The 144179-nt window shown below is 41.2% G+C and overlaps 2 protein-coding genes across 5 annotated transcripts; one reads left to right on the forward strand and one right to left on the reverse strand.

Annotated features, from left to right (window-relative positions):
* Positions 1–20358: 20358 nt before the first annotated feature.
* On the reverse strand, positions 20359–117353 carry ergic1 (endoplasmic reticulum-golgi intermediate compartment 1). Of its 4 annotated transcripts, XM_041193580.1 has the most exons (11): positions 117213–117330; positions 98314–98493; positions 78944–79005; positions 58506–58578; positions 56309–56403; positions 51824–51948; positions 47426–47530; positions 44479–44539; positions 41164–41264; positions 40308–40430; positions 20359–24812 (listed from the first exon to the last, which is right to left on the reverse strand). In XM_041193580.1, exons 4-11 carry the CDS (start codon positions 58553–58555, stop codon positions 24705–24707), a joined length of 768 nt encoding a protein of 255 aa, XP_041049514.1. In that variant the 5' UTR covers positions 58556–58578; positions 78944–79005; positions 98314–98493; positions 117213–117330; the 3' UTR covers positions 20359–24704. The 4 variants fall into 4 exon arrangements, with proteins under 4 accessions (XP_041049514.1, XP_041049513.1, XP_041049512.1 ...); XM_041193579.1 differs by lacking the exon at positions 98314–98493 and having other exon boundaries at positions 117213–117353; XM_041193578.1 differs by lacking the exons at positions 98314–98493; positions 117213–117330 and adding an exon at positions 116862–117078.
* A 14173-nt stretch (positions 117354–131526) lies between these two features.
* Positions 131527–134079, forward strand: dusp1 (dual specificity phosphatase 1). Its single transcript, XM_041194518.1, has 4 exons — positions 131527–132035; positions 132362–132510; positions 132752–132971; positions 133345–134079. The coding sequence occupies exons 1-4, from the start codon at positions 131666–131668 to the stop codon at positions 133707–133709; spliced, it is 1104 nt and encodes a 367-aa protein (XP_041050452.1). The 5' UTR covers positions 131527–131665; the 3' UTR covers positions 133710–134079.
* Positions 134080–144179: the final 10100 nt, after the last annotated feature.

Genomic DNA, 144179 nt, shown 5'->3' on the forward strand with positions numbered 1-144179 from the left:
GGAATTGGATTGAGTTTGAACTCATTTCAACGTGGATGTTTACAGTAAATATAGGTCTTGCATCCCATCAATTTGAGGTGGATTTTAATCCAGGACTCAAATTTGAAAGGCAAGTGTCTCCCTCACTTCTGCCTATTCTTCATAATTTACATGTTTCCCACCCTGAGAGTTTTCCAAGTTTCTAGGCCAATATTTATCCCCTAATCAACATAATTAAAAACATTACCTGGGTGTTACTCCATGCAGATTGACGGCAGCATTTTTGTGCACTTTTGTTCCATTGTGAGAATTATCTTTTAGTAGTACAGCTGTAACATTGGCACTATTACTACGTATTCAAGCAAAAAATAGCTGTTGCATCACATATGAGAACATCAACTTCTCTAATCTATTCATTTAGAAACACTGACCTCAGGGTACAGCACATACAACAGCTTCAGAACAATTCTCAATGATTGGCCAATAACTAAGACAAGATTTTATTCGCTTAAAGATTATAAAAACTGTTGCTAATCCTCAATGACTGTCAACGAACTATGGTGCTATAATATCACTTTATTCTCCTGCAATGAAGAATATTTTAAAAGCACAGATTTCAGATACAATTCAGTTCCCACTGGACTTCTAAAGGATGGTTTACAAATGGAACACTCCCAGTCAATTCACTCCATTCTCATGACCTGTGCTTATTTCCAGAACATTTCAAGAAGGGTTTTTCCAAATGGTCTTTCCATTCATACAGAATTTTCTTTTTTACCAAGTGCAGTGCTGATGCAACAATAAAAATATTTTATTATTGATGTAGGATACACGAGTATCTCAATTTCTCCAGATAGCAAATAGCTTCAGACAGTGGCAACAAATCAGTTAATATGCAGGTGCTTGCGACACTCAAAAATTGCCATAATCGTGTAATCGTGGGCATAAATTGCATATTCATGTACAAAGTAACCAACCTCAAAGGTTTGGAAAGAATATGCAGCATTTATATACATGGTATCCAAAGCTAAACATAAGAGGGTCTTGGGCACAAATTCAGTAGAAAAATTCTGAAAAGATTAGAGTTGGATTAGGGAGGCAACTATAGATCTAATCTTCTTTGGGAGTGTTGAGAATATACTCGCTGTAAGATACCTCATAAATAATTGTGAAAAGAAATGGATTGCTGTGTTGATTTATTTTAAAACCTTTATTCCTTCTAAGGATTTTTCTTTAAACCCCTACTTTGGAAAAAAAATGGTTGCGTATCTTCTCGATCCTTTATTTCCATACCAACCACAATGATTTGTGTAGCCAATGATTCTGCCAGGGAAATCATCAAATTGAAGGCAGGTAGGAGCAAACAATGACTTCTTTCTCCCACCCACAATGAAAGAAAAATCAGCTTTGTTAGGGTATAAGGAGTAGTACACTGCATTAAGCATTCTTAAAAAGGCAGGTTGTTCGCAGCTGAATGTAAATGTGAATGTAAGAATCACAATAACCAAGTTAAACCATGCAGTTTTTTTAAAATGAGGAAATCTCTCTACATTTTTCAAGCTGAATGGTATTTTGTAAAATGAGGTATTTCATCAAGGTTGTAATGAAATTCCACATCATCTAAGCCATGGAGTCAATTGGTTGTTTAATATGCAAATCATCATATATTTAAAACCAAAGGGGCCAATTTCAAGGTAACTGGTTTTATTAATGATCACTTCTCAGCTTCTCTCACAATTATTGCAACTAATGAATACTATCAGCCATGACAGTGATGATTTTTGGGGTGGTGGAGGTAGTGGAGGGGGTGGAGGTGGTGCAAGGGAGGATCCAGACGCTCCAGGTGCATTCATAGCATTTAATGCAATGGATAGTCAATAAAACAATGACAGCTTAAATTTATATAGCACCTTTAACATAGGAAAATGTCCACAATGCTTCACAGAAGCATAGTCTAGCAAAAACTGATACCTAACAAAAGAAAGCCATGTTAGGAAGGATGACTAAAGCTATTCAAAGAAGGTTTGAAGGAGGGTCTTAAAGGATCAAAGAGGGGTAGAGAGGTTTTGGGAGAGAATTTGGAATAGCCAAGTGAATTTTAACATTTCCAGCTAAAGTGCACAAAACGTTAAAATCTCAACAGCCTGGAGGCAAATTCTATACTAAATTAAATACTCTAGGGCTTTCTTGCAAGGAACCAAGTGCAGAAAAATATTTCAATGTTGGGTCTGTAACAGAAAGGGCTCAGGCATAATGTGTTAATGAGCATTTTGCATTTATGTAATATATATATTATTTGAGACGCCTTGGGGGTTTATGCTATTTACTGTTAATAGTAAAATTGTAAATACAAGGATAAAGAACAAAGCCCAGATGTTGCTCAGAATATCACACGGCAGGCATTTTCCTCAATAATTATCAGTGGCTCTGCTGAGAGATGGAAATTGATGTCTGCTTCTTACTCTACTGAGGACTACAGTATTTTTTTTTTAATCCCTTCCAGCCTTTTTTCCCCTTACTGCCCTGACGGAGATTATTATTGGACTAGCTCAAGCAACTATCCAGTATTCCAACCAAGTGACTGCTCTTTGTGTGAGCCTAAGCATTGATTTAACCATGTGGGACATCAGTTAAATCAGATACTTTTCACTAACATGCCTTCCGTTTGACATCAAGAATGGAAACGTTTGTGGGTAGAATTCCTCAATCATGATGTCACAAAGCTTGGAATTTCATGGTGCCACATAATGAGAATATTCCATACAAAATGTCTGCTTCTATACAACAGCTCTGAAGTATTAAAAACGAAAGAATCTTTCATTTATGTAACACCGTTCACAACTTTAGGATGCCTCAAAGCGTTTTACAGCTAGCAAAGTACTTAAGAAGCGTCATTACTCTTGTAATGTAGGGAAATGCTGCCATCAATCTGCATGGAGTAACACCCAGGTAATCTGTTTTTAATTATGTTGATTGGGGGATAAATGTTAGCCTAGAAACTTGGAAAACTCTCCTGCTCTTCTTTGAATAGTCTCATCGGAACTTTAGCAACCACCTGTGGTGGCAAACAGGGTCTTGGTTTAACATTTCCTCTGAAATACGCCACTTCTGTGCTGACCTGCCAGGCTTGATTAAATTTTAAAGTCTCTGGAGTGAGACTTGAATCTATGACCCTCTGACTCAGAGGCGAATGTACCTTCCCCAAGCCATGGCTATGAGGTTATGAGGTAACTCAAGAAACACAGGCAGCCAGACATTTCCCATTATGGCATTCAAAATCCTGGAGCAATTCAGCACAATATGTTTCCTGTTAGTAGTACTTTCTTGGCAAACATACTTCAAAAAATGTTGCTTATGAAAATCATGTGATGTAATCAATTGGGAATGGATATCTTTACTCAGTTTCCCATTCCTACTTCACAAGACATTAGAGTATGTGTGAGGGTAGAAGTGGGGGATGTGTTGCAAGAGAAAGAGGACAAAGGACAAAAATCAGTGACTCTGGAAAAAGGACTTTTGAAGTGTTATGCTGATTATACAAACAGTAGCAATGCAGAATTCCTGAGTGAAGTAAAGGGAAAAAAATGTATTAGGCTTTACAAACATGATTCAAGGTGGCCCCGGTATTAATTTGAAAGCAGTTTCCAAGCTAGGGCAAAGAGGATGGTGAGACTGTAGGCAGAATCGCCTGCTCCCCTTTACCTTGCAAAGTAAGGCCCGACCAGAATCGTCTCCCCGCGCCCGATTTACCATTACGCCGGCAGAAAGACATGCCAGCTTGGAACAAACCTGGACAATCGTCAGGACTTTTAGGGCCTTGATCAGTTCATGGACATCTGAGGTGATGATGCTGGAGGCCTACAGCTACTGCACCCTGGAGAAACATGCTCATTGCATGCTGGGTAGATCCTCATGCACATGGCTCTGCCGTGGTGCAGCTCTCAGAAGGTGGGAGGTCTCTATACAGCAGCTCCAACTTCACTGAGGCTTCTGAACTTTGCCAGGACTGATACAGATGATTGGGGGACTGGGTGGGGTTGTGGTTGGAATGCGGGGGAGGGTGAAGGTTTTAGGGAGAGGGTGAGCTTTGTGCTGGGGGGTGGGGGGGTGGTGGTGGAGTTGAGGTTGGAAGGGGATCCAGGGAATGGAGGGAGTACAGAGGAGGGGGATACCTTAGGTGTTGGGAAGGTGGAATGTCCAGGTGCACATTCAAGGGAGGGGTCTGTGGAGTCAATGGCTGCCTCCTGGGGATCAAACCCAAAGTGGGCATGGTAGGAGGGAATGGTTACAGTAAAAGGGGGCAGGGGGAGCTGGTGGGGTGGGAAGATGAGGGTGCGACGGTATCAGTAGAAGGGGTTGTTTGGTGGGGACACAGAGGTAAACATGGACACAAGGGTGGGAAGGAGGTCAGGGAGGTCAATGTAGATGGAGACGGCATTCTTAGGAAGGTAAGGAACTTGCATGTTCACCTGAACATCCTGGATTACAGGGGTTCAGGCTGGAAGGTTACAATGGGGAGGTCAAAGGTTATGCCGGGGGATCTATGGTTATGGAGGAAGGACATGGATGACTAGAGGAGGGGAAATGATGGGGGAGCTTTTGAGGAATTTGACCACTACCAACTTTTCGAAATCAAAAGTGAGTGGAGCCTTGTGTTGGGCGGGCACAGGTGCTGCATTGGAGTGTGATCAGTGTGTGGCTGGAGATGCAGGTCAGCTCAGATGGACAAATGAAAGCGAACCCCAGCAGACAGCAATGAAAATGCTCAGGACATTGAGATTAGTGTGATGAATGAAAGCTCTGCGTTCGTGGGGCAGTGTTTGTACAAGACTGCAAAAGGCCCTGCCACAGGCACTTCCCCCCCTCTGGAATCACTCATGGTCTGGTTGCACACAACTGAACTGCTAGCGCAGGAAGATGTAGGGGGAGGACTTGCAAAGCCTGTAAATGAAGCTGAAAGACGTTATTCAGTGAAAATGAATATATTTTCAGATTATAAAGTGACAAAATGTATTCACCCGTGCAACCACTTGTGATCAGAATTTCTTTTCTAGGCCAACCACTTCTAGGTTCTGCACTGACATCCACAGCAGAGGTGGAGACTGCTGTGCAATGATTGGCCCTGTTGCCTGTGTTGACTTTGGCATGCGTCCTATGGACAGCCGAGGCCATGAGGGTCCCAGCTTGCTTTGGCTGTGGGCCAGATGCTCTCTCTGTAATGACAGAGGACGAGATTGAGGGGGTCACAGGCAAAGGGGGCTCAGAGGGAGTGGACAACCTCTGAGATTCCCGAGTGTATGATCCAGGCGTGTCCAGTTGCCACTCTTCCTCCCTTCAGGTGCCTGAGGGCCCCAGCCTGAATCCTTGAGGGGAAGGAGCACCTGGAGGGACTTTGAGGTTCCCTGTTTCCGTCTCACTGCAGGAACTCACCCCTGGCTACTGTGATGGAGTGCAGGTCTGTGCACATTCTGCAGTCCGCCATCCTTCCCAAGGAGACCTCCATACGTGCATATGTGGGCACCAATTCATCCAGAGCAAATCAAATCAGAGGCTCGGTATCTGATTCGGCCTGACAGATGCCTCTTTCCCTGCAGTCCTCCAAGTGTCAGGGAACTTGGCTGAAACTGCCTCTTCCTGCTGCAGACAGGTGTCCATGCGGTGACCACTGGATTGTGAACCCAAGCCTGCTCTAGATTTAGGTCCCACCAAGATGCGTGTCACTGCGCTGGTGCAGGGTGCGGGTAAGTGCTGTGATGGGTCTTCCAGGCTATTCCTCAATGGCGGAGGTGTCCTCTTGGATGGAAGTGAGAACCTGGATGGAGCTGAGGAACTGGCTGGCTGAGGGTATTGGTCGCTTGGCAGAGCTCCCTGTGAACCAAATTAGAGGTGATTAGTGCATGGCAGCAAAGTCAAAAGCAGGAGAGAGAGCAGTCACAGTTGCATTGAGAGGGATGATGTGGTGCAGGATCCTCAAGTGGATGTTCAGCGCCGACCTCTGTGGTGCCACAGGCAAACCCCATGTCCTCACCAGTCAGTGCGATGGCACTCCTCAAAGTGAGTGAAGGGCCTAATGTCATCGTCCCCCACCCACCCCACCCTGTGTGTACAAGATGAGAAGTAAACATAGAAACATATAAACTAGGAGCAAAAGCAGGCCATTTGGCCCTTCAAGCCTGCTCCACCATTCAATATGATCATGGCTAATCCTCTATCTCAACCCCATATTCCCGCTTTCTCTCCATACCTCTTGATGCCCTTAATATCCAAAAAATTATCAATTTATTTCATGAATATACTCAGTGACCCAGCCTCCGCAGTCTTCTGTGTTAGAGAATTCCACAGGTTGATCACCTCATTGAAGAAATTTTTCCTCATTTCAGTCCTAAATGGCCTGCCCCATATCCTGAGACTGTGGCCCCTGGTTCTAGACTCAGGGGAAACGTCCCCCCTGCATCCAGTCTGCCTAGCCCTCTTAGAATTTCATCTGTTTCAATCAGATCCCCCTCGTTTATTGGGTTTGGAATTTCTGATTTCAAATGAATTTAATCATTTTCTGCCTCCAGGTCTTATGTTCCTGAGCTGTGTAATGAGTGTGATGCATACCCACATGACATGGTCCCACATCAACATATAAAGGACCAGTACAAAAATGTAGCTTGGAGGACCCAGGATATATTTAGGAGCAAGTGCAGCATCAAGATTTAACAACACGTAATTAATGCTGGGTGTAGCCAAAAGCAGGAGGGACATGTTTTCTTGGTAACAGCAACAGGTTTCTGTGTGACGGGGAAAAGTATTGTTGAATGTAGCTAAGGGGATGAGCATCAGGGGCATCAGGCCTAGGGTGCAGTGCAGGACCTGGTTCAGTGACCATATGAAGTCAGGAAAATCAGTAAAATTTGCTGATTCTCCTACGTCTTGTGGTATAATCCCAATCCCCTTTCATTCAGTCAAGCGCAATCCATCACATCATTCCTCACACCCACTTAAGTTTTAGCACCAGTATCCTTCACTTCCTATGCACTTCCTCACCTCTCGTGTCCATCCAACACTGCCACTCACCCCATTCTTTTGCAATGACACAACGTCTGATCGTTACCTGCAATGAATATACTGCATCCATTAGGTGAATATGTAGAAACATAGAAACCAGGAGCAGGAGTAGGCCATTCGGCCCTTTGAGCCTGCTCTGCCATTCATTATGATCATGGCTGGTCATCCAACTCAATAGCCTGCTCCCGCTTTCTCCCCATGTCCTTTGATCCCTTTCACCCCAAGAGCTATATCTAACTCCTTGAAAACATACAATGTTTTGGCCTCAACTACTTTCTTTGGTAGCGAATTCCACAGGTTCACCACTCTCTGGGTGAAGGAATTTCTCCTCAACTCAGTCCTAAATGGTCTACCCCATATCCTCAGACTGTGACCCCTGGTTCTGGACTCCCCTACCATCGGGAACATCCTTCCTGCATCTACCCTGTATAATCCTGTTAGAATTTTATAGGTTTCGATGAGATCCCTTTTCATTCTTCTGAACTCCAGTGAATTTAATCCTAACTGACTCAATCTCTCCTCATATGTCATCCCAGGAATCAGTCTGGTAAACCTTCATTGCACTCCCTCTATAGCAAAAATATCCTTCCTCAGATAAGGAGGCCAAAACTGCACACAATATTCCAAGTGTGGTCTCACCAAGGCCCTGTATAATTGCTGTAAGACACACCTGCTCCTGTATTCGAATCTTCTTGCTATGAAGGCCAATATATTATTTGCCTTCTTTACCACCTGCTGCACTGCATGCTTACCTTCAGCGACTGGTGTATGAGGACATCCAGGTCTCGTTGCACATTCTCCTCTCTCAATTTATAACCATTCGGATAATAATCTGCCTTCCTGTTTTTGCTACCAAAGTGGATAACCTTACATTTATCCACGTTATACTGCATCTGCCATGCATTTGCCCACTCACTCAGCTTGTCCAAATCACACTGAAGCATCTCTGCAACCTCCTCACAGCTCACCCTCCCACCCAGCTTTGTATCATTTACAAATTTTGAGATATTATATTTAGTTCCCTCATCTAAATCATTAATATATATTGTGAATAGCTGGGGTCCCAGCATCAATCCCTGTGTTACCCCACTAGTCAATGCCTGCCATTCGGAAAAAGACTCATTTATTCCTACTCTTTGTTTTCTGTCTGCCAGTTTTCTATCCATCTCAATACACTACCCCCAATCCCATGCTTTAATTTTACATGCTAATCTCTTATGTAGGACTTTGTTGAAAGCCTTCTGAAAGTCCAACTAAACCACATCCTCATCAACTCTACTAGTTACATTCTCGAAAAATTCCAGTAGATTTGTCAAGCATGATTTCCCTTTTGTAAATCCATGCTGACTCTGTCCAATTCTGCCACTGTTTTCCAAGTGATCAGCTATTAAATCTTTTATAATGGACTGTAGAATTTTCCCCACTACCAACGTTAGGCTGATTGGTTTATAATTCCCTGCTTTCTCTCTACCTCCCTTTTTAAATAGTGGGGTTATATTAGCTATGTTCAGCACGATTCATGACTCCTCAGATACTGAAATAGTCCAAGTCCAAATGCAGCAAGACCTGGACAATATCCAGGCTTGGGCTGACAAGTGGCAAGTAACATTTGCGCCACACAAGTGTCAGGCAATAACCATCTCCAACAAGAGAGAATCCAAATTTGCCCCTTGATGTTCAATGGCATTACCATCACTAAATCCCCCACTATCAACATCCTGGGGGTTACCATTGACCAGGAGCTGAACTGGACTAGCCACATAAATATTGTGGCTGCAAGAGCAGATCAGAGGCTAGGAATCCTGTGACAAGTAACTCAACTCCTGACTTCCCAAAGCCAGTCCACCATCTACAAGGCAAAAGTCAGGAGTGTGATAGAATACTCCCCACTTGCCTGGATGAGTGCAGCTTCAACAACACTCAAGAAGCTTGATACCATCCAGGACAAAGCAGCCTGCTTGATTGGCACCCCATCCCCAAACATTCATTCCCTCCCCACTGCCGCACAGTAGCAGCAGTGTGTACCATCTATAAGATGCACTGCAGGAATTCACCAAGGCTCCTTAGACAACACCTTCAAACCCATGACCATTACCATCTAGAAAGACAAGGGCAGCAGATAGATGGGAACAGCACCACCTGGAAGTTCCCCTCCAAGTCATTCACATTCCTAACTTGGAAATATATTTCCATTCCTTTACTGTCTCTGGGTCAAAATCCTGGAACTCCCTCCCTAACTGCACTGTGGGTGTATCTAAACCACATGGACTGAAGTAGTTCAAGAAGGCAGCTCACCACCACTTTCTCAAGGGCAATTAGGGATGGGCAATAAATGCTGGCCCAGCCAGCGAAGTCCACATCAATCCAATGAATGAATTTTAAAAAAGGTACACTGTTAAATTTTGCCAGAGGGAAATAGAAAATCTGTTGAAAAACTGAACATTTATTGAGATCAGCCAACCTGAACGAGCCTCATGAAGTGCACCTCAATCCTGCCTCTTTTGCACTGGCAAATTTCCCAAGCTGGAAGCCATCTTGGAGGTTTCAATTCAAGAGGATGTTTAATTCAATTAGAAATCCAATCATTACCACACACTTATGATGTTAAATGTTGTGCTGATTGGTAATTCCCATGAGCAGGCTACTCTCACTGAGCCAAAGATGCCTCCCCTGCCATTGGGAAATGAACAAGTTGGACTGGATTGTGATCACATTCTAATTTTCTTCTCTTTTTACTGTTCACCTAAGCCCAACCCAGTCACTCTTGGATGTTCAAATTTGCCCCCCGTGCAGGATTGATGTGGCCCCCAAGCCAAGATGGCAGCTCACATCATTGACATAGAAGCTTAGATGGCAGCTACCTTGGCTTGGGTGCCACTGCTTATAGGTCTCTCCAGTGTCATTTCCTCCTACGCTCGTTTTCAAACACAGTTATCGGAATGGTAACACACCACCCCAGAAGGGTAGTTTTTGCTCCATGGAAGAGACATCTGCCAGGCACCCTTGATAGTGCTACATACCCAGCTGGCCCTGCCACACTGCATGCCAAGATGGTGCAGTGCTCAGCCGAGTCCAGTAGGCCCGAGGCTATCTGAAGTATCCTCAATGAAAGCTCAGCAATCTTTCACCACCCAAGCTGTAACCACAGGGGAAACAGCTCATGGGAGCTTAAGGCTAGAAACATGAGCACAAAAAATAGGCACCAAGGACTACAGGAGAAATTTTCCATTCTGGAGACTAAGTGCACTGGCGGGCGGGATTAGTGGTGAATTTCCCACTGTTAGGCGGGTTGGGAAATCATGCCTGATCTTATGCTTGGAAGATCTTGCATTTGAAGTGTGTATTGGCAAGTTGCTCTCCGAATAACATGGCAGGGCGGCCAATGATTCATCCACCCCACCGCAACCTAATTGTGTCGAAGGTCCTGGCACCATTTATAAACACCAGCTGTACACACACATTGGTTGCTACAGCCCAGCTGTGTGGACAACCAAGGCTGAAGTGGTTCTAAGGAAAATAAGGCAGCGCCAAGGTTCAGCAATAACCCTCTTGGGGCTCTTAATCATGGAGTATGCCAGCACCGGGATGTCCCCTACCAAGGGATGGTTCCAGGAGGTCCACCAACCCCCAGATTGGGAGGCGGTTGCGAGAGAGATCAGCTTTGTGGGCACCCAGCCAAGGAATGCCATCCAGTGCAGGAAGAGGATGAATGGTCTCATCCACACTGCCAGGGTAAGTCACCCTTCAGCTCATTCCACTTGCACACTCTCATAATGGCACTATGCACTCAGGACATCACTCAGCTCAAGGATCTCACAAAATATTCACGGGGGAGATATCAGCATTGAAAGCCTATTCACCAGCATCTCATCTATCATCTTGCACAAGTATTATCCTCAGCCTTTACTGGGGAGGGCTCAGCACACACATCAGATATGTATGCTTCCCAACCTCTCCTCCATCTCTTCTCAGCACCTTCCATCCCGTTGTCTTCATGCAGGCCAAGCTTGCCCACAAGAGGGAGAGATTCCAGACTGGCGGGGGGTGGGGGGGGGGGGGGGGTGGTGGTGGTTGGCAGACATCCAGGATCTCTCCACGTTTGAGGAGGATGCCATCAAGTTGTCAGGCAAGGACAGAGATCAATCCAGTGGGGAAAGTGAGATCAGCCTCTCTAAGCAACCCAGTATGGATGAACCCTTGCATTCTGACATTCACAGTGAATAGCATGCAATATTGTATTCAGCCTGTTCATGAACTAAATCTTCTCTCTTTTACAGGAAGCAGCAGGCACAGACAAACCTGCACAGGCAACATAAGCCCCAGCTCCCAGGCCACAGAGGAAGATGCTAAGGATCCAGTTGAAGACAACCCGTCACAGCGTTTACCTGCACCCTCCACCAGTGCAAAGACACACACCCTGGTTGGTCATAGTTTTGGATTAGGCCTGGAGGACACTTCACTGACACATCTCCGCAGTAGTCGAAAGCAGTGAAAGTCCATGTTCCTGGCATTGGGAGGCCTGCTGAAGAACAGCCAACCACTGAGTCCGAGTCAGGTGATGAGCCTCTGGAAAAGGCCACTGCAAACATGCTGGAGATGCAATGACAGGCAGTGTAAATCAGGTAGAGTTGCAAGAGGCAGTCAACAGACTACAGTGAAGGATGGAGGAGTCCATCCTCGGTCTCTCTGATGTTAGGGCTCTGACATGTGAGTGCCTTGAGGTCTCAATGGGAAGAGTCTTGGAGACCTTGGCCCAGCAAGTTTTGCCAGATTTGTGCTTGGACCTTCACTCTATGGCTGTAGACATTGGTGGGATCCATCATTGGCTAGGCGAGAGGTGGGGGGGGGTGGGGGGGGAAGGCAACTTGACCTCCCCACAGGTAACCCCTTCTCCTCATGGGATCACTCACGGGGAGGAGGACAGCAGTTGGACACCCCAGGGCCATCCATTCAAGTGACTCTGCAGGCGTTCAGCTGATCCCAATTCCCTCTGTCTGTGATCCTATTCCCTCCAGCTGCACAGGCCAAGGAGGGTGCACCTGCCTCACAAAAGGAAACCCGAACCAGGCCAGAGCCTTCCAGGCCTTGAGGCTCCAGAAGGCACCCACCAAAATCATCAAATACAACCCGGCAGAGCAGTGAGCGGGTACCTCCACCTCTGCTGAAGATGCCAGGGATGCACGAAGATGCAGCAGTAGAGCTAGAACAATTAAAAAACCTAGATATCACTTTTGGGTCACTGGTGTTCACTCACTGTATATATCATGCACCTTTGTAAATACATTTGCTGTTCATGACAATGGTCGGCATTTGAATGCATCGTGCATATGAATCCATGTGGCCTATTGTTGTGACCCAAGCTGTGATTGCCACCCTTTGTAAGCCTCACATTCATGTGATGTCTGGCTGACTCATGTTAGTTACTTGCCTCTTGTCTAATGTCAGGCAGATGTCAACCTCTTTATTGAAAGTGACTGCAAATTGCCTTAGGAAGTGATATTCATTAAAAGACACCATGGAGATCTGTGTGCCCAATTGCATTGCAGGGTTACAACTCATGTTGTCTCATCATTAAATAGCTGTCTTCATTATTAGTGGCAAAGCACAAGACCTGCAGCCATGATGGTCTCTCCAGCCATGTGCACATCTCTGTGGCAGTAAGAAGTGTCTCATTCAAGAGACTGCGACTGCATCAAGTCTGCTTGAGGCAGGCTTTGCACTGACGTGCTACCTTTCACTTCCCAGAGCGGCTACATACAACTTTGCTGCTGACCTTTCCAAAGGTTAGAGCCCAGTGAAACATGAGCATCGGAGGTCCAAGGTCCAATGCTGACCTTCCTCTTGATGTAAGTGGTTGTAAAGGCCTTTCAGATCGCTGGCATTTCACTAAGGACAGGAGAAATGCACTTACCTTGCCTGCACTTTACTCCCCCTGGAACCTTGCGGCTAATATTGTGTGTCACGGGCACGCCTTCTGGCTTTTGCGGCTTTGATCGCATCAAGGATGGTCCCTTCAGGTTCCTGCCCTTCCAGGTCTTCATCATCCAAGGAGTTCTTAGCCTCCTTCATGTCTCCCTCTGGCAAGTGATCCCCCTTTTGAAGCGCCAGGTTGTGCAGGATGCAACAGATCAGTGATGCAGGACACCCTCTGTGGAGAGTACTGCAGAGCCCCACCTGAGCAGTCCAACATCTGAGGCGCATCTTCAGGGTGGCAATGGTCTACTCCATGATGGGTCTTATGCGCCGCATTGCCTCTCTCCTCCAAGGCACTTTGAGGGCGGCACACAGGTATCATGGGTCACCATATCAGTGGGTGCTCCTTATCACCAAGCAGCCAGCCCTGTGTGCGCTGCTGCCCTTCGAATATCTGAGGCACATGGAAGTGCCTCAGGATGTATGAGTCATGAAAACTCCCAGGGTACCTGACACAAATATGCATGATGTGCTTCTGGTGCTCACACACCAGTTGAACATTCAGGGAGTGGAACCCTTTCCTGTTTATGAACACCAGGGGCTGCTGCCATGGAGCTCTCAAAGCCACATGTGCACAATCGATCACACCCTGTATCCTAGGGAAACCAGAGATTGCAGCGAAACCCAGGAATCTAGGAGCCTGGCTCGATTCATCAAGTGTGCACTTCACACAATGATGAGCCTTACTGTAAGGGTCATCTGTCACCTTCTTGATACATTAATATGTCAAGGATTGAGAGATGCCACATAGATCCCATGCAGATCCTTGGAGCAAATCACTGGCAAAAAAAATGGAGTGCGGCGACAACCTTCAGGGGCACTGGCAGGGGACGCCCTCCCAGTCCATGCAGCACTAGCTCTTCCTGCAAAAAATGGCAGAAATGAGCCACCACATTTCTTGACAAGCGTAGACGTGCTGAGCCTTGTTTCTCACATCTCCAGATAGGAACGGCATCTCAGTAGACTCTTGGTCATGCGAGTTGCCTCCATGGGATGGATCTGACTTCTTCATCTTCCAAGTCTTGCTGGGGCTCCCCTGGACCATGGTCCTCAGGCTGGGCCTCTTTTTAAAGCTGTGTTAGGCAGCGACAGGCCCTCTCTTCCTCAAGCAGATCACTGCCATCAAGAAGGCAGCATTGAGCACAGGCTCCATTATTCAATCCTCCTGCTCCCTGTGAACTGGTAGATCCAAAAGATTAAAGAGTAATGGGTAATTATAATAGATCTTCCAATCACTACCAGAAAGCCCTAAAGCTGCATCTACGCTACTCGTCTTTCCCTGATGCAGTATTCCAGCTGAGGTGCTACCTCACAGATCTCAGTGACCAAGATGCCACCCCAGTTACTTGACATCTTAATCCCAGAGAGGTTGGACGAGGCTCAAGCACATCCAGGATATGTTCAACCTTACCAAAGGCACGCCCTACGATGTCTGGCCTGGTATATTGATTATGCCTAACCTGCACTTTTGGAATGACTGGATGCCCTTTGGCCTGTTAGCCATGCCAATTGTAGAAAGTACCTTAAAGGCCTTCATTGATCATCTTAGATATCCAGCAGCTGTTCTCCCTTCATGGTTACCTGTATCTTCCATTCTCACATCCTCTCGGTTAATGCTCAAATCAATCAACTTCATTTTGAACCCAATAACTCCTATAGTTTCACGTTAAAACTCCAAATGTGAGTGGCTCCCATTGCACCTTCTCAGAACTCAGGAATTCCTGAGTTTATAATCAGCTCAGGCTCCATTTCCATGTTGTTACTCTAAGCACTGTAAGGGTGCCCCCTGTTAGGGCAGCTGAGTTCAGCCATGGACTCCTCCCACACTCTCTCAACCACCAACCTCGCAGGTTCTTTTCCAGTTTTGATTTTAAACTGTGTCATTACTTCAGCGTCTCAAGATAGTGCTGCTGTATTTCTACTTCAAGACCAGCTTCAACCCTCCACCTGCCACAGTTTGGGTCCCCCCAATCTTCCTGGAGCCTCACGATGTGCAGGTAGAGCTCCCTCCGGTGATTCTCCAGCTTCCCCCAGTAACCCCGTGGATCCCATTGTCATTGTGATGGACATTCCATCACTGTTGGTGTCCCCATGCCCCATCTGGACCTCACCCATCCACATTTGGGGCTGTGTGCATGGTGACATAGAGTCGACCCCCACCTGGAGAGCTTTGAGTAACCCTCCCCCCTCCGTATTATGTGTTCCTAATCTACAGGCTGCAGATGCCTCCCCTGCAGCCCAGTACGAAGCCATCACGACCAAGTGAGAGATTATGTCTATGCCCTGCACACCAAGCTGTACCTGATCCCCAATGAGCACACAGGCCTTCCCATTAGCTGGAGTGGGAATACAACATATTTGTCATGTTTAGCTCTGTAATATGGCCCTCAGGGCCCCATGACTGCCTTTAATCTCTCATCCTGACTACAAGACTCACATAGCCTCAGAACAGCCTTTAATCTCTCACCCCAACCTCTTGGCCCAGTCCAGAGACTATGACTGCCTTTCATTCAGCTCTCAATGAATTACCACAAGACTATTTCCCTCCCCCCGCCATGTGTCTCTGTGCAATCTGTCCCTCCTATGCAAGCCTTCCCTTCATGCCATACCACACATGAATCTCTCTACAATGCTTCCCTCTTCTGTCACACTAACCCCGCCCCCATCTCTCATACTCCAGAGTCTGCATGCATCCCCTCCGATTCATGCAAATCGAATCCCATCCACCCCCTTCTGTCTGCATTCTACTGTTCCATGTCAGGCTCCAGCTTCCTCACCCCAAATCATTCCTCTGCCTGCCATTATTCCACCACCCCACCACCCCCCTTCCACCCATCCAACCCGACCCAATATCCCTCACCTAATTTCTTTGGCATCTCCCCCCACAATCCTACCAAACACCCCTTCACCTCCCCAATTCTATCAAACCCTTTCACCCTTATGTCTCCACCATTTTCCCTTAACCCTCACCCCCACCCATCCCTGCCACCCTGCTAGTACCGGTTTTAGAGTGCAGCCTTGCCAGAAACTCGCAGGACACAATACTGCCCTGCCAGAGTAGCGTGGCAGTCACCGTGAGCAGCCCAATCATACACCCCACCAGTGTGGGCCAACACTGGCATTGCTGAGGAACCGGAGCAGCACTGTTACAGGTAGGCTTTGAATGTCGCACTCACCCCAAAGTCACAAGTCAAGTGAGAGCAGACATTGCTTATATCTGCGCGTGATTTAGACTGGTCTAATTTCCTGCTGGCACGGCATGTAATTGGGAGGGGGAAGCATGATTCCAGTGCGTTGCGTTTTTATTGAGTATTCATAACATACTAACGCATTCAAATTGTGTTCCCAACATGGATTAGCAGGAAAGCCGACCCGCAAGCATCCCATCATGAAAGTGGCAAGGTAAAAATTCCTACTCGTTTTCCTGCCAGCAGGAATCTGACTTCTGGCCTCTCTCCGAATTTCCAACTCCCACCCACAACGAAACCTGCCAGTGGCAGGATTGGAACATTCCGCCCTGTTTTTGTTAATATTGATACGCTGCAAGAATAATTGTCCAATAAATTTGTTCTTTTTTCCTGCATTTAGTTCACCTGTTTATATTTGTAGTGAAGTGAGAGCAAGCCCCCTAAAGCTGGCGTGAAAGAAGGCAATCGGCTGAAGATTGCAAGGACAATTATAAGGATTGTAACATTATTGACGAATGAAAGGGCTGATTTAGGTGAACTCTCCAAGATGAACTTTCAGAGCTTTGGCAGGCATGGGATTCCAGAACTTTCCCAATGACAGATGTTTGGATAAACAGATGTTGCCCACTTTCTGACTTCCTCGTTTCTTGAATAGTGATGTTATATTTGCATTTTCCCTATCTCCTGGGACCTTACCAGATTACAACTGATGCATCCACTATCTCTGTAACCACATCTTTTAAGACTCTAGGATGCAGGTCATCAGGTCTAGGAAGCTTGTCAGCCTTTAGTCCCTTTAGTTTTCCTAGTACTTTTTCTCTAGTGATTGTGATTGTTTTAAGTTCCTCCTTCCCTTTTGCCCCCTGCTTTTCAACTATTCTTAGGATGCTTTTTGTGTCTTCTACTCTGAAGACAAAGTACAAAATACTTGTTCAAAGTCTCTGCCATTTCCTTGTTTCCCATTAAGTCTATGAGCTCCTTACACTTGTTAGAGTGCAACAGTGCAAGACCAAACTATTTTTTTCTGTACACAATGTGATTTTTCTAAAGTGACAAAACACAGCAATAACACCCAAAAAAAGTTAACTAGCAGCCTGAATTAAGAAACCAACAAGTAACCTGTAACTAACAGTGATCCCTTTAAACAGCAGTGGTGAAGGGGCCTTTCTGCCCATTCACACCATTGTGGGGTGCAAGTTCAGCATATGAACAAGTGAAGCACCAGGGGATACAAAACTGGAGAATGGGTCCCCCAAGACATGCAGAACCCTAGTTTGGATACGTTATTCTGGATTTTAATGTAACCAACATGCACTCCTGCTGCTAGCCTTTAACAATAGGATAGGCAGTACACTGCTGGCTGCAAATGTGCATATGCTTCCTATCTGCCATATTGGGAACTTAATAAATGCTTGACCAAATGTCTAGACCCAGGTGCCTTAAGCAAAGCTTCATAGTAACTTTACCTGGATGGATTGAATAAGGTTTCTCTTTCACATGATGTGAGCAAGCCAGATCACAGGCATCGCTTGTGAGACTTTGTGTGGGTCAGGTATTCTGTAATGTAGTGTACATCAGATATTGAGACATTGTGTACATAAGATATTCTGTGACATAGTATACATCAGATATTGCTTGACGTGGTATACATCAAATATTGTGCGACGTGGTATAGATCAGATATTGTGTGACGTGGTATAGATCAGATATTGTGTGACGTCGTGTACATAAGATAGTGTGACGTTGTGTACATAAGAAAGTGTGTGCATAAGATGTTGTGGCATTGTGTACATAAATGAATCTACAAACATAATTTTGCATTCATACACCTTGAGTCAATTAAAACGGATTTGGCAGTTGTGTACATTTCTTCACACAATTATTTATATCCCAACTGTGCCCACAACAAAATATGGTCACTAAAGGGATGTGCCGCAGTTATATTAACCCTTCATATTTTAAGATAACTTTTGGATAGGTTAAATTAATTATATGTATCTTTGAATTTTTCAGTTGCTATAAGTACCTTAAGACATGTAAAAAGTAAAGCATATATATTTTTTAAATGACCACTCAGTCACCAGGACAAGAAGCTGCTCAAACTGAGTCACTGCACACTGGACAGGCACATGTAATGACATGAAATGAGAACAACATTGTACTGTGTTCACATCAGAAGGATTCAAATTAGTCTTCCTGTATGTGAACTGTGCCTTACTGTCACCAAGAAGACTCCCTTTCCACTACCGGTATTTACTCTGGAAATCAAATTGACAAAACTGAGAGTTAGAATAAATCTGGGACTATTCTATTCCTCTATCAAATCAGTCTGTGTTTGCAGAGGTTGGAGGCACATAGTTCAGATCATTTACTTTAAAATTAATGCTTTGACAAATCACATATTATCAATGCATTCTTCTCACTATATTTAAATAAATATAGTTATAATTATAGTTAAATATATTTAATAGCAGGCTAAAATGTTTAAATGTCCAAAGAACACAGATGCTGTCATTTTACTTGGATGCAAAGTGGCTTCACCTAGCAAATCACATGGAAATATTTCCTAGCATTTCAGCCAAAAATGATAATAGGACATAACTGTCTGCCAAAAGGTCTGACCCTTGGTGATTGAGATTGGAGGCAGAACACTTTGGTTTAGGCAGTAAAATAATTTTCCTCCTTGTGATTATATAGCACACTTGTTAACTTAAGTATACTTCAGCACAGTAATCGGAAGAATACAGCTGAGCAGCAGCCATGATGAACCAGCCTCTCAATGGGACAGACTGGGAGGTCACAAATGATTTGGCAGCTCAGATGAATTACAAGTTTAATTGCATTTGTACTACTCACTGGTTTCCCCAATCATTTTTTTTTTTGTTAACAAGAACCGAACCTCTATATTTAATGCATAGCTAATTGTTGTAATGTTGCAACAATTATCCAAATTAAACGTTTCGCCACTAATGTGGTCTATAGTTACAAACATACAGATCCAAATGTACAAAACTCTACATAGTTCAATCTCAGCGAGGACAAGATGACGATGCAGAATATCAAAACCAAGGGATGAAGGAGAGAGAAGAGAGAGAGTGCGAGAGGGAGAAAAAGAGACATCCATATCCAAGGTTGTTCAGTATCAGTTATTTCCCAGGGCAACCCAAGAAATCCATTATTACTCATAAAGGCTACACCATGCGGTTCGAGATGAGGTAAGTGTTCATAATAAATTGCCAAAATCTCCATCATACCTCATTTCTCAGAACAGATCCTGGTGGATTAAAAATATTTACTGAACTGGAACAATTGTTTACATGACATTGCAAATGCATTTGAAACATGCACTGAGATCAAATAAAGGCACAGGCTTTAATTCTGAGTTCATCAAATGGAAATAACATTATTTTCTACTAAATTATTGTTCCTAACCAGCTTCTTTATAAACCAAATGAATTGCTCACCAAAGGTGAATTCAGGATGAAGCAGGCTCTTTCCCTCAATGAATGAAGGGAGTTTCATTAAAAAGGATCCCAGAAATTCTAGCATTGCATTATAATTGTATTTGTATAAGGAAATGGGATTTAAAAACTTCTTTTATAAGAAAAAAAAATTACGAGAGTGGGAAGTATTTTGTATCTTTGACACTGAAGAAGTTTTTTGTATATACTCTTCCATCAAAAAAAAAATACAGTACTAATTAAATGAAGTCTATTCACTACATAAAAAATCTCCAGTAAGATTTGGCATAGTGGCTTCCAGAAATCCATGGCTGGTTTGTCAGATCTACCTGTCCTTCAAGGATTTCACTGAAATGCTATCTAATGTGGTTGTGAGGCACCACTAAGGCTCAATAAGTCTCTCTGGAACGCTTTACTGCTAATTTAATGATCTTAGCTTTGTTTTGGGCATTGGTGGAAATCACTAAGCAAAGTCTAGTCCAGGCCTTCCCCACCTCACCCAAGGGTGCAGAGAGTGTCAAATGGACCAAGTTCCCACTGGTGCTTCATGTTGTGAGCGATTGCTGTTAGCAAAGAACTTGGAGCCAGAAATAATGCATAATACAGGGAGACTCACAAAAATGGAAGGCAGAGAAAGACTTTAAAACACTTCTTGGCTGAAAAGGATTACGGTAACCAAGCAATATGAAAGACTTCCAACATAGTTAAATTGTTCAAGTTTTATTTACCGCATTTCATTTACATTCTGAATTACTTATACATTTATAAAATTGAATTGTGCAGCTATTAGGTATGATGTTCCTCATTCTTACCATAGGCAAGTCAGACAATCACATAGGAACAGCACAGGAGAGAGCTAAATCCTTGAAAAAGGACTTGCCCTTGTAACACACAAGCTCCCCACATGGAAGTGGCTTATCTTTCATTTTATTTCACTGCATTCAGGGAAATCACAAATGGAAGTTCAAAGATGCATCTTAACCAGAAGGATAAAATCTCTGATAAAGGCAATTAATCAGGAAGGAGAAATTCATAGCAATCCTTTCTTAGTTGATATAAAAAGATTGGAATTACAGAAAGCCTGACTTCCTGGTCTTTTGGAGGGTCATCTGCATCAGAGAAAAAAGCAGGAAATGACCAAAAATAATTCAAGTTCAAAGGCCAAAGAAGGTGCAGTACTATTCACAAAGAAAAACACCTCTCATTTTAGAAATCAAAAAATATGAAAAAAAAATGTAAATGAAAATAAAGGATATACTACATAATGGGAACAAAAATCGTGTGGTGCAAAGGCAAATGTCTTTTAAAAAGAACAGTTCTCCCTCAGTTCCTTCTCAGAGATTATTGGGCAGATCAACGGTATATAAAGGGCTACAAAAATATTAGCATTATGTTTGGCACTTATTGTTAAATTATTATGCTGAGTATCATCCTCCAAATAATCCAACTAAACTCTAAAATACTAAAGAAAATGAATCATGCACAAGACAAATCATTCCCTCAGGTTGGATATAATGCTAAGAAAGTTTCCCTAATCTCTAGTGTACTGCAGAAAGAGATAATCTGAAACAGATCCTAGATAGGTATTGTGGCTTTGGTAAAATAGCTTTCGTCACTTGAATTCAGTTGTACACAAGGAGGACCAGTTTTAGTTCTACTTGTGTACATTTTTATTAACACAATAATTTTTGCTCAGTGGAGGCAAAAATAAAAGCGACCAGCCATACCTAGACATACCTTAATATACTCCTGACCGACAAAGCCTTTAACTTGATGCCTAAACTAACATCTGCACTAATTTCTGAATAACTTACTACATTTCTAAACCCACAAAAGGTTTGCAGGGTACTTCACCTTATGTAAATGATCAATAAACTACATTGCAAATATTTAGCAGAATCAAAAATAATAAACTAATTAAAAATAGTTGGCCTTTTATGTGTCCCCCAAGTTCCAAAAAAAAAATGAATTGTTTCAAAGTTGCATCTTTGTTGATCAGTGGTTGTTAATTTTGTCGAATTAACAGTTTTGATTGTCAATACTATAAATTTGTGCCAGTACACACCTTGCAGAGAATATCTATTCACTGCTTATTAGAAAGTAAACCACAATTTCCCCTTTTTTAATGAACTAAATATATTCACATTTAGTTGACAATTTACTCATGAGTCAAAAAGTACAGCTGGTTCCACACAACTTATTGGAATCATGTACAATAAAGATGTAGGCAGAATCGACTGCCAATATTTGCATAAGAACTTCAATGTCAATGTCCAAGGTTACCACAGCAATTGAGTCAGAGATTTAAACACTGATTTTTTTTTTTTGCTCTTTGACATTTTAAACAGCAAACAAAAGATTTGGCCCTGGACTCAGGCAACTAATATCTCAACTTCACTTCAGAGTGTAAAGACTTACAAACCACGATATATTTCCATGTGGTAAAAAAACTTGGAGCGTCAATATACAAAGATTTTTTTTTGTTTCCATGGCAACGCTTCAGCCAATCAGATTTGATTACCAACTATTCAGCACCCTTTTCCCCTGTACTATAAATTGTTGTGTGGTTTGAAATTTGGCATTCTGGCACTTACGCTGAGTGAACAAGGAAAAGTCTCTCTTTTCAGAAATACGCAAAATCTTTTTTTTAAAAAAACAGCACATCATCTTCCAAACAGTTTGTATACTAATTTGCATAAACAGTGTTCAAACACTGTAGGACTTGAACAAATGAACTTTCATGATGTAAAAAATGCCTGGATACATTTGGGAAGATTGTGAAGTTCCCTAATATTTGTCTTACTTTATTTGCATTGCTCCCCCTCCAACTGAAAGGCAAAATGCCATAGTTAAAACATTTTTTAAGCTTAAAAATAGGATTATATACAGTTTTGCAGCATCATCATTTCAAACAGGGATTTCTGTGGAATTCAGACATCATTAGGGTGGTGCAGTTTTTTTTATTTTCAGTCTCCTTCTATATGTCTCTATATGTCAACTGAAAAGAAAACAAATATGCATCCATCGCCGTTAAGAACAATGACATTTTTCAATCCAAATGGATGGAAATTGATGGATGATTTTATAGCAATGTTACCGTCACATTTTTTTAAAAAGGACACTTTGTAACTGGTACCATATATGTTTTAAGTGTATTCACTATTAAAATATTTGGCAAGGTTTCTCCTGCAGTCCATGGTTTTTAGTAAAGCTACCAGATGGTATAGTTCCTGCTGCATGCAGAACTGATATGAGCTGTGCCAATGGACATGACTGCAGCAAAGTAAAAGTGGAACTACATAAACTTCCAAAATGTAGCCAGACTGTCCTGCACTAACTTTCATAAACTGCATATTATTGTACAACCTAACCAAATTAATCTTCCTGATGTAAGGAACAATGTGGAACATATTGGAAAGTAAAGTAGTTTCCTTAGCTTTGTGAACAACGTCAGTTTTATTGGGAGAGAGCAAATTTCAGATTTTTTTTGATAGGCCTGATTTGGCCAACAAAAAAGATTGCTGTCCTTTTTTGAAAAGGACTACAAGTCGTACAGCTTAAAAAAATGGAATAAAACAATATTACACCTACTCTGTAGGGATTGCAGCAGACAAACTGAAGCCTGTAAAAGACTGAACAATATTTTTTTTCTACCAACCTACTTTAAATTTTCAACTAACAAGATTTATTAAATCATATTGGCTTCTTTATAATTCTGGAGGACTAAATACTTTTTTAAAAAATGACTTCATTATATACTTTAAAGATATATTTAGGGAGATGAACCATACCTTTATTCAAGGTATATGGCATGTGTGTACTGAGGAAAAACATTTAAATATGACTAATCATTCATTTTCACTACAGTATACAATTTCTAAAATATCTCTGTCTATTGTTTTCAGTTTTATCGCACCTTAACTGGTTATCTATAATCTAAGCATCTATCAAATTGACAGCAACTGAAATAGAATTCTTACACATCATAATCATCTTTAGCTGTACCCTAGAATTTTGAGTGCTACTACATTTTTACCACTCATAGATGGAGAACAGTTTTATTCCTGTTTAATGATTCACTTCAGATAACTATAGCCAGAAGCAATAAGGCAACCGTTTTCTTTTCTCACTTCAATTAATTGGTTAGTTTTACCTAAAATTCCAGCATGGAGATTGTTTGCATCCAAGGAGTTTCAAATGCATTGAGGAACTGATAAGTAACTATGGACAAAATGGTATACTAATATAAATATAGATAATCATTTTCAACTTTGAGCATGATTATAGCCCTCAAAAGCAGTCACATAATTTATGTGCCACAGTGTTTTTTAAAAAGTGTATCAATATGCAATATAATATATGCACATGTTTGTTATATATGCACAGTGCAAGACACAACAATGCAAATTAAACTTCGGTTCCTTAACTTCAGACTTTTACATTATACAAATGTTCTTTGCACACCCTACTTGAATTATATTTTATGACAGACAAAATTACTTATTCCTGAACCATTGGCTGCAAGAGTGGGATTAAGCAATTATTTTAGCGTTTTATTACTTTCTGTTTGCTTGGGAAAAAAATCAGAAAGCTCAAGACACAGACAACTGATGCTATTTTTGAATAACATGACACATTGATTTGGATACCCATTTTTAAAGAAACTTCCAAACACACCCAACATAATTAAAGTAGCATAATAAGGTAAAAAATAAGGTGTTTCTTCATTTTCCAGTGTTTCTATTTGATTTATAAGACCAGAAAAGGCAAATGTTCCCAATTTGTGCCAGAATATAATGTAATGCTAGAAAAGACAGAAGTGCAGATGTTATTTTTGTCATTCAAAAATATTCACAATTTAAATATTCAAACCTCCTACACAACAAATTTCACTTCATAATGACCACAGCATGAAAACAGGACTGCCCAAAATCTAGCTGTAACTTTGAATGACGTTGGCTGGTAATCTGGCATAAATAAAAATAATCTCAATTCATTTTAAGCCAGTTACTTGTAAACTGGACTGGCTCAGTAATTGCATACATTACTGCTAGTGCATTTTGCCCAGCTGAATCTTCTTCCAGGCTTCAGACGCTGTAAAAATGCAAGAATCTATGATCCCAGCAACTGTAAATGTTCCTCCAATGATTGCACAGATCTGGGGGGGTTAAAAATTATATGAATCAATTTCCGATACCAAAATTTCTGTGCACAACTTTCACAGACGTGATGTAAAAAAATACCTGAAGCATTTATTCCCAGACAAGACTCATAAAATAACATTTCCCACCCAAATCAAAACTAGGTTTCTTGAGAGTAAATTTCTACATTTATAATCAAACATAATTTTGCAAAATCATTCAAATGCCCTAATTCAAAACTGTCACATGCATTAATCTAAACAGGTAAATGTACTTTCTGCAAACTTAGTCATTAACACCAGACCAAAATCTTCATGCCAATTTTGATCTCATCGGTTATCATGGAACAATAAATCTGGGTTTTGACAATCCTTACAAAAAATGAAAGCAAGTAAGTAACATACATAAAAGCTTCTGTTACAATATAAACTGAGCAGCAGTTATTCTCTAGGGTTCAGCATCATCAGTCTCTTACGTTAGTCAATTCCACATCGTTCGTCATCAGGGATTATTACCCAATACAGTTATCTTATCTTACAATATCAGGACTTGGGGTCGCAACAATGAAACTCCTCCCCATTATGGCAACTATAATCTCAGATGTGCCACTGTGTGCGCTTTACCTCTCTTCTAAAAGCTAGACTGTTAAACCACCACAGAGACATAAAAACAATTATGAGCAAAGGCTGATTTCATTTTGAAAGAATACATGAAACAAGAGATAATGAATGGAATGTTTCAGATGGTGGGGTTTCCCACCCCGACACCTGAAGATCCAACAATCATGGCAGTCCCCACCCCTGCGCAAGACATTTAACAATCGGAGGAGAGTTAATGGGCTGAAGGGGGGCCTTCTGCCTCTCACTCGGGGGGAGTCCTGCCTCAGAGAGCTGCCAGCCAGTCTGATTGGGGGGGGGGGGTTTGGTGGTGGTGGTGAGAGACCTATGGGGTGGTGGGGAGAGGTGTCGGGTGGGAATGGGTGTCATAATAGCAAGGCCAGGTGGAAAGGGAGCACTTGAGGGAGGGGAGGGCAGAAAGGGCAGACCTTGGGGGTGGGTGATGGTTCAACATCCAGTGTGAAAAAGGGGACCAGTGAGAGGGGTATCCTCCCCCTTTCCCACCTGCAGGATCTGCTTCACCACCCAGCTGCCTACCCCCTTCTCCCTGAACTCCTCCTGCTTGCTGAACATAGCTGTAGAGCAGGAAAAGGCCTCAATTACGGTGAGGGCAGGCGAGCTGTCCTAGGCCTCACCCATGCCCAATAAAATTGCAAACAGGTTGGGAGCAGGTGGGAATGCAGCAGGAAGGTCACTGGCAAATTTTACCAGCAAGTGCACCTGTAAACCTGCTGCCAGAGGCCCGTAAAATTCTGCCCAACGTTTAGTGAATTGTAACCTTTTTTTTTAAAAAACATTCCTTCAAACATGGAAAGTAACAAAAAATGCCACTTAATCCCCATTGATGGGCCAAATACTCATCTGACCTGTAATTTTCCGAAGCTGGAATGCACTAGGAGTGAAGCCTCACTTCACCTTTCTGACTTCCTCTCCAGGTCCAATCAGTCTGTCTACAAATTGTGTGGACAGCAAAGCCCAGGCTTGAACTCCAAGAGCTCTTTGCACATGACTGACCACGTGAACGATCAAACTGGTTCTTGCCTTCCCAAAAAAGTGCCAAGCAATGACCATCTCCAACAATAGAGAATCTAACACTCCCCTTGACATTCAACGGCATCGCTGAGTCCCCATTATCAATATCCTGGACGTTACCTTTGAGCAGAAACTGAACTGGACCAACTATATAAATACTATGGCTGCAAGAATATGGCTAGGAATTCTTAACTCACCCCGACTCCGCAAAGCCTGTCCACCATTTACATGGCACAAATCAGGAGTGTGATGGAATACTCCCCACTTGCCTGGATGAGTTCAGCTCCAGCACTCAAGAAGCTTGACACCATCCAGGACAAAGCAGCCCGCATGATCTGCAGCTCACCTTGAACATTTACTCCCTCCAACACTGACACACAGTGGCAGCAGTATATATACCATCTACAAGATGCACTGCAAGGCTCCTTCAACAGCAGTTTCCAAACCCAAAATCCATACCACCTAGAAGAACAAGGGCAGCAGATGACCATGGGAACACCATCTGCAAGTTCTCCACCAAGCCACACGCCACCCTGACTTGGAACTATATCGCCATTCCTTCACAGTTGATTGATCAAAAGCCTTGATGTCTTATCCTATTAGCACTGTGGGTGTACTTGCACTGTTCAGACTGCCGTTGTTCTAGAAGGTTTCTCATCACCACCTTCTCAGTGACAATTAGGAATGTTGGCCTTTCCAGTGATGCACACATCCCATGAAAGAATAGAAAAAAAATGAACATTCTTGGCCCACACGAATGAAGGTGTTCTAACATTACACGTCAAACTAGCACAAAGCAGTGTTGAAAAGTGTAAGCAGCAACCCCGTTATCTCAAACCGATATAGATAATAATTTTGATGGCTGTTACAATAGCTTTTCAGAGGACTCATAAAATAACTACTTCCCCGTTTGTCCCATTGACTTCAGCTTTGTTTCTTGATCAAGCCAAAAAAGGATGCTGGATACTTGGAAATTAAGCCTTAGAATCCAAGTCTGACTTTGCATCGAGAATGAAATCATGTCTTAACTTGCAGCAAATCCCACTCCCTTATTAACCCTGTGCTTGTTGACCTACGTTGTCTCCCAATGAAGCAATGTCTTGATTTTAAAATTCGCATCCTCGTTTTCAAATCCCTCCATGGCCTCACGCCCTATGTCCGTAATCTCCTCCAGCCCACTGAACCTTCCGAGATCTCTGCATTCACCAAATTCTGGCCTCTTCTGCATTCCTGATTTTAAGTGCTCCACCACTGGTGACCATACATTCCGTTACGTGGGCCCCAAGCTTTTAAATTCCCTCTCTACACCTCTCTACCTCACTTTCTTCCTGTAAGGCACTCCTTAAAAACTACCTCTTTTAATCTAATATCTCTTTACGTGGCTCAGGGTCATACTTTGTTTTATAATACTCCTGTGAAGTGCTTTGAGGCATTTCATTACGTTATAAGCACTTTATAAATTTAAGCTGTTGTTGCAACCAACAATTTCTTCTAGACCAGTTGCAAGACAGCTACTGACATCCTAAAAACATCACTTCAGTTTCTTTAGATGTCGAAGGTGAAATCGAAAGAGTCTGAGAAGTGAATTGAAAAAAGAAAAAAAAACTGGAGAAAGGGAGAGAGAGCAAGCAAAAGTTTTTAACCTGTCCTTTAGTAAAATTGATTTTTAGTAGTACCTATATATGGTAACTATTTCAATAATAAAGTTAGACAATACTGGGATAGTTTTGGCATTGTAAAATTAGGGCTGGTTTCAATAGTGCACCAACTGAGGATTAAGTACAAACAAATCAACCTTCACTTCACCAGCGATTGCACATATCCTGGGATGGTCCAACTGTTTGCTATCTTACTTGGAAGGGAAATAAAATCTCAGGCAGTTTTTTTTAATGATTATGCAAAGTCTGGCTGCAGAATAGACTGTAATTTGTGTTAAAAAAACAATACTCTTCAATCACCAAATATTGATCCAATTCTCTCTTAGATTTGTTCACATTAGCTGCCAAACCTGGACCCTATTCCATATATTCCCCATTTAGGGGATAAAAGTGAAGTTTACAGAAAAACAATGTAGTATCAGAATGTTAGAATAGATCCTAACATGAATCTGCAGGGCAGCTTTTCGTACCCAAGTGGGGAACGCTGAGCTCATTCGAAATTTTTAATCATGCAGAGTATGTGAGGGCAATTTTCACATTCAGTGTGAGTGGAAACCATGTGTCAGTAGAAAACATGCAGTTGTGAATTGAGCATCCGTTATACACTCCACTCGAGTCGCTTATTCACTGAAGTCAATACAGGATGTGTAACCAACACTGACCCCATATTGCCAGTTTTCAACACCTTCTGAAAATGAAAGGCAGGATTTTTGATTTGGGATCGGAACCTTAATGTGGATCAAATGCAGGACCCGACCCCACACAACATGTTGGAAATAGTCACCTGACAGGGTATCCCAGGATTGGTCAGTTAGTAGCCAGAGGGCATGCTCACTGTACAATTAAGGATAGGGGGAGGTTCCTGTAGAGGGTCCTCCAGCACCGAGACAGTGACAGCCTGCCTTCCCTTCCTGCCAATGGAAGGAAGGGAAAGAGAGAGAGAGAGAGAGAGAATCTCAAGACGGAGGTGCGCCCTCTGCACTTTTAAAAGTTTTGAAAATAAAAATGGCCACAGCGGCTGGCAGACCACCATTGTGAAGGGGGAAGCCCTCCACAGGGCAGAAGAGCAGACTGTGGCAGCAGCTGCAGCCATCTTCCTGCACTGGTGACATGGATTTTGGGTGTGGGGGGGGCGGGGGGAGCAAGAGCTTTAAACTATTCGGGATCACTGCTTCCCTGGTCTGCCACTGGGAGGCAGCTCCTTTCATTGGCCACATTTCAGTCACTGATGTGTGTGTGTGTGTGTGTGTGTGTGTGTGTGTGTGTGTGTGTGTGTGTGTGTGTGTGTGTGTGTGTGTGTGGGGGGGGGGGGGGGGGGGGGGGGGGGTCCACCTGCCGACTGATAAATTCCAATCAGCACAGGAATAGGGTCTTAAAATTGTTTCAATTGGCTACTGTCCTTTGACTAGGTCTCCTTGAAAATGGCGGGGTGGAGAAGATGCCAGGCATCCAGTATGCCATTTTCCCACTGTGATGATTCTGCTGGCACCTCTGCAACCACAAAATCCAGCCCAAAAAGTAACTATGGCTCTTAAGTTATTACATTCATTCTCCTGGAAGCTACTGGATTTGGCCTTAATTTTTTCATACTTATGTATTAAATTAGGACACAGTTCTAAGCCTCCTAAGGCCAACACTAAACAAAGTGGATAGACTGTAATTATATAGCACAATATAAATCTAATAAATATAACACTATCAGAGCAGATCTGGCAGCTTTTTACACCACTATTAATCTTTATTGCATTTTTAACAGAAGTTAGGATAGGTAAGGTTACAAGGTTCAGACTAATGTGCTTTGTTTTTCCAAAATCACAAATATATGGACACTTGCAAGTTCATATTTGATAAATTCTGAAATTAAAATTGTTACCTACACTAGTTGATGAATATGTATTTGCTGCGTAGGTGCGAAAGCTGCTGCTTCATCCCAAATGCTTGCTTCATAAACAATACACCATCTGCCATCCAGCAGATAATCTCCCTAGAAACAGCCCTGGGTAGCTTTCAGTGCACTGTGATGATTCACATACTACCATAGCAACAATGATGTAAATCCTCACGATTAACACTATTAGTCTCTATATTTGGCCTATAAGAACGATATCCTTCGAGTACAGTCTCAGAATCAGAAGTACAATACTTTAAAGGAGTATTAATCTTCAATCCATGTAGTCATCGTATTCCATTTCTCCATTCTTAAATTTCGACTGAGAGCTGGATTAAATTCAGAATTATATATTTCCTAAAGCTTTGCAAGATATATCAGAGATTCTGGTCACTCCCTTGCATAAATAATTCTTACTAAGGATTCTGAATCTGAGATTGTGGAACCTCTTCTAACCCCTAATTACAGGGGTCAGTTTCACTATATGTCAACACTCATCTCTGTCCCTTTTCTTAAAGTTCCAGCTTGGTAATTGGCAGGAACCCTGAGTGGAGAATTGAAGTGAACAGCTCAAGTGCATGATCCATACATTCTTGAAATTGGCCAGCTGAAAGAACTTGAATGCCCACGAGGGAAGCAAGAGACATTATGTAGATTTTGTCTGAAGTTGCTTTGTTAAGCACTTACTTTAAAAGGATCCGTAGGTTGACAATAGACTCGTACAAAAATAACAGAGAGAGCTGGTTAAAATGTAGTTTCTTAAACAGCACTCAAGCTCCAAATGCTGCAGTGCTACAGCTCCACTGAACAGCTGTTACTTAAAACGTGGGTGAGATATGCAGACAGCAACTCCAAGCTTCTAAGCATCTGCAGTATGATGCTGCCCTGCTCCACCTTAACCCTTCTCTGCAATACTAGTAATTCTGCCTTGTTTCTCAGAGAGCACAACAGTACAGTAATGCAATAATGTGTCGATTTCCCCTCTCAACTAAATGCAACCAAAAACACAGGATAAAGGGAGCTACAAGTGATAGGACGCGCAATTTCTAAAAAAATAAATAATTTAAATGTTTTATAAATAATAGCTTCACAGGAATTAAGATGCATAAACTTTGAATTAAACACACCACTCTTTCTTACGTCAGGCTTCTTTTGAAGTACTTTCTATTCCTCCAGAGTCTGCTTAAGTGTACATTACATAAGTAATAAGCAGACAGTATTCATGTAGAAATTTTAGAAGTACAGAAAGGGTAGCTATGAGCGTTTGACATTGAGTGACCCAATCTAATGTTCTGGAATTGTACAATTGCATCACAAATGGAAGAAAGCTTAATAACTGTATGAAACACAGGCAAGTTACAGAATCACTGAAGTTTTTTTGATCAAAGAAATATTTCCTCATCTCAGTCTTAAATGGCCTGCCCCGTATCCTGAGACTGTGGCCCCTGGTTCTCTACTCCCCAACCAGGGGAAACATCCTCCCTGCATCTGGTCTGTCTAGCCATGTTAGAATTTCATATGTTTCAATTAGATCCCCTCTCAGTCTTCTAAACGCTAATGAATACAGGCGCAATCGAACCAATCTCTCCTCATACGACAGCCCTGCCATCCCCGGTATCAGCCTAGTGAACCTTCGCTGCACTCCCTCTACGCCAAGTATATCCTTTCTTAGGTAAGGAGACCAAAACTGCACGTAATACTTCAGGTGTGGTCTCCTCTTACAATGAAAGCCAAAGTGCTATTTGCCTTCCTAATTGGTTGCTGCACCTGCCTGTTTACTTTTATTGACTGGTGTACAAGGACACCCAGATCTCTTTGTACATCCACATTTCCCAATCTATCATTTAAATAATACTCTGCCTTTCTGTTTTTCACACCGAAGCATATAACTTCATACTTTTCCATGTTATACTGCATCTGCCATGTGTTTGCCTCATACACACACAACTTGTCTAAATTGCCCTGAAGCCTCCTTGCATCCTCCTCTCAACCCTGCCCAGTTTTGTGTCATCAGCAAACTTGGAAATATTGCATTTGGTTTCCTCATCCAAGTCATTTATATATATCATGAATAGCTGGAGTCCAAGCACTGATCCCTGCGGTACACCACTAGTCTCCGCATGCCATGTGGAAAAAGACCCATTTATTCCCACTCTCTGTTTCCAGTCTGTCAACCAATTCTCAATCCATGCCTGTATATTACCCCCAATCCCATGTGCTTTAATTTTTCCCACCAGCCTCTGATGTGGGATCTTGTCAAAAGCCTTCTTGAAATCCAAATACATCACATCCACTGGTTCTCCCTTATCTATTCTACTAGTTATATCCTCAAAAAACTCCAGTAGATTAGTTAAGCATGATTTCCCTTTCATAAACCCATACTGACTTTGTCTAATCCTGTTAATGCTTTCCAAGTGTTCTGTTACCAGGTCTTTTATAATACATTCTAGCATTTCCCCACTATTGATATTAGGCTAACTGGTCTGTTTTTTCTCTCCCTCCTTTTTTAAATAGTGGGGTTACATTTGCCAAGCTCCAATCTGTAGGAACTGCTCCAGAGTCTATAGAACTTTGGAAGATGACCACCAATGCATCCAATATTTCCAGGGCCACATCCTTGAGTACTCTGGGATGTAGATCATCAGGCCCTGGGGATTTTTCAGCCTTTAACCTCATTAATTTCTCTAGCACCATTTTTTTTTTTTTACTAATACCGATTTTCTTCAATTCCTCCCTCTCACTAGACTTGGTTCCCTAACGTTTCTAGGAAATTACTTGTATCCTCTTTTATGATGGCATAATCAAAATATGTGTTCAATTCTTCCGCTATTTCTTTGTTCCCTATTATAATTTCCCCTGTTTCTGACTGTAAAGGCCCTACATTTGTCTTTGCTAATCTTTTTCTCTTCACATATTTATAGAAGCTTTTACAGTCAGTTTTTATGTTGCCTGCAAGTTTACACTCATACTCCATTTTCCCCTTCTTGAAAAATCTTTTTGTCCACTTTTGCTGAATTCTAAACTGCTCCCAATCCTCAGGCTTGCTGCTTTTTCTGCCTATTTTATATGTCTCCTCTTTGGGTCTAATACTATCCCTAATTTTATTTGTAATCCATGGTTGAGCCACCTTTCCTCTTTTATTTTTGCACCAGACAGGGATCAATAATTGTTGTAATTCATGCATACATTCCTTAACTATTAGCCATCGTCTATCCACCGTCAACCCAATTAGCAGTGTATTTGGAATTGAAGTTTTCTAAATAGACTGTTACAATATTCCATTTAAAATCTTCTATTGGCCCAGATGTTGCAGTAATAATGATGGAAAATCTGTCACAATTCACTATCATTACACCTCTGTAACTGATAGCAGCTTAGTGTCATAGTGTCATTACAGTGCAGAAAGGGGCCATTCAGCCCACTGAGACCATACCAGCTCTCCGTGCAGCAATCCAGCCTGTCCCATTCCCCAGCTCCATCCCCATAATCTTGCAAGTTTGTTCTCCTCAAGTGCCTACCCAATTTCCTTCTGATATCAATGATCGTCTCCACTTTCATCACATGAGTGAGTTCCAGGTCATTACCACTCACTGAGTAAAAAAAGTTGTTCCTCACATCCCCCCTGTACCTCTTGCTGAAAACTTTAAATCTGTGGCCCTTAGTCCTTGTACCATCAGCTAATGGGGACAGTTTTGTCTAACTTACCTAAACATGTCATAAACTTGTGCACCTCTAATAGATCTCCCCTCAATCTTCTTTATGAACATAGGCACATACATATAAGCATACGAATTAGGAAGCGTAGGCCCCCCTAGCCTGCTCCGCCATTCAATAAGATTATGGCTGATATGATTGCAACCTCAACTCCACATTCCCACCTACCCCCGATAACTTTTCACCCCCTCGCTTATCAAGAATCTATCTACTTCTGCTCTAAAAATTTTCAAAGACTCTGCTTCCACTCCCTTTTGAGGAAGAGAGTTCCAAAGACTCACAACCCTCAGGAGAAAAAAATTTCTCCTCATCTTGGATCTAAATGGGTGACCCCTTATTTTTAGACAGTGGCCTTTAGTACTAAATTCTCCCACAAGAAGAAACATCCTTTTCACATGGACCCTCAGGATCTTATATGTTTCAATCAAGTTGCCTCATACTCTTCTAAGCTCCAGTGGATACAAGCTTAGCCTGTCCAACCTCTCCTCATAAGACAACTCGTTCAATCCAGGTATTAGTTTAGTAAACCTTCTCTGAACTGCTTCCAACACATTTACATTCTTCCTTAAGTAAGGCAACCAATACTGTACACAGTACTCTAGATGTGGTCTCATCAATGACTATATAACTGAAGCATTACTTCCCTAGTTTGGTATTCAATCCCCCTTGAAATAAATTATAACATTCTATTAGTTTTCCTGATTACTTGGTGCAGCTATTTACTAGCCTTTTGCCATCATTCACTAGAACACCCGGATCCCTCTGCAGAGCTCTGAAATCTCTCACCATTTAGATAATATGCTTCATTTTTATTTTTCCAAAATGGACAATTTCACATTTTCCCACATTATAATCCATTTGCCAGGTCTTTGTCCACTCACTTAACCTATCCATATCCCTTTGTAGCCTCCTTGTGTCCTCTTCACATCTTACTACCCTAACTTTCTCTGTGTCATCAGCAAATTTAGCAACCGTGCCTCCGGTCCCTTTGTCCAAGTCATTTGTATAAATTGTAAAAAGTTGAGTCCCCAGCACTGATCCCTGTGGCGCTCCACTTGTCACAGCCCACCAACCAGAACAAAAACCCATTTATACCAACCCTCTGTTTCCTTTTAGCTAGCCAATCTTCTATTTATGCCAATATGTTACCCCCTACACCATGAGCTTCTATTTTTCGCAACAACCTTTAATGTAGCACCTTATCAAATGCCATATGGAAATCTAAATACAGCACATCCACTGGTTCTCCTTTATCCACAGCACATGGTACTTCTTCAAAGAACTCCAATAAATTGGTTAAACATAATTTCCCTTGCAGAAAATCATGTTGACTCTGCCTGATTACCCTGATTTTTCCCACTACAATGTCCTTAATAATAGCTTCTAACATTTTCCCTATGACAGATGTTAAGCTAACTGGCCTATAGTTTCCTGCTTTGTCTCCCTCCCTTTTTGAGTAAAAGGAGTTACATTTGCTATTTTCCAAAAATCCCTAGGTTCGGGGAATGTTCCATTAGATTGGAAAATAGCAACAACCCCAGCTTCTCCAACCTAACCTTGCAGCTAAAATTTCCCATCCCTGGAACCATTCTAGTAAATATCTTCTGCATTGCCTCAAGGGCCTTCACATCCTTCCTAAAGTGTGGTGATCAGGTCTGGAATGGAATACTCCGGTTGTAGCCTACCCAGGACTTTATAAAGGTTCAGCATAACTTCTTTGCTTTAGTACTCAATACCTCAAACCATGAAGCCCAAGATCCCATATATTTTGTTAACTACTCTCTCAAAATGTCCTGCCACCTTTGAAGATTTATGCACATGAGCTCCCTGATCCCTCTCTCCCTGCACATTCTTTAGGGCTGTGCCAGTAATTATATATTGCCTCTCACTACCCCTTCTGCCCAAATAAATCACCTCACACTTTTTTATATTAAATTCTATCTGCCACAACCATTCTGCTGGTCTATCTATATCCTGTTGTATTTGAATGGTACCATCCTCACTGTTCACATTTCCAAGTTTCGTATCATCAGCTAATTTTGAAATTTTACTCTGTATTCTAAAATCCAAGTCATACAGCCTCTGCGCATTTCCTTCAATGTTCTCATTACTTTATCAAAAAAATTCAATAAGATTCATCAAACATGATCTGTCTCTTACAAATCCATGTTGCCCTCCCTCATTAACTCAAACCTTTCCAAGTGCCTGTTGACTTTTTCCCTGTTTATTGTTTCTAAAACTTTACTCACCACTAATGATTAATTAACTGTCCTGTAGTTACTAGGGATGCCCTTGCACCATTTCCTGAACAACGGTGTCATATTTTCCACTCTCCAATCTTCTGGCATCTCCCCTCTATCTAGGGAAGATTGAAAGATTATGGCAAGCCTTTCCGCTTTCTCCATGCCCCATTTCACTTAGTAACCATCCGGACCAGGTGACTTATCCACTCTAAACATAGCCAGTTTTTCCAGTACCTCCTGCATATCAAGTTTCACTCCATCCATTACCTCTGTCATATCTACTTCTACCAATATATTGTCAGCATCCTCTTCTTTAGTAAAGATGGATACAGTGTACTCTTAAGTATTCTAGCTTTGCCCTGTGCCTCTAGAATATTGCATCTTCTTTGTACTTAAAAGGGCCCTCCCCTCCTCTTACAACCCACTTACTATTTACATGCCGGTAGATGATGTTTGGGGTTCCCTTTTAATGTTAACTGCCATTCTATTCTTTGTTTGCTAGTCTTATTTTCCTTTTCATTTCCCCGCTCAACTTATTGTATTTGGCCTGGTTCTCCCCTGAAGAATTCACCTGCCTTGCAATATACACCCTCTTTTTGTTTCATCATATTCCCCATCTCCCTCATCATCCAACAAGCCCTAGATTTGGTTCCCCTGCCTTTCCCTCTTAATGAAATGTACTTCACCCGTACCTGAAATCTCTCTTCCTTAAAGGTCACCCATTGTTTTGTTAGATTTTCCTGTCGAACTTTGGTTCTATTTTACCCTGGATAGATCTCCTTGCACCTCATTAAGGTTAGCCCACTTCCAATTTAGTAGTTCTACTTTAGATTCTTCCTTGCTCCCTCTCTAGCACTAACCACTCTTATGCAAATGTTCTTCTTCGGGGCTGGGACCCTGGCTTTGGGGTTAAATGGGGGCCACAAACAGTGTTCCCTCTAAGCTGCGTGCCTGCGTAGCCACTCAACAGCCCACAAGAGCCAGACTGCTCAATTATTACAGCCATACACATCCTGATGAATAAATGAGGTTTACTGCCACCCTAGTGCAACAACAAAGAATTGATAGACTCCTCAAGACAAGAAATTAACAGATGAAAGCCAAGCCCGACAGGATTAATCAGGTGAAATTAAAAACCGGAATTCAGTTCCTGGAGCCTGAAGCTACGTCAGCATTTGACTTTCCTGCAGCCCGCTTGCCGACTCTCCCACTCGCTACTTCCCTCCCTGACCTTACTGTTCGCCACTTCCCATCCACTCGCCATCTCTCCCTCTCCCCTCTCCCCCACTCACCACTTCCCTCCATGACCCTCCCACTTGCTGCTTCTCTCCTGCTTAGCACTGCCCTCCTCAGTCCTTCCACTTGCAGCTTCTCTTGCTCCGGCACTCACTTCCACCTGTTCTCATTATGCATGCTTGGCTGAGAGCCCAGACCAATAAAAGCTCAAAACAGAATCTTTTATGATAAGTGAAGTGAGTTTTTGGCTTTGCTTGGTTGACATCTTTAAGTGGTTATAATAAGCTATTCTTTCTGTGCTCACTTTAGTCTCAATGTTTATTTGGACAGGAGTAAAACGTGTGACTTGCTTGAAGCCTGTCATTGATACTTTAATGGTCAGTCTGACTATCAATTTTATAGAGTTGTACAAACAGTGGTTCCTTTTTCAAAGAACATTTCTGAATGGGAGTTTTTATTTCTCAGCAGTTCCACACATACCATTGATATTACATGGCTTATTGGTTATGTACAGAGTGCATACTGGGTGAATGAGCATGGAAGGGGCATGAGTTGGCACTGAGCTGGCAAGGAGAGTACAAGGGGCAATGAGGAGTGGCTGGGAGGGCATGAGTTGGGATGTACGGTAAGAGGGGCTGTAGGAAGTGGGTGAAGGGGTGAGGGTTGGAGGGCCTAACAGCTTTTATTACAAATGGAATTAAGTCCCAGCAAACCATGGCGGACCTTCTAACACCCCCACTTCGGCACTCACCCGCCCCCGTGGCTGTCTAGGGTCTATTTCTGGGTCAACAATCATCATGCATCCACCTCCCTGGAGCAAAAATGGTGTGTGACCGGGTGCTTTAAACTGAAGTAGATCTTCTGAGTGGGGTAACTTCCTGATGCAAGCTACCCGCTTCAGTAGCCAGAACCTGGCCTCAGGTATCAGCATTAAGCGCTGCAAGGTCAGCATTTGCTTAGTTAGATGATAAGTAAGACTTCCCCTACACTTGGTCTCAACGAATACACTGCAGGGGCCCTCCTGCTATATAAGCATGATGTGCTTCAATTTTCCACGCTAGGCACCCTGTAGTCTCTGGGCCAATATACTGCCAAACTAGGGGAAAAATCTGTTATAGTTCTACACTCAATAACATTGGTGTTGCCTATATAAAATCCTTTTGGCCAACAGCTAAAGGGTGGAATCATCCCAGATTTGCACCAGGTGCAGGCGTTGGTGGGAATTAGAAGTTTTACCCATCAGCTGCAATGGCAGCTTTTCACGCCATATTGTCCCAATCCCACCTCATTAATCATGCATTTCCGGGAAACATGCCATTTTGATGGCGGGTGGGGTCTCATTTGCCCACCACAGTATCACCTCACCGCTCCTTCAAACCAAGCGGCAAATTTAAAGTGCAGCTGTGCACATACCTCTCAGTGCTTCCAGCCCAGGACTGCTGAAAAGTAGACATGGCCCCGAAAGGCAAGAAGGCTGCAGCCCCCCAATTCAGTGATGCGTCTCTGGAATGCCTTTTGGATGCCGTGGAGGTCTGCAGTAATGTCCTTCACCCCCAGTCTGGCCGCGAGATGCCCAGCATTCTCACCACTCCGGCTTGGTTGGCAACGGCAGTGGTAATCAGGGCCAATGCTGCACAGAAGAGGTTGGCCGTTCAATGCAGATAGGGGATGAATGATGTCATCCATGCCACCAGGGTAAGGCAACCATCTCATCACTCTAAACTCACACACCTAAGCCCATCACACATTCACTAGCATTTCACTCACCTCCAGCTCAAGGGACATCACCACTCACTCTCTCACACATCCTCATATCTCAATCTGGCCTCATCTCCTCTAGAGGCTGCCTCCTCAGCCCTCACCATCTTGAGGCTGTTTGCACAGATCAACTTGTGCCCTCACACACACCCTGGGATACCCCCCCTTCCCCAGTACAGTCCTCACCCTGCAGCCTCTTCCCTTGCCAGAAGCCACTTCTCCTTCTTCCCCAAACAAGTCCTACCCCTTTAGCCATTGAAAAGCCATCCACGCCTTACAGCTGGCCTGGTAGGTAGAGACCTGCCCGTGAGCCCCCCCAAAAGCAATGTGGTGCTGTCTGCAAAGCCTAGCGCTGATGACCACAAGTTATCAAAGCAAGTTAAGCAAGTTAATAAACCTCAAACTCCTGAGCGAAGTGCAGCTCGCCAGGTGCACATTGCTTATGTACAGTTGTGAAACATGTGGCAATGCTCAGATGATACAGCGTGGGAGGGGAGGGGGGGGGGGGTGATGATTCCAGCAAGCTGAGCTTATAATGATATGCAGATGTTTTACAATGAAGTTCCCAATGTCTGACAGCGGGAAATGCGGCCTGCCATTGATGGGCAGAACTGATGATCGCAAACTGGTTTCACGACGTTGTGAAACCGATCTTTGGCCTTCTTGCCATATTGTCTGCTTACGCTGCCAAACATGCCCAATGCCAATGGGCGTGGAAAATTCCACCTTAAGACTTCTCTTTCATTATTCCAGGCAGGATTTAAATTCAAGGTTCGGTTATGAAAGACGAATGTGGGATGCACTACACCAAGATTTTAAATTTTTTTAAAAATCGAGACATTAGTATTATTGCTTCTATTGTCCTAACCTGACACTATCATGCCCAATTCACTCTATTCAATGAGAAATCTCAAAAATTACAATGGGTTTATACACACAGTTTTAAAAATAAAATATGCTACAGTGGTAAAGCAATCCCTAAAGCAATCCAACTTACGTCAGGAGAAGAACCCATATCAAGAACCTTTGAGTCATAGGAAATACCCATCTTAAAGTCCCTAAATGTTGCACTGGAAAACCACAAGGTTATTAAAAACTAACCCACAGAATAAACATTAGCACACTAATTATTTGAACTGATATTTCAAAGTTTTGTTCATTAAGTGAAAGTGTAATTAATATGGTTTTCCCAATCAAGATCGAATTACACCAAGGTCACTGAAAAAACAGAACACCATCAGAATGTTGGCTTTTAAGTCAGCCACCTAATTGCTATTATATTTGTATTATGTTACATGGTATGATCTATACAGCATGATGTACTATTAAGTATTCACATCAAGTTGATAATCAAGTGTCCACTCACTGTTGTAATAAACCTGTATAATGGTTGTTGCCGTTCAACATATTTTACAGTGATTGGGCTGAGGTCATACCGGAACCAGATGGCAGGTATAATGCGGCCTGTGTGGCTGTATGCCACATATTCCTGAAATGTGCAAAAACAAAGCATTAATCAAATTTTGACAAAGGTTGTTTAAATTCAGTTTAATACTGTTTTCACGTTATTTATTTATTTATTCCACTCATTGATGTACAGAAGAGGGCAAGGGCTAACTTGAATTCATATAGCAGATTATCACTTCTTGCAAAGATCTCAAAGGTGCATCACATACAATAAGTTAGTTTGACAGTTAAATTGATAGTTTGCAGGCAAATGTAGCAGCCATCTTCTGCACAGCAAAATCCTATAAACAACAAGGAGCTGAATAGGCAAGGACTCTGGTTTTGAGGGTGGAACACTGGCTGAGAGAATTCTCTGAGAGTGCCACGGCTAAGAGAATTCTCTGATAGTGCCATGAAACCTTTAATGTCAAGCTGAACCTTTAAGACAGGAAGATGGAGCCCAGGCATAATATCATGGTCAAAGGATGGCCAATGCATCATTCCCTCAGTTCGATTATACTGGATGCAAGCCTAGTTAACTACCTCCAAGCCCTAGAATGTGTAAATAACCACATTCAAAACAGACTGATTATGTGGAATGCAAATTTTAATGAGAAAATAATATAGAATATGGGGGGATAGAACAATATATGGAGGAAGTTGTTTTGACTGCCCTCTTATGAGCAGTGTTTATTCTACATCAATTTTAATTAAAGTTGTATGGGAGCACAATCGCCCATTCTTAAAGTCACTTAATAAAAACTCAGTCACCTTACCTTTTGTGCTACTGTGTACTGATAGGAAAAGCGTTGTTTTGCCTTTAAATCTTCATACACTGTGGGGACTATCTTCAGTACATAGTCATGTGATGCAAGAGCTGTGCGAGAGCAAAGAGAGTCAAATGGTTACATCGAAATATATAGTGAAGACTTTTCAACTGAATTTTAAGTGTTAGAGTATATTATTTATATGTAACAATTTTATCATGTTATGCATGGTACAAAAATAATCACTAACAACTACCTACAACTCGATTTGATTCTAGACATGAAGCAACATGTGACCCTTACTTTGGGTTTTACAATTTATGATTTAAAAAGCTAATTAAGAGTTTCAGTTTTTGTTTGTCCAAAAGACAAGGACTAGCAATCTCCAAGTAAATTACCATCATCACCACATTGACAGCTCCAACAAAGACCTGAGCACTGTGAAAAGGGTTACAAATAATATTTTGTCTAAGTGCATAGCCGTAGGCACAGGTAGCAGTATATTTTCTTAGTTTACCTGCCTGCGGCCGCCACACCTATAGAGTCAGCAGCATTTCATCTAAATGGTTATGAGTAACCCCCTGATCATCAGCCGTGTCATGATTAGTGTAACCAATCAGTGAACTTCATCTTCACCTTTTTAAAATAAAAATGTGAGGAAGACTGAATCACCACTAATGCAATTAGGTCACAGTTCAAACAGGTAATTTAGTGAAAATATTATTTTAAGCATCAGTATCTAGCAGTTAGGTGGCACAGTGCTATTCAACAGCTGTACAAGCACTATTCCAATAACTGCAGACAATGTATACCCTGCCAGCCACAAATGGTGGGTTTCGATCTTCTCAAACCGACCATATACTCTGCAACATGTTAACCAGGCAGTGGGAACCGTTACTATGGATCTGGACTATCTACGCAGATGGCTCCACTTCCAGTCCTATTTGGCTAGAATGCTTGAAAATGAACTAGAAGATCAGATAACTTGATTTACACAAACCTACTGCCAGGTTAAATTGGTGCAGGGCATTGGTGGGAGGTGCTACTTTCAGGAAGCTGAACAGCCCATACCAAGGGGGAGAAAACCTGGCATTCTGTTTCTTCCTATGAAAGGCATCCCTTCTGTCAGCTTAGATTTCTTTTGCTGTCACAGAGAAGTCTGTGGTTTGTGCATAAATCTTCCATGGAAAAGGAAGAGAAGGAAAGATTCAGGCCATGGAGTCATCACACCTCGAGGATCTTAGCCCCACCTTTCTTCCTTCCTGCCTGGTCTCCAAAACTCACACCCCCCACCCCCACTTGCCCCACTCCCTACGTTGCCAATTCCTTCCTGCCCTTAAAGGCCCAAGATTTATCTCACTCCAGACACCATTGCTTTTCCTTGTGGGGCTGCTTGCAGTCCCAGCAGCACGCACTGAATTCTGGCACTGCTGGGACTGCTAGAGCTGCCGGTTAAGCAACCAACAGTTCTCAAGGGCACGACCTCCTCCCACTGAGAGGCGGAAGTCTGATTCTCATCTGCTTGATGCCGCCAGCAGCGTGTTATTGCTTGCTGAGCATCGGTCAGTACAACACCGATTTTCCTTGCAGGGGCAAGCAATATGCACCCCTCCCCTCCTTCCCCCAACCCGCCTGACCCCGTCAACTCATCGCCATGTCCCAGCATTCGTGCAGGCCTCTGGATTACTAGTCCAGTTATATTATCACGATGTTACCATCCTCCATCATATTAAGATAAATGCTCATTTAACCGTTGTGCTCACAAAATTCAAGTTTGCATTCAGATAACGTTTACACAGAATGAGAGAGAAATAAATTTTCCCCCATTTTCAAAATATTGGAATATTGGCGTATCCTTCAAGTCTTTTTCTAAGTTTAACCAATCAGCCCCTCCTAATTCTTACCGAGCTAACTAAAATATTAGTTATAACCCTCATCCTACGCTAGGATATTTGCAATGAAGGTACCAGAACTGTTCTGAGGAACATGTTGGTGAGATTTAAAGTAAGTTTGCTCAAACCTAGCCTCAGAAACTATTTTACTTCTTATTAAAGACTGAATCCATAACTATTTTAAATACAAATTACAAAACATCTAGCCAGGCAATTGAAAATATTGCACATTGTGCTATCACTGGTTTGTTTTTAATGACTTGATTTTATATTTGATGGAATGAAAACCTTCCAGTACCTGCGGAGTTTGCTATGACATTCTGTCCTCCTCTAGGCAGTTGGACACCTTCAGATACCTTTCCAGAATAAAACTAGGTACTTTACAGAAACGGCAAGTCCATTTTTCAGGCATGCACAAGTTGACCCAAGATTAAATAATAGTTGGTCGGATATTTTGAAACCTGATTTGCAGCCATCTTGAATGAATTACAGAAAAGCTCCACTAACTACAGCAGCAAGGAACTGCAACTGAATTTTTTGCACGATTCACTAATGATGAACAGAATCTTGTTGAGGTGTCGGGGGTCTCGTCTCCCAGCTGGAGAGCCAGTGGCAGACCAGCACTGCCTCTTTTCAGAAAGGCCCACCAAACAAGACCCGGGGGGCGGAAGTCTCACCTACTGCTCAGAGGCTGGCTGCTCTTCTGCTCAGCAGAGCCATAGGGAGCCAGTGGCTGCTGCAGGAAATAGGCCTACCAGAGTTCCAGGATCGTGGAGTAACCCAGGCCATAGATAAGCAATTTGGGGGTGGGGATGGGGTTCGTGGGGTAGGAGTTGCGGGGGGGGAGGAGTGTGGCAGCAAGGGTAGGGGAGTGGCTGTAAATGCCACCACCCCCCTCGCCCCTCCCGATGTCGAGTCCCTCAATCAGGCACAAAGTGCCTTTGATCGAAGGGCCACCAGCACATCCCCACTGCTGCCAGTGACAACAAGCTAGCTGCATACTGCTATGCAGACTGCATGGCGATAGGCCCACTCGCAGCTGGGTTAATACCAGCAACGGCAGGATGAGGCACTTAAGTGGTCATTAATTGGCCAATTAGGGGTCTCAATAGGCTGTGGGGCGGGAAGGTCAACTGTGAGCCTTCCTAACCAGAACTGAATTCTGGCTGAGACAGGGTTCAAGTATGCCACCATCCTGCCTAATAATATACCCCTTCCATCTCCAAGCTGGCCACAAGGGAAAGCAGAAGATTCTAACCGATGTTATTAGGTGTTCCAAATTACTTTGTAACAATTCGTAGATCACAACCTAATAATTTCCTCTAAATGTAATTTTCCTGTCACACTTTTTATGCAATAATATGAGTAAAGTAAAAGTAATAGTCAAGCATCTAAACTGAACCTGGAAAAATTAATTCATGTAAGTACTTACGATTTGAACTAAGTTTATCTGCTCTGGCTAGGGCATTAAAAGCACCTTGAACATTTTTAACCTAAAGAAATAAAACAAGAGAAATAAAACAAGAGTGACTTTTGTACCAAAACATATTGGCTTTAGAAGTAATTTCCACATGTTTAATGTAACTACATTTTCCTTGAATCAAGTGCTCAGGATTATTTTCTCATCTGCAATGAGACCAGAGTGAGGTCACAAACCACAATGTGATGCGAGCGCAGGGAAAGCAGCTGATTGGTGAATATTTCTAGTCTTTAAAGTAAAAGTAGGGTCTTCAGTTTGTGTTTAGGTCTCTAGTCTTTTTTTTCTCTTTTTCTTAAAAATAGCTTAAGATCTATACTGGTGTAAAAGCAATTAATTACAATAAAGTGTAAAGATCAGGGATACTAGAGTAATTAATTAATTAAATACAATAGTGATGGCAGGATGGGTGGTGTGTTGCTGCTGCAGCATGTGAGTGCTGCTGGAGACCAAGGTGATCCAGAGCGAATGCATTTGCAGTAAGTGTTTGCAGCTCGAAGAACTTTAGATCGGAGTTGAGGAGCTACATCAGGGAGGGGGAAAGTTACCTGGACATTTTGCTCCAAGAGGCGGTCACACCCCTCAGATTAGGTAATTCAAGTTTGCTCTGTGATCAGAGACAGGAGGGTGTGACTGCAGGTGAAGCAAGTATGGGGACCCAGGGGTAGCATTCGAGGAGCCTCGGCCCCTGCAATTGTCCAACAGTTATGAGGTCCTTGCAAGCAAGGGTGAGAGCAGGGACTACAGGGAGGATGAGTGAACTGACTGCAGCAGCATGATACAGGGAGCCATTCAAGTGGGGGGAGGGAATAGGAACATAGTAGTGGTAGGGGACAGTGTAATTAGGGGGATAAGCGTTCTCTGCAGCCGGGATCATGAGTCCCGAAGGCTGTATTGCCTGCCTCGTGCCAGGGTTAAGGACATCTCCTCAGAGCTGGAGAGGAACTTGGAGTGGGAGGGGAGGGATACTGTTGTCATCGTCCACCTTGGTACCAACAACATTGATAGGACTAGAAAGGAGGTTCTGCTGAAAGAATTTGAACAGTTAGGAGCTAAATTAGGAGGTTCTGCACCTCCAAGGTAATAACCTTGGGATTACTACCTGAGTCACAGGCAAACTGGCATAGGGTAAATAAGGTTAATGAGCTAAATACGTGCTCAAAGATTGGTGTGGGAGGAATGGGTTTCAGTTCATGGGGCACTGGCACCAGTATTGGGGTAGAAGGGAGCTGTTCCGGTGGGATGGGCTTCAACTGAATCATGCTAGGACCACTACCCTGGTGAAAAGTGCTGTAGAGAGTGCTTTAAACTAAATAGGAGGGGGGGTTCCGGAGAGGGGATATGTAAGCTTACAAAGCAAAAGGATATGGCACCATTTCAGGGCAGCTATTTAGGTAATGATACCCAGAGTGTGACAGGAAGAGACAGAGCATACAAACAAAAAAAGCAGCAGCAAATAGGATCAAAGAGGGAAAAAAATGGTAAAAATGCAAAATTAAACGGCTCTTCACTTAAAGGCACGTATAATTCATATAACAAATAATGCACTTATAACAAAATAAATGAATTAACAGCACAAACAGAGGTTAGTAGGTATGATCTTATAGGCATTACGTAGACATGGTTGCAAGGAAATCAAAGCTGGGAACTAAATATTCAGGGGTATGTGACTTTTCAAAAGGACAGGCAGGAAGGAAAGGGGGTTGGGGTAGCCTTGATAGTACAAGATGGAAGAAGTACAATAGCAAGAAATGATCTTAGATCAGAAGATGCAGAATCCATATGGGTGGAGGTAGGAAATAACAAGGGGAAGACGACGCTGGTGGGAGTAGTCTATAGGACCCCTAACAATAGCTAGACTACAGGACAGAGAATAAATCAGGAGATAATGAGGGCATGTAAAAAGGCAGTACATTAATCATGGGTGTCTCTTCATGTAGATTGGGAAAATCACATTGGTAGAGAACTACCTGCCCTTTCTCAAATAATACAGTCCAGCTTAGTCATCTGAATGCCTCAATTCCACAACTCATTCTAAGAGCTCTACCTCTTGAGTGGCAAGTGAGTGTTACTCTTTCATCATATTTAATTGGCAGTATGAATGAGGCCCCTCAGATACTGCACTGAAGTGTTTGTCAAGTTTGCCAGTTTTAAACAGAAAAGTTTTGGATGAAGCATTGCTTTGACCGGGTTATCAACCAGGATAGGTTTGTGTATAAGGAAAATATAGTGTGCAAGGTGATGAGTAATTATAATAATGAGCTAGCATTAATACTGTTTCCTCAACAGACTATAAATTATAAGCAATTTGTTAGCTTGGCTGAATAATCTATTAACACACCATGCACACCGTTTTGTAAGCCTTGGATCCATTTTTTTGGCTGTGAACAGTGAGATCTCCAAGATAGAGACAGAGATACCAGGAGGAATGTTTTCAAGTCAGGATGCTGCTCAGGCAGTATAGTTTTCTTATTAAAAAAAACTAAAGGCTGTGAAGCAAGGAACCCTAAATAAATGTCAAAAGGAGGACATACCATAAGGAGTTAGTAAATAGTTTTAAGCCAATGATGCAGAGAAGTCTAGCATGTCCAATTTTGCAAATTATGCAAAAGCAAGTTGTATATCTTGAACTAAGTGGCTCTGACCATAACTGCCGTGAGAAAAAAAACACATTAATGATTCAAATTCCTCATTCATCGAAGTGTGAGCAGAAAACTTAGGAAACAAGTCTACCCAATATAATGAGTTTCAGAATTTAAAAAACAGAAAACCAAGGACTTCAAGACCTCATTCATACTGGCAATTAAATATGATGAAAGGGTAACACTCACTTGCCACTTTGGGCAGGGCTTTAATTGGCCTTGAGAACTGCATTGATTTTAAAGGAGAAGAATACACTTACCTCTATTATTTCACCAAATGTCAGTTTGTTAATTACATGAGTCATGTCTGGATTATCTGGCTGTGCAGTGGCACTGTGTGTGGATACATGGAAATTACCTGGAACCTAACAAAAACACATTTATTTGCTTACAATAATACAAATTAATCCCAGAATTCCACCTGATATACAAATACAAAATAAACAATTGAAAAGAAATACAAAATGCTTAACATAGGGATTGGGATAAAGGGGAGAAAATGTTATATTTAAATCCAATTAACGTTTTTGGCCCAGATTTTGCTGTTAGTGCCAAAGAAATGCTGCTTGTTGTTAACACTCTGACAGCTGCCCACAAAGTTTTCTTGGGCTTTAGAGAAGAGGCCTGCTGCAATCAAGTGTCTGATCCAGCACAGCGTCCTCCACATGGCATCTGTGAGTAGGGCAAAAAACAGCGAAGCTCTTCAATCAGATTGAAGAATCCCAACTATGACAAGCAAATTACTGAACCAGTACAAATTAGAGACAGAGAGAGACAGAGAGAGAAAAAGCAAAGAGAGGTCATTTTTATTTTATATTTTAAAATCTCCAACAGTAATTAATTTTTGAAGGGATGAGACTCAAAATGAAAATTAAACTTTCAGGAGCAGGCAGGTTGTTTGGCATTAGTTATCAACTACCAGGTTTTAAAAATTGACTTACTCCTGAATGCACCAGTCCTAACTTTTTAATGGTGTCTTTCTAGCAGGAAAGTAGCCAAAGTTTAGGTCACTGTATATCTTTCAATGTTGAGTCCATCAACGAGGACTCTGACAGTGCACCCTCTGGAAGAGCAGGTATCCCCAACGGCAACTTCCAAATTTCAATGTTTAAATGCACATGTGCGGATGTCAGATGTTGGTGTCTCATTTACTCTTTAATATCGGTGAGTGCTGTTAGCCTCATCGTTATTACCAATGCAGAATCTAGACTATTATACTTCATACAGCTTTTAATCAAATCATTTTAACTAATAGACTACAAAGAGTATGATTCAATTTTCATTGATTTTTTCATTTTTTGTTTTATTTTAAATCTCAATATATTAAAGAAAGCACAAATCAGAAGTAAATGCTGTCAAAAACAGCACAATTTGTACTACATTCATTTTTATAGCTTTCAAGTGCTCAGTGAGGGTAGAAATTGCACTTGCCTGACATTTGGGTACTGATTCTATACAGACTGGTTGTAAGCAAGTGATATACAGAAGTCAATAACCAAAGTCATTCCAAATTGAGGAACGAATCATATGGACTCATCAGGACATCTATACAGTGAGACATCAAGATGCTGCTTTCTGTTTCAGCATACTGACAGAATTATCAGTCTGATTCATTTGTGCCAGCTTTTGCAAACGGGTCCAGGTTTTATTCTTTCCTTTCAACTCCTGAAGGTACTGACTTGATACTGCTCATTGGCATCAGCTGACATCTGGTGAAATAACAATTATTTAGACTATAGCAAGATATTTCTCATTGACGTTTGGGTAAGCATTAGTAGACATCAGTGAACACTCCTCACGTTTCAATTTCAGATCTGCATTTACTGGCTAATATTACATATATGGACCCGGCATTAAAAAAAAAATCAGTGATTAGTCAAAAGTTGCCACTCCCAAACAGCAAGTAATTTTAGAATCACTTAAAGTTATCTGAAGATTAAATAGCCTTTACCTTACACTTAACTGGCTTGATCAACACTTAACTGGCTTGATCAAGACAAAGAAAGGGATTCCTACCATATGACTCAATATTCTTTACATAAGCAATGCAAGTCACAAGGGCAGTTACAAAAAATAAATACACTCTGTGGCGGACCAGTAGCTGGAATAGCATTTGAAAGGGAGGTATGATAATACAAAGGAATCTTGATTCACAGGATTATTGATGAGTCAAGATTTGTAAGCATATCGAGTAAAACCTCTTTACCTCACCTTAATAACACATTCAACAAATCATTCTGCTGAACTAAGTAGTCCAGCTGGTACAGATCCTTTACAGCAGTGTAAAATCTTGTCCTGCTCGAGCTATGAAACTATTACTTTTTGTCCCTTAAGTAAACAAAAGTAGATGTACACATTTCCAAACCAAACATTCCAATAAACTAAAGGGATGGATGAACCACATAAGGAAGCTATTCAATTCAACATGATTTTATGCGCAGATAACTTTTTAATGTTTGGTAGCCCTTCACTAGCTTTTATTTTTTTTCCCTAACTACAGAATCTAGTTTCTTTTTCCAGCAATTCCAAATCAATTCGATTATTTTCTACAAACTCAGTAAAATGAACAAATCCGATCACTTTCAATGGCATCCATGGCTTGTTTTGGTTTTCATAACTGACATTTTGATTCAGAAGTAATTCGTAGTCAGACATTAAATGAAACAAATCTCCTGTGATTATGCAGTTTGGTTCCTCCCTTAACGTCTACAATTCAAAAAACAATTTGAAACATCCATGCAACTTATGTCTGGGGCATGCTTTGTAGGCTTTTTTTTTTAAAAAGCTGTGATTGGTTACAAACTCTTTGAGGTAGAGTTCCCACTTGGTGAGCAATCATGAAATTGGATCCAAAATGCATTTGGTTAAGTTTCCGCTAAAACTAATTTGCATAATCACAAACTAAAATCTGTGACCCAAAGCAATAGAGTGTAACCACTTTTTCCTTTCCACGAAAAGAACTTCTTGATGTACTCAGGAGTGGTAACCTGGTGCAGTTTTATCTGTGTAGCTGAAAATGGGGTTTATCACCAAAAATAAGCATTTATGTGTCCAGTCTTCCGCTTATGAGTAACCAGGTTTAAAATCAATGAAAATTACATTAAAAAACTGAACCAGTTAATAGTTTAAAGGCAAAAAACTGAGGATGCTGGAAATCCAAAACAAAAATAAAGATACCCGGAAAAACTCAGCAGGTCTGACAGCATCTGCGGAGAGGAACACAGTTAACGTTTCGAGTCCGTACGACTCTTCAACAGAACTAAGGAAAAATAGAAAAGAGGTGAAATATAAGCTGGTTTAGGGGGGTTGGGACAGGTAGAGCTGGATAGCCAAAAGATGTCAGACAAAAGGACAAAGAGGTGTTGACGGTGTATCTAAGGAATGTGATAATGGGTGACATTAAGGGTAGAAAGCAGGACGAGCAAGGTACAGATAGCCCTAGTGGGAGTGGGGTGGAAGGAAGGGATCGAAATAGGCTATAAGGTAGAGCTAAAACAATGGATGGAAATACATTTAAAAATAATGGAAATAGGTGGGAAAAGAAAAACCTATATAAATTATTGGAAAAAGGGGGGGATCGAAAAGGGGGTGGGGGGCGGGGGGGGGGGGGGGTGGGGGGGGAGAGATGGAGGAGACAGTTCATGATCTAAAATTTTTGAAATCAATATTCAGTCCGGAAGGCTGTAAAGTGCCTAATTGGAAGATGAGGTGCTGTTCCTCCAGTTTGCATTGAGCTTCACGGGAACAATGCAGCAAGCCAAGAACAGACATGTGGGCAAGAGAGCAGGGTGGAGTGTTGAAATGGCAAGCGACAGGGAGGTCTGGGTCATGCTTGCAGACAGACCAAAGGTGTTCTGCAAAGCGGTCATCCAGACTGCGTTTGGTCTCTCCAATGTAGCGGAGACCGCATTGGGAGCAGCGAATGCAGTAGACTAAATTGAGCAAAGTGCAAGTGAAGTGCTGCTTTACTTGAAAGCAGTGTTGGGCCCTTGGACGGTGAGGAGAGGGGAAGTGTAGGGGCAGGTTTTGCAGCTTCTGCGTTTACATGGGAAGGTGCCGTGGGAGGGGGTTGAGGTGTAGGGGTGATGGAGGAGTGGACCAGGGTGTCCCGGAGGGAACGCTCCCTAGTTGTACACTAGCCAGTTTCTTTGTAAATTAAGTATTTGGAAAACCTTTTTAAAAAAACACGACTATGAGCCTAAAAGAGATTTCCCTACCAGTGCAATCAGGGGAATCTCGCAATGTCAGTCTGGGGACATGGCCAGTTATGTGTGCGGAACCTGATCCAGACAAAATGAATCTTGAACCAGCACAAAAGATCATGAGAAACACAAACATAAATGGTTTTGATGCAAGCCAATTATGCTTCAAATTCCTCAATCTTTTCTGCTGGTTTACCAGTGCTTTGGAGTTTGGATGCAAATTAGTGGGAACAAGACAGGATCCTATCCCCCCAACACCAGGGAAGTGACCATATTTAAATACAAAACCCAGATACAGAAAAACATGTGACAAACATTGTATTTATCTTCTTTTATCTTTGTTGTAGCATTTAAGCAGGTGTTTGGACATAATCGTTAAATTTTTGAGCACGTACGAAGGTTTTTCAGACTTCAATTTTCGTGAAACATCCTGAAGTCTGTTTCTTTCAAACTTACCTTATTAATGTTGAACTGTCCCTCAAACCTGCAGCCTTGACCATTATTTAGAGGAAGTTTCATAGAGTTATCAATATGGCCAACTTCATGTCGTCCCATTTCATCTTGAATGTCTAGTCCAACAACTGAAAAAAAGATTTTAAAATAAACAAACTGCTACAAACTGTTCAAACATGAAACAGAAGTCCTCAAAACTTTCAAAATAACTTTAACTATACTGTCTACTTAAAATTCTGAAGTTAGTTTTTGATGGACTAAAATAACTATTCAATTAGTCCTAAAATAACCAGGAGCTAATTATTAATGCTCTACCTCTCGTTGTACAAAGTAGTAAGTAAGAGTTCTAGCTGTGCATTATTGACACAATAAAACATTGGCAAGAATACACATGGGCCAGAATTTTATGTCCTGCAGGCAGGCACGTGCCTGACCTGAATGGGGGTGAAATTGCATGAGATGACGTTGGGCGAGGGTCCCGACGTCATCACGCACCTGCACAATATTTTGCTTGGTGGGCACATGCAAAAGTCAAAAGAGCACCCGCCGACAATTAAGAGGGTAATTAAGCCCATTAACAGCCCAACTGTAACGATTTTTCATGGCCCATCCAACTTTATGGTTGGCAGACGGGCCAATCAGCCTGGTGGCCTTTACATTTTTGATGAAACCTCATCCAAGGGCAGGATGAAATCTACATTAGGATTTAAAATAAAAACAGTCCCCAGGTATTTAATGAGATCTGCTTTCAAGTGCTTGATCGTGCTGCATGGACATTTTCTGCGACATTTTTGGGCTCTCTTATTATTTAGAGGCTTTCAGCTCCCTGAGGCATCTGTCTGCCTTCAAGGAGTTCATTGGAAGCGCTCACCAGAACCCGCAGAGACATCGGTGTCCACCCCCAACAGCAGTGCTGAGCCTTTCTCCAGCGCGTTTCACGCTGGCTAGCCATTAATTGGCCAGCCAGCGTAAGATAGCGGCTAGGGGCCAATCACAGGTGGAAGTGCATTTCACGTCCGCTTCTGGGTGCGCCGATCGCCCACGCCCAGTGAGTGCAAAAATTCAGGCTATGGAAGATTGCATTTACCTCTTGTAAAATTAACTATATTTGGCCTAAAATAAATAGCTTAGGAATAACCATAATTATTATCAGACTCCAAAGCACAAACGTCTCAAAAACAACAGAGTATAGGCCAGTGAAGGGGGGGACTGGATAACTTAATTGCTTTGGGGGCCAAATATTACAATTTGGTTTATTTTTCTGTGTAAACCTAAACCCAAAGATCTTGGCAATAATGTACAAAAGTAATTAGTTAGATTGAATGTGAGGTACTGCATAAACTATGACAACTTAAAATGTTGGCAATAACTAATTCTTCCCTCAACGTAGTCACATCAGTGTCCAAAAGGGCAATTTTCTAACAGCAGGTTTAAAAATTTCTTAAGAGAACATGAGCACTGAAGTGAGAATTATTTCTTAAGGTAGTCTTAGAAGCATGTAACCCCAACCCCCTCCCCAATTTTGAATCAATCATTTTTTTGGTAAGTTTCCAGTATTTTGAAGGCTACTACAATTCTATCTTGTAAGCCAAAAATAATTGTATCATGCAAAGATGACACATACCTTAAGCATTAAATGTTGCTGCAATTGACTTGATTTTTATGCCAAGAGTTGATAGAACAGTAGTCAAACTAACAATGATCGTCAAGCACGTGCCATTGCTGTTTACATCACTTTTTCCAGTATATTTTACATTGATTTTGAAGATATATTGTGCACCAACTAGTCTCCCTACTAAAATTTACATAAGCGGTCTCCATAGCATATCACCGTTCCCCCCCACCCCCACCCCCACCTTGAAGGTGCAAACACTACTAAGAACAATGTCATTACAACCCAGCAAGAAACCACACGACTGCACATACACACAAGTTCCTCTGTGCACACATGCAAATTAGGAGGAATTCTCAGGCAATTTTGGAAGATGAGCCAGGCAGTGCAGGACCCACAAGATTGCACATGCTTACAAGCTTTGATGCTTACATGCATAGAAGGGGATTTTGGGTCATTCTGCGACAACATCAAATGACTCCAGCTAGTAAATGCTGATACAACTCTGCAAAGGTTGACCATCAGTACAAACACAGATCAGCTTTCTTTGAGTAATAATGTGGAATAAGGTGTTTTTTAATGAGGGGTTATAACAGCTCGATGTGCAGGAATATTAATTTGCTTATGCCTCATTTAATTAGGGACCTTTTGATGAAATACCATCAAGAATAACTGTTTACACACTTGTAACATACTAACCATTTACCATAAAATATTAGAAAAGAATAGCTGAATCCATTTTGATCAGAGAATCCTTTCATTCTGCGACTGGCTCCTGGTTTTGCTCCACCCAATAATTTATCCTGCAAGATCATGTCTGGCACACATGATCAATGCTCTTCTTATCTACCCTAACCTGAGACAGGTGGTCTTTTAGCACAGTGCATAGTGTCCCTGCCTCTGAGCCACAAGCTCTTGTAGGAGTTTAGTGTAGTTATAATACAGAATCAAAATATCTAAATGTAATTTTTGTATTAGGTTTAACTTCTATTAGTGGGTGATTAGTTTTGGAAATATACAATCTCTTTTGACTTTTATCACTCGTAACTTTATCAGCTGAATGTACAAGAATATTCTACCTAGCCCACCTTGTAAATACTGATGATTTCTATCCATTATGTTACACACACTTGATTTTTAAATATTGTCCACTGTGTAATTCTCTGTATTAGTTTGATATTGCTTTGTTTAAAAGTTATAAATAACTTTACAATTTGTTTTCAAAAGTATTATAGCCATTCCAAACACAACAACCACAGTAAAACATATCACCCAACAGGAGGCCTCCAGAAAGCAGACATTTAAAAGCGACTGATCTAATCAACAACACACACTGACGCAATAAGATAAGTGCAAAAAACTGCGGATGCTGGAAATCCAAAACAAAAATAAAAATACCTGGAAAAACTCAGTTTTCCAGGTAGTTTTATTTTTGCAGTAAGTGTCTGATTTAACTAGGAATTTACACTAAGTAACTAAAATCTGAGACAATGAGCTAATCTTGATTCCTATCATGGAAGAATGGACATCAGGAGGTGACCATGCACTGTACATGCTTCACCTAACCAATTGGAATCTAATCATGCACTGCCTGAACCAGCGTTCAGGGTTGCCATTGGTCAGCCTGTGGTTGTGATTTGGAAATGGTTAATAAGGCCTGTTTCAGTGGTACAGTGTGCAGAAAGCAGAAAGAAGACAGAAGAAGAATTCTGGAAAAGACAGTACCCCAGCCAACCGAGGACAGTATTCCATGATGAATCGGCTGAGACCACTGAGTGTCCCTTCTGTTGTACTTGTTTTGATAACTTAATAAATTTGTAAACCTTGTCTAAACATACTCATATCCAGAGTGGCTTCATTTTTGGTAAGACCCAGGGTCTTACAATTAATGTTAAATTGGATTTCAGAATCCTATACTCTGGCTTCAAGTCACACATCAGGACACAATGGTCATGGAAGGTACATTCATTATGCGGCCAAACAGACTAATTATCAACCTGAAAATCCTTCCAATACACCCATGGCAGGCGATAAGAGCGGGAGAGTCCTCTGGTCAGCCATGCTTGATGTGGAGTGGTGCCCCTCAAGCTATAGCCTCTGGCGACAGGCTGGCGACCTGTTCCAGGAAAAAGTCGTCATGGAAACGGACAAAAGCACATGCATCTTCTGCCCCACATGCCACTAGGCATGGGAGAGAATGAAGGAAGGAAGGAATTCTGAGCACAATATTGCACTTGCACACAGGTTCTGTGCAGTTCAAAAATGCCCAAAAGAGGGCAGGGCATTTCTGGGTTGACCTCAGGAGGTTAAGCTCGGCAATGCCGGAAATCCTGATTTCTTTCGCAACAAACATTAACGACTCTGCAAATGGTAACAGCATAGAACATGTATGAAGAGTACAAAGATGTATTTAACTGATTCTCACTGTAAAGAGGGCAATGGGGACAGGGCAGCAAGGAACCGATGAGAAGAGGGTAAACTCATGATCTGAGTTTTCTTCTTGAAGTATGAAATGGAATGAGACAGATTTGAAAATGTTCTTCCTTCCTAACCAAGAAACCGAGAAGTGGAATTATCAGTTATGGAAACTAAACCAAACACAACTTAAAAAATGAGTAATTGCTTCACGTTTAGAGTAGTTTACAAGGAGAATAGAATGCATTCTATAGTAATGGCAGATTCGGCTAAAATGCTCAAGAAAATACAAAGGCCAGAATGGTGACCTAACAAGTAGCAGTGATGCAGACTTGAAATCAACTCTGATGTACAGATGAAGTTTAGCCCCAGAGGCTTTGCATATTCAGACATAAAAGAAAGGGTAAACTGACCTTATCATTCCTTCCTGTTTTTGTTCATTCATGGTTACTTATACTCACCATCACATGAAAGGTTAGGTAAACTGATATTTAGATTTACTTCAATTTTTCCTCCACTGTCCTTGTCAGGGTCATCCACGTACAATTCATTCACTCTGAAATAAAATGGCAACCGTTCATTCCAAGAACATTTGGCAATAAGAAAATATGATTTAAATGTTCTAGTAGGCAACACCAAAGATAGAAAGAAATGTAGCATTTTCCCAACTAATGTTATATAATGTAGTGGAGCCAATATTTACTCAGTCTTACATTTATTTACAGTGAAACTTACAGGCATATACCTCCTAACTCAGCCACACACAGTTTCAATAACTTTTTTGTTACTGAACAATTAAACTGAACTAACAAAATCAATGTCTCTATATGTGCTCAAGCAAAATCCCAAAAAATCCTCCATATAATTAGACACAATTGATATACAATTAACAAACAATTCTAGTGCAATGCAGACAAGTGTACTCATCTGGGCGACATCTCTCTGGTGTAGCAATTAATATAATTAATTTACAGCTCCACACCTTCAATTTGGCTACACAAAATTCCATAACTGTTTGAGCTGGTTTCTTGGCATGACCAAGTCAAACTACAATTCAAATTATTTTCTGATGACTCTGCATTGTTCCCAGTAACAATGAAGCATACGTGGGATGTACATAAAATGATAAAGGAGCTACTGAGGCTCGGGATTAAAATTTGAAATTATAGCACAGCAGTGCCCTGGAATCCAATTATGAGAAGCCAAAAAATAAAACGAAGACAACATTTCAAATAAAGGGAAAAAAGTGTCATCAGAAAGCAAATAGATATCTTTATTCAAGGTATTGTGTGTAATGTGTGGTGCATAAGATGTCTGACTTCAGGGCAAGTCATATTCTCATCAGCAAAAGCGATCTAAACATTTCAAAACAAGTAATATGCAAAACTTTAATTGAAAGTTACAGGAACAAAGCTTGATTTTTAAAGAGCTTTCTTTTTCCTTAAAAGTATTTGCATCACTGAGCACGTTTCTATTAACCTTTGCTCGACACTTTGACATTTAAATGGAAACTGTCACTATTTCAGTCAAAACTTGGTGATGACTTTTTAATCTCCTCTCTGTCTTTCAACGCTGGTAGCAGGTCTTTGATTTTTAAATCGACACAGAGTCAAAACTGAAATCTTGGGTCAGGAGGAAAAGCTGTCACTGAAATACTATAGGAACCTGCTCCACTCCTCCAGCTCTATCAGCTATTACTCTGCTCTAATTCTGTTTATACTAAGTGAATTAGCAGTATCAAGGATAAAGAGTATGGAAAAATTATACTAAACTAAACTTTGTGGTATGTGTGTGGGGGGCTGGGGAGATGGGGGGAGGATGAGAGATTGCTAGAATCGCTGCCGCATTAGTGTCCCCAAGATGTTAAGTGTCACAGTAAACACAACATTTACCCACTTATTATGATGCTTAGAGAGATGATCCCAGCTGCTAAACTTGACTACAGATCTGGTGCTACACCAACAGAACTAAAATTATAACTAATGTACGGGAAGGGTGCATTTTGTTTTTTTTTAAAATGGAATGTTATGTAAAGGATTGTAAAAAATTTGCAGTCTTTCTTTTTTGCACATCAGGGATCGGACTAGCGCAAAGGGGAAAATCTTAAAATTAGAGCTAAGCACTTCTGCACAAAGTACACAAAGATGAGTGGAATTCCATCATCCATCGCAATCCAGCCCCACCCCCAAAAAAAAATTCTGTTGAGGTTAGATTAATTGAAAATTTAAAAACTGAGATTGATGGAGTTTTGTAATATAAAGGGATCAAGGGCTACAGAATGAAGGCAGGTAAATGGAGTTAAGATACAGATCAACCATGATTCAATTAAATGGCGGAGCAAGTTCAAGAGACTGAATGGCCTTCTCTTGTTCTTAAGCGTATCTATCCTCTATAAAAACACACCTGATGTAGAGATTTTTTCTAAGACCTTTGCAATAAACGAACAGAAAGAAGGAGGGAGAGTAAGTTTTATTTATTAGCGATAAACAACCCAGGGAGGATGAAAAGCCATTGAACTCCTAGCAACCCAAGAGTCAACAGTAATGAGCAATGGTAAATTTAATTGAGCCCTATGCATTAAGCTTTCTCCTGCAAATGAAGGGTTTTAATCAATACTGCAGCAACTGTAATAGTTTACGGACAGACTGTCATACTTACATTTCAGTCGCAATGAAGCCAGTCAGTTCTGACAAGAAAAGGAACAACATGAACACGCAACAACAGATGGAAACTGTAAAACAAATGAATGCATTTAAAAACAAACTCCAGTGTTATTTTGTTCAAAATGCAGAATATATAGTCATTGTACAGAGTGAGATATTCTACAAACCATAATTTTATGACCCCCATCATTTATAAATGGTAGTAAAGACTCACAGTGCTTTGCTGTATCAATAAAGGCTGACTAACTGGTCACTTGGTTGAAAGTAAGGGTCAGGTGAATAAACAAGTAAAACATTAAAACATTATCAGTATATTGACCTGCATTAAAACTCTGTAAAGACTAAAAACAAATTGTTTGTAAAAGTTTTATGATCCTGGATCCTGGGTCCATTATGTGCTGCAAATGTCTCATTTTCATGTTACTCTGAAGACGGGAGAATTAAACAAGCCCATAAACAAGTGGCAGTATCAGTTTGATTTGGAGAAGCAATGTTTCATGTGATTCTACTTTTCTGATGTTAATTCAATTATTCATTAGTGTAGTGAACCATCATATAAAATTAATGCAGTGGAATGTGCCACAGCATACTGTAGTTGAGCTGCTAAAGCTCAGACAATAGCAAAAACACAGCTAACCAATAAAATCTTGGAAATGTAGGATCAAACAAACAGATGTCACTTGGCACATGGAGGACTGCTTGCTTTTCAGGCTGTCAGAGCTGGTGAGTAACTCTCCTTTCATCCCCTACCCTATACAACAACAATAACTACACTACTTCATTGGTTACAGAGCACTTTGAGGGTTCCGAAGTTGTGAAAATTGCTATGTAAATGCAAGGTTTGTTTCTTTCTCTTAATCAACTATACCAATGTTTGATAAGATTCAGCAAAACCAAAATATCTCCCAAATCCAATTTCCCCACAAGATAAAAATCCATTGGCTTGTCTGGACAAACCAAAATTTTATTCATTTTCAAACAACTACGTAAAATAAATACATGGTGCATCAGTCAGTTTTGACTAGACCATTGGGCACTTGGGCAAACATTCAGGGACAGCTGGCCCAAAGATTTTCTTCATATGAACTTATCCACAATCCTCTAGCTGCTTGCCTTGTATGTCAAGTGCCCAAAAATAAGCAAGGTTGGTCAAAACTGTGGTTAAATGTTAAGAAGCAATCCTTTCAAATAGTGGAATGGGGCCAACACCCTTGGTACTGTAAAAGTGTAAGGTAAATGATTTGCAAATTCTAGCAGCAAAATGGATAGACAATGGTAACGTCTATGAAGAAGCACAAGTACTCAAGTCTTCGCATGCAATATGTAAGGCTCGCCACCCAAGGTTCCCATGGTGCCAAAAAGAATCCTCAAATATAGAAACTTCACACACAATGGACTGTACTGGTGTCAAGGTTTGAATTTCAACCATTTCCCTCACATCATTAACTCATATTACACAAGATTATCAATGTTATTTTGGCATTAAAGAATAATTAATTCATATCTTCACACTCTTCCCATGGAGAACAGTGTGAAGCAATGGAATGAGTTTCAGACCAATTAACAGTTTAACGAACTCCTTCCATGGATGTAACCATCTTTGTACAAGCCAATAAGGTGGTTAACTCTATAACAGCAGAGGTTTTTAATGGGCTCCCATGAAATGAACAAAGGGACGGATCAAGAATCCTGGGTGTCAAGCCAAAATTCAGAGCTGGGACTGCAGTCTCTACTTGCCAGGGATGCCTGGAGCAAAACTCAAACTCTGCACCTTCTGGTTCTGAAGCAGGAATGCTACCACAAAGCCAAAAGCTCACTGCAATAATTAGGGTTTAGATTTAGGTGTCTGACACAGGGTGAAAACAATATTTGTGATAAAGTAACTACTATGGCAGTACCATACAATTTAATATTACCTAAACAATGGTTCCAATAGAAGTAAATATCATGGTTACAGAGATGTTCCACAGGCTAAGGTATAATGACACTCTTCATCACTACCATTTTGTGCAAATCACTGAAGCCAGATCCAACTACTATTTAGATATCCTTAGCAACAAAATAACACTAAAAAAAATCATTTTGGCCATGGACAGCAAGACCAGCATCACAGAATGATGAAATGGTACAGCACAGGAGGCGGCTATTCGATCCAGCATGTCTGTGTCAACTCTTGAATGAGCTGACTAATTAACCCCTCATCCCTGCCCTTTTCCCCTAGCCTACAAATTTTTCCTTTTCAACCATCCAATTCCCTTTGGAAAGTCATCACTGAATCTGCTTCCACCACTCCTTCATCTCTGGTTCTTTTGACAATTATTTCAAATCTACTAACACTTTTTCCACAGGAAAATAGTTTACTCTGATTTACTCTATCAAAACCCTTCATGATTTTAAAAAACTGCTACTAACTGTCCCCTTAACCTTCTCCGCTGTAAGAAACCAACATTCCCCCCACCCCCAGCTTCTCTAGTCTCTCTGCATAACAGTATGTGCAACTGTTCGGAAATCAGTTAGACATATTGCTGGCTGAAAGTCCCAAAGAATTTTGTAAAAACCTAAGCAATGTGTTAGGTATATGTGGATGGGTTTAAAGGAAATCTTCAGAACTCATGACACAACTTAATAAATTGTCTTGAAGGAAACTGTATTTCTCTCGATTGTCAAGTAAATCCCAAGTGATATTGAAGGAAAATCTGGCTACTTGGTAGAATCTCTGCCAGCCCCTTTGTTACTATGCTTAGTTCATATGTTGTAGTTGCTGCTGGTTTGACACAGCCTGGGAATTAATGCTTACTGTGGAACTCCCCCTGGTGTGGCTTCCTGAAATTCCCCTTCAGTGACATGAACTAAAACGGTGAGCAGTGGGCAGCACTCACTCATGAGATCATTGGAGTGGAATGTCAGAGCACAACAGGAAGAATGGTCTGGACAGAAAATGTCAGTGCCCACTCTTGCTTTAAACCTCAGCTTTTAGAAGGGTAAAAAAAGTCGATAAATTGTATGTCTCCTTGGTGTAAGTTTAAGTGTGTACCCGTGTTTCATCATCTGATGAGAAGATCAAATATAAGGGCTGGAATTTTCCAGCCCTTCACATCAGCAGGACCGGAAGATCCCACCAGCACAAACGGAGATTTCAATGGCTAGCTGGCCCTGCCGCAGGGAAACCTGCCGCGTGGAGTTGGGGTGGGGTGGGGGCTGGAAAATTCCAGCCAAGCTCAATTAAGTACACAATAAAAGACACCACACTAATTACAAGCGTCTAAAATATGTAAATAGATTTATGACACAGAAACAAGTCACTCAGCCTACTCACGCCATATTGGTGTTTATCCTCATGAGGAGCAGTCCCAATTCTACATGCCCTCCCTGTTCCATATTTTCTTACTCCCCTTCCCTTCAAGCACCTAATCTAACATATTCTTAAATGTTGGCATGGCCTCTACTTCAATAACTAATTCCAAAGCCTCACAACTCTTTGTAAAAGTCATGTGTAAATGACAGCCTGTTTGCTATCCTTAATCTTAAATTTGTATCTATGTCTTCTCATTCAACTACTGGAAACAGTGCCTTTCTGGCCATTTTGCCCATCCCTTTCTAATTTTAAACATCTCCATCAAATCACCTTATGAACTCCTTTGTTGTAATGAAAATGACCCAACTTCTCCAAAGCCCCCTTCAAAATTATTTTGATGCATAATTATATCATCACAGGGATAAAAAATGTCAGAATGAAAATTTAAAAAATTATAAATCATTAACATACCAAACCTTAAGGAAATGGAGAAACATATGGTCAAGAAATGATAATCTTGAAGAACAAGAAAAATATTGCAAAGAAACCTGTTATACATTTATTGCATGTTTGTAAGAAAATATTAAACAAAATACAAAAATACTGAATCAAAGTAAGTTTTATTTTAAAATTTATAGCATTATAGAATTTAATTAACATATCACACTACTTGTACCATCACAATGCAGTCTCAGATTATAACGATTTAGGAGGCTTCGTTGTGCAAAACAATTCTCAGATTGCAGGCACCATTAACAAAATAAGCATTTATTGCCCACCCATGGTTGCCTTCTTGAATCTCTGCAGTCCACACGGTGAAGGCATTCCCTCAATGCTGTTAGGTAGGCAGTTTCACCCAACAACAATGACAGAACAGTGATATATGTGGAAGTCAGAATGTTGTGCAACCTGGAGAGGAATTTTGATCTTTAGACCAGATTTATTTATTCATTAAAACTGAATTCAATTTCTCAAACTGCCACAGTGGGATTTGAACTCATTCCCCGGATTATTAATCCAGTGACATACTATCCTCTTTTGCATAGTGGTAGTGCCAAAAGACATGACGGAGAGCACCAATGTGAAACTAGGTCTTGGCCAGCACACCAACTATATAGAGTTAGTCCGATCAATGCTGCCCCAGACAGATGCATCTACAATAGACAGATTGGTGAAGACAAGCTCAAGTCAGTTATACTGTTGCGTTGACTCTTACACCAAATGCAGCAAACCCAGCCCCACTTGAAGACTCAACCAGCTGGATTAATTGCAATATCACCAAACTACTCAAATCACCACCAAGTGCACATTCTGTGCCCTCCTCCCTTCAGTGCCTCCAAGTGGTGTTTAACATGGAGGAGTAGCGATGCATCAGCTAAGGAAAGATGGTAAGCAGTAAACAGCAGGAGAATTTCTTTCCCACATCTGATCCGAGGTTCTGAGATTTCATGGAGCCTGGAGACAATTTTGAAGACTTGCTCCCACCTGACTGTATAACGCAGTGCCTGCAGTTGGGATAGAACATACTCAGGGCTGCTGTAGGAAGACTGTGGCTGGGACTTTGGCTGAAAGGTAAAATTCTGACTATGATTAGGTCAGGCGGTAGCTTGACTAGTCTGTGGGGAAGCTCTCCCAATTTTGGCACCAGTCCCCAGCTGTTAGTGAGGAGGGCTTTGCAGGTTTGATTGGGCTGGATGCGCCTTTGTTACATCCTAATTCTATGCGTAGATCATAGCCCAGTGCTCCATTCAGTTTTTATTCTTATTCGTTGTAGCAGCTTCACACAAGTGAATGATTTCTGAAGCCACATTAGAGGGCAGTTTAAAAATGAGTCAACCACTTAGATGTGGGCTAGAATTACGTACAGGCCCAATGGGCTAAGCACAGTAGATTTCATTTCTTAAAGGAAAGAGGTGAAACAGTGAACAATGTAATCTCTTAAAAGTGCCATGGTAGGATTTACACTCACTTTCTTCGAATTATAAATCCAGGCTTCTAGATTACTAGTCCAATAACATGACCAGAACTACTGTGAACTCTGTTTCAATTATGAAGCTATATCTGCCTTATTTTTCTTCACATGTACCTTCAACTTAAAGATTTTAGATTACTGTTATTTCTCACGTTCAAAAGTAAAGAACAGTATACAATTGACTGTAGCTTTTAATTTTTTTGAGCAACCATCTAGAGGACAGGGATAAAAGAATTCGCACATTGAACTTTATTACTCCACCATTAAGAGCTGTTTTCTAAAGTTGAACAATTAAATAAAGATAGAGAGTCTCTTTGACACTTGCTCTCTACAAACCAGAGGCTATAACTGAGTTTTTCCAGGTATTTTTGTTTTTGTTTCAGATTTCCAGCATCCCCAGTATTTTGCTTTTGTCTTGGCTATAGTATATCATTGATTCACAGTGAACTATACCGTTTACACTTCCTCTTAGTTGAGAAATTCCTGAGTGTGTGACTCTTCTCAGAATACTGTTGGTTTGTCAACACATCAATATTGTAGCAACAAATAGTTCATGCAGGTCTCTTAAAAAACCAGAAGTTCCTAAATGTCATCATTTCATCATCAGAACCACTCTCTTACAGCAGCTAAACGATTAATTTTATTTCACAAAATTAATGTTTTATGGAACCATATTGTCCAATTGTATCCATTTGAGAAAAATGCAGATCAGGTGCCCTTTTAATCATTACTCTTGCAACTCTAACCTCTTCAACCATGTGTTTTCTTATGAAAGTCTCAGGTCTGTGAAGGATTTTCGGTTCTCTACCTTATATTTACGAAAGTCTTATTTGTGTATTTTGGAAACAACATGAAAATTTGTTTTCTACATTTTAATCTCAGGATTAGTTTGGTCTCAATTTTCAAAAAAATATACAAACTTTTCTAGCAATACTGGTGTTAATTAGAATTTTGCTCTTATACAGGTAATATTCAATTTACATTCTTGTTTTGGATTGTAAATCTACTTAATTTTCCTTATTAACTATAATTTTCATTTCAGAACAGTGTACTTCACACTGCATAAATGATTTAAGGATACCATTTATTTTGTCCTTGAAGGTAGTCACTGCATTGCAAGAAAGATGTGGGTTATGACGTGCGTCAGAACGGAGGAAATGTCTTACAATATTAAGAGATGTGTAGTTTACAGTCATTAACCAGTCACTACAAGCCAACTATTCTGACTCATGATACCAAACTGTCAAAAATGAGTAATCCTAATGCATCACCACCATCCAGTTATAGATCATGTGATTTTTCTGAAATAAAGATCAGGAAAGCTTGGTTACGCCATCCAACTGCGATAACTAAACACTATTTATGTAACCGCACTGTGAGTAGACAGAAGCACAAACATTTAAGGCAAACAATACAGCATGTTTTTACTTCAAAATTAATCACAAAAAATTGATAGTATCATACAGGAAACATTATCTGGGTTTTTATAAATGAAGGCATAAAGGTAAAGACTCAACATTAAAATTGTACAGGGCAATGATTAGGATACTGTGTGAAAATTTCAGGCATCTCATTACAGGAAGGACATGAAAGCTATAGATAGTGCATACTATGTAAATCCCAACAGCATGAAGTCAAGGATGGGAAGCTATAGTTTCAGGAGAGGCTTGAAAGGCTGTGCCTATTTCCACAGGGGGTAAGATGGCTATCAGAAGATTTAAACGCAGTGTTTTTTTTAAATGGTGAATGATTTTGCCAAAGAAGATTTCCTCTGGTTACTCAGTGACCAGGGCACATCAATTTACTATGGTCACACCACATGAAATTTTGTTTTCTATGATTTATCTCAGGATTACTTTTTGTCTCAATTTTCAAAAAGACATTTTTTATAACGGTATTGGGACTATTTACAATTGTCAAACGGTCAGGAGAAATGTCTTTATTCAGAGAGTTGTTGAACCATGGAACTGTCACATGGAGTGCTGAGGTAGTGATATTCCTATCTTTTACAGCAAACAGGAATAAACATGTGACGCAGAGGAAAATACTGAGCTTAATGAGAATAGTTTAGATACAAGTCTACAACTGGGGTAGCCCAGTCACAGGAACTAGTTAACTGGGAATAATTAGTTTTAACAAAAAGCTGGCACGAGCCTAATGGACTGAGTGGACTCCTCTCCCATTCCGTAAAATTCTACAGTTCCAATCAAATATAACAAAGTCAATTGTCTCATCACTAGGTCACTCTATATGAACTTGACTCATGACTGTAGCTGCACTGGATTTAGATTTAGCATTTGGTCAGAAACATGAGAAGAGATGTAGGAATAACAACAACTTGCATTTATGCAAGTGCCTTTAACATTGCAAAACATCCTAGGGCACCAAGGTACATCAGAAAACTTATTTTTTTCAAGACTGATGGACCAACATGATTAAGAGATAAAAACAAAAAAACTGCGAATGCTGGAAACCCAAAACAAAAACAGAATTACCTGGAAAAACTCAGCAGGTCTGGCAGCATCGGCGGAGAAGAAAAGAGTTGACGTTTCGAGTCCTCATGACCCTTCGACAGAACATGATTAAGAGATTTCTTTTAACTTTGTGAGGGGGGAAAAAATATGCAGCACTTTGTAAAAAGATAATCAATTTTTTCATATGGGTTATTTGACTTAGTACCACCACTCTTGGTAATCAACTGTCTTTATTCCTAAATTAACTGCACCAGAAATGAGCTCATGCCCTTTAAAATGTTAATACTAGTGAACTTGCAGACCTTCACAATGATTTCTCTTTTGACCAACTACCACAGCAAATGCTAACCAAGAGATTGGTCACGCCAAATCTATCTGCATGATGGAAATAAAAATAGTGTTCTGATTACCTCGCTATTGATAAAAACTTCGCTGATCTTCAGAGAGATTCTGCTCTTTGGATGCCCAGAAAAATTGCACAAGAGGTATGGAATTTTCCTTAAAACTCTGTTTTCCTGCTCCATCCAGGGCACTTTGAAGGTCGTGCTTCACCAGGGGCTCAGTTAAAATATTAAAGTATCGTGTCTCGCCAAGAATTATACTCTTAGTTATCTGCTTTGTGCATTCTGCTTCTGGAACAATCATATTAAGTTAATCAAGAAGCAATATTTTTGAAGCAAAGTCACTGCTTTGTATGAAAGCAATCAGTGAAGTTTAACACAGTGCGGCCCCAAAAACATCAATGAGATAATCAATTAAATGGATTTTGACGAAGGCTCAGATTTTTTTTTCCTGTATTGGGTGCCTGACATAAATGGAAACTCAGTGTTTAGGAGTCTCCAAACTGAGCTACCCTTCCCTGAGGATTGCATCTTGATGTGCTGGGAAGATTACATTCTCCCATGACCCAGGTAGCTATGCCCGCAGGAGTATAACTCCTGACAGGGGGAAAGGCAAGAGCCAGACTAAAGGCAGTCTACTCACACTCATGGTCAGGGGCTGTGAATCAGTCTTTAGAATCTGTCCATGTAAACTAAATTCAATCAATAAGCAAACAACCCAGAGAAAAGCCAAGACCGTTACTGACGTGAAAAGATAAACATCACCTACGGAAGCCATGATATGTAGGAAGTAAGGCAAGATGACACTGCCTTGAAAGCAAATGTCCTGCTTTGAACAGACAGCAGTAGAAGAAGTGGGTTGCTTAATGTGCCACAAGACATGCGAGACTCTAACAAACTAACTATCTCAAACATGATCTGAATCAGAAACATAAAATGCTGATAAACAATCTGTGGAGGGAGAAACAGTCAATTGTTTTAGGTCAATGATCTTTCATCAGAACTGGAAGGTGTTAGAAATTAGCAGCGTTCAAGCAAGTACAGAGTCAGTGAAAAGTTGGCTGGGGCAGTGAGTGGGGAACCAGCAGGCGGGAAAACAAGGAGTAGACATGTCTCTTTAAAAAAATTTGTTCATGGGATGACAGTGTCACTGACATGGTCATCATTTATTGCCAAACCCTAATTGCCCTCGGGAAGGTGGTGATGAGCTGCCATCTTGAAGCACTGCAATCCATGTGGCATAGGTATGTCCACAGTGCTGTTAGGAAGAGAGTTCCAGGATTTTGACCGAGGAAGGAACTGTGACATAGTTCCAAGTTAAGATGGTGTGTGGCTTGGAGAGGAACCTGCAGATAGTGGTTCTCATACGTCTGTTACCCTTGTCCTTCTAGGTAATAGAGGTCCTGGGTTTGGAAGGAGCTGCTGAAAATGCCTTGTCAAGTTGCTACAGTGCATCTTGTATATGGTTCTCATTGCTGCCACTGTGCACTGGTACTGGAGGCTGCCAATCAAAAGGGCCACGTTGTCCTGGATTTTGCTGAGCTTCTGGAGTGTGGTTGGAGCTGTACTTATCAAAACAAACGGACAGTATCCAATCACACTCTTAACTTATGTCTTGTATATGGTGGACAGATACTGGGGAGCCAGGAAGTGAGTTACTCACCATAGAATTCCCAACCTTTGACCTTCTCTTGTAGCCACAGTATTTATATGGCTGGTCTCGTGAAGTTTCTGGTCAATGTAACACTCAGGATGTTCATGGTTGGGGATTCAGTGATGGTAATACCATTTAACATCAAGGGGAGATGGTTAGACTTCTCTTGTTGGAGATGGTCATTGTCTGGCATTTGCATGGCATGACATGAATGTTACTCTCCACTTAGCCCAAGCCTGAATGTTGTCCAGGTCTTCAGTGTTTGAGGGATCAAGAATGGGACCAACCACAGTGCAATCAACAGCTTCAAAAGCTTCCTTTGTGCTGGACATGACTCCAACCAGTGGAGAGTTTCCCCCCAACCCAATTCCCAGGCTTCAGTTTTGCTGCCTTAATATCAAGGACATCACTCTCATAGCTCTGGAATTCAACTCTTCTCTACATGTTTGTACCAAGACTGCAACAAGGTCTAGAACTGAGTGCCCTTGGAGGAACCGAAGCTGAGCACTGGTGAGCAGGTTATTGTTGAGCAAGTTTCACATGATAGCCTGCCAACAATACTTCCCATCAACAAAAACAGAAAATGCTGGAAAAACTCAGCAGGTCTGACAGCATCTGTGGAGAGAAAAAAAATCAGAGTTAACGTTTTGCGTCCTTATGACTCTTCTACAGAACTCTGTAGAAGAGTCATAAGGACTCGAAACGTTAACTCTGTTTCTCTCTCCACAGATGCTGTCAGGCCTGCTGAGTTTTTCCAGCATTTTCTGTTTTTGTTTCAGATTTCCAGCATCCACAGTACTTTGCTTTTATCTTAATACTTTCCATCACTTTGCTGATGATCAAGAGTAGGCTGACTAGACAGTAATTGGACAGATTGGATTTGCCCGTTTTGTGGACAGTACATACTCGGGCAATTTTCCATTGGCAGGTAGATACCAGTGTTTTAACTGTAGTGGAACAGTTTGGCTGAATAAGTTGAATAAGCAGAAAACCAGACCACCCAGAATTAACCTAGGCACCAGAAGCAGCAAAGGAACACCATGCCAAGTCCTCCTCACTTATTTCTGGGGACTTATGCCAAAATTGGCAGAGCTGCCCCACAGACTAGTTAAGCTACAACCATACTGACTGAGTAATACTGCACAGCCAGTGTCCCAGGCCCCTCTATCACCATCCCTAAATATGTTCTGTACCACCAGCATGATAGACCTATCAAGAGCTGGTGGTACAGTGGTATACAGCCAGGAGGGAGTTGCCATAGGAGTCCTCAACAATGAATCTGGACCCCAAAGTCTGATAGTATCATGTGAAACATGGGCAAGGAAATCACTTGCTGATTACCATCTATCACCCTCCCTCAGCTGGTGAGTCAGTACTCCTCCATGTTGAACACCACTTGGAAGGTGCACTGAGGGTCACAAGGGCACAGCATTTGCTCTGGGTGGGGGACTTCAATGCCTATTACAGAGCTGGCTCAGTAGCAACAATACTGACCAAACCCTGAAGAACTTACCTGCGACAGGTGGTGAGAGAATTAACAAATGGGAAAAACCTACTTGACCTCACACTTGCCAATCAACCCATTCCAAGATACATCTGTCCATGACAGTATTGGCCAGAAGTGACCACCACACAGTCCTTGTGGGGATAAAGTCCCGTGTTCACACTGAGGACATTATGTGTGTGGCGCTACCACCATGCTAAATGGGATAAGATTCAGAACAGATCTAACAACTCAAAACTGTGCATCTATGAGGCACAGTTAGCCATCAGTAGCAGCAGAAAGGCGTTCCATCACAACCTTAAACCTCACAGCCTGGCATATCCCTCACTCTAGCATTATCATCAAGATAGGTAATTATGCTGTTTCAATGAGGAGTGTAGAGCAGCAAACCTAAAAATCAACCCAGGACTTACACATGATAAACAATAGAAACAGCATGCAACAGACAGAGCTAAGCAATTCCACAAAACAGATCAGATCCAAAGGTCTGCCACATCTAGTCATGAATTAACTGGAGGTGAGGTCAAGAAACATCCTCATCCTTAATAATGGCAGAACCCAACATGAGAGGGCAAAAGGCAAGGCTAAAATGTTTCCAACCATCTTCAGCCAGAAATGATAAGTGGATGATCCATCTCAGCTTCCTCCCAAAGTCCCCTGCATCACAGATGCCAGTCTTTAGCCAATTCAATTCACTCCATGTGATAGCAAGAATTGGCAGAATCAAGCCTAGCCTGTCCAATCTTTCCTCATAAGACAACACACCCAATCCAGACAGTAGTTTAGTAAACCTTCTCTGAACTGCTTCCAACACATTTATATCCTTCCTTAAATAAGGAGACCAATATTGTACACAGTACTCCAGGTGTGGTCTCACCAATGCCCGATAAAGCTGAAGCATAACCTCCTCACTTTTGTATTCAATTCCCCTCACAATAAATGATAACATTCTATTGGCTTTCCGGATTACTTGCTGCACCTATATACGAGCCTTTTGCGATTCATGTACTAGGATACCCAGATCCCTCTGCATCTCAGAGCTCTATAATCTCTCACCATTTAGAAAATATGCTCCTTTTTTATTTTTCCTGCCAAAATGGACAATTTCACCTTTTCCCACAGATATTTGCCCATTCGCTTACTTTATTCCTCTGTTGCCTCCTGGGGTCCTCTTCACATCTTACTATCCTATCTTTGTGTCATAAGCAAATTTAGTAACCATATCTTCGGTCCCTTCATCGAAGTCACTTATATAAATTGTAAAAAGTTGAGGCTCCAGCACTGATTTGCATGACACACTACTCATTACATCTTGCCAGCCAGAAAAAGACCCATTTATACCTACCCTCTGTTTCCTGTTAGCTGGCCAATCTTCTTTTCATGTTATACCCTGCACCATGAGCTTTTATTTTTTCACAATAACCTTTGATGTGGCACCTCGTCAAATGCATTCTGGTAATCTAAATACAGTACATCTTCCAGTTCCCCTTTATCCACAGCACATGTTGTTATTCACAATAAGAGGTTGTGGTGGAAGAATTAATCCAAAATTATAAAACTAAAAACAATTTTTTTCATTGCATCATTATAAGGCGCCCCTCTTCCAACACATTTAATAATTTTTTAGAACAGGCACTTCTTTTTGTAAAACAGTCTGAAAGTTGGTGACTTGTGTCAACCCATTTTATCTTAGAGATCTCTTTTCCTTCTAACATCTCCTTTACGTTGGTTAGGTCTATTCGTCGTCTTTTTTCCGTGGCACTTTTCATGGATTGAACATTGTCCCAAAGAGACCGGAGACCGGTTATCAACATAACATTCTATGGGCAAACTTTTCCCACATAGCCCCTTGTCCAATATATTGACAAGAATATTATACAAGTCAACCTTTTATCTAATGCCTCTACTAAGGCTAACGTTTCAGCAGCTAAGGTGCTTTTCACTATCCTTTTCATTTTCTTAGCCTCCCAAGCCAGTGGGCAACATTTATCGTTCTTTCCCACCAAGAATATGATAAACCCTGCGGTGCTAGAGTTCCTATCTGGAAGATTGGCATGTGAAACATCACTAAAAATGACCAACCTCATATCTTCTGGGTCACCCAATGCTGGAAACTTGAACACACATCTCTCAGAATTTATTTTTGTTTTAAAGTGTTTTATTTGCCCTCAGAACTTGCTCAACTGTCGCATGCTTCATCATGGTACTCAGCTCCAATATATCATAACTAGCGTCAGGCCTAGTCTGAGTGCACAACCAGTTCAACTGCCCAGTCAAACTTCTCAACTGTTCCATTTCTTCCTTGGTAGCAGGATCCTCTTGTGAGGATCTACCACGAGTTATTGGGATATATTTAACATTTTCTAGATAAGATTGTTGATTCAATGTCACTCCTGACTTGCTCTGCTTAATGTCTAAACCTATGTATTTAAAGGCCCTAGAGGCCTGACTTCCGACCTGGAATCCCTTCTTTATCTTCTCAATTACCCATAGTTTAAATTCTACAGATCCTCCACACAGGAAATCATCAATATGCATGATAGAGATCCCAGCTAGTTTCTCCTTATGGTACCAGTAGAACATCACGGGATCTGCCTTTAACTGAATGCAACCTATTTCCAACAAGACAGACCTAAGGGAAAAATACCATACTCTTGATGCATCATTCAACCCATAAACACACTTATTCAATTTCCACAGCTTTCCTTCTACATCCCCGGCTTCTTTGGGTGGTTTCAAAAAACTTCCCGTTGAAACTTCTCCCCCTGTAAAAACGCAGCCTTTATATCAATCGAATTGCACTCCCAGGAATAGGATGCCAAAATAGCTAAAAAAATCTTCAAACTCACTTTCCCCACAGTAGGCAAATCTAGTCTGACATCCTGATCTCCTAATCTCTCTTCAAAGCCTCGGGCTACTAATCTCACCTTCGCCTTATATGTGCCGTCTGGGAGTACCTTTTCTGTACAGATCCATCTGAGAGATACAGCTGGCTGTCCTCTGTCAAGTATTCCAGAATATACCCAAATTCCTTCCAACTTTCTAACTCTTTCTGTTTCCCTTCCTTTATCAGCTTACTTTCCAATTTATTAGAAGCTACTAGAATCCCTCTCTGTCATAAGGACTTCTACTTCTATTGAGATTGCCGGCTCACTCTCTAGTCTTCCCTGTTAAGCTACGGCCTCTACTCACTTTCCTATTCCTTTCTGGGCTGCTACTATATGATCGTCCTCCCACGTGAACAGAACTCTGTTCGCAGGTCCATGATCTTTTTCTAGGGCTACGACCACTTTCTGGTCCACTGTCAGAACTCATACTGCACTTTCTGGTTTTCCACGTCTTTACCTCAGTTTGCCAATCGATAGGTCTTGTCCTTCATCCTGCACATTTAACCAATGTTTGTATTTACCAGTGGCCTTTCCTGCTCTCCCTATGATGGTGGCGTCCCTCCACACACTGGTCCCTTCTGGCATGTATGTTATTTTTGTTCCTACTTTGGGTAATTGCCCTTTTGGGTGAATAGTGTTGTCCTGTACCTCAGTATGACTTTGTTCACTATCAGTCAACCCTGTATCTGCTGTCATCTGCTCCTCATAACTACCCACCAAATGTGTATGTGAAGGGCATGGTGCCTCCTCACTTTCTATGTCCTGTTCAGAACCTGTAAAGGTATAGTCAGTATCAATTAACTGTGAAGAATGTATCCTAACAGTTTGATTACCGTGTTGCACAATTACCACTTTCCCCATTACTCCCTATAACCTTGCCAGGTCCTTTCCACTCTTTCTGGCCTTCCCTTTCATAATATACCATGTTTCCTTGTCTAAACTATATTCCTGATGATTTTATGCAGTGCCGTAGGGCCCGCTGAATTTTCTCCGAAACCTCAGCTTTAAATTAAGGCTTTTCTGCCCGCATGCAAAGTGCTCAGATGAACAGAAAAGGTGGAGCTAATGCTAGTCCTTTTTAGAGCAGGGGGAGCATCTGACAACACTGAAGGTAACTTCGGATTTCTTCTGAACATCAACTGATACGGACTATACCCCCCAACCATCTGCAGAGAGTTCTTTGCATGCATCGCCCATGCTAGCACCGTTTGCAGTTTACAACCTGGTTGATCAGCCAATATTTTATGTAACACGTCATCTATTACAGCATGGTTTCTTTCACAAAGACCATTACTAAACAGGCTCTCAGCTGCAGTGTGCATAACTACGATTTTTAAATTTTCGCACATACATCAAAATTCCTCATTGACGAATTCCCCACCATTATCTGTGACGAACTTCATTGGTGTTTCTAATCCTGTTCCTATCCATTTCTCCATGGCCTTATTGACAATGGTCCTTTTGTCTTTACCATGTATCACAATGGATAGACGAAATCTGGTTGCCATATCAAAGGAGTGTAGTAAAAAATACCCCTATCCTTATCCCAAACTTTCAAGTCCATTGCCACTGCATGGTTAAACTCCCTGGCTAGTGGCAAGCTCACAACAGGTCGCAGTGGTGTCTTGCAATATTTAAGGCAAATTTCACACTGAGCAGTGATTTGTTCAATAAGATCATGATATCCTTTATCGACCACTCTCACATCTCGAAGCAAAGTCTTCAGTTTCTGTGGTGCTGGATGTGCAAACTGTCTATGTAATTTCCAAATGATCACCTTTTTGTCCACCAAATTCTCATTCTCAGCAGTTAACAAAACTTCATGAACTTTTTGATGAGAAATCTCTGGCTTCCTTAGTGGCAAGCAGTAATGGCCTGGCCTAGTAAAATGGAAATCCACATTTTTTCCAAACACAACTGCTCCTTCATTCTTCGTATCTAGTGTCATCTGAGCCTTCTTCATCGTAAATCGACTCAACAATAGCAGTATCTTGCTAGAAACCACATCAGTACAAATTCATCCCTGCTATCTTACAAGGGAGGACCACCTGTTTGGAGGATGTTAGTGTATTGTCATCTCCGAACCTGAAACAGGTAGAGCTTTCATACTCGTTGACCTTCTGCCAGTCTGCCTCATCAAGAGACTCCAAATAGCAGTCAAGCCAGTCCATGTCATACTTTGTAGAAGTGCAACCACTGCCCAGAACTGCACAGTTGAAGGAATCTATCATCAAGATACTCATTACCAGATTCAAACTCTCAGTGGTCAATACAATTCCATCATGGCAGTCACCATCATCATTTTCAGTTTCAGATGAAACCGTCTCATGGGTCACTTCAAAAACACGATTCCTTCGCTGTGGGCAGTTCACTGCGTAATGGAAATGGGAATCACACCAAAAACACTGATTAACCATTCCCCGTGCATTTTTTGGGTTTAAATGTCTACGGTCACCATCCCAGACATGCTTTTTGGCCCGACTCTCAAACTGACTATGATTACAGCCATTTTCAGGCCTCTTGTCATTAACCCCATCTTTGTATTGGAATCTTCGTCTAATATTTGGTCGACTGCAAAATTCAGTCACCATCGAATCCTCTATCCTTTGTTTTACAGCATAGTTGTTCGCGTTTGCTAAAAAAGTGGCAGGGAATGACTGTTTCCCCAGAAATTTTTTTAGGATAGCAGCCATTTGATCTAAGAGAGGTTCTTTCCCCCGGAACTGAACTCCTATTAGTACTAAAAGACCATCAACATGGGAAATGTGAGCACAGTCCAATAATTTAAGTGCCAATACCGATTCTGGAGTTTTGAGGTCAAATCGCTGTAGTCTCCTATACCATTAATCAAAATCCATGATATATTCTTTCATGGGCTGATCATCTGATTTCCTAAACGTCTAAGCTTCATACGCTTCCAATAGCTCATCATTTTTGTAGAACTTATCCAAAAATTGTATCAGATGGTTTAATCCCTCTTCATGATCCAAATCATCTACTTTCCACTCTGAAAATACTTTACTTCTTATCTTACTTTTGGCTGGCAATTATAATGCCAAAGCCATACCTTGCTTCTTCCAGGGTATAGCAGTAACCCGGGTCCACATTTCAGCTTCAGCCTTCCATTGCTGATAAGGTTCAGAGTCAGAAAAATTTGGTGGATAGTCAAAGCTTGCGATTTTGCACCATCCTTCTATAACTTAAATTGTTAGCAACAGTACACTTCTTTTCCCTCAGATGACTGAGACAGAAAGCTTCAGGTACAGCAATCAATCAGCAAAGCTCAAAGTTCATCCTCTGCTATCATGTTATTCACAATAAGAGGTTGTGGTGGAAGAATTAATCCAGGCAGGTCTCTTGGTTAAAGCTGGTTTATTTCCAAGACAACTCCTCAGAGCTACTAATTTCCTAGTAGCTCCCACCCAAAGTGTTCCAGTTTTACCTTTTTATTCTTTTCAGTTGGGATAATTAATGCCCCATCACCTGTTTAACTACCAATTAGTTTTAACAAGATGATTACCATATTAACTCATGTTACTTCTTCAAAGAGCTCCAATAAATTGGTCAACATGATCTCCCATTCACAAAACCACGTTGACTCTGTCTGATTACCCTGAATTTTTCCAAGTGCCCTGCTATAATATCTTTAATAATAGCTTCCAACATTTTTCCTATGACTGACATTAGGCTAAATGGCCTGTAGTTTCCTGCTTTGTCTCCATCCCTTAGTGAATGTAACTCCTTTGGTCAAAATTTTCCAATATAATGGAACCTTCCCCAAATCGAGGGAATTTTGGAAAATTAAAATCAAAGCAACAACTACCTCGCTAGCCACTTCTTTTAAGAACCGAGGATGGAGTCCATCAGGACCCAGGGATTTGTACGACCACAGCTCTCACAATTTTCTCAGCACCACTTCCCTGGTGAATGTAATTCCATAACCCCCACCCGCCAAGAGTTCTTCCATTTTCTGATTTCCAGCTATTTCTGAGATGTTACTTGTATCCTCTATAGTGCAGACCGATGCAAAATACCAGTTCAATTCATCTGCCATTTCCTTATTTTCCATTACTAATTCCCCAGACTCACTTTCTTTAGGACCAACATTGACTTTGTTAATTCTTCTTTTTTAAATATCAATAGAAACTCTTACTATCTGTCTTTATATTTCTAGCTAGCTTTCTCTCCTACTCTAATTTTTCCTTCTTTATCAATCTTTTGGTCTTTCTTTGCTGTTTTTAATATCCCCTATCCAATCTTCTGACCTGCCACCCATCTTTAAGCAATTATATGCTTTTTCTTTAAGTTTGATATTATCCTTAATTTTTTTTTAAGTTAACCACAGATGGTGGGTCCTCCCCTTGGAATTTTTCTTCCTAGTTGGAATGTATCTATTCTGTGTATTCTGACATATTTGCTTCAATGTCCGTCACTGCAACTCTATTGGCCTATCCCTTAACCTAATTTGCCAGCTCATTTTAGCTAGCTGTGCTTTCATGCCCTCATAATTGCCCTTATTCAAGTTTAAAATACTAATCTTCGACCCACTTTTCACCCTCAAACTGACTGTAGAATTCAATCATATTATGGTTGCTGCTACCTATGAGTGGCATCACCATGAGATCATTAATTAATCCTATTTCAATGCACAGTACAAGATTTAGTATATCTGGTTGGCGCCACAACGTGCTGTTCTAAAAAACTATCCCAAAAACATTCTATGAATTCCTCAGCTAGGCTACCTTTGCCGTTCTGGTTTCCCCAGTCTATATTTAGATTAAAATTACCCATGATTATCGCCGTACCTTTCTGACAAGCTCCCATTATTTCTTCCTTTATGCCCTGTCCTACCGTGTGGTTACTGTTAGGGGGCCTGTACACCACTCCCACAAGTGACTTCTTGCCTCTATCATTTCTCATCTCAACCCAAATAGTTTCTACATCCTGGTTTCCTGAGCTTAGGCCATCCCTCTCCAATGTGTTAATACCATCATTAATTAACAGAGCCACCTCTCCAACTTCTCCAAGCTTCCTGTCCTTCCTAAATGTCATGTACCCTTCAATACTTAGGTCCCAATCTGGCAATGTATAGCCATGTTTCTGTAACGGCTATCAGATTGTACTTAGTTATTTCTATTTGTGGTATCAATGCATCTGGTTTGTTTCAAATGCTATATGCACAGAGCCTTTAGTTTTGTCCTTTTATTATTTTTGTAACCTATAGCCTTATTTGCTGATTTACTCTTAGATTTATACTTCCTGTACTCTCTTTACCTTCCTGACACGGTCTATTTATCATTTCCCACATTAATACCTTTCTCTCTTGCCTTTTGTCTACTCTTTGATTTACCACATCTTCCCAAATTTGATACCTTGCCCCCACTATTTAGTTTAAAACCCTCTCTACTTCCCTAGTTATGTGACTCGCTAAACACTGGTCCCAGGACGAGTTAGGGATAGACCACCCCAAAGGTACTCACTTTCCCCAATACCAGTGCCAGTGCCCCACAAACCGGAACATTTCTCCCACACCAGTTTTTGAGCTATGTCTTCATCTCTCTAATTTTATGTACCCTATGCCAATTTGCTCAGATAATAACCAAAAATTATTACCTATGAAGTTTTGCTTTTTAATGTAGTGCCTAGCTCCTCATATTGAATATGCAGAACCTCTTTCCTAGTTTTACCTACGTCATTGGTGCCTACAGGGACCACGAGAACTGGATCCTTCCCCCTCCCCCTGCTAGTTCCTCTCCAGCTCTGAACAAATGGCCCAAACCCTGGCACTGGGCAAGTGACATGGCCGTATGGACTCTCACTCTTCACTGCCAACACCAGTGTCAATCCCCCCTCAGTGTACTGTTCCCTCCTATCACTACATTCCTTTTTGCACCCCCACTTGAATGGCTTCCTGCAGTGCCATGGTCAGTTTGCTCATCCATCCTGTGGCTCCCACTCTCATCCAAACAAGTTGAACCTCAAATTTGTTGGACAATTGCAAAGGCTGAGGCTCCTGCACTCCTGTCCTCTGGGTCCCCTACCTGCATCAGTTGCAGTCACAGCCTCCTGTCCCTGACCATCTAATAGACCAAATATCCCAATTGTTTCATTATTGGAGTCAGATAGGAATGGGAGATTTTTTGCAAAAGTAGAGTAGCAATCATAATTTCACAAAGACCCATTCCATTCATGAAGGGACTCTCTTTTGAACTGCTGTTATTACATGAATAATTAGGAACACATTTGTAAAAGTGGCATGAGACCAAGTTGTAGAAGCAAGCAGGATGTTATAGCACAATACTTACTAAAAGCTCCCGTGTATGTGGGCTGTGTAAGGTCTCTTGGTACTTTCCTGTAGATATCAAGTCTAGGGAAAAATATGAAAATATTTTAAATTAAAATTTAACACCCCAAATACCTGGCAACATTTTCATCAACTTATTTCAATTTCCTAGCACTATTTGCTTCAATTGCTTAGTGAGCTCTTCTAGAAAAAAATTGAAATTGCTCTCATTTAGCTGTTTTTAAACATGTTACTTAATATAAAATAGCAGTGCTTACCACCTTCAAAGCTAAACAGGCAAGCTGCATTTACATAGCACCTTTATTATAGGAAATGGCATGTGGCATTTTATGAAGGTATCGAAATAATTCAAATAAAAGGAACAAAAGCTGAGATTGAAGACAGCCAGAGCTTAATCAAACAAATAGGTCTTGAGATTTTTCAAAAAGAGTTTTGAGCTCTAGAGAGTGCGGCTGAATTGCCTGGAAGTTCTGTCTGTCACTAATGGTGGGGTGGATGGGCATATCCACTGAGCATCAAAGTTCTAACAGTGAAGAGCGCAGGAGAAGACTGAAGAGGCAGTGTCAGTGTGCGGGTGGGGGGGAATGCTATGGAGGGATTTTATTTTGAGAGGGAAGATTTTGAACTTGACGCAAGGACAGAAGTAATAAGAACAGGGGTGATGTGTGAGCAGGACTTGGTGTGGCTTAAAGATTTGGGTTAAATCAAAATTCACAGAAGAAGGTGGTAAGAGAATGGCAAGTGTGGCTTTGGAGAAATCCATCTGTAGGTAACAAACGCACAAATCAAGCTCTCAGCAACAGTCAGTGCCAGGGAGAAAAAGATACAGCCACTGGTACGCTGCCAAGCAGTTTTGGTGGTGAGTAGAATGTGACTTTTGAAATTCAGCACCAAGGTGAAGAAAATTCAATGGGTTTGCACAGCTTGAGGATGGAATCAACAAGGAAGTTAAGTTGATAATGAGGGCCAAAAATGATGGCTTTGCTCTGCTAGATACTCAGTTGTTGAAAATTTTTCCTCACCCACAACTTAATATTTGAATGGCATTACATAGATAGGTTTCAGGCAGCGATGATTAGCTCTGTGCTTTTTGCACGTGTTTTTGGAGGCAAAGATATAGAGGGCAGGGGAAGAAAGCTTTGAGCAGGCAATTCATAAGAGAAAAGAAATCTTGAACTATCCTTATCCTCTACGACAGAGTGAGACAGGATCAGCTGTGGGCAAGGGCAGACTTCTGCTTAATGTGATCAAGTCAGATCTCCTGAAGAATGATCAAATCAATCGTACACCACTTAAGCATGAGTTTGCAGCCCTAATACATAAGGGAGCAAAATTGGAGGGCTAAACCAGAAGGAATAGTAAGGCTGAGAGAGCCTTAGTGATTTGGTACAGCAAGGATGTCAAATTAAAATAACTTAGTAGGTACAATGAAACATCTGACAACATTGAGCTGGGAAGGAAAAAAGACATCCTGCACTGTACTCATTAAAGCCAACAATCAACATTCCAGTGGTACAGAGTATCACACATCACGGAAATGTGATGCAAATAATTGCAGGCAATCAAAGCCCTTTCAGTTGCTCTGTGTCCAGAAACAAAATGTTGATACTGTAGCATGCTCAGGGGACATTCTCAGGAAGCAGCAAGCTGATTACAGTTTAGAAACACAAATCTATTACCAAAGAAGGAAATAAGATTCCTTCATTTCAGCAGTATTAACACAATAAATAAAGACATTCTAAAATATTATATAGCAGAAACCCAGAAGCAAGATGGCAGGGAACCAATTGAACTTCACTACTATAATCTAAGCTAGATTTCTACAACATTGGGAGCAAACGTACAGGCTTATCTGAACCCAAAACATATATAAATACATATTATATAGATTCTATAATATTCTATATTATATATAAAATAAGATATACATATACACACACACACACATATATATATTATATATATAAAAAATATAAAAAGAGAGAGAAAGAAAGAGAGGGGGAGGCAGTATTATTCCTCTCTATATTCTTTTTTTAAATTCTTTTTACCAGCAGCAAATCACCATCAAAAGGATTTCTTGTGTTCTACCATAAACACTAGCTGGTTATTTTCTGACAACATTCAATTTAGACAAGTCATTTTCTTTATTCTCCCTTATGCAACACTCAGCCCTCCTCTATCAGATTAACCCCTCCCATACAGACAACTGTTTCTTAGTTGTCTTGTTATATCACACAAATGGAGTCACTTCCTGGATAACATTCCTACATATATTTCCTACCTATATAAGTATGTTTAAATTTCAACAATATTACAAATGCTGCAGCCACAATCAAAAACAGCAATCATAAATTGAGTGGTGGGCGTTTGAAGTGGCTGTCGGTACAGTTGATTTATTTCTGTTTTTAAAGAACCTACACTTGCCTCACAAGGGAGTTTTCTGGCAGGATATGTTCCTAAAACACAGTCAGCATCAAAAACTGGACGGTTGAGACATGCTGGCAACTGCATCATTGCCATTCCACAATGAACATTATGTCTGTTCCAGTGTGAAATATTTTCAATCCATTCTTCTAGTTTTCATTAAGGAGGAATAAAAATAGAAGCATTGTGAACAAGGTAACATGCTTCCAACCTACTTAAAGCCCAGCCACACGTCGTTTAACATGGTGTCATTTTCCAAGAATTGTTACATCAGACCATATTCCAATTCTTTACACACTTAAGGGGATAAATTAAACCAGCATGTATTTTTTTTTTGGTTAGGTAGCGGGGAGGTGACAAACACTGGCCAATAAATATAAAACCATTTGAGGTTTGGGTTAATACTGCACTGTAGCTGAGTTGGTATCATTGCTTGTAGGCAGAAGGAAAGCAACACACATACTCAACGTATGAATGGAACTGCCCCAAATGTTGTGGCAGTAATTATGGCAAAACTGTCAGCGTTCACCATCATTACTCCTACTCTGCAATCAATTGGAAATCATTGAACTGATGAAAACTTGCCAGTTTATGCTATTATTAGTCTGATGTAACATCTCTTGGGTAACATGTAACTGGGCTTTTGATGACTTGTTAATTTCATAATTACTGCTGAATAGGCTCACTGGCCCTTAAAAACTAATTTGATATTTGTGGAATATCAAATTCCTTCATTGTGATAAAAAAATTCCACTTACAATTTTTTTTTAGATTTAGTTATATTTAGCTTCTATCTTAATCTCATATGGAAGTCCCATTCATTTATTTCAATCTCTGTAAAATTTAATTAAATGTTAAGGGTAATCAATGCATTTTAATTCTTGGTTTGCGGCGTGTGAGAATAGTCCAATGTGACTGGCTACTTAGCCTGATTAATGCAAATATTGTTGCTAGATGCCTGGTGATTTCCTTGACTGGACAGCAGGCTCAAACTAAGGTCAGGGAAGGGGAAAGCTACACCACAGAAATCACTACATTTTTGTGGGCAGTTATCTTTGATGTCAGCGGCAAGTGCTGTTACTTCACCACTGACTACAAAATCCAGGCCATTACTTTCTTAACTACACATTAGTAAATACCAGAAAATGAAGTGACCTTGTGCAACTAACTTAAAAATTCCATAAATAGAAATGAGTTACATTACCAATGATAGTTTATTTTCTGAACTGGTCCTAATCAGCATGTAACACTAACTGAATCAAAATAGAATTTCATGGTTAGTATAAACCAACAGGCTGGTATTAATAAAGTAAATTATTTTCTGTATATGTGTATAATTAGTTTGAAACATAAGCATATTGATGAAAATCTAACAAAATGCAAATTATTGAAGGAAAGGAACCATTTACAATAATTTCTAAAAAGAGAATATGCATTTATATCAGACTTCATTGCATCTGCCAAACCATTTTATAATCATTGCATTTCAGAGTGTTGTTTATGTACGAGGACAACAGCTATTTTATAAACAGCATGATTTCAGAAGTAGCAGTGAATGCATTGAACAATGAATTCATTGCCCTTGCTATTAGTAGAGAGAAACATTAGCCAGGTTCCTTGTTATTCCTCAAATAATGTGATAGAAATCCACCTAAGTTCTATAAATGGCAAACAGAAACTTGCATTTTTCTCCAGTGTTGTGTATTGCACTGAAAAAAGATTGACATGTGGACTCACAGCAGACAGCCATCATTGAATTAACTTTATTTACACCTCCCCAACAGACAGGACAACATTGAGCATAATATAACAAAATGCTCAGATCTTGTAATATACCATACTCCCTCCCCACTTATAATTACTCAATATTAAGATATAAAATAGTAAATGTGTATAGGTTCCCATAACACAATTTGACTAAACCAACATCAACAATATCTGAAGCGTTAACAGGTTGGTTTGCATACTTGTTTTTACTGTAATCACAACCAAAACACATACTGTAGATCGTGGTGAATAAGTCAATACACCTATATGGTGTATAGGACAACCCCATTTTTCCAGCCCCAAAAATCATGTTTTTGTAAAGACTCAGCATTTAACTCAATCTGCCTTTTCAGCCATGGCATGCGATACTTGCATTAGCAGTCAGCCTCAAATTTCATCCCACAAATGCAGCTTTTACTTACCTTATAAATGGGCATAAGGAATCAAGTAGGTGATACAGGCTGTGTTGCAAAGATGTGTAAGAGTTTAAGACATGCCCACATATAGCAGACCCCATGTGGCAAACAACAAAAATAAATGGAGTCTTCCACAAAATGAAATGAATTATGAAGTTGGTTTCACACAAAGTCTAACATTTGCTGACTTGTCAAATAACTGCTGCAGCGAGGGAATTCAGTGTTAGCGAAAAACCAGTGCGAGAACAGGGAGGAGGAGTAATCCAGCCTGAAGATGATGCCAAAGTCCAAATGCGCCATGAGAACAGGGGCCAACCAATGGCCTTACCTTGTGAAACAGTTATTGGAATGGGTCCTCAAAAATCATCTGAATGGTTACATCGTCACCAGAAATGCTATGATTCTACACAAACTTAAATGGGCCAGATCAAACCGAGTCCAGCAAAGATTTCAGAGCAACAGCTAGTTGGTGTATCCGTTTTATGGAGCGAAAATATCCAGTGCTGCATAGAAGGCCAAGATCTCTCAGAGACTATCAAAAGGCCTTGATGCCAATATTACCAGTTCCCATGCATTCATCATCAGACAGCAGCAAAAACGCAAGTACCCATTATGCTACATTGTTTCATCCACGTTGCCAGTCACGAATTTCGATGTGCCCAGCAACCAAACTGTGGAGTGGAAAGGTCTGAAACAGTTCTAGTAAAATCCAGATGGCATAAGACGACAACGTCCATGGCGGACACTAGCCTGCATGGCCGATGGAACAAAATTAAAGCCTATGGTCCTTTTTAAAAGAAATCCCAAGCCAAAAATCAAGTTCCCTGCAGGAGTTTTTGTGCAGGTTCATGACAATGGTTGGCTGGATGAGGATGGAGTGAAGTTATGGATTAATAGTGTGTGGAATAGGCATCCAGTGGCCTACATAAAAATGTAGGAATTGGTGGTACATGTTACCTCCCATAAAACCTGAGATCAATAGGCAACTGCAAAGAAACACCCACATTGCAGTTATACCAAGGGTTCTGATGTCCATTTTTCAACCTTTGAATTTGTGCCTCAACGAACCATTCAAGGATCATGTTCACACCGAATGGGATGCTTGACAGAGAAAAAACCCTCACAAAGAAATGAAATATGCACGCGACCTGCTTGATGTTTTGTGTGATTTAATCATCAAATCATGGGATGTTATTAGGGCACAATCTGTCCTCGGATTGTTCAAAATATGTAGAATATCCAATTCAATGGATGGAGAGGAAGATAATTTATTGTAGGTAGGTGATTCTGAAACCAAAAGCACCAGATCTGATCTAGAGTGGGATTCTTACGGTTATACTTTAAGAGAATGAACAAGATTAACTCTCTGCATCAGATGATGGTGACAATGAATTTGACATTTAAAAACACTTTCAATGTGGTTAAAAGTTTCTTTATACAATTAATTTACTCAATATGAATTACCGGTGTTTTTTTTCACATTTCGAGATGGTGACCATGCAAGCCAGCTATTTACATTTTATACTCGCGTACAAGTCGATTCCCGTTTTTGGAGGCATTAAATGTCAACTTACATGTTGACAACTGCAGTATGACCAATAATTCCAGAGTAATTTACATGCAAAAATTTTTTCAACAGCAGTATGCTTTTAACAAAAATATAATTTGACAAGAAGTAATGAAATAAACAACTTATTTCTTCTTCCTTCCACGTACTTTCAATTAACCTTTCTGGCTTCTTTCTTTTTTTGTCTGGCTACCTCCTTCCATTTCCAATACCTTTACTGTGCACGCTCAACATCTCTGTATCAAACCTGAGCTTTGATTTTAACTAGCAATTCCACTTAATAGTTGGGACTAGACATTGATTTGTCTTAAAAACCCTGACTCACTGCTCTACCAGTGGGTTCTGTAATACCAGCAAACCTTCAGTTTCTTTGTGACTTTCACTTTGTGCTATAGGAGGAATTTGGATTATAGGGGATTTCTCCTGCTCTCCTTTTGTCAGGTTTCCTCTTTCAAGCACATGATCCACATGACACTGACAGAGTCTCTCTTCAATCTTCACTCGATACGTGAATGCACCTACTCTCTTTACAACAACCCCAAATACATACTTCTCCTATCACCTCAATGGTTTTTCACCATGATCTTCTAAGCAGCACTGTGCTCTCTAAATTTCATGCCTTGGATATCATGACTCATCTTCACTTTGTCTTGCTTTGCTCTTACTTTGCTATTGACGACAGGTTTAAGCTAACTAAATCTTATCCCAGACAGGTGTTTAAACACTAATTCATAAAGTGAGTAACTTGTTGTAGACTGTGGCGTTATTCCGTAAGAGAACAAAAAATTGTCTAGTCTTTATCAAAGCACAGAAATTACTGCCTGGCTTCTTACCGAGCAAACATTTCTGCAAAGGCCTCTTCACAATCTGTCCACTTACTTTTGCAGCACCATGCGATGCTGGGTGAAATGGTGATAGTCGAGTGTGTTTGACTCCATTCTTACTCAGAAATTTTTCAAACTCTTTTGATTTAAACTGTGAAGCATTATCTGACACTAACACCTCTGATAACCCATAAATTGCAAATTACCTTCTTCAAACCTCAATAGTTTTGGCATTTGTGATATTGGGTATAGACTCAACATTTATCTGCTTGCTACAGCTATTAAACAAAAACAAAGTACTCTTCTCTTCCATTTCAAAAAAATGGAAATACTCGTTTCCACAGTTTCCGTGTGTTTGACCATGGAATGAAAGGAACCTTGGGTGGACTGTTTCTCATTCTGGGACACATTTCACAACTTTCCACCAACTCTTCAATATCTCTATCTACCTTGGATACCAAAAATAGCTTCTTGCTACTGCTTTCAACAGAACTATTCCTGTGTGATGCATCTTCTCTAACAATCTGTTTCTAAGCCTTGGTGGAATAATGGACCCTTAAACACCACTGAAGGCAGCCTTGATCTGCACTCTGTTGATTTTCTGTTGAAATAGTCCTGCAATTTCTCAACACACTCTTGAATGGCATAATTGAGCACTTTAATTTGCATCACACCCTTCTGAATTTCTTCATTAATTCCTCTAGCAGATACCGGCATGTCATTTGTGCAGCTAAAGTAATTCACAGGTAATTCAGTGACAAAAATGACTCAGTCTTCATGGGAAATCTCTAAAGAACACCCGCATTTGCATGACTTATAATATTTAATATTGTACTGATGACTAATTTTATCATTTGGTCCTCCTTACTCAAAGATCACTATGTACTCTTTTAGCACTTTCTCAATGACAGATGTACTCTTTCTGATCCCTACTATAAATAACTCGGCTCAGTTTAACCACACTTTCTTAAGCCAAATTCTTCCCATCAGGGAGACTTTGTTCCCTCCTGCTACTATCAATGGAAGGTAAATATTCCATCCTAACGCTACCTTGGCCTAACACTGAAATGCTGTTAGTGGGATAACGAGTCAGAATCACACAGGCTTTCATAAGGGAGGGTGACTTAGGGACTTCTTGTACTCTCCTTCTGAGATAACAGACACGACTGCAGCCGTATCAACAAAGAAAATAAGTTGTGAATCTCCAATAATCACTTTTATTGTGGGTGCTAAAATTGCATCTTCAGGACTTTTACTCTCGTTTTCCACGTGCTGTTTTTCTTACTCTGGGGGCACAGTTCTTGATCTTCCTGCTTGATAGTATCAACTTCTGTTTCCATATCTATCAAATGCTTATTTGAGAATTTCCAGACTCCTGAACTAATTTTAGTTTTACCGTAATCTCAACCTAGTGTATGGCTGTGACCTGGAGCTTTACCATGACCTGGGGCATTACTGTTTTCTCCACTCCTGCAAGCCATCTGGGTATGACTAGCTTTCCAACAGGCATAGCACTTTGGACTGGAAATGGGGGAATTTAAATGGTTGGTGGGTGCCATGGCAGCAGTAGGATCTAAATTTCTGATGCTGAGACTACAAATTTGGCTGCCGTGGCCTGGATTTCTCTGAAATCTGTGGACTTACCCTACCAGCTCAGGAAAACAACTCCTAAGCAATCTGAATCTCTGTCTCTTTCTGTCATTTCCATGCCTGTGGCCTCACTGCAGGCCCTGCTTCCATGTCAGCTTAATGCCTTTGCTAAAAAGCTTGGCCTGGACTGTATTGTTCTTTAGGCCTCCTGCGAAAGTGACTCCAAGGTTGATTTCTAAGCTTGCGCCATACCCACAGTGGCAAGAGAGTTTCTTTAATTCAAGGATGTAATCTTAACAGTCTCACTTGGTAACTGCTTCCTTTCACAGAATGCAACTCTCAGTGCAATCTCATTCTTAGTCGTACCATAATATGAATCCAACATTTCATTACTTTCAGCACATTCTATCAATTTGGGGTCTCTCAGACAATATTGGTCAAAAACCATACCAAACACATCTGACCCCATCATGCTGAGGCAAACAGTTACTTTATTCTCATGTGTTTCAAAAAAAAGTTTCAAAAAGTGTTGCACAATGTTCTCTAGTCCTTAACTTTTCAAATGAAATGAACAGAAAATTCCATCTCAGCCGCTTTGTCATCTTGTGTATTGCAGGAAGCCATTACTGAACTAACTTTATTTACACCTCCCCATCAGAGGGGGCAGAAAAGAGGACAATATAATAAAACGCTCAGATCTTGTAATGTACTACACCCAGGACCTATGACATAATAGCATTCTCCCCTGTACCAGCCTAGATTACCGGCATAAGTCCTGAAATGGTGATTAAACCTCTGACTCAGGCAATAAACCAAGCAAGGTGACAAGAGCAAGCAAGTAATGTTTTCCTTACCTCCCTTTTCCAAAGAACAGTGGAAAAATTGCATAATGGATTAAGGTCATTTCTTCTCAAAGTGTGCTTATAAAAAAAATCATAACAGTTTGCAGCATTAACATAGATTTGAGAGCTACAAGTTCTAGTGCCATTTTCAAAAGCAGCAAAAGAAATAAAATGATGGCCTTTGCTTGATATACAGTGCAAAATGATCTGATCAGGGTAGCCTTAATCCCACAGGATGCCTTTGATGCGCCCTATTTCAGCATCAAGCTCGGTGAGCAAATGGAATGCCAATGCATATGATTGACCAGTGAAGCTGGGTTGTGGTAGACCGTGGTACAGAATCCCCTAGTAGATTTCTCAACATAGGTGAATTTGAGTGCAGGATACCGCCCATTTAGTCATGTAAGGAATTTATTACATACAGCTGCAGATTTAAATATAGCAAACATATCATCCACATATCAGAAATATGCGGGGGGTAGAAGGTTAGGAGGTATAACTCGCAAACTCACGAATGGGCCCAAGGCTATCACTTTCAGCTCTGAAAAGTGCCCAGTCTACTTCCAGATTACCCTGGAAGGGCAAGATATCTCAAAAAATTTGATCAATAGGTGAAACTAGCTGTTTCACGCTGCTGCTATGCAATAGCAACATGAGTGGTATTAGCCACTAATAGCGTGCTGCTAAGACTAAAAAGGCATTCTGCCTATCACACAAATGAGTATGTAGTATATGAATTTCAGTGCCAGTGTGATGCTAGTATGTGGGCCATACATTCCAAAGGCTGGCAGATCACATCAAACATCATATCCCAGTTGCCGTTTGCAACAGGCAAGGTACAGACCGTACCCAACTAACCGGCGCTTGCAAAACTCAAAACACAATGTTCAACATTAGGTGTGATTCCACGATTGAGGATTATTTAGCAAATGTTGTCTAATGTGCTAAGAATTACACGGACAACTAATTTAAGATTATCAGTTGGATTCGCAGTGCGGCGCATTTGCGTATACTGGAAGCTACATATATTAATACACAGGGCCGTGCTCTTTGCAGACAGAAAGATCATGTACACACATTGTGCCTGTTTTAGCTAAACAAAATAAAAGTGACAGCCATTCATTGACTCATTCCTCAGGTAATGCATTGACCAATCAGGGTCAAGCTATCTGGTTTAAATTTCAAACAATGCTTAGCAGTTACCTGCCAGTAGCCATCACTGGTGCATTCTCCATGGCAATGCCTCTACCAATCAGACTGCACTTGCCAACCAATCAGCACTTTCTTCTCATACAGTATAGACTCTTGATTAACAAGGTGGGGGGGGGGTGAAAGTTTATTGGGGGTAGTGACAAATTTGGGGTTGAGGTTACATTCAGATCAGCCACAATCTTATTGAATGGCAAAGCAGGTTCGGAAGGTCCAAGTGGCCTACTCCTGCTCCTAATTCATATGTTCATACAAATTGTTGTTTTCTCCTTTATTTGGTATTCTTGCAAAATGTTCTGATGAGAAAGAATATTGAGGCAACAGAGGGAACAGTACAAATTCACTCAAATGCTGCCTAGTATGAGGAAATACTTACAAAGAAAGACTAGAAAAATTGGGGCAATTTACATTAGATGAGGAGTGATTGTTGGTGATTGGACAGAGGGGTACAAAATTTGGAAGGGATGGCACAAAGTAGACAGAAGCAGGCAGTATTCATTGTTTGATGGGTCTGGGTTAAGGGAACATAGAAATAAATGCAAGAAATTTAGCAAGAAGGATTTTTTTTTTAAAAAGTGCACACAGATTGTGGAATATACTACTGGAGTTAGAGATTGATGATGAGGCCATGTCAACATTTAAGAATCAGTTAGATAGGCGATTGAAGTTCAAGAGGATAAAAGGGATGTGAGAACACACTGGGCCTTTGGATTTCAAACTATTGCTTGCGTGGAGAACAAATACCAACAGCAGACTAGTTGAGCCGAATGGCCTATTTACATTATATCAAGTTCTCCTTTGTTTGACAGCTTTTTCTATTTCCACTTTACCTTTATTACTTGCCACCATCTTACAAGAGAGCATTTACATGTTCTTAATGTCTCTTAAAAGCCTTTAATTTCTCATTATGATTCATATTGCCTCTAATATTTCTTCATTTATGGTGATGAGGAGCTGAATATATTTTATCTCATACACTTAATTTGTAGGTACTCATCTGCACCTACCCTGCCTGTACAATAAACAGGATCTGTGTGTTAGCTCAAAATTAAAGCAAAAATGCTGAATATGAAATTTGACTAAAGTGGATTAATGCATTCATTAAAACAGCAACAAAGCATTCATATGCTAACATTGAGAACCATTTCATTCTAGTTTGTTTTAAGAAATAAACTTGTAGGAAACAGAATTATCAAGCAATAGTCACTTGGTAATACAGAAATCGAATATTGCTGAAAAGAGAGACATGTTGCCAAAGCTTTTCATCTTGCACTCATCAGGACAAATGCAAGAATTCCAAATTTCAAATGATCACAATAATTTATACTACAGGATAAAAGGGTGCTGATTAGTTGTCAAGTCAACTCTGATTAGCCGAGGCATTGCCACAGAAAAAGCACTGGGGAATTACAGGCTCCTCAAGGTCCTGGGTAATTCAAAAAAGGTGCAAAGCTTGAACATATTCCTTTTGTTTGCATAGGATATGTCTCCCTATATGAATGCAAGCTGCTTCTAGCGAGTCTAAATGAGCCACATTACAAGCTCAACTGATTACCTTACATTAATTGTTAGTGTACCTATTAGCGCACTCAGAATTGTTCAAGAAGTGCTGCCAAATTGCAACGTCACATCTAACAGCAGGTGTTTTGTTTTGGCTTCTGCAAGCACAGGCTGGTTGAGTATCATCTGTACTTTGCTTATTACAAACAACTGAAGGGACATATTGTTTGATTTGATCAGCCAATTGTTGGGACACATGGCTGACGTTCCTGTCATTACACCGGCACTGAAATTCATATACAATTGTTTGTCTTTTTGGGCTGGCGGCAGCATCAAGTTAATGTAAAATACCATTCGCATAGCCAATGCATTGTAGCAATGTGAAATGGCTTACTTAACCTGTTGTTCAACTTCAGAATACAGACAGTACTCAACCACCATGCTCGCAAAACTCAAAACAAAACATCAAATGTTAGGTGTGATTCAACAATTTTTTATTATTTGTTCATGGGATGTGGGCATCGCTGGCTCGGCCAGCATTTATTGCCCATCCCAAATGCTTTCTGAACAGGGCAATTAAAGAGTCAACCACAATGCTGTGGGTCTCGAGTCACATGTAGGACAGACTAGATAAGGGGAGCAGATCTCTTTTCCAGGAGGACATTAGTGAAGCAGATGGGTTTTTACAGCAATCGGCAATGGTTTCCTGGCCATCATCAGACGTTTAATTCCAGATTTTTATTGAATTCAAATTTCACCAACTGCCGTAGTAGAATTCGAACCCGGGACCCAGAGAATTACCCTGGGTCTTCTGGGATACTAGTCCAGTGACAATACCACTATGCCACCGCCTCCCTCCCATGATTGGGCAGCACTTGCTGAACCCATTCCCTGCAAACAAAAGGAATATCTTCAAGCCTTGCACCTTTTTGGAATTAGCCGGGAACTTGGTGAGCCTATAGTTCTTACTTGTTTTATCCAAGGCAATGCCTAGACCAACAGAGTCTACTTTCCAACCAATCAGCATCCCTTTTCTCCTGTAGCACAAATTGTGATCCTTTGAAAGTTGGCATTCTTGAGTTTGTTCTGATGACTGCAAGACGAAAAGCTTTAGCAATGTCTCTCTTTTCAGCAATTTCAATCAATACCAAGTGCCAGTCTCTCGATATATAATTCCTGAAGCATAACCAGTAAATTACCACATATTTAGCAAAGTATATGTGTTAGCTGCCAGAAAGGACTAAGCAACACATTGAACAAAGAGTTAAAGAGATAACTTATTGTCTGTTTGAATGCATTATATTTTGTGTCACATTTCCAGTAACGTAAGCAAGTGCTCTTGTAGGTTAGCAACACAGGTTTAAGTGCTCTGCGAATATTATAGCATTGCGTTTCCCCAATATCTTTGTGTTGTGAGGCAAGGGGTGGAATCATCCCATATTTGCACTAAGTGCGATAGCATGCATGAGAAAAGTCATTTTAACCGCCGCCCGCTATGGCAGATTTTCGCACCGTATCATCCCATTCCTGACACATCCCCCCTCATTAACACTGCATTCACGGGAAACACGATGGATTGTTCGCGGGGCGGCCTCTGATTCTCCCACCCCACGTAACCTCAGGCATTCAATAATCTCGGCGCCACACTTAAAGGTTACTCCTGCACTGAGCTAGCTCTCTAAGGGATCAAAAGCTGCTGGAAAGTCATGGCTGCCAAAAGGGAGGAAATATGCTACCCCTAAATTTAGCGATGCCTCCCTTGGGCACCTATTGGACGCAGTAGAACCCCATCATGAAGCCATCTAAACCCGCTCTGGGCAAGGCCAGCAAGCAAGGTCACCAATCCAGCATGGGAGGCAGTGGCAGTGGTGGTCAGAGCCAACGCCCTGCAAAAGAGGACAGCACCCAGTGCAAAAAGAGGATGAATAATCTCCTCCATTCCACCAGGGTAAGTCACTCTTCTCATCACACTTAACTCTCATACTCATAAACCTATCACACATCCACAAGGATCTCAGCCAGTTCAAGGGACATCACCATCTACTCTCTCTCACACACCTTCATCTGCCCTGGGGATCATGTCCTCATCCATCCATGGCACCACTCACCATCCACACATGCCACGTATCCTTCTCATCTGGCCTGGCAGGCATCCTGCTTACATTCTCTCATTTGTATTCACGCAGGGCAAGCTGGCACACAACAAAAGGGAGGGGTCACAGATTGGTGGAAAAATGGCCGACATCAAGGTCACACAGACTTTGAAAATAGAGTCCTTCAGCTGGCCAGTAACTACCTGGACCATTCCTGTGCCCCGATGAGGTGGGCAGTGCCCAGCCAAGTGAGGATCCAACAGTGCAACATCCATCAGACAACCATGCAGTGAGTTCCTCTGTTCTGCAGTCCCCTGCCGTGCTTATCTCTCCTTGCTTTCGCAGGCACATCTGGGGTGCAGCCACGGAAATACACAAGTCAGGCCCTCGATTCAAGCCCTGAAGACACCTTGGAAGAAGAATCTGATGATACCCTAATTGAAGTCCCATCTCAGCGCTCACCCACACCCTCCACCAGCGCAGAGACACACACAGCAGGTGGTAGCAGGGACTTTCCAGGTCTCCAGCACTCGGAGGACTACTGCGGCCAGAAATCTGCTGTGTCCAAGTCAGGTGAGCAACCTCTGGACTCAGTTATACCTCAGTTGCTGGAGCTGCAAAGGCAAGCTCAGGAACATCAGGAAGGGATGTCCGCTGCACTCCTCAGACTGCAAGGCACGATGGAGGAGTCCGTCCGCCTTCAGGCTGAGGTGATAGCGCCGGCATTGCAACACGCCAAGGTCAACACTGGTAGGATGGAGACTGCCAAGGAGACCTTGGTCCAGGACATCGGTCCTGCACTGCTGCGTGGGCTGAACTCCTTCACTCTGCCATAGATGGCCTTCAAGAGTGTCAACGCAAGAGGGGCACGGGACAGCTCAATCTCACTCCAGCTTCCCCTTCTCCTCAAGGAGTCAGCCAGGGGCCATCGGGCACCAAAAGGGAGGACCACTAGCAGCTCGACACCCCAGGGCTATCTACTCAGGTGACTCCGGTAATGTCTGACCAATCCAAACCCCCTCTTCCCGTGGCCCCAGCAGCTCAAGCTCAACAGGCTGGGGAGGGTGCAGCTGGCCCACAGCAGGACACCCTAAGCAGGCCAGCACCCTCCAGGTTTCAGCCCACCCAAGGACTCCCACCAACATCATCAGTCAGCAGGCTCCTTCCACTTCCACTGTGGTTATCGGGGGAGCACCAAGTTGTAGAGGCAGGGTTATGAAGGTTAAGGAGATGTAACACTTTCAGATCACAACCAACTAAACTAAATTAACAAATCAGGGACAAAGTAAAAGGCAGCCCCTTAAAGGGCAACTGCAAAAACAAAAGACAAAATGCAAAAGAAAGTTAAGAAGGTACAGCCTGGCCACGGGTGTTAACCACTTGTACATAATGTTCACTATTGTCTATAAACTCCTTAGAATGTCACCTTATCCACGTATGGCTCCTTGCTATGATAAGCAGTGTTCATGTTACTCAGATGTGAAACCTTGGTTCCTGCACAAGCTAAAGGCAGGTGTCTCATTCCAGGGCTTCTTCCTTGTGCAGAGTGCAACCTTCAGAGCAAAGCGATGGTCTGGTTTCACACTCTCTGGATACATTAGTGATGCCTGCACCTCGACAGTACTTGTCATTGCTGCTAGAACGTTGTGGGCAGGTGTCACAGAGTTCCATCATTCTCTCTGTGTGCTCTCTGTACTGTTAAGATGGGGCTGGACGCCCATCTCTTCTGATCTGTGTCTGGTGACATTGTGCTCCTGAAGGGGTCAGGTGCTGAAGGTTGACAAAGCATCAGGTGCTTTTAAAAGTTTCACAGCTGCATCTCCATGGTATGATCCTGATCACAGAGCGCAAGCGAGCTGCCCTCAGCCAGACAGAAGTCAAACATTCATAGAGGCAGTGTGAAGATCTATGGAGTGTCATCATCCTCTTGGAGTCTAGTGATTACTAGGGCCTCCGCTGCCTCTCCATAACATGAGCCTGAGCACTGAGGGCATGCACATTATCAGCCACATAGGAATCAAATGTTCACAGATGTAAGGTGAGGATGTCAGGACTGTCTTCACTGCACCTCGTCATCGTCCTCTCACGGAAGATGTCTAACCACGCTCGCCTGCCTCGTCTGGCCAGTGCAATGGCCTCATCACCGGCATCCTTGCCTTCGAGCACTTCATCACTGTCAGCCCCTTCAACGTCCTCCTCATTGAAGGAGACGTACAGCTCTTCCATCTCCCCCTCAGGTCCTCCCCCAATTGCAGCGCCAGGTTGTGTAGCGCGCAGCAGGCAACAATGAAGCACGACACCCTCTGGGGACTGTATTGCATTGCTCCACCAGACCTGTCGAGGCACCGGAATTTCATTTTCAAAATGCCTATCGTTTGCTCCACAAAGGTCTGAGAGCAGCATGAGCCTCGTCATACTGTCACTCTGCTGCAGTCCAAAGCCGCCACATGGGTTTCATCAGCCACAACCTCGGTGGGTAAGCCTTGACATCTTTCAGGGTCCAGAGAGGCTGCAGGGTTGACTCCTGGAAGACAAGGATCTGAGACCAGCTAAGGATCTACATGTCGTGGACGCTCCCTGGGAATCATGTGTTTGTGGTGGTCACACACCCGCTGAACATTCAGCGGGTGAAAGCCCTTGTGGTTGACGTAATTGATTTCTTGTTGCTATGGGGATCTAAGTGCCACACGAGTCTAGCCAATGACACCCTGCACCTGTGCAAAACCTGAGATCTGCGCAAATCCCAACACTCTTGCTTCCTGGTTTTCCTGATCCCAGTCAAAATGCACAACGTTCTGTGCCTTCATGGAGATGGTGTCTGTGACCTCCTGGATACACTTGTGCGTGGAGGCTTGCGAGTTCCCATACAGGTCACCTGTGGAGCCCTGGTAGGAGCCGACGTAAAAATTGATCGCCATGGTCATTTTCACAGCCACTGGATGTCCTCCATTTCCCCATGGTGCCAAATGCTGCAGCTGGTGGCATATATGACTAACCAGTTCCTCAGACATGCACAATCTTTGGCGACATTGGTTCTCAGTCATCTGCAGGAATGACAAGCGCCGTCTATAGACCCTGGGTCTAGCGAAGCATCTACAAGTGACAACTCTCTATGGATCTTCAGCTGCAGACTGCACAGCAGGCCCTGCCACACCACCAATTTGAGGGAGCTGCTCCTCTCTTTGCCGAGTCCACTGCTCTCTTCTTCTTCTCTGCTCCCTGTAAGCTGTGAGGCATACTGCTAAATCACCAGGCTCATAATCCTGATGTTATCCTGCTGCAGAATCAAAGAGAAAGACGCGTGGGTTAGCACATGTGTCCTAAGAACCCCTTTTGGTTAAGTGTGAAGACCCCTTCATGCATGCAGGAGTGCTGGCCACCACTTGCATGGCCAATCTATAGTGCACTCATTGGCTGTCTGAAACCCCATCCACCTCCAAGGTTCTCCACTTGAGCGATTGATGGCAGCTTCGGCCACTGGACTGCATGCTGTGCTCTCAGCTCAGGCATTCTCCTAACCCATACTGTAAGGCTGTGCTGTTAGCTTGAACCATGAGGGATACTGGTCTAAACCTTAATAAAAACATTGCAAGGGGCTGTGAGCACCTCCCCCAGTGACTGTGCCATGACCACCTTTTGCAAGGGGATTCTACTACTTGCCCACTCGGCCAATTGCTCTTCTGCCCCCTAAAACACACATTAATTTGCAGTCTGCACCCAAGGGGTGAAAAGTTCTGGAGCATTTGGTGGCTCTTTCATGTTTTTGCATTGCTTGAGTTGGCAGAAAAGCTTCAGGGGTCTGACTCCAACCATGTCAATGGAGCTGCTGAACAGTCTCAGCTGCGGAGGAATGTTTACTTTTGACAAGTCACGAAGCTGTTCTGAAGTCACGCTGACGTGGTCGTTAAATTTGACATGGGTGGGATGATTCCAGTGAGCAAGGCTTATAATGAGATGCTAAAGTATTGAAATTAGGTTCCCAACGTGCAGCAGCGGGAAACGCAACCCCCATTGACGGGTGGAGCAGACGATTGCAAACTGGTTTCACAATGGCATCAAACCAATTTTTGACCTTCTCGCCATATTGTTCTCCCACCTGCCATGAATGCCCAACAGCAACAGGCCGGATGACTCCACCCAATGTCTTGACTCAGCTGCAGGCTATTATCAGTCATTTCCTCACTGCACTCCTTGCCCCTCCCTCCCCCAAATGTCTGCCAATTTATGTCAACCAAAAGATTTTCTGTAATCCATAGTATTTTGAAACTGAGCATTTCTTCCTTCTTGTAACAGACATGCAACAAAAAGGCTTCCTGGCAAAAATGGTGGCTGTGGGAGGTGACTAAGGTCTATATCATAGAAAAACCAAAGTCATGTTCAAGAGCAAAGCCTGGTACTCAGATACACTTCTCCAGTAACCGCACCTTAATGTGCACCAAACTGTTCATTTAAACACATTGTACAAAAGAATTAAAAGAAAGAACTTATTGTCTGTTTGAATGCATTATAATTTGTGGCACATTTCCAGTATTGTAAGTGCCGTTGTAAGTTAACAATACCAGTTAATATAATGTATACCTCTAACAGGTGATTTGAGCTTAGATTTTAAAGCTCAGAAGGAACAATGTAGTAACTTTGTAATATGGTTAAGACATGCATTCCATCAAGTGCAGCGGAGTTTCTGAGTATCCCCATCAGATATGAAGCCTGATCAGACCTCAGTCACAATGCATACAGTACAGCACAGCATAGTTAACAATTGAGCAATAACTGGCACTGTAACAAGTGGAAAATAAGTCAGTAATTACATCAATGAACTTATTTTGTGAAGGGTATATGGAAAAGTAAAAACCTTGAGAGAAATAACAAAAAATTGCACTGTGAATGTTATACCACTGAGGTTCCCAAATACTTTTGTGATCTGCTGCAGGTTGTATTCCTCACTGCACTCCATGCTCACCCCACCCCCCCACCTACTCCCCTCCCTATGGAACTACCCACAGAACAGAGGAAAGTTGCAATACATCTGTAAAAAGTTTTAATTTTAAAACATCATCTGTAAGCATGGGGCTGGGTGGTGTCATGTATCAGAGTGCAATTACGTGATTTGAATATCAGACTACTGCAACAGTAGTTTACCTTTAATTTTAAAAACTGGTGCTTGTTTCACTTGTAGCATTTTTTTAATTCCGTGTCAATGCAGCCTTTCCCAGAAGCGTTTGCATCAAGTCAATTTGACAAGGTAGTTGAATTAATTTACATTCATCATTTACAAGATCAATAAATTGAAAATCTTCAATGTTGGCTTAGCATTAGAACCTAAAAGACAATTGGGGGGAAAAAATCAGTTACCAGAGAGATATTGGTTAAGTTTCAACATCCATTAGCTGTAATAATTAGAGGCAATGGAAATTCACTAGCATGAACTGTTGGTTCTGCTACTTTACAAGGATTGCATAGAGCTTTTTGATCCACAAAGGGTCATCTGCAATTGTACTCTTGCTCGAGTGACAGATTCAAGTGGATGCCAATGACCAGTTACTGATTATCATTCGGTTGCAATGCAATTATGACTTTCCACTATATTGAAAAAAAAGTCAAGATTTATTTAGGAAACGCTGCTATTAATTTAAACATTGCTCCACAACTGAGGAAAAAGCATAACTTGCCGACTTTTAGATTTCTTTTAATGTCATGATGGACATCTGCCCAGGGAACCAACTATAGTCTGCTCTGGTATGTGGCCAGCTGCTGAACGTTTCAGCTGTTGTGTGGAAACTAAGTATTACATGAAAAATGCAGCCCAAATGACTACAGTGGCTTTGATGATGATGAAGCTGTAGTGACTTCTAGCTGCACAAAAAAATGCACCTGAATTGCACTTCAGAACCAAGAAGAAACCTTCCAATTCCACTCCCCTTGCTGTTCAGTTTATCTTTTTATCACTCCAGGGATCATACAACAGCAAATGTAAAAAATGTATTAAAATTGACAGATGAACTAATTAGAAATACTTGCAATAAAGCAGCACTAGGATCACAAAAATAAATTTAACACTTGCCATCATTGAGCACTGCAAGTACAAACATACATCTCCAAATTCATTACTTTCTCCACCTTAGTTTTAATAATCCATTAACTAACAGGAAGAGTACAGAGAGGAAAAGACCAGCACAATGTTCAGCTTATCATATTTTAAATGCTCTTGATATGTTTAAAAACAGTAGAAATGAACAAAGCTATAACCTTGGACTTTGGCAGCTTAGTTATTTTTCTTAGTGAAACTTTCTATTCTTATTCTGCGTTTTGGGGGCATTTCCCTTCCTGCTATTATTCTAATTTTAACCTTTAACTTTCTTTTATTTCTTCTTTCAGCCTAATTTAATGTATTCTCACTTGCCATAGCTGTTTCAATTTTTCTTCCTTGTACTCTGGTCGATTTATCTGTTTCTCCTTTTCTACTGTTTCAATATGCACTCTATTGTGAGCCAATATACATTTTACATTTTTGCTTCTTTCACTGTCCCTCCCGCCACAGATATTTTAAATCTGCATAACATGCACATTATAAACTTGATAGTTTACACATTTTAAAATTAATTTATTCTGCAAACGGAGGATATGTAGTACAATCAAACCGAAAGCATGCTGCTTCCAATGGGGCTTAAAAATAGTTCAAGGATTGAACTCGACGAGAATATTAGCATCAGCTTGCAAATGATTTAGAAAGCAACAGTTGAAAACTATGATAATGAATCATTTTGCTTCAGAGACCTTGCCCATTGCTCGGCACTTCCTTCTTTGCTGCTTAAGTGTCTCGGAATGTTTTATTACATTAAAAAGGTGCTATCTAAATGCAAGCTGTTGTTGCTTAAACTATGTTTTTAAGTGAGCAAAAGCATGCATGCACAAAATGACATAGCGTGATAGACTTTGAAGGTTTCTCAAATGTATAATCTCAGGTCATTCTAAAACAACAGGGAACAATTTAACGGGTGCACTCATTATCCAAAATGTAATCCCAATAGAAGTTTTTTTCTGAATTGTCTGATGCTCCAAGGATTCTACTGACACTTGTTTTAAATCATTCTCGCAACTGCCTTGCCAACATTTACAATCTTAGGCTGGGGGTTGGAGAAAGGATGGAAGACAAGCTGAAAACAAACTGGGTCAAGATGAGAATGGTTTTAAAATTCGCTAAAAGCAAGATTTGCCACATACTTTTAGATTTGCAATTTTCTTTCACCTCCTCACCACCCACACCGAGCCCAAAGCCAATCGCAAGGGATTTATTCTAACTATATAGGGGGAGGCAATGGCGTAGTGGCATTGTCGCTGGGCTAGTAATCCAGAGACCCTGGGGACCCAGGTTTGAATCCCGCCATGGCAGATGGAATTTGAATCAATAAAAATATGGAATTAAAAGTCTAATGATGACCTTTAGGGAAGGAAATCTGCCATCCTTATCTGGTCTGGCCTACATGTGACTCCAGCCTCCAGATCTTAAATGCCTTCTGAACTAGGGATGGGTATGCTGACATCCCAGGAATGAAAAAGAAAATTACCAATCTTCCCTGGGTGTGAAGTAGATAGAGTTATAACAGCAAAGGAGTCCACAGAGTCAAAGCCAGTCCTCTGTAGAGCAATCCAGTTAGCCCCCATTCCCTGCTCTATCTCTGTAGTCCTGCAAGTTGATTTTAGTTCAGTTGTAGGATGGGGCACTGCTCATCTTGTAGATCTGTTGGCGTGGTGAAACCAGTGGCTCCGATCTCCCATTTGACTTGCACCGGCATAAGGTGGGGTCGGGGTGAGGGAGTCTTCTGTTTACTTCATGTGTAACCCCAGCTTATTTTCCAAGGTCAACTAATTTCAATAATGGTGGACAGATTACCATTAGAGTGCTGCCTGAGATTATCCTTTTGCATATTGGGTGGTAGGCAGCAGGAACTCGTACTGCCATGGAGTTCAGTATTTCAACAGCTCAAAAGGTGCAATCAAAGGAAAAGGAGGCAGAACTACACGGCGGCCAGTTTTACAGACAGTAGATGGAGGTGCTTTCGAAAATAAGGCAGGAAAGGCTCAGCCTGTTTGGCATCCAGGTCAGAGGACCCCAAAGACCAATGGCTACAGTTCAGTAGAGGGAGGTTGCACTGGATATTAGTGCCAGCTCCCGATTCCTTGCAGTTCAGTGATGTCATCAGGATATTCCAAGGTAAAATAACAAACCCACATTTCCTCACAGGTGGCCAAAATACAATGTCCAATATGTCAGCCCTTTGCATATATTCATGACTTGAAGAGCACAAGACTGTGAGCTTGTCAGCAAAGCTTTTTCCATCCAACCTGCCAGCAGCAAATCAACCTCCCTCCATTTTGTTAGCCTCATGCTCCCTTTCCATGACACATTTGGGATTTTTCAATTTGTTTCTATTATCTGTCATCATTCATTCATGCACCTCTGCCCCCACACTTTCATTTTTTTTAAATTTGTTCATGGGATTTGCACATAGCTGACAAAGTCAGCATTTATTGCCCATCCCTAATTGCCCTTAAGAAGGTGGTGGTGAGTCATCTTCTTTAAATGCTGTGGTCTATGTGGTGTAAATACACCCACAGTGCTGTTTGGTAGGGAGTTCCAGGATTTTGATCCAGGGCGATGAAAAGACCAACACCGGCTTTTCAAACTGTCAACAGAATTGAGAAGAGTAGGAGACAAGAAGTTAGAAGACAGCTGTAGCTTTACCATTAAAGGAGTCTGTCCCTTGCTTTTTACAGGAACACACCTAACTTTAATGCTTTCTATGCAAATCAGTATGAAATGCCATTTCTGCCTCATCCGTTCAAATCACTGACTCTTGCCAGGGATGTTATGGTATTTGCAAAGATGAAAGGCACCCAACCTAAATGGGGTGTGTAGTGCCTGGTGACTTTGAACTTCCTGGTAAGGCAAAACTTGAGCCTTGGCTTCGTGTTCCTTTTTGCCTGAACTTTTGAAGCGCCTTGGGACATTTTTTCTACCTTTAAATTCACTATGTAAACGGAAGCTAATCTTGTTAAGATATGTCTTCCAGCAAGTTTTCATTTACTTCTTCAGTTTGAGGCTCATGAATTCTGTGTAGCTTCCCAGGAAGATGCAGGGCTGGATTTCATGGGGGCAGGCAGACTGCTTTTTAAACACGTTTAAAAAATGGCTGACCCACACCAAAGGTGGGCAATCCGAGTCAATTGGCTCATTAACAAGCTCAATTGGTCATTAATTATTGAAAAATGGCAAGTGGGCTGCCGATTTCGGCACCCACCCACCTACCGTAGTATGGGGACAGTTCAGAGGTGGGCAGGAAAGTGATGGGTTTGCCACCCATCATATTCTATGCACCCACCCCCCTCACCAAAAGCACGCCTGCCAGGGGGCTGTAAAAGCCAGTCCATAATTAGGTCCATTCTGCCACCAAAATGATATTAAAGACTGCGATTGGGATGATCGCCATGTCTCAGATGTCTGGATAGATCATTTCACATCATTTCAGAAGGCAGCTCACCACCTTCTCAAGGGCAACTAAGGGTGGGCAATAAATGCTGGCCCAGCCAGCGAAACCCACATCCCATAAATGAATTTTTTAAAAAAGTACACTCCACAATTTTGCCATTTAAAATATCCTCTTGCAGGAGCAAGGGGAAGAAGGAATCATGAGGCAATAACGTGAAGAAAAGATCTCTGCGCAAGGTAGACTGATTGGTGTTGTATTCTCATCTGGAAAAACCATGATCATGTGGCTGTCGATCTCTCTCTCTCTAATTTCTAGTTTGTTACTGGTCGCGTATTTATCTAGTACAAAGCAAGATAATGGGGATGCTGGAAATCTGAAGTAAAAACGTAAAAATACTGAAAATAATCAGGCAGCATTTGTGAAGAATTAAGCGGAAACATTAACTCTGTTTCTCCCTCCATAGAACTGGTCTGACCTGAGAATTTCCAGCATTGGAGAGCTGCCAGAAATATATAGTCAGTGTCAGCTCCAGTATTTTTGTCTAAAAGTGTATGTATTTTGAGCACCTGGGAACCTGAAGACATCACTTTTTTTCTTTTTCTGCTATTAAAAAGTGTTCTTTATAGTAAAGATGAAGAATGGCCACCTGGTGCAGTTTTATTCGTATGGCTGGAAATGGATTTTTCACCAAAAATAAGCATTTTTAAGTAAAGTGGCCAGTTCTCCACCAAACAGTAACCAATTTAAAAATCATTGAAAATGTCTTAAAAAATATACTGAGCCATTTAATAGTGTAGTTTGTGTACACAAGTTAGTTTCTTACTAATTATTTTGTTATAAAGAAAACTTCTAAAATTTTCCTACTAGTGCCTGTACACCTAAGAAAAAAATGGTGCAATTTGAAGAGTCCTCCTGAAGCAGCACAATTGGCAAATCTTGCAATGTCATCCTGGAGGTGCAACCAGTTTTATGAGTGGTGCCTGATCCATAAAATTGAATTATTAAACAATGTAAAAGATTGTGGAAAATAAAAAGACAAGGGGCATTGGCTGTAACGCAGAGGTTTAAAATTTATCAATCTTTTGCACTGGTATGTCACATTTCTCCCAGATTGTGCTGCTATTACTAACATACACAAGCTGAAAGTCGACACTGCCATTTCTATGGAAACAGTAGGTAGTGATACTTTCTTATCAAGTGAAGGGATAAAAAATGTTCTATGCTAGAAATTAAAAATATTGCTTTAGTCAATTGCTGACATGCATGTTTAGCCCGAAATAAGGCACATGATTCAATACGATCTCTTCTGCAAATATTTGTGATCAGAGGTGCTAAAATTATGAAGTAAATATTCAGCCAACTTCAACTGTATATTACAAGAGAAAAGAGTTTACACTTTTATTCACACTTAAGCAATTACATACACACACACAATAGATGCACACTTCTCATTCAAAATATTTTCTTCACTTACCCCTACTATAAATTCCTCTCAAACTATTAGCGTCAGAGAAAACGTAATCACTTTTTATTAATGCCCAACTACAACACTTTACAAATTAGCCCCAACATCGCTATATTATTAATATTCAGATATAATTATGAGACTGGATACTGACAGTTCTCCCATGCAGAAGGTGATCACAGGCTAAACAGCTGTAAAAATTGTTGGAGGTGCAGGTTTTCTTCAGGAGCAACTCAAAGTCTGCTCTCTTGTCATAATCCAAATGGCAGGATATGCCAGTGAAAGTTTAATTTGCTGTCCTCCACAAGGACATTCGACAATTTCCATTCTAAATATGAGGTTGGAGGCTATTCATTCTTGAATGAGGGTTACTGTACAGAAAAGATCACATCGCGCTTAGCCAATATCTGATGAGATTAATGAATCAAGGGGCAACAAAAGCCTAAATATTTTTCTCAGTTGCAACAAATAGTACACTACTCTAGCCCTGGTGAACAAATGCCAAGCGTTTTTATCTTCTGCACACGTTTATTTGTTTGAGCTTTTTTCTTTCCATAGTAGCTCAATACGCTCATCTGATCCATTTACTGCAGGGGATCCTGCTATGACCAGGAGAGATGGCCAACATAATTACCTACTAGTTTCTAGGATACACAGTGCTTCTTCCTTCACATCAATCCTGAACCAAATGTAAATGCATACAATATTCACATCTACAGCACCTCTTTGGGAGTGGAAATGGGGGTTGTAGATTTTATGTAAGGAACTGGATGGCCCAAATGTCATCCTGCCTCATCCGTTCTAATCTTTGTGATGATATTCAGATGCTTGAAGTCACTCATGTAGCCGACTTTGCAGCCACGAGGTCACATCCTCTTATCCGCAAGGCAGAATGTCCGTGGCTAATTAAATTCCTCCAAAGACACACAATAAAGCCACCACCAAGTCACCAGCTGCAGAGAGTGTGATTTAAGTCCACTACACCATCGCTCTGAAACAAAGCAACAACATTTTCTTTGTTTTTGGATTATTGCTAATGTTCGTTTATGTGCATGGCCAGTATAATGCATGTATGTTTTCCACAAACATGCTTAAAAAAGCAGAAAAATAAAAAATAAACAATTTGGTCCAATGACTTTCCTGAATCTTCCATGATCTGTATACACTGTCATGAAAATAAAATAAATAAAATAACTAAAATAAATAAAATAACTAAATAATAACAGAAGATACTAGAAAAACTCCGCAGATCTGACTGAGAGAAACAGAGTTAAGGTTTCGAGTTTGTATGACCCTTCTTCAGACCGACTGAGTTTTTCCAGCATTTTTTGTTTTTGTTTCAGATTTCCGGCATCCACAGTATTTTGCTTTTAGCTAAACTAAAATGGTCTGCTGGTTTTGCTCCACAGAAGACTGGCGTGCACATAAAATGTATTCTTACTTCCCAATTTAAAAAATGGATTTACACATGTATGGCTGACCAAAAACATTGAGCTTCAACTTTTACTAACCCTAAGGTTTGCTAGTAAAGTAGACTGAATATTGTTTTCTTCATATTTCTTGATCTCTGCCATCCGGCAGCTATTCTATTAGCAGATTGTCTCATTTCATTTACTTAACCATTTTGCACAAACTGAGGCTTAATTATGTTTTAAGAGCTAAGTGCCAGAATCATGCTGGTCACTCTCCATAAAGCTTCAACATATCAAATTCCTTCATAAGGATATTGTTTCACTATTTAAACAATTAGCAATATTAACAGGAACTAATTTACAAAGGAAAAAAGTGTATGATGCAATAGGATTTATACTGCACCAGTGTGACCTAACGTCACAAGTGACCATGAGGCATAGGAGCAGAAGTAAGCCATTCGGCTCTCTGAGTCTGCTCTGCCATTCAATGAGATCATGGCTGATCTGATAATCCTCAACTCCATTTTCCTGCCTTTTTTTCCATAACCCTTAATTCCCTTACTGATTAAAAATCTGTCTATCTCAGCCTTGAATATACTTAATGACCTAGCCTCTACAGCCCTCCACAGTAAAAAATTTCACAGATTGACAACCCTCAGAGAAGAAATTCCTCCTCATCTCTGTCTTAAATGGGAGACCCCTGAGATTATGCCCTCTGGTCCTAGGCTCTCCCACAAAGGGAAACAACCTCTCAGCATCTACCCTGTCAAGCCCCCTAAGAATCTTACATGTTTCAATAAAGTCACCTCTCATTCTGCTAAACTCCGATGATTACTCCAACCTACTAAACCTCTCCTCATAAGAAAATCCCTCCATACCCAGGGTCAACCTAGTGAACCTTCTCTGGATTGCCTCCAATGCCAGTATATCTTTCCTTAGATAAGGGGACCACAATTGAACACAGTATTCGAGATATGGTCCAACTAATGCCTTGTATAGTTTTAGCAAGACTTCCCTATTTTTATACTCCATTCCTTTGAAATAAAGACCAACATTCCATTTGTCTTCCCTATTACCTGCTGAACTTGTATGTTAGCTTTTTGTGATTCATGCACAAGGACTCCCAAATCCCTCTGTGCTGCAGCTTTCTGCAGTCTTTCTCCATTTAAATAAAATTCAGCTCCTCTATTCTTCCTGCCAATAACCCACTTATGTACCCAGTTTGAGTTTCCACATTAAAAGCATTATATAAAATGCAAGTTGTTGTTAATGCAATGCATAATAAAATGAAGTTTGGGAAGCAGTTACAATGGCATCATTATTAAACAACTTCTCCCCATACCACTTGCTTCAGTTGTGTCATCTTCATGAAATACAAAAATAAGGTTATTTTCCCACATTAATTCCATCTGCCAAGTTTTATATCTGTAGTTTTGTATCTTCCTCTGGTTTGGCATATCAATCCACTTTTCTATTGTAATTTGCATTGATCTCTGCCTCAGCCACTCCACGTATACACATTCTCACAGAATGAGGGAAACTAGAAAGTTGCTATTATTTAAAAGGGGACTTTTAGGTTTGAATTTTATGATAGAAATATTGATCATGTCTTATTAATAACACACTGGTGTAATAAGCAAAATGTAAAAGTACATTTTAACATAAGACCTGAACAGTTGTACTTGACCCCAAATTTCTCACAACTGGGACAACCACAAAGGCCAAATGCTTTCATTATTCAACTTTCCTCATCACCGTTGCCTTTGATTAGTCACTTCTGTTTCCCAGACAACAACGATAACAATCACACAACAGAATCGGAAGGAGCCAAGTGATTTCAACAAAATGAAATTCAAACCTAAAAGTCACCTCATAAAATGAAAGCAACTTCCCAGTTTCCCTCATTCCGTGAGAATGTACACACGGGAGTGGCTGAGGCAGGGATCATTGCAAATTTCAATAGGAAAGTGGATTGATATACAAAACCAGAAGATACAGGGCTACAGATATAAAGGAGAAAGTAGGACTGCAGTTTTGGATTGTTCTAGCACACACCCAGCATGGATATGATAGGCCCCCCTATGTGCTGTAATGGTTCATGGGAGGGAGAGTACAAAAACAAAGAAAACAGTGATGAATGCAGAGAAAAGACGAGAGGAGAAACCGAAAGATAAAAGGAGAGACAAAGGAGACAGCACAGAAAAAGGGGAAGGCGGGGGACCAAGTGAGCAAGAGAACGGAGAGGGAAGTGAGAGCAGTAAGGGGACAGTAAAAAGAGTTGAAAAAAAAAGAGGGGGAAATTGAGAAGAGAGATAGATAATGGATAGAAAAAGAGCCTTCACTTTTGGATCTCAGATATGAAGAGCAACAATTCGATCACTGCACCAGTAAAGCTGACACTTGTGAAAACAGTGAAGATGGGATTATTAAGAGCCAGAATTCGTACTCTTCAGTAAAACAGTCATTGACCACCTTATTAGGAATCATTGTGCATGAATTATATTATGACAGGCTGCTACATTGTGCTTATTCTATATACTGCCTATATAATATGCAGGTTTTCCTTACATTTGCTTATTATTGTTCTTGCTAATGAAACTTCCTGCAATCTGTTTCTAATAATCAGAGAAAATCTTGACTCATAATAGCAATGTATTTGTAATGAGCACTGCAAAATCAGCAGTTTTTTTTTTACAAGTGGTTCCTTATAATCACTGCCTCTGGCAAATGGAACAAAGAACCCAATTTTAACAGCATGCAGCAAAAGTTCAAAAACTGCATGTAATAAAGCTGCACCTTGCTGCGCACAAGAAAGGGTTCAATGCAAAATTCCCCTTGATCCGACTTCCACCCTGTCCATTAACTAGTTGCTAATGTTGGCTCTATGCAGCAGAGCGGTTGCTTAGTAGCCAAATAGATATTTTTTATGTATTCTTCTGGTAAGCAGCTGTGTTCAGAGCTTCAGAGTTCAATTTAAATTCTTCAGACTACAAAATCTTAGTAGGTGCCTTCGTCCCTCAGGCAGTCCCTCAGGGAGAAGGATGACTTGCTGACACTCTGCTTCCATGGGTTCTGAGATGAAAGATAAGTCCAATACGCAATCTGCAGACTGTGCCACATACAGGGCAGGTGGTGCTTGAAGCTTTGGGTGGGCGATTTGTTTGAAGGTTTGCGCGCTCTCTCCGACGCCTCGACTTTGCCTCTGTGTGCTCCTGATGAAGTCTCTCGAGGTGTTCGATGCCTTCCTGTGTGAAGCTTCTCCAGTTTAGTTGGTCTCAGGCCAGGAACTCCCATGATTGGGTGGGGATGGTTGACCTCTTCAGGGATACTTTGGGAATGTGTTTTTGCTGTCCTCCTGGGAGTGTCCTGCAAGTTCCAAGTAGAGCAGGAGTCTGGTGTCAGGCATACGACCGACATGGCCCGCCCATTGGAGCTGATTTTGCATGATTAGCGCCTCGATGCTGGGCTTGTTGGCTTGGGAGAGGATGCTGCTGTTGGACCTTCTTTCCTACAATCTGATTTGGCGGAACTTGTGAAGGCAACATTGGTGGTACTTCTCCAGTGCTTTGGAAGTATCTGCTGTAGGTTGTCCAAGTCTCCAAAGCACATAGGAGTACCAGGATCACTGCTACCCAGTAAGCCACGACCTTAGTCTCATGTTTGAGATCTTGGTCCTCACTAGGACTAGTAAGTGTAACTTAGTCACAAGTAACCTTAGTCACAAGCCGGCTGGAGTCGACCAGCTGACCCGGGGAAAAGTTTGGAGGTAGCCACATGAGCTGCCAGGTGCCAAAGCGGGCTGTTTTAAAGGTGCCACATGGCACCTTGATGCCATGGAGCTTTGTCCCAGTTAAAATAAAAACAAAGGCCCTGCATCCTTCACCCCTCACATCCCTTCACCCTCAAAACACTCCCTAGGCCCCATCCATGCCAAATGATCCCTCATGCCAATTTCAGCCTCCGACCCATCCTCCATAGCACCTTATGCCCCCTATACCAAGCTCTCCCCTTCCACCCACTCCACTGTCCCTCATAGCCTCTATGCTAATCCATGGCGCTTCCATACCATTATATACTGTCTTGATGGAACCAATGAATGTAATGTATAGTGGGATGTGTAAAAACAACTTTAAGTGCAAAATGAGGTTTGGCTGAAAGCCCAGACAACCATTAGAGTACTAGAGTTGTGCCCCAGAGCAAACATTGTTTGATTGACAGCCCCAGCTCTCTGATCTTTGCTGTCAATTTCACAATGTTTGTTTACATAAGTTAAATAGTTTCAATAGTTTGTGATTTTTGTTATTGATGCTTTAAAGGGTCTGGATGATTGACACTTTAATTAGCTTGTAGTGAAATGACTTTTTTTCAAATATAGGAGAAGGTCATGAATGAAATTTTTTTAAACTTCTTTTTTAAAAAACACACCCTACTGTAAATTATAGGGTTCATTGGTCCTAGACAGTGTATAATGGCTCAATGGACATAGAATTGGCGTAGGGGGTATGAGGGGTTATTGGGGTGGATGAAAGGGTAGACTTGGAAGGCAGGACTTGGCATAAGGAGCATGAGGGCATCCTTAAGAGATGAATTGGGGGGGCATGAGGAACACCTTTTGAACTTACCTTTTAAAAGGTCCCCTCCTGCACACTAGGGTTCACAACTTCTCTGAGGGCCTGTGAGCCACAGCTCATTAACAATCTGGCCCAACTCCATGAAAATTGCATAGGAGTAGGATATGCCTATCTCTGCAATGGAGCTGGTCAAGTCGGGAGTGCCGGATGCAGGCTTTTGACAGGAACCAAGCCACACCCTTTAAAGGCACTCCTGAAAATCAAAGAGCTCAGGAATCCCAGAATCAGGACACAACCATCATTTTTATAAGGATTCCAAGTCAACCCAACTGGTGAAAATCTAGGCTAATGCCTTAAAGATTTGATCTGAAAATATGTAAAAATTTATGTTATGTAGTGCAATTTAAGACCAGTTTCTAAATTAAAGCATTTACTGCTTTACTATAAAAGGGAACAATGGTCATTTTAAATCTTTGATAATTGGAAAAGCCATACATAAAGAAATGTGCTGCAAAGTTATTGAGTCTACTGTATCACAAGGCTTAATGCATCTCAAGTCTCAAGGCGATAGTTTATTCTACTAATGATGTTTTGTGCCGTTTGCAGTCAGTCACTTGCCAAATTTAAAACCTTGTTCTCCAGTCTATAGAAATGTATGTCCTTGACAGTACGACAGAACAAATCAATACAATATTTAAAATATTAAAAAAGTAATTTTCATAAAGTGCCAGATGCAGACCCATCTCAAATATCAATTATAACAACAACGCTCCCCAGTGTCAATTATCATTTAAAGCAATTCAAACATTATGACCACAAAATGTCAAGTACTAGTGTTTACTCTCCACTCTAATTAGAGTATAGCTTAGAAATCTAGATTTGAACAAGTAAAGCACCAGGATATGCTCAGAGGTTTCCAAGTGGAACAGTACTTTTTCCCCTTTCTTTCAAAGCAGTTAAAAATTGTCACCCCTACTACCAAACCCACACATCATGTTAGAAACCGAAATACTGATAACTGACCTGCAAATTCAGGGGTAACCCCTGGGCCATTCTTTGCTGCAGGGGAAGCGGCTTTCTGGTCACCTTAATCACATTTTTGCATATCTGTCAACAGAGCATTGGCACAAAAAACACCATGCTACAACTGCAATAAGATAGCCGCTTCCTGTCAATATTTTTAAGATCAAGTTCCTCATGAAGCCGAAAAGAGAAACACAAAGAAAAGGATTATCACTATAATTTCAGTGAAGCGTGGTGAATGTGAACTTTTTGACTTCTGTCCGAGCGTACTGTGAAAAATCACTCAGCAATAAAATTAATGAATTTATCACCGTGCATATCCTTCAGCCCTGCCATTCGTCCTTATGTTCACCAGTCTCTTTGCCCCACAATTCGTAATGTTTTCAATTCCCTTGCCCCACAGTTGTGAACCCAATTAATCTGTTTCATTTTTCATCTTTAAATTCTTTTCCCAATCCATCCTTTTAACCATCTTGCCAAACTCTCCCAGTTTTTCCCAGCATTGGTTCCTTCATCCGATTTATTCCAACCCCTCCCACCCCACTCAGTAAAGCACTTTGCAACATTTTCCATGTTCAAGTTATAATATAAATGCAGGTTGTTGCTGGCTTCCAAATCTGGATGATACTTGAAGACAGCCGGAGTAGTTGTGGTTATAGGTTTGTCACTATTGCTGGAAATAATTTTTTGGTAATAAATTCAGCACCGCACAATTGCCACATTTCTGAGTTCAGTTGAACTATCTTTGCATTGGACTTTTTGAGCAAAGTGAGTTTTCACAAATTTGCTTCAAGAGACATTGGGATAGGAATAGAAATAGAAAGAACAACTTGCAGTCACAGAGCACCTTTAAAAAGGTGGTGAAAAAATCCACTGCACTTCACAAGATGGTCATCTGACACCAGGTCACATTAGGAGATATTAGGACAGACGACCAAAAACTTGGGCAAGGAGAGCAAGAGAACAAAATTATTTTGTTAAATAATAATTCTATTTCCCCGAGTTGAAGAGGATAAAAATGCTAGAGGAAATCAGAAGGTAATAGAATCGCAGGAAAGTACAGTACAGAATGAGGCTATTCAGCCACTGAGTCTGTGTGCCTGGTTAAAGATAAGCTGCTGATGTAAGCTAATGTGGTGTGCTACTTATTTTCTATCGAGCTTACCTTTCTGCAATAATAGAAGTATTAACCGTTGTCCCCTTTACATTTGGTATTCTTGCGAATGATGAGTGCAAGACGAAAAGCTTCTACATGTCTTTTTTCAACGATACTTGGCCAGAGAAGGTACCTATGGCAGGCCTGAATTTAACTATATAAATGCATGTTGTCTGAACCGTGATATTTTTCCTACTGACAACATTGCTGAGGTATGCAATATGCATCTCCCATTGGCAAAATAATATTGTAGCAAAATCAATAAACCAGCTTTATTTGCCAAAACGAAGCATAGTTGCAGAAACAGTAAAGTTATAATATATTATGTATTACACTGATTTACAAATTGAATTTTGATCTACGAAATGGCATAGATGACTGTTAGCAGTTTATTTATAAAATAGCACATTATCCAGTATGGGAACTAACAAAAGAGTTTGCCAATCCTTTTTAATACTTCCTTGTAATGAAACCACCATACAGCCGTTGCTGCAGCCCATTTCCTATATGCAACTCAAACCCCAGGGGGCAAAATTAATTCCATGCAAATAGTCCCTTCCACACACTTGCTATGCAATATTTCAAAAATTGCTGCAATACAATAAAATTAAAACCAACACAATTTTAAAATGTCAAGAAGAATTCTGGCAGATATGCTATTCAAACAAACATAACCATATTATTCATTTTATTATTCATAAAATGTTAACTTTGTTCTTTATGGATGACATGAAAGCCACCCATTGAAACATTAAATAGCATCCACTAAACATGGTCCCCGATTGGGACCATGAAAATCCAGCCCAAGCAGTCACCTGGGAGGTGAGCTACTTGAGGCCCTGCATGAGGAAAAAAATAAGCAGGGTCAAATACCACTAATTCCACAATGGTACATCAATACCTAATAATTAACACTGCCAAACCATTAAACCCCTGCACCATGCCAAACACCTACTTGCATTCTTAACGCCCAAAGATGAAAATGTGCATTAAAATTTGAGCAGTGTCCTGGTTTTAAACAAACCAAATATGTAGCAGACGACTGACTGTGACATGTGCAAACTTTCCAGGCTAAACCACTGCTTAATTGCACCCATGTGACTTTTGGCATCAAGTTATTTTTTTTTATCCTGTTGCTATCCATCATGATATATAAAATGTTCAAGACATTGAAAGGATTTTCAGAGAAGCTATGAAAGAGCTCAACTAAAGTATTATGGGATTCAACCAAGTCTGAAAAGGTATCATTCGTAATTATTAAATCAAAGCCTTTTTAAATGATACAGAACGTGAAAAAAAATAGTGCAGTGGCAGTCCTCATCAGGAAAATGTGATATGCATTAAAAAACATGCACATGTTACATATGAATGTAATCATTTGAAAGTTGGGGTTCTGGAGTGGGTTCATTGTAAAATAATGAATATTTTGCTGTAGTACAATGTGCATTGTGGATTTGAAGCACATCCTGTATACTCTATTAATAGAACATGTGGTTGATAGTTCATTTCCCACTGAATATGAAGCTGTAGGAACCCTAATGCAGGATGACACAATATTAGGCTGGGAAACAAAAAACTATCCACATCTGAAAGCTCCATATTAGATCATGGCTAATAAACTCTGTACCAAGAGTTGTTGCATTTAACTGACATCTTTGGTCATACACGCTTTTAATCTTTTCTTTGGATGACCATCTGGATTATAAAATCACTCTTTTGAAGGCCAAAACAAGAACTATTCATTTCAGAAGAAGCTGAAACGTGTTAACCGCAGTCTAAGCACATTTGCTGGTATCTCATTTATGAATGCATAAATACATGAATTCTGATGCTTTCAGAAACATAGCAACATTTTGCTTGGCATTGTGACAGTGTGTTCATCCACAGGCTACTGAAATTTGTGCTACAACTCATTAATATCGCCACTTGATACTACACAACTTTAATATTTCTTTAAAGAGAGAGATATTGCAGCAGTTTTTCTTCTTGCACTCATCAGAACAAAGCAAGAATGTAAAATTTCAAATGATCACAACATTTTATATTATATTACAGGAGAAAAGGATTCTGATTGGTTGGGAAGTTGACTCTGATTGAAGCTCAGGGAGCAACACTTCACCCAAAAAAGCACAAGGCTTGAACATATTCCTTTTGTTTGCAAAGAACAGGTCCTTGGCATATGAATGTATATCACTTCTAGCAAGCATAAATAAGGCATGTTGCTCACTAATAGCTACACAAACACCAATTTAATATAATCATCGAGCTCATTACGTGGCTCATTTACACTTGCTAGAAGCAATATACATTCATACGTAGGGATCCTTTTCCCGCAACCAAAGGAATATGTTCAAGCCTCATACCTTTCCTGAATTGACTAGGAACTCAGGGAGCCTATAGTTCTTTCATGCTTTCTCCATGGCAATATCTCGGCCAATCAATCAGCATCCTTTTCTTCTGAAGTATAAATTGTTGTGATCATTTGAAATTTGGCATTCTTGCATTTGTCCTATGTGCAACATGTAAAGCTTCAGCAACATGTCACTCTTTTCAACAATATTAATTTTCATAATTCATTAATACATTATTCTCTCTTTTAGATCACTTATTCAAAATCTTTTTGATGCAACAGCACTCAAGACTGAAAAACAGATATTTAAAAATGTAACATCCAGTTAAGATGTAAGCACTCACAAGAAACAGAGTATCCAAACATTCACCACATCAAAATCAAAGCAATTTATCATATCCATTTACGATTTCAAATTGAAGGGGAGAGTTGGTGGGGGGGTGGGGGGGTAGTTTGCATTCCTTTTGCCCTTGCAAATTTGTCATAACAATGTTCAGTTACCTGAACACAGTTCCCAGTGTCAGAAATATCGATCCTATTTACTATCCATATTATTCTAGAATACTTTGGCTCTTCTGACCACCCTCCACTAACATTCTTTATCCCTTGATCACTTATCACAACATCCAAGCAACATCACACCCTGAGATACCAGCTACAAACATCAGTTAGGAATAGGAAGGAAGGAAACATATCTCAAGTAATTCTTATATATATTCAAATGTGTTCACTTGATCCTTTTGTTGAGATACAAGAAACCAAATAAGGGAGGGGAGGATAGAAAAGAGAGAGAGAGATAAATGAAGTTTGAAAGAGAATGTAAGATGATGTCACCACATGGGTAACTGCTAGATCACACAACAGAAGGTCCCAGATTTAGCTGGAGTTAGTTCTTAGCCAGGGTGGCAATAAGGAGACTACCATTAGATTCAGCACCTCTGGAATATGAATGAAAAAAGAAACATCAGGATTCCTGCTCCCAAAGACTATCCAAATATCCAGGATTGTTGAATGTTCATGTGTTCTAACATTAACATATGTACAGTAATGGATTTGGCAATGATGTCCACCACCAGCCATTAACACTCATTATTTAACTTAAAAAGGAAAAATGGTCACTGGGAGAAGATAGGAGAACGCTATTAGCTCTATATGCAAAGAAGGAAACAGCAACTTCAAGGAGAAAGAAGATCAAGGATAAAACTAGAAGGTGGGGAGGGAAGGTGTGGAACAGGGGGAAAGAGCATTCATATTCACCAGCATTTAGATGCATCAATGTGCTTTATTGCAGAGTAGTGAGGTGAGAGTTCACTCTCATTTCCAATTGATTTGTATTCTTGTATTACTGACTTCCAATCTTTGCTTGTCCTCTCGTTCTCTATCAGAAACTAGGGCAAGTCACCAGAGGTTGACAAGAGCAGTTCACAAGCCTTTAAATTCACCTAGGTGTAAAAACCTAAAGGTGGTTGATACTCAGAAGACCATTAAAAAAATGCATTTCAGCTCCAAAATCATAGGATACGGCATCTTTAACACTTTTAAAAGAATCACTTATCACCTATAGTAATGGCTGAGGGAAGGAAGGGTATTCATCTGTGGTACTACATACAAAACTGTAAACGTACTTCTGAATGGTTAAATGCAGCTTCACTTCCAGGTAATTACACACCTGTATTGACAACAATAACCCAACCCATGTTAAGATATTTATAACAGAACCCTGTGGGTAAAGGGGTTAAAACACAATTTGGAGGGAATGGACAACCAATCCTAATCCCAATCCTAATTTAACAAAAAAGCTCCAAATCAAAATATGGAAGTCAAAGAGGATTTTAATCAATAATGCAAAACAGTTAAGTATGAAATACTTCTAAAAAAGTTAAAATTGCATCATTGCTTCAATCCTCTATCCCTTGTACTGAAATTACAACACATATAGTTTCTGAATTGCAATTTTAAAACAAGAGAAAAAACTTCCGGGTAGAGCCGGACCCAGCTTGGAACAAATCACCGAGCGCCACGTGTTAATATATTAAAGCTACTCCAGTTCACAAGGGAAGGAAGGATCCTAAATATAATCAACTACAAAGATCAACTCACAGAGCTGAAGATACAAGTCATTTTATAACACATGAAAATTGCATTATCCTGGGGGGTTTTTTCTTCATCATTTTAACACTAGCTATAACAACACATGTGTATTTGCTGAAGTGCTCACGTACATTGGGGAGCTGCTCCAGATCTGATATGGGCAGTAAATTTCTGTGTAAATCCACTGAAACATGGGTCAGAAACAACACTGAAAGGTGCATCCCTCAGCTCGAAAGAAGCCCAAATAAAATCCTGAAGTAGAATTGCAAACACAGTGTAGGGCAGTAACAGCTCTCAGGTGCTCCTTGCAGAGGTTTTGCAGTGTGTTCCCGAAATGGAAGCTTTTCCAGGAGCTACAAGGACCCCTCAGTTACAATTGTGCAGCATTCCTTTAAAAAATAGAAATTCTCTGCATCCTCCCTAAGCTTCGCCTGCACAAGAAATAAACGATTTATTAATGCACGAACCCGAGCCCAACTCACCGCCTGACGTCGAAAGCCATCCCGGCGGCTTTAAACTGTAACCAAATCAACAAGACAATTAATGTAGTGGAAATTATCAAAGGTAAAGTGGGCAACTTTATCTGGAGCCCGCCGGCTGCCTCCCGGATGCACCGTCACTCTTGGACGCCTTGCATTTCGCTATTGGCTGCGCTGAGAAACAGGTCTCTACTCTTTTTCCGGTCTGATTAGTACAGTAAAGTTGGTGCCAGGGGGTTGTTCTTTTACTCTCTTTCTTTGTAGAAGAAAGTGACAGCACTCCTCGCCTCCCCCCGCCCCCACCATTGTCGACACGAGAGCCAAATGGCCAAAGAAGACAGGAAAGATGAGGTAGAGGTGCAGGCGCAATGATTTTGCCACGGATTCTACTGTTAGAGATGCAGTGCTGAACAATCTGACATGTTAAATTCTACATGGCTAATGGATTTTGGCCACTTCTGTTTCGACCTGCTCCCCCCCGCCACCAACAATTTGTAGAGGCACTTCAGATATTGCTCATGGTTTGAACTGTTCAAGTTTTGTGCATTTATATATAATAGTTAGAAAATGTGAAAACTCAAAACAAAAACATTATCACAATTTGGTGGCATTTATTTAATTACTGGCGAAACATAGGTGTGGAAGTTAAATTATATCTAAAAGTCAGCTTTAAAACCATTGAGAGTAATAATTTGGTAGCCTCCACGTCATTTTGTACACCTTTTGATAACTGAGTAAATATTAATAGGGGAGGAATAGAAAAAATATTGGAAAATAGCATTTGATTTTAGAGATTTTTAATTATATAGGACAAGCTTGATGGTCGTGATTATTGAAGAAATTATACTGAGCTTTACCACAGCAGTAATTATTATGACATCAGGAGCAGTGGAGTGCCCAGATTCTGTAGTAGTCGAACACTTAGGCCTGGATTTTCATCCTCAAGACAGGTAACAGGAGTCCGGAAAATTCCTAGCTTGGCCTGCCCGCCTTGGGAGGGAATGCCCGCAAGGATGGGATTTTCATTGTGGGGGAGCAGGTGCAGGCTGGAGTCAGGCCAGCTAACCCAGGAGAAAGTCTGGGGGCAGCCACAGAGGCTACTGGGTGCCAAGGTTGTTTAAAAGGCCCGCCTTGTTGCTATGGGACAAGATTTTCAGGCCCAGATTTTCGTTCGCAGGTCAGGTGCGCAGAGACAGGAGAACTCCCAGCTCCACAAATCCAACCTTTAAAAATGATTGCCCAAGGGTCAGATCATTGACCCAGGTGAAGTGGGAGTGAGGGGGGGGGGGTGGGGGGGGGGGAGCGGGGTTGTGGGTAGGCTGAATTAGAAGTTGAGGTGGGCAACCCAGAAAGAACTGAGAGGGTGCCAGCTGTGGAGGCGGGCTGGGCAGAAGACCTGCCCCGGGTTCCTGCAATATGCCGAAACTTCAAAAATAAAAACATCCCTCCAGCCCTAATTCTCCATCCATATGCCAACTGATGCTCCTCCACCCACCCACCATGGTCCCTTATAGCCCCTGTGCCAACTTACTTCCAACTTATGTCAACCCATTCCCCCTCACCCACTATCCTGTTCCCCTACACCTACCAGGCCAACTCACCTAAGATCCACCATGGGCAGACCTCAGGACCCACGCAGGAATGAGATAAAATAAATTTCTAAGCATCTATTGCAGACATCACCATATTGATAAAACACTCAGTCATAAAAAACTCATTTACGAAATTTACATTCCTTCAACCAAATAAAGCCTTATGACAAACATTTCATTCAAGTGCACAATTCCTTATATCAACAAGCATTGGAATTTATAGTCCTACGCCATAAAGTCTATAACCACTTGTAGCTGTCAATGAAACTGTGAAACAGCAGGCACCCTACTGTGATAATGAATGGTTGTGAAATCAGCCATGTGGCACTAGTCCAGTCATGAAAACCCTCAGGCTTATGTCAACAGACAGAGAGAAATAGCAAGCAATCATTTATTTAAAACTTCAGACATTTTTTCAAAGATTTAAAAGGCAGGGCTTTCAAATGCAAGGACGTTTTGACAGCGCGATTTGATAGGTGCTTCTGACAGTTTTGACAGTTGATTTTGAAAGATCTGTTGACAGTCCCAATGAGCTTGACAATAATGCGTTTTTGCACTTTTACTCAAATTCATGCTAAGGGCACCTGACCTCCCCCAAAACTGTCCCTGGACCATATCCAAAGGGGTACCTTACCTCTCCAAAGTGGTATCCTGGCTATCCAAACAAATCCACCAAGTTCAGACCTGCTCTTATGTGGTCTAATCTGCACACATTGGGTTCCACATTCCTGGCCTACCAAGATCCCACTTCAGTGGAGACAGCTAATGATTTAAATGGCCAGCTGTTTCTGTAAACCATGCATGCATGAAAAGGCCCCACCCCTGCAAAATTGGGAAGTGCTGTTTTCAGGGGTCTGACTTAAATTTTTGCGCATTTCCATTACTTTCACCATGACAGAAAGCCTCTCTATCATAGCGAAAACCTGAGTCCCGGTTAAAATAAAAACACAAAGGCCCTGCAGCCCTCACCCCACCATACATTCCCCATGCCCATCCATGCCACTTCATCTCCCCACCCACCTCTTATCACCTCCTCATGCCCCCATGCCAAGCTACGCCCCTTGGCCCACCCCCATGGCCCCATATACCCATTATACCAAGCTGTGGCACTTCCTTGCCCTTGGTCTCACTATACACTATAGCAGAAATTGCAAGCACTTGTTGTTCAACAGAGTAATGAATTCCTGGGCCCTCAGCCAAGCCTCATTATATACTGTAGGCTGAGAGCTAAGGCATCTATTAGAGTAATAAAACACCTGAGCCCTAGAAAAAACATTGTTTGATTGACAGCTCTGACTTGCTGATCTCTGCTGTCAATTTCACAATCTTATTTACACAACGTTATGAGGTTTCAAGTTCTTGTAGTTTCAGCTATTGAAACTTTAAAGGGTCTGGCTGATTGACATTTTTATTGCCCCCTACTAAGTAAAACTACTTTTTTTAAACATACTGGAAAGTTATGAATGAATAACTTTTTAAAAGTTTTTTTTTACACCTACGACTGTCACTATAGGGTTCATTGGTTCATTATAGTGTATAGTGGTTGATGGAAGTGCCACAATAGAAGTGCCGCAACCTGGCTTGAAGGCATGAGGAGCCATGGGGTGGTAGTGGAGTGGCATAGCTTGGTATAGAGGGCATGAGGGAACCTAGGTGTTGTATGGGGGGGTGGGGGGGGGCACCAGGGCCTGGGAGAGAAAATATGGGCTCTGGTGTTTCTCCTGTTTCCAGGCCGCTTATTCCTACTCCCACTCCACTTTAACCCTCCCCCTCAATCATGCATGATATATTTTCCCCTTTCAAGATTCACCAATCAATTTACCAAACAGTCACAGAAAGGTCCTAGTAAAATTATGACACCTGTTGTTGGCACCTGGTTACAAATATCATCCAATATATATGCAGCATGGGTTATTAATATTCAGGACAGCAATGATATAATGCAATGTTAGTTTTTGTGTGCCTTATAGGTGATTGCATCATGAATGTTAAACCAGAGAGCACAAATTTTACTTGATCGGCATTATGCAATATTGTTAATTTGACAGGAAAATATCCCATTAGTTATTTATAGCAATGTGCAGATGATAATGCTGATTTCAGTCCCTGCCGCAACCCTCATTAACATGTTCTGCACATTGCACCATATGGACATGGTGACGGTAAAATCATATTTGGGGGAAAGGTTCAATACTTGTAACCCAGATGAACTGTGCAAAATCTTTTAAATTCTGTAGAAGTAGACAAAGACGTCTTTCTGCCTGGGTGCATGATATTATTCAAAATAATTATTTCATATAAGGGTGTAATTGAATTCTATTTTATCAATAATCCTATGGAGTAGAAAGATGAAATGACTCCTGAGCAACAAAGTGGAATGATTGAATAACATAAGTTTTCACTGTCAGTGAGAAGCATTGGAGCCCTCAGGTGTCTCTGTGCAACACAACTTTTAAGAGGCCAGAGCACAAAAACTTAATTATACACAATTGTAACTGCTTTTTTCTTCATAAACAAGACTGAAGACTCTGCTGATCGCTGCTTCTCACTACAATATATTTTGATATTGACTATGCAACACAACTTTATCACGATATTTCTATACCTCAAAAATTCATAAAAAGTACCAAGCAAGAGTGGGATGATAAGTAAGTAGACAAAAGGATAAGATTGAAGTCAATGGAAAAGACTCTTGAGAATTATGTGCAGTGTAAAACAGGTTACTGATTGACTATGAGCCTATTAGGCACTGCTGTCCTAACAATTTCACACCACAAAGCCTGCTCACAGTAAACTTTCATTAGCAACAAAACAAACAGGACTCTGGACGTGGTTTATCAATGACAAGGGCCATCTAGCCCAGTTCATCTCAGAATGGCATATGAACATATGTATTATGAGCAGGAGTAGGTCATTCAGCCCCTCAAGCCTGCTCCATTATTTGATAACATGCCTACATTATACCAGTGACTACAACTCAAAAGTATTTAATTGGCTGTAAAGTGATTTGGGACATTGTGAAAGGTGTTATATAAATGTAGGTTTGTCTTTCTTTCTTTACACATGCAGTAATCAGAGTGACAGTAGCAATGGTGAAATTGAAGGCCCAATGCTGATTCTCTAAGGATAAATAATCACAGAGCAATTGACTGATGTTAGGAAAGTGGCTACAAAAAAATCACTACATTTACAAAACAACTGAACCCTGCAGCTAATCTCCCCCTAATTCCCCCCCACAAACCTGCCCTCCAACACCGGCCCCTCCAACCTCCCTCTAACACCTCAAACCCCACTCCAATCTTCCCCAATCCTCCCTTACCTCCCCCCAACCTTCCCTCCAACCTCCCCCACAACCACCCCCCTAACCTCCCCCAACCCCTCTTCCCAACTCCCCCACAACCTTCCCCCAACCCCCCTCTCCCACCCCTTCCAACTGCCACCCCACCCACCCCACACACAAAAACACACACACACACACACAAACACAGAGCTTCCAATTGGTTCTAAAATTGCAGGGATTTCACTTACCAATTTTCAAGCAAGAGCTCTCTCCTGACCAGCTGGCTGCTGTTGACCTTCGGACAGCTTTGGTTTTCTGGTGAGCTTTTCAGAAAAACGAACGGACCCACAAAGCTGCCTGAAGGTTGGAAGCAGCAATGCAATATCTCAGCAAAATTGACACTGGTACTGACAGGCCGGGTTTACAAAGATCAGAACTCGCTGGTTCCGATTTCTTTTAAGCCATTCTGCGGCTCCAGCTGCTCAGTGTGGAGGACAGGAAGTTTTGTTTAAAACACCAAGCCCGGGTCCCCCTACCATCCGCTCTCCCCTCTCCCAGGCCCTGGGGGACAGAGCTTTGCATAGGGGATTGAGGGGTCATGGGAGTTGTTTGCAAGGCAGAGTTTGGGATGGAGGGCATGAAGGACCATAGAGGTTGTTTAGGGGGCATACCTTGGCATGGAGCATAAGGAGGACGTTTTGAACTGACCTTTTCAAGAGCCCTCTCACGCAGACTAGGGTTCACGATTGAGGTGCTGTGAACCATGACTCCATGAAAACCTGGCCCGATTCCATGAAAATTGTAGAGGACTAAGTATGCCAGCAATGGGGCCAGCCAGGTCGGGAATGTAGAGTGCAGGCTCATGATCCAAACCAGCCCGCACCCTTAAAAGGCACTCTCTGAAAATTGGAAACCCCAGAATGGTGTGGGGAATCCAGGAATCAGGTCCTGGCAGCAATCTTTAAAGGGCTCCAGGGTCATCCTGATTCAGTTAAAAACCAGCCCTTGAAATCAAATTTTGCTGATACAACATCAGTGCAATGACTTTGCATTACTACGCTAGCAGATATGGATAATCATGACATGCCCAATCAGGACAATGCTTTGTCGAACCCTGCCTTTATCCACCAAGTCCGATATACTCTCTCAGGAATTGCTGGTTCATACCAGGAGTGGTATCATAAACTAGCAATTTTGTTTTAAATTGCTGTCATACTTCTGATTGGTCAAGAGCTGACGCATTTTCCAATGAAGCACTTTTCCTCTGATTTAATAGTTTTTCTCTTTATGTTTTGTTACATTTATCCATACAATAGCCATTTGGGTAATTAGATAATCAGTGGAACAATGATGTTATTGGCAACCATTTTTCAGGTGGTTTGTAAAAGCTGGCATGGATTTGTTAAAGGCAAGTCGTGTTTGACAAGCTTGGTTGAGTTATTTGAAAGAGTAAAGTAAAGGATAATAAAAGTGAGGTTGATGTGTGTATGGACATTCAAAAGACATTTGGTAAAGTACCACATAATAGACTTGTTCCAAACTTGAAGCCTATGGGATTAAGGGTGAAGTAGCTGTGTGAATACAAAATTGGTGAAGAGACAGAAAGCGGAGAGTACTGGTGAGCGGTGGGTGAGGTGAGTGTGCACTGGTGTTCGCATGCTTTGTTGTTGTGATCGTGGATCTTTGTAATATATATTTATGACCTCCATATAAGGGCAAGGGCATAATTTCAAAATTCTCAAATGACAGTAAATTTGGGAATGTAGTTAACAATGAATAAGATAATAACAGACCTCATGAAGACAAAGATAAAAGCAAAATACTGCAGATGCTGGAAATCTGAAACAAAAACAGAAAATGCTGGAAAAACTCAGCAATGGGGGCCAAACAGACTCGAAACATTAACTATGTTTTTTTCTCCCTCCACTGATGCTATCAGACCCATTGAGTTTTTCCAGCATTTTCTGTCTTGGCTCGTGAAGACAAAGATAGACTGGTGAAATGGGCAAACATGTGGCAGATGAAATTTAACACAGATGTGTGAAGTGATTAATTTTGGTAGGAAGAATGACAAGAAGCAATGTAAACTAACATGTACCATTTAGGTACTAGGGGTGTACATACACAAGTGTTTGAAGATGGCAGGGCAAGCTGAGAAACCTGTTTAAGGGGCATGTGGGCAGCTGGGGCCTGCTAATGCAAAACAACAGTGGCAGTTTGAATCTCCTTCATCTGTCCTTTTCCCCACAAAACAAGTTAAATCTTGCTTCAAACTCTCACCCCAATTCTACTAGAACCCAACAATGCTCAATGTTTCAAAATCACTCCTCAATCCTGCTCTGTATCAAGCTCCATCACATCCAAGGCCCCAATCTTATTGAATACAACCGCCTAGATACATTCTCAATAGTTTCTGATGCCTAATGCTCGCAGTCTGGGATATCACTGTTCAAATACTCTATTCTCCTAAAACTCCTGGATTGCCATTGACCTCATCTGCCCTAGATGCTGATAGGTCGGCATCTCCGTTTATCCTAACCTGTTTGCATAAGACCTTCAACTGACCATGACCACTGAGTTCCCTGCCAGTGTATTTTTAAAGTAGTATATATGACAAACACCATTCCCTCCAGAAATTTAAGCTCATCGAAATCTCTCCTCTGATCAATCTGATCTTTCATTACCCCTATTCTCGCTGATCTATATTGGTTCCCTGTTGAGCAAAGCCTTTCTTTTAAAGCTCTCATAAATATTTTAAAACCCTTTCTATCCTCACCTATTTCCATCTCTATAATCTTCTCTAGCCCCACAGCCCTCTAGATCTCTGCACTCCTCCAATTCTGGCTTCTCGTGTATCCCTGATTGTAATTGCTCCACCATTGGCAGCTGTTCCTTCATCTTCTGAAGTGCTAAACTCTGGAATTCACTCCGAAATTTCTCCACCTGTTTAGTTCCCTTTCCTCTCTTAAGATGCTCCTTAAAATCTACATCTTTGGCTAACTTTTTGGTCACCTGCCTTCATGTGTCCTTACCTAGCTCAGTGTAAAAGCTTAATTGATAACATTTCTGTGAAGTGCCTTGGGACATTAGCTATATAAGTGAAAGGTGTTTTTTTGTTGTTATTGTAATGTGTTTACATCAACATTTACAATGTACACTATCTGTATAAACATTTATAATGGGTAATCCTATTTAATTGTCAAATGTTATCAGCATTTCATAATACAGAAAGCTATGTAAACAAGTAGCTATCCCAAATTAGTTCCATAACAGGTGGACTCTGTCCCATATGTTTCTGAACTTTGTCTCCTAGTTCTCTGCTGTTTACCTTTTCACTGCATTTTCAATTTTTGGTAGCAATTCACCTCTTTTTTCTTTATTTTTAATGTACTTACTTTGTTGTTCTCCTATTCCACTTTCAGTTCACCCCTCATGCCTGCACCATGCTCCTCTTTGCCCCACTCTGTCAGAGCCTACAGACATCTTTCCCCCTCCGAGTCACTCCCCTCCTTGCTTCATGGCTTCTGCCCTCGTGGTTTCTCCAGCATGCCATCCCTAGAACTACAGCTTCTGGTACGACATCTCCTTTTGTTCTTTCCTTCACACATGCAAACGTGCAGACTTACCTGCCCCATGTGAACCCCACTTCTTGCTCATCTGCCATGACTCTTACATCCACATTATGAATTGCATTCTTCAGCTAGGTGAGCATGGCTTCTGCCCTTTTTTTAAAGCTCATCTTGCAGTCCAGCTCCCTACATTAGTTTCCTATCACTGTTTCAGCTCCCCTCCCTCCCCTGCTGCCTGGCACCAAGAAACAGCATTTGTTTAAATGGGTGTTGAGCACTATAATTTGTTTATAATCCTGTAACCACTTTAAAACCAAATGGCTATTTTCCAGCTTAGTGCTCGGAATCAACTTTAAATTCTGCTAGATTGGAGCTGTGACCTTCCACCCCATCTTAATTCTATTTCACATCTTTCTAGGATAGTGTCTCCATTATCTTCCTCATTTGCACCAGGGTAGATATAGAAGGCTTCTCCATTATTTCTCAAACCATCTCCCACCCCAAGCCCCCTGTGCCTGACCCCTCCCTTTCCCTTCATCCCAACCACATCCCACCAACTATCCATTTGTTACCGTCTATTCTTTTCCATTCCCCACCTGTCCCCTCTCCTATCAACCACCTCCTGAGCCAGGTATTCATGTCTCTATTCTACTGTCTCCCCACCTAACTAGATTCGCCTTAAACCAGTATCTTGCAATCTTCACCAAAAATGCATCTTGTGTCTTTAATACTCTTCACACTTATGTAGTTGCAACTGGTTACATGGTAGCATGTTGCTTGGTTGAGAAATGATGTATCACTAAAGGAAAACTAAAAATGGTTTTAATTATATTGTTATTTGAATCCTGTGATGTAATACATTTTGAAATGCACCTTACATTGTTCCTCTTTATGATTATGCACATGTGGTGTTCATGGAGGTGATTTTACATTTTAGTTCATCTTTTGTTTATCAGCACCCAAGGGACAGCACCTTCTTCCAAATGTATCAGATGATTAGAATTTCAGTAATATTGGGTTTTATTTTACTGCTTGCTGAAATAAATGTATATCCCGCGTTTGTTACAGTCTCATAACATCCTACATTACCTGCTATATTCTATATCTGCATTATTTAACTAAATTTCTAATAAAATAAAACTAAGATAAAAATAATTTTATTCAAATTTCATATTTTTTGACACTAATTGTATAGATTTCAGGTTTTGTATGGTTTTCAGCCCTTTGCCAAGTTGGTGCTGGAATCCTTCTTGACAATGACTGCGGGTTTTCTGGCAAGCTTGCCAATGCACCAGGCTTCACCATTTTCTGTACGTTGAAGTGCTCATCTGAGTTCTCTGCAGCAGAACTAATTTGGAATCTTGACCTCTGACTATTCTTTCCCCCTGATTTGGCTATAGGCTACTCCTGCCTGATGGCTGACCATGTGCAGATCCATCATTATACTATACTATAAATTATGCGCAATGTCAGTTTCTGAATTGGTGGCTGCAATTTTGAAATCAAATGATGATGTATCTTCCTCACCACTCTCTTCATGCTGTTCCTCTGTTGCCTGGCCAGATTGCATTTCAAAGAGACAGGCACAATTATAAGGCTGTGGTCGGGGAAGGTGGCCTGGAAGAAAGAGGTGCACTCCTACAACATCTCCAGCTTGTAAATCAAAAGAGAGTGTTGAATGAGGATGGAGTCAGATGTGCGAAGGAGATTAGGTATGAAGTTAGTCATTTTCAATGGTTTCAGCCATGCCTCAGCAATGGCTTCCAAATCATAACCAGCACTGGCTCCTCCATGGGGGTTAAGGTGTGTGGTTGTGTCTGCCCTCTCCTAGTTAGCTCTTACAGCTCCAGCTGTGTGTCACCTTGTCCTGCAAGAGAGAGGGAAAAGTGTCAATGAGTGTGGTACAATCTGTATGAATGTCATTGCTGATATGGGTGAATAGCTGGCATTGTGTTCAAGTTGTGAGATGTGTGTGTGAAGCTTGCAGCAGTGCTAAGCATGTGGGGGTAGGGGGAGCATAGGAGAGTCAAGTTTGACTCATCATGATTGATAGACATTATTGGTAGAGGTGTAGTGAATTGAGCAGTCATGAGGTTAATGGTGCAGTTGGTCATTTATGGCATTTAAAAATGCATTCACAGATCTTGACCATTCATGTGAGTTCATTGAAATTTTTGTGGCACTGTATCCATGCACTTGGGGCTTGATTCCTGTCTTTGACATCCATGGTTATCTGCTCCCACTGCCTTCTGAGCATGGATATGGAGGGGCTTCAGAGTCCCTGCAGATCCAGGACATCCCTCCTCCTTTCCAGCTCTTCCATCAAGGCCTCCAGTGCAGCATATATATAACCTTGAACCCCACTGTTTCTCTTATGTTGTGTTATTCTCCAATCTTTCCCAGGTCAGATTCATTTCCTGAAAGACTGCTCTAGGCACAATGCACCTCCTGTTTCAGTTGCGAGATTTACAGGCTAGCTTTACTTGGTGCTAGCTGTACATGATGGCCTGAATTTAACAGCTGTGGTGGTGGCCCCATCCACCAACCAGAAAGCCAGGGAAACCCCCCAGCCCCCCAACCCCAACCACAGCAATTTCCTGGAGCTCTTCAATCCCAGCAATGCTCCTGGAAGTGGTGGACACTGCTGTCACTGCAGGATGCCCCAAAAGAGAGGTGAGTGAAGCTGAGGTCAGGCATAACCAGAAAAGGGGGTGGTGGATGTAGAGGGCAGTGTGGGGTCCTTCAGTAGGGGTGGCCCTTATGCTGTTGGAGCTCTCCATGGGGCACAGGGTGCCCAATCAGGAGGACCCACCCTCCCTCTCCAGAAAGCCCACAAGGAGGTCACCAGGGTATACCATTTACAAGGCAGATGTCAGCAGTGTGATGGAAAACTCTCTGCTATCTATGATGAGTACAGCTCCAACAACACTCAAGAAGCTGGGCCCTCTCTGTGGAGAGAGAAACAGTTAACTTTCAGTTCGGATGAAAAGTCATAAACCAAAAACATTAACAATGTTCTCCTCTCCACAGATGCTGTCAGACTTGCTGATTATTTCCAGCAATATGTTTTTATTTCAGGTTTCCAGCATCTGCAGTATTTTACTTATGTAATCATAAACAGTTGTTTAGGCTTTCAGAGAGATATACTACCAGTGTTCTACTGCACTGATCTTATATTTGATTATCCTCAAAAGTTCCATATGAATTTTCAGTATTAAATTGTATTTTTAAATGTGTGTTTGACAACATTTAGATTTGAGGTGAGTTAAGGTCCATTGTCCACAGAGGAACTTAAGCATCTCTCTCCATTAGAGAAAAGCAATTGGTTATATAAAGTTTGAGGGCGCCACTCTGTAAGCATGGGGCAAGGTGAGGAGGCAGGCCTCCATGAACTACCACAACCAGTATGAGGAATGAAACATTAAGATTTAAGTCTTAAATTTTTTTTTTAAATATGTATTCTGGACTTCATAACAAGTTCCACAACCTTTATTACATACACAATAAAATAATGGACGATTTTAAGGTGTCATGACTGTTTTTACGACTGTCATATAACTAAATCACATGTTCAGTTTTACAGTGTAAAATTTCCACTGTTGAAGAATGGTGCTTCTCAAAGCATGGGATTGTGACTTGTTTCCTCAGTTTAACGAGTGATCCAGATCCGTTAATAGGGGACTATGTATATTTGAGTAATAAAATGTATTACGTGGACAGCTTTTGCAAACAATTTTAATACACATCACAGAGTTTCATTAGCAAATAGCAGGAGGGTTGTATTCAAGTGCTCAAGGTACCATGAGGCTTCACTGATGTAAGAGGAAACACAGTAAGGAAAGAAATTAGCTGTACTCTGCACATCAGCAAAGCTAATTATGTGCACCATTAACCACTCAGCAATGGTTCAGGTTGCTCTGCTGCCTGCCTCTCTTCTGCAGCTGTCTGCACCTGGAGAAAGAGGCCAGTACATTTGTAGCCTACCACAACCAGTGGGCACTGCAAAGACAGAAGTGCTTAATTACTACAGAAAATATTTTGATTTAATTTGAAAAGTTTAGCTGTTTAACGTTTGTGCTCTTCTGAAAAAGGGGCACTTATGTTCACTTTCTTTTATTTATCACTTTATAAGGATAATCTTAAGGATTCATCTAAAATAGTTAGATTCTCACTGTTAAAAAATAGTAACAAGTGGTTTAGCTCCATTATTGAAATCTAATGCGATTGTTCAGTCATGTGCCTGTAATATCCTGTTCAAACTCCCCTAAGTCCAAAAATAAACCAATACTTTATAATATGTAAGCTAGAATTACCAGAAGCCAAATTCAGTTCACTTTTTATCCAAATTGAATGCAAGAAATTCTAGCCACGTTAATAAATGATCAGAGCAGCCCAGTTGCAAAAATATGTACCTTACAATTTTACAAATTGTATAATTTCTTGTCCCCCCCACCCCCCCACATACACACATCCGTCTTCTGATTTGATGGGTTGATTGTTTCATCAGGTGAGACAATTGTCAGAAATTACATCATACTTAATTAAATTACAAACGCATAGGAAATTAACCATTGACCCTAAAATGGTCCTGCTTTAATTAATCGTTAATTAACCCATACGCATTCTGTTGTGCGTAGACCTATTTCACTGTAGTTCGTCAGAGCTAATTTGTATTAACAACGTAAAAAAAAGTTATTTTGTATCGAAGTGTGGTTTTAGTATTTAACACGTGTATCAATTAATATTATCATCGAATTAAGATCCGAGACATTCACGGTCCTTGACAAATGTTATGTCATTACCGACATTCTTTCTTGCAGTGGTGTTTTAACAATTTAAGTTCTGAACCAATGTCTTTCTTTTCTGATAGCTTCTAAAATATATGACTGGCAATACAGTTGCATCAGATATTCTGAAAAGATGACTTCACACGTTTTCAAATTAAGCTCATTCGCCGCATTATTGCAACATGTTGTTTAGCAGCGACTCATGTGATATCCATTTTGGGTTTGTTCTGTTCGTCGAAATAAACGTTCGTTACTTGATCGAACTATCCGCTCAGAACGATTTGTACTTCTTCGAAATATCACAATGTGTTTTAATCTAACTCTGGTATCAAATTGAAATATGGTAAAGAAAGATATACTAGTTAGTTTTACAGAAATTGAAAACGCTATATACTTCACAGTGGCTTCCTCCAGAGTTTCTCTTCAAGAAAGGTTGGATTTCTTTGAACATGCGCGCATATACAGTCAGGATGATTTCACTGGGAAAATAGGTAACTTCATACTAGCATCATGACTATTACATTACCTCCTGTGTTCTTTACAGTACAATACAGTTACGTTGAATGAAGGGATTATAGATCTTAAGCCTCTTAATTACAATCTCAACCCAGATTAAAGGTTAAGGTAGTGCATTCTCTGCACCCAAGTGAATAAGTAAACTAGTAAACGAAAAAGTGACGACCAAACAAGTTTATTTCTCCAGGTGATTACGCAAACCAGACAACTGCAGTTTAATCATTACAGAAGTTTCACGACGCATGAAGTTCAAAGTGGTGTCCAGCTAGCTTTAAACTTTCATAACTTCGGAAATGAACAAATGATGGGAATCCTTTGATCTGTAAAGTTGGAGTGTCCTGTACCAATTGAAATGAGGACTCTGTGAGCTGCTGGTCACCTGGTATTTAAAAATTGAGGTTACATCACATTGTTTCTAATTAAGCAGCAAACAAATGTGACGTGTCTCTCTGGCACACGTCAAGGACAAGGCGTGTCACTTCCAACAGGCGCCGAGTGCGTCACACCCTGGCACCACGTGACACGCATCACGTCACCTTCATTCACAAAGTCGCCCATAAAAAGGCAGCCGGAGCAGCGGGGGCCAGAACAAGGGGGGGAAAGCAACCCATAACCAGCAGGGTACAAAGGGAAAACAAGCAGCGAGGATTTTCAAAACTCAATAGACGCGGAGCTGGCTTTTTACGAATCAACTGTGTGGAAATCAGCAATTATGGTCATGATGGAAATCTCTAGTGTTAGTAATGAAACTCTTGGACAGCTTCTGAAGGAGGATTCATCGAAATGTCTGCTGCTGGACTGCCGATCTTTCTTCGCCTTTAACGCTTCGCATATCGTCAATTCACTGAATGTCCGGTTTAGCACCATAGTTAAACGAAGGGCGAAAGGGACAATGGGGCTCGAACATATTGTCCCCAACGAAGAGTCTCGCAATAGTTTAGTGTCTGGTCTTTATTCTGTAGTTATTGTATTTGATGAAAGGACATATGAGTTTGATCTGCTCAAAAAGGACAGCACTGTACTCCTGGCAGTCAATGCCTTATGCCGAGAATCCTATGGAGCAAGGGTTGTTTTTCTCCGAGGTAAGCAAATTGAGCGTCAGAAAAACACCTCTTCCTCGTCGATACACAATAAAACTGCCCAAACCATTCGTTACCTAGAACGAAATTTGATTGTTCAAACATATAACCCCAGCACAAGCACTTCTAATGATTTTATAGCTCCGCGTTAAAATATAGTGGTTGTATCATTAAACGAATTATAACTTTACATTTGAATGTGTGCGATATACTACCTTTTGAACCTTGTACCCGTGTGTATAGTTCACTAACTTACTACAGTATGTTTGAAATTGGTGTCTAAAGTTAACAGAGAATTAACCAGTTCTGCGTCCTCTTTTTAATTGCAGGTGGTTATGATGCGTTTTCCTCGGAATATCCAGAATTTTGCACTAAGCCTTCGCCTCCTTCGGGGTTATCTCTACCTCTGAGCGCCAACAGCAACCTCAACAGTGCAGAGTCCGGCTGCAGTTCCTGCGAGACTCCCCTATATGATCAGGTAGGTTAACTGGGAGGAAAATTAATAATTGACGAGCTTCACTGTTAAGCCCGTTGTATTACCCAACATTAAAAAATAAATAGATAATATTAATGTCAATACTGCCTGGTAAAATGATTAAATTTGCCCTATATTTATTGACGCCATAAGTAGTCTACTAATGGAAATGTTTGCTTCAGGAAGTGTCTAAAATGAGATTTTATTTGAAAACTGAGGGTTGGATATTTTCTCTTCTCGGTAGGGTGGACCTGTCGAAATCCTTCCTTTCCTCTACCTCGGAAGTGCCTATCATGCGTCAAGGAAGGACATGCTGGACGCCCTGGGGATCACGGCCCTGATTAACGTCTCTGCTAACTGCCCGAACCACTTTGAGGAACACTATCAATACAAATGCATTCCTGTGGAGGACAGTCACAAAGCGGACATCAGCTCCTGGTTCATTGAGGCTATTGAATTTATAGGTAAGATCATGTTTTCATTCGGTTCGTTAAACATTATCCTTTTTTAGTTTAGCAAGGAGAAACGTTAAAGACTCAATGTTCTAAGGTTGTACCATACTCCTTGTGCTGTCGGCATCCTGTAACTGGTTAAAATACTTAGCGTCGACATTCTTCTACCACAGAGCTGGAATTCTACCTCCATTATAATCCATTTCAATTTGGTTTTCACTTCATCAGATCATTGGTCTTAACCTTTTGACATTCTGGTCAAACACACAGCCAAGGCTTATTTCTAGTTATGCCAAACAGGTTTTTTAAAATTTTAAACTTGAAACATGTTGGGTGTTTTTCTATCCAGTGTCTGGTACTAAATCAGATCTGTTGTTTCTTTCAGACTCTGTGAAGAATACTGGTGGTAGGGTGTTTGTACACTGCCAAGCTGGCATCTCTCGATCTGCCACCATCTGCCTGGCATATCTCATGAGGGCAAACCGGGTGAAGTTGGATGAAGCTTTCGAGTTTGTTAAACAACGCAGGAGCGTCATTTCCCCCAATTTCAGTTTCATGGGACAACTCTTGCAGTTTGAATCTCAAGTATTGACCCCTTCATGTTCGACAGAGGCAGCCAGTCCATCAAACAACCCTTCTGGCGCTTCAACTCGATTTGTCTTTAACTTTCCTGTCTCCATGCCTGTCCGCCCAGCAGCTAGTTCCCTGAATTACCTCCAGAGTCCCATCACCACGTCCCCCACATACTGACCTACTGGAAAGAGTGACTTTTTAAAAGACTAAGCCAAGTACAATAAGCTGAAAGATTGTGTTCATATCCTTTTTTTCAATGTACAGAAACCCATCTATGATGATTTCCAGACCAGGAGTTTGCTTATTGTTTTGAAGAATTGCAATACCTCAGCCAGACCCATGCACTGTGTCAATTCTGAAAACTGTCTGGGGAGGACACAACCGGCATTTTAGCACTTTTTTTATACTTATTTGACTGAACTCTAAGTGACAACAGTTCATACTGATTGTCAATTTGATAATTTATACAATTATTTATTTACATAATGTCCATTTTGTTTATTGTACAGCTATTTTGTATGAAACCAATAAAACCATTTTTACATAACTTTTCTTCATGTCACAGTGTGTTGTACCAGTGCTTAACTGGTCCTTGCATAACCTTTTGGTTCTCGTGGATGATGGAGTCAGACTATGTCCCTAAGATTCTCAGTCTTTTTCCTGAAGACTTTGGCTTCCAAGGCATGTGGTAGCTGATCTCTGCTCCAGCTTTTACTTACTGCCACATTAGATGCTGTCTTTCCCTTGAGTTCTTGTCAAACAGATTTGTCTTAAATCAGCATCAGCAGACATTGGCAGCTTGTGTGCGTGTCCAGTATTACTCCAGTACATTTGGAATTTTGACATGGCTAAATACAAAGCATTTTTTTTTAAAATGCCGAAATACACCCAAATGTCTAATTCAAGTGTTCTGTAGAGGTTAGTGAAATTTCATGATTTCCTAATTGTAGCATTAATATAAAGCATGAAAGCAAGCCTTTGAATCCACACTACTAAACACAGCCACAATCAAAATTCAATCGTTCTGATATTTCCCATCACCCCTCCACCTCCTCCCCTCTCTCTCCTCCACCACCCCCCCCCCCCCCCCCCCCCCCCCCATTCCATCATTGCTTAATATTATGGTAAGTTAGTGTGCCATTTCCTCTGAAATTTATCTGTGATAAATTCCAGAGGGAGCAGCCTGCTGCTGAATGTGCTGCCTTTGTCACAAGTGTGAGTGTAATGCAAGGGTGTTTAATTTCAGTAACATCTATAGTTTCAGTGGGATTATTTTTAAAAATTTGGGGGACCTTTTAATATCACATAATCCAGCCAGTTGCTCCAGCGTCTTCAAAATCCTGTTAGCAGCAATTAGTTAGAAATCATGGCCCTGTCCAGCTCTAAACATGCCCTTTCATTATGTTTCATGGAGCTAGTTTAATTTCATAGTGCTCTGTCTGTAAAGTACAAAAATACATTTTTGATAGTGTAATCTTGCTACCAATAACAGAAACAACAACTACCCAGTTCCTGTTTAAACAGGTTTTTGTTAAAAATTTAGTTCTACTTAAAGTGCCATTTTATTCAGAATACACATTTAGCCTATGTCAGGCACTTACTGAGGCTGAATTTGGAGCTGAAGGGAGGGGGAATTATTCCTAGCTATTGCTTCTGAATAGGTTAGGGGGAAATGAGAAACCACTGTCCTTTGATGAGTGGGGTACGATGATTTAACCACTACAGGAGTAGTAATTCAAAGGTCTAGACGAATAAACCAGAGAAAGTGAGCGCAAAACGCATCATGGTAATTTGAGAGTTTGAATTCAGTTTAAAAGTCAAAATATAAAGACAGTATTGGTAAAAGTGACCATGAAGCTATGCAATTATAAAAAAAACTCAACCGGTTCATTAATGTCCATTAGGGAAGGAATCCCACATTGTTACTGGTTTGGCCTATATGTGCCTTGAGTCCTAACGGTTGACGCTTAAATATCCTTAGAATCGACCTAGGAAGTCATTCATTGTACCATCACTCTCTCCGGCCAACTAAGGATGGACACAAATTGTCAGCCTTATAAGTGTAGTCCACATCCTGAAAATGAATACAAAAAATAATGTATTCTAACACAATCATTCCCTAATTTGGATTTCAAACAGTTGCTTACAGCTCATGTGCGCTTAAAATATACACTCCAGTAAGAATCACCAGACTGCTTCTAAACTTTTTAAACTTGATGAAAATCTTTCTGTTGCCGAAATGTTCAGCAAAAGGAGAAAGCGGCAAACGGGTCTCGGAATATGACAACAGATTCTATATTCGGCTGAAATCTTTTGGGAACACCAGTATACACGGTGCAAAATTAAACTCAAGTAAACAAAACCGAGACGAAATCTCAACCAAGGACCTATCCTAAATGTTTCATGACCGGGTACTTGGGTCAAAAGTAAAGATTAGCCAAGGTATTTGCCTTGGCGTTAGTTTAATCGTGGATCAATGGCGTTGCTAAGTAACATGGGGGAGTTGTTCCTCAGAAAAGTATGACTGGTTGTGTATCCATGGAAACCATAGGGAGTTTCCTTCGTCGCACAAGGAAGCCGCGCGTCACGGCTTGTTCTTGGCCACCAGCCGGGTCTCTGTCAGGCACTCGTTATAGTGAATGGTCTCCAAGCCTGGTATGGGGACATAAAGTCCCGGATCCGGTGTGTAAAGCGTACCTCTCATTCCTTTGAACACAACTTTTATACATATATATATATATATACACACATGTGTGTAGGTGTGTATATATACTCATCTTACGTTCCTTAATTATAAGGATCACTTTTTCTGTGTGTTACCCCTCATCCGTGTGTGTACTGCAGAGTCAAAGTTCTCGGAAGTTAATCTTGTTTATATCGAAATAATGAACTGTTTGCAATTAATTATTGTACAGTTAAATCCCCGACCGTGAAAAGGAATCGTTTGTGAGACCCATGAGTTAAATGTTCACTGGTGTAAGGACGGTGATTTAATTGCTAAGTAACTTTGGCGAGGAGATGTATTTTAACATTATGCGTGCAGTCTGGGAAAACAGATTTGGAATCGAAAATCTACAGAAAAGCAATAAAGTGCGTGACCATACAGTCTGATGGATCAGTTATGCAGTACGCTCCAAATTAACCTCCGATTAAATCAGCAAGTGAAGCCCGACTCCGTCATGCTATTCATTTGAATCAATAATGAAATCAGTTGCATTTTCACTTAAATTAACTGTCAATTTCGGCAATAATGAGACAAATGGCCGGCGGGACGCTACAAATGTGTACAGAACAGGCTCAAACTGCCTATGCCGCTGTTTTTTTTTAATAACACCAATGTCTCAGATCTGTTGGGGAGCTGCTGCTCAGCTGTTCGGTGCCGTTTCACTTTTCAGTTGAGTGGGAGTGATCCTGAACGATTCCCCTGAGGGTCACCTTAGGAAATTAGTACCTCCAGCCAGCTCCTATTTTTATTGGGCGCCCTTGTCATTGATGTTGTTCTATTATGGAAAATCACTGCGACCAGCCTGGAGCAGGCGTGCGGCCAATGGCGCTGTCACTCAGTTACTTTCCATTACAAGTCCAAGTAGGCAGCCGAGCGTCTGAGACGCATACAAGCGCGCACTGACGCTAAAGCTTGAGAAGAACATCGAGGTCTGAGATTCCGCTCATTGCTCAGGATGTGTCCCGCACGTTTCCAATCCAGATGTGCCGCCGGATGTACTATACTTCTATCATTAGAAACACTTATGGATCGAATTGCAAGCGAAGCATTCCATTCTTACAGACTGAAATAGCTTTGCAACGGTTGGATTTTGCATCCTGTTCTTAGTATCGGGATATCTTACCCTCGAGACGGCATTTCTGAAGATGGAGCAGCATTACTTCCGCCAGCATTTGTCTAGCAGATAACGTAGCGATTCCGGCTTGCGCACCATTTTATAACAAAATGCTGAAGCTGCACTTTTTTCCCCCTTTTCTCCTGAAGGCAGTATAATTTGCCAGTGAGTCAGTGCCTGGGTATTGCAATGCATAGCCGTTCAAAGAATTGGTATTCGGAGTAATGTCAGAAATATTAATATTGACAATATAAACACAAACTACTACACTCCCATAGTTAATCTGGCGTTATTAATCACTTCCATATAAAATGCAGGTCAACACATTACTATTTTAGGGTATCTGCAAAGCTGTGGTTCTACGTAGGGAAAATGGGCCAGAAACCTGTGTAAGTTGCTTCATTTCCGACAACTAACTGCATGTTGAAAGGACCATTCCAATACTAGGAACATGGGTAAGATATGGTATAGTGTTACGAGCTATTAAAAGCGACAGGATCAAGAATGAAAGTATTACATGAAGCTGCAGAGTAAATCAGGACATCTGTGATTACAGATAAATCCATTACTTAGAAATGAGTAGTGCCGGATGAACCATGATCAATCACGTTATTTTATCGGTCCCCTGCTGTCATGGAAACTATTGGAACTAGTTCCAAATGCTTTCTGCTTGCTCTGCCTCTGTCCGGCCAAGCATTAAAATATGTTCCATATCATTACGTTTACAATCCAACATTGTAATTAAAAACAAGAGTGGAATAAATACAAGGCAAAAAAGTTGACGTAGGCTTGAGTTGGGATTTAGGCCCAGAACTTGTAATGAAGTCCTAGGACCATAGACACACTCGAATTGTGTGCAAAGTGCCCATCAGAGTTTACAATACGTGCAGATTTATTTCCATTAATATTTCAAAAAAAGGTATGACATACCGTCAAATGCCATATTCAAACTTTCAGGCCATGCTTGAGAAAAACAATTTAAAAAATCCAGAAAGAAAATGGCACAGCAGGCATGTCATCCTATGAGCTTCCAAATTCATACTTAAAACAGAGACAGTTCTTTGACATAGGAGCCAGAATATCTGCATTCTCTAAGTAAATATAAAATCACACTTTGAAAGTCAAGGTGTAGATAATGGGCAGAGCTGGCTGCAAAGTTGGGCAGCCATGATGTTGGGGGATAGCTCAAATGAAGAAGAAGCCTGAGGCTGGGACAAATGGATGGAGGTTTGCAGTGAATTTGGCAGTAGTTGGCACAATGACAACAACAGATACTGGAAGAGGTAGGTGGCAAGGAACCTGAAATTTATTGGGAGGGTGTATGCAGGAAATGAAACACAACTGGGTAAGCAGGCTACTGGACATAAAATAAGTACATGGTAGGCAGCTGCAATGGGAAATGGATGGATGCAGGAACATAATGGACAAAGCCAATATTCCCAGTCCCAAATGTCAATCAACATTGCAGGCAGCAGGAATAGTGAAGGGGTGGATGGAGCAGAGCAAGGGGAAGGAGTTGGTCATTGATTTCTGGGGATTGAATCAGTGAGCTGACAGATTATTGTAAGAACTTTAGTGGTGTTTTCAGACTCAATGATTCATGACTGTGTGCATACACGTATACAATGTGTTGTGTGATAAGGAGAGAATTATATAGTGTATTGGAGTGTATTATTGAAGTTAGGAATAAATAATAATAAAATATAATGATGTAAAATGGTGAGAAATTGATAGAAATTCAAATCAATTGATTTAATTCATTGGAAATGAAGTTGTATGTTGTGTTTCTTTATTGTATAGCAGAGATTTATGATCCAAAAATTAATGTGAACTTTATGAAATAAAATTTCTATAGTGTTTAAAGTGAAAAATTGGTTTTTAAAGTGAATGTTGCCATATGGAAGTATTCTTATGAGCTTGAAGTTTAATATGTAGTGGACAGAGAGGAATGTTTGGGGTTAAGTGATGGAGAAATATAAAATAACAGGGAGAAAGATGCTGGATAGAATGCAGGAAGGCATATTGATGGAGGTGAATAGGAAAGAGATTGGTGCCGGGATGTGTGTGTTAAAATACAAGCTTAGTGAGTCATGGCGAAAGGTTAGAGGATGAAAATTAAAGGGTTGAAGAGATATTGGCGGTGGTTGCAAGTGAGATGAGGTGAACATTGGAAGAAATGAAGGAGATAAGGAAAGAGAGATTGATGAATGTATATTATGAAATATCTATCTAATTGCACTGAAGTTGGGAATATCAGGGTTTAGATGTATTGGTTAATAGCAAGGCATATTTGAATTTGGGACTGGGGCATTTACAGATGTGGGAGAAATAGTTTTTGGGAGGATTGGGCTTTTAAAAAATATTCATTCAAGGGATGTGGGCTTTGCTGGCTGGGCCAGCATTTATTGCCCATTCCTAATTACCCTTGAGGAAGTGTTGGTGAGCTTCCTTCTTAAACCGCTGCAGTCCATGTGGTGTAGGTACACTTACAGTGCTGTTAAGAAGGGAGTTCCAGGATTTTGATCCAACGACAGTGAAGGAATGGCAATATAGTTCCAAGTCAGGATGGTGAGTGGCTTGGAGGGGAACTTCCAGGTGGTGGTGTTCCCATGTATCTGCTGCCCTTGTCCTTCTGGATGGTAGTGGTCATGGGTTTGGAAAGTACTGGTGAGTTTCTGCAGTGCATCTTGTAGATGGTACACACTCCTCTCACTGTGCATCAGTGGTTGAGGGAGTGAATGTTTGTGGATGGGGTGTCAATCAAGTGGGCTGCTTTGTCCTAGATGGTGTCAAGCATCTTGAGTGTTGTTGGAGCATGCAGGAGGACATATTGATGGAGGTGAGTAGGAAAGAGGTTGGTGCTGGGATGTGGGAGTTAAAATTCAAGCTTAGCATGTAGTGGTGAAAGGTTAGAAGATGAAAATTAAAGGGTTGAAGAGAGTTCATCCAGGCAAGTGGAGAGTATTCCATCACACTTCTGCCTTGTAGACTGGTTTTGCGGAGTCAGTACAAGAGTTGCTTGCCACAGGATTCCTAGCCTCTGACCTGCTCTTGTAGCCTCAGTTTTTATATAGCCAGTCCAGTTCAGTTTCTGGTCAATGGAAACCCCCAAGATGTTTATAGTGGTGGAATCAGTGATGGTAATGCCATTGAACATCAAGGGGTAATGGTTGGATTCTCTCTTCTTGGAGGTGATCATTGCCTGGCACTTGTGTGGCGTGAATGTTACTTGTCACTTGACAACCTAAGCCTGGATATTGTCCAGGTCTTGCTGCATTTGGACATGGACTGCTTCAGTATCTGAGGAGTCATGAATGGTGCTGAACATTGGGCAATCATCAGTGAACATCCCTGCTTCTAACTTAATGATGGAAGGAAGGTCATTGATGAAGCAGCTGAAGATGGTTGGGCCGAGGACACTACCCTAAGGAACTCCTGCAGTGATGTCCTGGAGCTGAGATGATTGACCTCCAACAGCCACATCCATCTTCCTTTGTGCTAGATATGACTACAACCAGCTGGGAGTTTTCCCCTGATTTACATTGACTCCAGTTTTGTTAGGGCTCTTTGATGCCACACTTGGTCAAATGCAGTGTAAGGTATGGGAGGTGAATCTTGGAGCCTGGGAGTAGTATGTAGAGATGTATCATTGGTGAGAAGGATGTTACAAAGCGTGGAAGTAGTGTAATGATGATTCTGGGATGAGGGAGAAATGGGATTGTGCTATATAGTAGAGGAAATGATTTTGCAGTGTGTAAGTTTTCAAGAGGATTTGTGACATGTAACAATACTGAGGACCCAGTATGTTGGAATTTTTTTTATTTGTTCGTGGCATATGGGCAACATGTAGCTGAATTTATTCTGCATGATTATGCAACACCAGTATTGGGAATGGCTCAGCATGTGTGTGAGGACATGGTTATGCTTGCAGGTTGGGCAAATATGTGGCAGGTGTAGTTCAATATCGAGAAATGTGAGAAATTGAAAATAAGAATAGGGATTGGAAATTTACAATAAATAGTATTATCTCAAACGGAGAAGAAAGACCTTGGCATGGAGATACAAGTAATTAAACATGGCATCACAAGTAGAAAGGCCATATTTCCTTAGTTCTGATGAAGGATCATATGGACACGAAACATCAACTGTATTCCTCTTTGCAGATGCTGTGAGACCTGCTGAGTTTTTCCATGTATTTTTGTTTTTATTCTAAAACAAATGTAATGTTTGTTTTTGTATATTAAGTCATAGAACTGAGGATTTAAAAGTAAGAGGGCAATATTGAATCTATACAAGACCTTAGACCAAAGTTGGAGGATTTTGTACAGTTTTGGCATACCATTGAAGGACTGACATGAAAATAATGGAAAGGTTCACCAGGATGTTACCAGGGATGAGAGGTCGCAGTTATGAGAAGATACCTGACGAATGACCAGAGGTAGATTGACAAAATTGCAACAGCATGATAGGGTGAATATTGATAGATTGTTTCCAACAGTAATGAGAGGGCAAACATTTAAGATAATCACAAAAAGTTTTAAAGGCTAGAAAAATACTCTTGGCACTGAAGGTTAATCTGGTTTGCATGATAAATTAGGTTTGACCAACTATGCTTTGCATTCTCCATCCATCAGTCACACACCAGTTACTGCAACATTGAATGCTGCATTCATATACTTCCATATCTATAGCTGCAGTATGAGTTCTAGCCAGCTAGTGTCCTGTTTACACCACTTGCCTTCTGCTTGGTTGGAACTTCAATTTCCCTGCTTGGGGGGGTGGGGTTGGTGGGGCAGTGGTGGAGGGTGGCGGTGGGGGGGAGTGGTGCAGCTCTGATCATATATGGTTACACATATGTGCAGAGCCAGAGTTTCTCTTCCAACAGTAAAAGCATAATTCTTTATAGTGCACGTATGGCAGAGGTCATACTCTGCAAATATTTAGATCAGCTATAGGTAGATTTTAAAAGTCCAAACAATCTCTCGCCACTTTTAAACTGAGTTGTACATAGTGCTGGAATGATTACTCATAATGTCTAATCCAAGGGATGAGACTGCGTCCTCCAGGAGTTCTCACGTTGTTTATTTCCTGAGTTAGGTTGGACATGATTTTGGATTAAAACTACAATTGTGGTATTGCTTCAACATGGCACAGGGACTTCGGTATTAATTCAAAGCTGTAGCACCAATGTATCCAAGGTTTCCCTGTTCTAATCTATACAGTGTAAAATAGTGCTTGATCTCTCAACTACAGAAAATCACCAATCTCTGTTCTTTCCATTTTTCCCTTGGACTGTCCCTAATCCTCTCTATTGGCTCTATTACACTGCACTTGGCGATGCAGTACTGCCAATCTTTGATGGTGATATGAGCACATTAGGGTGGAATGTGGTTGATAAAGGTCCTCATATGTATGCTTACTGATCTCCAACTGTGGTGAGTTTTCTGCTAATTGCTGAGCGCAGACAGAACAATCAACTGTGCTGAATTGATAACAATTGAATTATGACTAAGAGGCAATGAGGTTTCTAATCTAGTTAAAAAAAAACAGCTCCCTGATACTGTAGCTGAGTAGGTGGCAGCATTGGCAAAGAAGATCCTGGGTTCAATCTTTGTCTTGTGTTAAGTTAGCAGACCTTAACTAGGATGCAGATAGGCTATTGTAATTGCATTCAGAGCCACAAAGGTAGGGAACAGAGCATTGGCCAACATTCCCATTCATAATTATTATCTAGTGACCTCTTTTGGAAGTGCATATGTGGATTTTTGCTAAGGATCAGGTTTGGGCAGTGATACCCCCTGTAGTCAAATAGCATACTGACACTCAGCAGAATTTTACTTGCCCTGGGGTGGTGAACTGGGAGGCTGGCATGATGGGTAAAATAGTGGGGAGCTGCATCATAACAGGTTCCTGATGCAGTCCTGCCACTGGGGCATTTTCCCAGTGGCAGGACTGAATATGGAGCAGCCGCCTGCTCCAAGAAAATGGGGCAATGGAGTTTGCAAACTTAATGGTCCTATTAAGGGCCATTTTGAGGAGTCGCTGGCAGGGAAGGCAGACCCTGCAGCCTCAAAGATCTTCCTGGACAGTTTACCCCCTCTGATCTTTGGCCCCTGAATTTTAAATATTTTTTTTAAAGTTACCTGTTGGGGACTTGAGGCCATTAAACTCCTGACAGCCAGCTGGTGAAGTGGGAGACCAGAAGCCAATCTTTACTCAGTTTTAGAATTTTTCATAGAGTGAAATGTTACAAATGTACAGCTCCTCACTTTACTTCTCCATCAGTGTCAATATGTGTCTCTTTACACTCTTTTAAGCCCCCAAAAAAGCAAATTAACAAAGCCCCTTAAAGAGTCACTGTAACAAAAGACAAAACTTTAAAGGAAACTTATCTAACTAAATTAAAATGTCATTTTGGGAATTGATGATGCGCTCCAATCCTTGCCATGGAAGGCCTCAGGCATGCTATTGGAAAGTGCCTCATTATAGGTACTGAAGTAATCATCCAATCAGTGCCCTGTAGTTGTATATCCTTAGCCTTAATTTATACAATTAAAAGAGGCTCCTACCTATCTCAGCAGTGACCATCTCTCCAGTAGCGCTGCTGAGGCTTGCAAGTTGCTGGACCACTGTTTGTGCCTGCAACTGCCCTTAACTGGAGAGCAGGTTCACAGGCAACCAATAAGGATGCCACCCTCAGTAAAATCGCTGAGCGATCCCACTGTCAGCATTGACAAGCTCGGGACTTGCTTTTTGACCCTACTCCAGGGTCCCAAAGATCACATAAATTTTAGCCCTCAACATCTAG

This window comes from Carcharodon carcharias, chromosome 8, assembly GCF_017639515.1.
Source record: "Carcharodon carcharias isolate sCarCar2 chromosome 8, sCarCar2.pri, whole genome shotgun sequence".
Lineage (NCBI taxonomy): Eukaryota > Metazoa > Chordata > Chondrichthyes > Lamniformes > Lamnidae > Carcharodon > Carcharodon carcharias.

What these genes read in the sequence shown, in the direction of transcription:
- ergic1 (XM_041193578.1), bottom strand. Translation starts at nt 116,923, where the DNA reads ATGTTTCAGTGGATTTACACAGAAATTTACTGCCCATATCAGATCTGG. An exon ending in ATCTGGAGCAGCTCCCCAAT is followed by an intron (nt 79,006 to 116,861) that starts GTACGTGAGCAC and finishes ATTTTTCCCTAG; the next exon opens with ACTTGATATCTACAGGAAAG. An exon ending in GACAGTTCAACATTAATAAG is followed by an intron (nt 47,531 to 51,823) that starts GTAAGTTTGAAA and finishes TGTTTTTGTTAG; the next exon opens with GTTCCAGGTAATTTCCATGT.
- dusp1 (XM_041194518.1), top strand. Translation starts at nt 131,666, where the DNA reads ATGGTCATGATGGAAATCTCTAGTGTTAGTAATGAAACTCTTGGACAG. An exon ending in AAGGGTTGTTTTTCTCCGAG is followed by an intron (nt 132,036 to 132,361) that starts GTAAGCAAATTG and finishes TTTTAATTGCAG; the next exon opens with GTGGTTATGATGCGTTTTCC. An exon ending in AGACTCCCCTATATGATCAG is followed by an intron (nt 132,511 to 132,751) that starts GTAGGTTAACTG and finishes TCTTCTCGGTAG; the next exon opens with GGTGGACCTGTCGAAATCCT.